The sequence below is a fragment of the Oncorhynchus mykiss genome, chromosome 17, assembly GCF_013265735.2.
Source record: "Oncorhynchus mykiss isolate Arlee chromosome 17, USDA_OmykA_1.1, whole genome shotgun sequence".
In the NCBI taxonomy this organism is placed as follows: Eukaryota; Metazoa; Chordata; class Actinopteri; order Salmoniformes; family Salmonidae; genus Oncorhynchus; species Oncorhynchus mykiss.
Genome location: NC_048581.1, coordinates 77331945 through 77476123, shown reverse-complemented (window position 1 = coordinate 77476123; position 144179 = coordinate 77331945). Strand labels below are relative to the sequence as shown.

At 41.4% G+C, this 144179-nt stretch overlaps 1 protein-coding gene across 2 annotated transcripts; it reads right to left on the bottom strand.

Moving 5' to 3' along the window:
- Nucleotides 1-27422: 27422 nt before the first annotated feature.
- Nucleotides 27423-140839, bottom strand: LOC110494607 (contactin-4). Of its 2 annotated transcripts, XM_036950698.1 has the most exons (24): nt 140618-140839; nt 92552-92612; nt 65947-66091; nt 61005-61131; nt 60659-60828; nt 59402-59497; nt 56762-56965; nt 54382-54484; nt 52909-53093; nt 51247-51389; nt 48126-48255; nt 47619-47769; nt 40559-40686; nt 39807-39979; nt 36480-36597; nt 35934-36092; nt 35442-35591; nt 34418-34488; nt 33303-33537; nt 33072-33187; nt 31281-31461; nt 30608-30720; nt 28494-28662; nt 27423-28358 (listed from the first exon to the last, which is right to left on the bottom strand). In XM_036950698.1, the coding sequence occupies exons 3-24, from the start codon at nt 65999-66001 to the stop codon at nt 28273-28275; spliced, it is 3063 nt and encodes a 1020-aa protein (XP_036806593.1). In that variant the 5' UTR covers nt 66002-66091; nt 92552-92612; nt 140618-140839; the 3' UTR covers nt 27423-28272. The 2 variants fall into 2 exon arrangements, with proteins under 2 accessions (XP_036806593.1, XP_021425505.2); XM_021569830.2 differs by lacking the exon at nt 92552-92612.
- Nucleotides 140840-144179: the final 3340 nt, after the last annotated feature.

Below are 144179 nucleotides of genomic sequence, written 5' to 3'. Positions count from 1 at the left end.
CATCTCGTTTCGCTCTCGAAGCGCACACTTGATGCTCTGGCCGATGATTTGTTTACCTCTGGATAACATGAAAACAGCCTAACCAGCTCTGTTAGCAACAAATTCAGTACACTTTTTTTGCAGACATTTACTGACACCGGCCATAGTGAACAGGTGTTGTACACACGTCATGTAACATTAGCTAACAAGCCAGCTAGTTAAACAACAAACAGTGCCAACAATGCCACAGTGCTGGGAGCTAACCAATCATGGTCAATGTTAGTTAGCTAACACTAACCTCTAACTAGAACAGCACGTGGCTCTGGGAAACAACTAATAACATCAGCAAGTGAGCTATTGATACCGACTGATACTATTTCCATTCATGCATTTGTTGATTAAAACTAAATTAAATTAAAAATAACAAGTAATCCTGTTTCAGAATTAACGCTAAAGTTAAGCTAAAGAAATATGAATGCTTACTTGTTTGTCCTTGTATTTGTAGATTTGTTTTTAATGTGTGTGTTTGATAGCTCTGTGTTGTGGTTCATGCCAACCTGTAATTTGGGAAAGGATAATTGGTGAACATTGAAACGTATAATGAAATGTTCCATGGTGAAACACATTATTGTTTTTAAACACCTCATTCCCTGTTGTGGCCAGACAGTGGAAGGTTGGGCTTCGTGTTTTGCAGGGGGTGATATCTATGGTTGGCATACCTATAACAAACATCTATTCAATCGTTCTTCTCTTTCTCAAATTGAGTAGTCAGTGGTTCATAAATTACTCACACAAGTCATTTTATTGTGAGATTAATAAATTGAAATGAATCTCTAAAAAACATTCTCCTGATTTTACCTCCATTTAACAGTTAGTTCCATTTATCCTTGTACAACCTCTCCAACATTTAAAAAGGTTTCTTCATGTTACAAAAATATCAAGTCTAAAACTCCAGACTCATTCTCAGCAATGCTTTAGCTTTGGAAGCTGAGGGGCACATAGTCATGTCAATAATTATACTGTTCAAGTCGGAAGTTTACAAACATTTAAACTCAGTTTTTCGATTCCTGACATTGAATCCTCAGAAAAATTACCTGTCTTAGGTCAGCTAAGATCACCACTTTATTTTAAGAATGTGAAATGTCAGAATAATAGTAGAGAGAATGATTTCTTTTAGCTTTCATTTCTTAAATCACATTCCCAGTTGGTCAGAAGTTTAGATGCACTCAATTAGTATTTGGTAGCATTGCCTTTAAATTGTTTAACTTGTGTCAAACGTTTCAGGTAGCCTTCCATAAGCTTTCCACAATAAATTTGGTGAATTCTGACCCATTCCTCCTGACAGAGCTGGTGTAACTGAGTCAGGTAAGTAGGCCTCCCTGCACTCACACACGTTTTCAGTTCTGCCCACACATTTTCTATAGGATTGAGGTCAGGGCTTTGTGATGGCCACTCCAATACCTTGACTTTGTTGACCGTAAGCCATTTTGCCACAACTTTGTAAGTATGCTTGCGGTCATTGTTCATTTGGAAGACCCATTTGTGACCAAGCTTAACTTCCTGACTGATGTCTTGAGATGTTGCTTTAATATATCCACATAATTTTTGTTCCTCATGAATCCATCTATTTTGTGAAGTGCACCAGTCATTTATGCAGCAAAGCACCCCCACAACATGATGCTGCCACCCCCGTGCTTCACAGTTGGGATGTGTTCTTCAGCTTGGAAGCCTCCCTCTTTTTCCTCAAAACATAACAGTGGTCATTATGGCCAAACAGTTATTTTTTTGTTTCATCAGACCAGAGGACATTTCTCCAAAAAGTATGCTCTTTGGCCCCATGTGCAGTTGAAAACTGAAGTCTGGCTTTTTTATGGCAGTTTTGGAGCAGTGACTTCCTTGCTGAGCAGCCTTTCAGGTTATGTCAATATAGGACTTATTTTACTGTGGATATAAATAGTTTTGTACCTGTTTCCTCCAGCATCTTCACAGAGCAGACTCAGACCAAGAAACAGGGATGAATGAATCAATATATTTATTGTAACACAGGGAGAGATAAAGTGCAGATCCAGGGAAGCTCGGATGAGTTGTACGAAACCAGATGTAAAGGCTGAGGTTGGAGTTAGCTGGGTTGGGACAGGGTAAACAGGTCCGGAGGGGAATCCAAGGGAGTGATGGTGAGTTGAATCCAGAACAGGGTAGCAGGGTGGTGAGATGTGGAACAGGAGACCAGAAACAGAGTCAATGCGGCGAAACTGCAGTGAGAGGAGAAACAGTGTGAAGCAAGGAAACAGGCACAGCATCTTGAATAATAACAAATAGCTAGAAGCATGACTGACTGAACAGAGATTACAATCTGGCAGAGTGGAAGTGGAAGGACTGAGTATTTGTAGAGGTCTTGATTATGGAATGGGTTGCAGCTGGTGGGGAACTGCTCTGACTCCAGCACACCTGTCTCGAAACACACAATCACACACACAGTGAGAGAGGGAGAGAGAACTGGGGGAATGGCTGCAGGTCAAGGAGAAACACCATATGTCTACTAGGGGGTGTGGCAGGAGCAGATGTGACAGTACCCCCCCCCCCCCCCCCTTCTACGGGCGCCACTTGGTGCACGACCCGGCTTTTCAGGTTGTGACCCGGCTTTTCCAGAATGTGACGACAGCACACCCAGCAGCGCTCCTCAGACCGTATCCCTCCCAGTCCACCAGGTACTGCCAACCGCGACCCCAATGGCGTACATCCAAAAGCCGCCGGACGGTATAGGCAGGATGGTCATCGATGAGCCGAGGGGGTGCAGGAGCAGCAGCAGGGGAGGACAGGGGACTGGAGCAGACTGGTTTGATCAAAGACACATGGAAGGTGGGGTGGATTTTGAGATGTGGGAGTTTCAGATGCACAGCAGAGGGGTTAATGACATGACCAATCTCAAATGGACCAATGAGTCAGGGCGCTAGTTTTCTGGAAGCCACTAAAATGGGCATGTCCTTAAACAAGAGACATACCTTTTGGCCCTGAGTGTAGACTGGAGCTGAAGTACGGCGACGGTTAGCTTGGGATTGGGTCCTGATGGAGGCGCGAAGAAGAGCAGTCCGGGCCCTCTTCCATGTGCGATGACAACGGCGCATGTGGTCCTGGAATGAGTGCACCACTACCTCGACCTCTTGGGCAGGGAACAAGGCGGGTTGATAACCCAGGGTGACATACCTGACGAGGGTTGATGAGGGTATTGTGGGCATATTCCACCCAGGCTAAGTGGGAACTCCAGGAGGAAGGGTTAGCTGAAGTCACACAGCATAGGGCAGTCTCCAACTCCTGGTTGGCCCGCTTGGTCTGGCTGTTGGTCTGGGGGTGATATCCAGATGAAAGGCAAACATTAGTACCATGTGCTGTGCAGAAGGCTCTCCATATCTGGGATGTAAACTGGGGTCCCCTGTCAGAAACGATGTCAATAGGGATGCCATGCAGCCGCAACACATAGGATACCAGCAGGTCTGCAGTCTCCCTGGAGGAAGGAAGATTGGAAAGGGGAATGAAGTGAGCCGCTTTGGAAAAATCGGTCAATAATAGTGAGGATGACTGAGTTACCGTTAGATGGGGGAATGCCAGTGACAACATCCAGAGCTATGTGTGACCAGAGACGACTGAGTATGGGAAGACGGCAACGCAGATCGGACGTAGGTTTGTTAGAGGTATTGTTCTGGGCACAGTCCGAGCAGGCTGAGATGAATTCCCCAGCGGCTTTCTCCATGGTGGGCCAACAAAATCTCTGATGCAGGAAGGCGACAGTCCGGTTCATGCCAGGGTGACAGGTGAGGTGAGTAGAATGGGCCCACTGAAGAACTTTAGAGCGAACTGAATCTGGCACACACAGAGCCTTACTAGGACCGTTACCTGGGTCAGGTTGGTTCTGCTGAGCCTGGAGAACACGGGACTCGATCTCCCAAGAGACAGTGGCAATGATGCAGGAGGATAGCATAATGGTTTCTGCGGTGAACTGACGGGAGAGGACTTAGGGCTTAGTATTCTTAGATCCGGGCTATAAGTGAGTGTGAAGTTGAATCTTCCGAAAAACAATGCCCACCTGGCCTGCCGAGAGTTCAGACGTTTGGCGGTCTGGATGTAGAATAGATTTTTATGATCCGTCCACACAATGAAGGGGAGAACCGAGCCCTCTAACCAGTCCCGCCACTCCTCAAGAGCCAGTTTCACGGCCAGAAGTTCCCGGTTACCAATGTCAAAATTTCTCTGCAGGTGAGAGCTTGTGGGACAAGAAGGTACATGGATGGAGCTTCTGATCAGAGGGTGAACGTTGAGACAGAACAGCACCTACCCCGGTGTCAGAAGCAACCATCTCGAGGATGAACTGGAGTTCTGGGTCTGGCTGGGTAAGGATTGGAGCGATGAAGTGAAGTGGTGCTTGAGCTTGCGGAACGCTGCCTCTGCCTCGAGGTACCAGTGGAATTGAGTGGAGGTGGATGTGAGAGGAGCTGCCAAACAACTGTATTCACGGATGAAACGTCTGTCAAAATTGGCAAACCCCAGAAAATGCAGCAGCTGCTTTAGAGTTGAGGGCACAGGCCACTCTGTGACTGCCCTAACTTTGGCAGGGTCCATTTGTAGCTGTCCTTGTGCAATAATGTAACCCAAAATGACACAGAGGAAACATGAAACTCACATTTCTCAGCTTTAACAAAAAGTTTATTCTCCAACAGAATTTTCGAAGGGTTAAAAAGGTCAGAACTTTTCAAAACTTCATATGTGTGATTAGGCAACCCTCATGAACTGTAAATCAGTCATTTCTCCCAACAGATGTCAAAGAGCTCTCTCACACACACACACCAAGGATGGAGTGACAAAGTGCGGTGCTTAATGACACTCAGAGCCTGCAATGGCATTACCATAATCTCTAGGCTGTGCCGAGTTCAACCAGATGCCCCGCTTGACCGTAGGTCGCTCGGTCTGACTGCAGCGACTGTGAAAAAAAGAAGGCCCAAAAATTAAGCCTGGCCCTAAATTTCAGGTGCTTTTGGGTGACAGTGGGAGAACCGTTAGGGTGAGAAGCACAATTCTACCTCAGGAACATTCCTGAGGTCCTCCCGATCTGTGCAAACCTTGACCGTGTGGCATTAACCCTTAACAGTTAAAAGAAGGTGTTTACATCAAACAGTTTGTATTGACTTCTCTCCCCACATTGCCTGCTCCCCTAAATTCAACCTGAAGCCTATGTGGGTTATGAATGTCTTATGAACATGTCTTCGATGACAATCCATCAAGCCACTATGAGGTCTACCTGCGTTGATTCTAAGCTTCCTGGAGCAACCGGAAGGGATTCATTTCACCCTAAAAGTTTTTTTCCGTACCCAACCTGCAGTTTGTGATAAATAGTGCATTCAACCCTGTGTTGAATAATTCAGTTCTTAATGTAAAGACTTAACTCAGGATTCTGTAAAAGCATACCCCAATTAGGATGTGTTTACTTATAGCTTCCTGTGCAAACCGGAAGTGCTTTAAAATGGTGTCATAGGGGCTGTTTCGAAGGGTTAAAGATGTCAGATCTTTTCAAAACTTCATATGTGTGATTAGGCAACCCTCATTAACTGTAAATCAGTCATGTCTACCATAACATTTCCAAGAAAAACTGACACACACACACACACACACACACACACACAGCTAGGACGGAGGGACACAGTGTGGCGCTTAGAGACAGTCAGAGTCTGCAATAGTTACCTTTGTTCGAATTATTAACCTCTTGAACCTCTGGGGGCAGTATTTCATTTTTGGATGAAAAACATTCCCGTTTTAAACAAGATATTTTGTCACGAAAAGATGCTCGACTATGCATATAAAAGCATACAGCTTTGGAAAGAAAACACTCTGAAGTTTCCAAAACTGCAAAGATATTATCTGTGAGTGCCACAGAACTAATTCTACAGGCGAAACCAAGATGAAATTTCATACAGGAAGTGAGCCAGATTTTGAATGCGCTGTGTTCCAATGTCTCCTTATATGGCTGTGAATGCGCAAGAAATGAGCCTACACTTTCTGTCGTTTCCCCAAGGTGTCTGCAGCATTGTGACGTATTTGTAGGCATATCATTGGAAAATTTACCATAAGAGACTACATTTACCAGGTGTCTGCTCGGTGTCCTCCGTCAAAACTATTGCGTAATCTCCAGGTGCGTGCATTTTTCCTTTTTGTTCAGAGGAGAAACCAAACTGCCACGAGTGATGTATCATTGAATAGATATGTGAAAAACACCTTGAGGATTGATTCTAAACAACGTTTGCCATGTTTCTGTCGATATTATGGAGTTAATTTGGAAAAAAGTTAGCCGTTGTAATGACTGAATTTTCGGGTTTTTTTCTTAGCCAAACGTGATGAACAAAACGGAGCGATTTCTCCTACACAAATAATATTTTTGGAAAAACTGAACATTTGCTATCTAACTGAGAGTCTCCTCATTGAAAACATCCGAAGTTCTTCAAAGGTAAATTATTTTATTTGAATGCTTTTCTTGTTTTTGTTAAAATGTTGCCTGCTGAATGCTAGGCTTAATGCTATGCTAGCTATCAAAAGGTCAGATCATTTCAAAACTTCACATGTGTGACTAGGCAACCCTCATGAACTGTAAATCCGTCATTTCTCCCAACAAATGTCAAAGAAAAACCTCGCACACACACACACACATAAAGGATGGAGTGACACAGTGCGTGGCTTAAAGACACACGGAGCCTGCAATGGCATTACCATAATCTCACGGCTGTGCCGAGTTCAATGAGATGCCCCGCTTGACCGTAGCTCGCTCGGTCTAAGCACAGCGACCATGAGAAAAAGTAGGCCCAAAATTAAGCCTGGCCCTAAATTTCAATTGCTTATGGGTGACAGCGAGAGAACCATTAGGGTGAGAAGCACAATTTGACCTCAGGTACGTTCCTGAGGTCCTCCCGATCTGTGCAAGCCTAACCTTGACCGTGTGGCATTAACCCATAACAGTTAAAATTAGGTGTTACATCAAACAGTTTGCTTGGACTTCTCTCCCCATAGAAATACATTGCCTGCACCCCTAAATTCAACCTGAAGCCTAAGTAGGTTATTAATGCCTTATGAACTTGTCTTTGATGACAACTCATCAGGCCACTATGAGGTCTACCTGTGTCGATTCTAAGCTTCCTGAAGCAACTGGAAGTGATTAAATTCACCCTAAATGTGTTTTGATATACATTACCTGCAATTGTGAAAATCACTGCATTCAACCCTGTGTAGATCAGTCAATTCTTAAACATAAAGACTCTGCAACACAAACTCAAAAAAGTTCTGGGACACTGTAAAGTCCATGGAGAATAAGAACACCTCCTCCCAGCTGCCCACTACACTGAAGATAGGAAACAATCTCACAACCGATTAATCTACTATAATTGAGAATTTCAATAAGCTTTTTTCTACGGCTGGCCATGCTTTCCACCTGGCTACCCCTACCCCGGTCAACAGCACTGCACCCCCCACAGCAACTCGCCCAAGCCATCCCCATTTCTCCCAAATACAGTCAGCTGATGTTCTGAAAGAGCTGCAAAATCTGGACCCCTACAAATCATCCGGGCTAGACAATCTGGACCCTTTCAAGCAAAAATGTTCTGTCCCTATTACTAACCTGTTCAACCTCTCGTATCGTCTGAGATTCCCAAAGATTGGAAAGCAGCTGCAGTCATCCCCCTGTTCAAAGGGGGGGACACTCTTGACCCAAACTGCTACAGACCTATATCTATCCTACCCTGCCTTTCTAAGGTCTTCGAAAGCCAAGTCAACAAACAGATTACCCACCATTTCGAATCCCACCATACCTTCTCCGCTATGCAATCTGGTTTCAGAGCTGGTCATGGGTGCACCTCAGCCACGCTCAAGGTCCTAAACAATATCTTAACCGCCATCGATAAGAAACAATACCGTGCAGCCGTATTCATTGACCTGGCCAAGGCTTTAGACTCTGTCATTCACCACATCCTCATCGGCAGACTCGATAGCCTTGGTTTCTCAAATAATTGCCTCGCCTGGTTCACTAACTACTTCTCTGATAGAGTTTAGTGTCAAATCGGAGGGCCTGTTGTCCGGGCCTCTGGCAGTCTCTATGGGGCTGCCACAGGGTTCAATTCTTGGACCAACTCTCTTCGTATACATCAATGATGTTGCTCTTGCTGCTGGTGAGTCTCTGATCCACCTCTATGCAGACGATACCATTATGTATACTTCTGGCCCTTCTTTGGACACTGTGTTAACAACCCTCCAGACGAGCTTCAATGCCATACAACTCCCCTTCCGTGGCCTCCAATTGCTCTTAAATACAAGTAAAACTAAATGCATGCTATTCAACCAATCTCTGCCTGCACCTGCCCGCTCGTCCAACATCACTACTCTGGATGGTTCTGACTTAGAATATGTGGACAACTACAAATACCTAGGTGTCTGGTTGGACTGTAAACTCTCCTTCCAGACTCACATCAATCTCCAATCCAAAGTTAAATCTAGAATTGGCTTCCTATTTCGCAAACAAAGCATCCTTCACTCATGCTGCCAAACATACCCTTGTAAAACTGACCATCCTACCGATCCTCGACTTCGATGATGTCATTTACAAAATAGCCTCCAATACCCTAGTAGCTACTCAATAAATTGGATGCAGTCTATCACAGTGCAATCCGTTTTGTCACCAAAGCCCCATATACCACCCACCACTGCGACCTGTACGCTCTCGTTGGCTGGCCCCTCGCTTCATACTCGTCGCCAAACCCACTGGCTCCAGGTCATCTACAAGACCCTGCTAGGTAAAGTCCCCCCTTATCTCAGCTCACTGGTCACCATAGCAGCACCCACCTGTAGCACCTGCTCCAGCAGGTATATCGCTCTGATCATCCCCCAAAACCAATTTTTCCTTTGTCCGCCTCTCCTTCCAGTTCTCTGCTGCCAATGAATGGAACGAACTACAAAAATCTCTGAAACTGGAAACACTTATCTCCCTCACTAGCTTTAAGCACCAGCTTTCAGAGCAGCTCACAGATTACTATACCTGTACATAGCCCATCTACAATTTAGCCCAAACAACTACCTCTCCCCCTTCTGTATTTATTTATTTATTTTGCTCCTTTGCACCCCATTATTTATATCTCTACCTTGCACATTCTTCCACTGCAAATCTACCATTCCAGTGTTTTACTTGCTATATTGTATTTACTTCACCACCATGGCCTTGCCTTTACCTCCCTTATCTCACCTCATTTGCTCACATTGTATATAGACTTATTTTTCTACTGTATTATTGACTGTATGTTTGTTTTACTCCATCTGTAACTCTGTGTTGTATGTGTCGAACTGCTTTGCTTTATCTTGGCCAGGTCGCAATTGTAAATGAGAACTTGTTCTCAACTTGCTTACCTGGTTAAATAAAGGTTAAATACATTTTTTTTTTTTACTTTTCACCCTGCTGGTATTCATGCTATCTAATCACCCTGCTGGTATTCATACTAACTAACCATCCTGCTGGTATTCATACTAACTATTCACCCTGCTGGTATTCATACTAACTAACCATCCTGCTGGTATTCATATTAACTAATCACCCTGCTGGCATTCATACTAACTAATCAGCCTGCTGGTATTCATACTAAGCAATCACCCTGCTGGTATTCAGACTAACTAACCATCCTGCTGGTATTCATATTTGTGAGTCATATTCATGAGCACAATAACTGTTTTTTGGGGATTAAACAAATCATCCTAATTCCAGGCCAAACAAGTAAATTAAGTGTACTCTAGCCTCCCATGCATTCTGTCAGCAATGGACATCTGTAGTTCAATAGTCCCATAATCAATGACAGCAAATACAGGATTGTTTAATGAAGAATTGCTTGAAGAATAGCTTTAAGAAATGATGCTTTATTGTCAGACAGTAGCTATAATCTGTATGAATCTGGGTACATATTGTTCACTAAACATTGATTTCCCAGGAAACCATCCGGTTTTCAAGAAACCAGACTTTCAATAATGGCTGATTTGAACCCACTTGCCTCGTTCTTTTAAAGAGTAGCCAGGTGCTCCCAAGAGATAATGTTTGCTATCATCAAGGACTCACAGACCTCTTATCCGTTTTGTTATAATAACATGATTACTTTAATCAGCCTTGCATGGTTTTGTCACAGCCACAGAATACTTTAGCTGAGTTTGTCATTAAGGGCCTCAGCAGTTTTCCTTAGGTCTCAGGAAATGACAGATTAATCCCCTCCCCATTAGACTGTTTGGTTCATGATAGAGAATATGTGCTGTACATGGCCTTCTTACAGATACATAGAGGCATTTTAGAAAGAAAGGGACACAAGTACTGAACTCTCCAATATACTCTGTTTTATGACCATTTATTTGCACAAATCCAATTTTCACCGGTAGAATATTGACCTGTTTTGAGCTCTGATACTGATTACGTTGATTCTTCTACTCGACTACAGTACTACTAAATGGTATTAACATAGACTAAATTAATGTACATAATGGGTTACTTCAAATGGCTGGACATGATAAACTCACAGTTGCTGATCAATAATTTATAGGAGAGAAGAGAGGATACTCCTGATGCACATGGCAGTGTGGAGAAAGCCCATGGTTAATGACAGACAAGCATTAATGGACTGAAAGGCAAGAGGATGTTTGACAGAGGAGAACATATGAGGAAACATTGTTGTTCTTGCAGATTGCTCAAATGGTGACGGACTGAAGCTCAATTGTTGAAGAGAAAATTGCCTTTAAATGACAAGTGGAGAGAAGTGTGTATCTACTGCAATTAGATTTTATCTGAATATTTTTGACAGAGGTTTGATCAACACAATTGTAAGAATTTGCATGGGATTGAGTCTGGATCGACCCTCTTCAGTGTGTGTCCAATCTTTTTATTGTTTTTCTCAACCGCCTAAGGTCGATGTCCGCTTCCACGCAGAAATCTAATTAGCATAATACAAAAATGGCCATAAAAATCTATCAGTTTAAGCTAGAGATATATTTGTATTGTATGCGTCTCAATCCACCGCATCCACCGATGTCTCACTACCGCATCTGCTGTGAAAGGTGACAGAGCTAGAGCAGTTTTGTCAGACCATGAGACATCCCGAAAATCAGTCTTCTCACAAAATCATGTGTAGCGTTCGAACGGTTTGCAAAGAGGTGTTAAACTATTATGACCCCTCTATGAAAAGATGACTCTCACGAACTAATAGCAGTAAGGCCCTTTTTTCCCCCCATCATCAGGGCTTCAAATCTTAAGGGTTAAACCAAATAAAATGAGCAGCTGTTGTAATAGCGCCAATATTTTTCTGCAATTTGTCCACTTTTGCTGGATAGCTAAAGATGGCTATGCAGCTGTCTGGCATTAGACTCAAAATGTCAGGATGGATGAAAAAGGCAAACATGGTAGAAGTCAATATAACATCATGACACTATGATCCATCTGGGTCATAAACTCCAATCGGATACTTTTGATCTCATCAGAGACATGTCGATCAACACTGCCATTGTTTGATCCTGACATAATTAAATGAAAATCAAATCCCTGAGACTATGGAATGTCATGTTTTGTGAGAGAATACTGTCAGTGAACTAGATTTCTACTGTAATAAATTATGCTGGGAGAACACAAAACAGGTTGATTTGGCTCAAGTTCAATGCCTTAAACAGATTTTTTATGCTGACCTACGTGTTCATATGTCTGTTCATGAGAGATAAAAGCACACCTTCAGAGTCAAGTACATTTTTTTTTAGAGAAATCATAGAAACATCATGTTCACGTCTGAAACATCTTGATCCAAATTGAATTACATGTGTGTTGAATAAAATGTCATACCTCTTTCATTTGCATGCCTCCGAGTAGGGACTGAAATCAAAAGACCGATCTCTCTACAGACTGATATTCGAAGGCCCTGACCCAATTATTTTTCTCTACCACACAATCAGAGTTTCTTCACAGGCAGATTTCACATGTTCCACATTTTTCATATTATATTTTTCTAATGGGTGATTATGATGTTCCTGCAGATGGTAGTCTTGTAAGTCCACCTCTATTAGTTTAAACAAATATTACGCAAATATTAATTGCACAAGATACAAGATATACCTTTAGAATAATGCCATACTAAAGCACACCATGTGAAAACTGTTTTCTAGCTAGCATGGTCTCGCACACACAAGTCACTGTCTGGGAATGATGCAATGACGTACATTCATGGTAGGCAGGGTAGGCAGTGCTTACCCTGTGGTAATGTATAAAAAAAATGTTATGAAAAGTCAGATAAATACAATTACATAAACTCAGCAAAAAAAATATGTTTTTTCAGGACCCTGTCTTTCAAAGATACTTCGGCGCCGACAGAGATGGCCGCCTCGCTTCGAGTTCCTAGGAAACTATGCAGTATTTCGTTTTTTTTATGTGTTATTTCTTACATTGGTACCCCAGTTAATCTTAGGTTTCAATACATACAGTCGGGAGGAACTACTGAATATAAGAGCAACGTCAACTCACCATCATTACGACCAGGAATATGACTCTCCCGAAGCGGATCCTGTGTTCTGCCTTCCACCCAGGACAATGGATCGGATCCCAGCCGGCAACCCAAAACAACGACGCCATAAAAGGGGCAAACGAAGCGGTCTTCTGGTCAGGCCCACATCGAGCACCACTCCCTAGCATACTACTCGCCAATGTCCAGTCTCTTGACAACAAGGTTGATGAAATCGGAGCAAGGGTAGCATTCCAGAGAGACATAAGAGACTGTAATGTTCTTTACTTCACGGAAACATGGCTCACTTGAGAGACTCTATCCGAGTAGGTGCAGCCAGCTGGTTACTCCAACCATCGGGCCGGCAGAAACAAGCATCTTTCTGGTATGAAGAGGGGCGGGGGGGTATGCCTTATGATTAACGAGACGTGGTGTGATCATAACAACATACAGGAACTCAAGTCCTTCTGTTCACCTGACTTAGAATTCCTCACAATCAAATGTCGACCGCATTATCTACCAAGGGAATTCTCTTCGAATATAATCACAGCTGTATATATTCCCCCCCAAGCAGACACATCGATGGCCCTGAACAAACTTTATTTGACTCTATGTAAACTGGAAACCACATATCCTGAGGCTGCATTCATGGTAGCTGGGGATTTTAACAAGGCTAATCTGAAAACAAGACTCCCTAAATTCTATCAGCATATCGATTGCGCAACCAGCGCTGGTAAAACCCTGGATCATTGTTATTCTAACTTCTGCGACGCATATAAGCCCTCCCCTGCCCTCCTTTCGGAAAAGCTGACCACGACTACATTTTGTTGCTTCCAGCCGACAGACAGAGACAAAAACAAGAAGCTCCCACGCTCAGGTCTGTTCAACGCTGTTCCGGCAAATCTGATTCCACGCTTCAAGACTGCTTCGATCACGTGGATTGGGAAAGGTTCCGCATTGCGTCCAACAACAACTTTGACGAATACGCTGATTCGGTAAGCCAGTTCCTTAGAAAGTGCTTTGACGATGTTATACCCACAGCAACGATTAAAACATTCCCAAACCAGAAACCATGGATTGATGGCAGCATTCGTGCGAAACTGAAAGCACGAACCACTGCTTTTAACCAGGGTAAGGTGACCGGAAACATGACCGAATACAAACAGTGTAGCTATTCCCTCCGCAAGGCAATCAAACAAGCTAAGCGTCAGTATGGAGACAAAGTAGAATCTCAATTAAACGGCTCAGACACAAGAGGTAGGTGGCAGGGTCTACAGTCAGTACAAAAAGAAAACCAGCCCCGTCACGGACCAGGATGTCTTGCTCCCAGGCAGACTAAATAACTGTTTTGCCCGCTTTGAGGACAATACAGTGCCACTGACACGGCCTGCAACCAAAACATGCGGCCTCTCCTTCACTGCAGCCGAGGTGAGTAAAACATTTAAACGTGTTAACTCTCGCAAGGCTGCAGGCCAAGACGGCATCCCCAGCCGCGCCCTCAGAGCATGCGCAGACCAGCTGGCTGGTGTGTTTACGGACATATTCAATCAATCCCTATCCCAGTCTGCTGTTCCCACATGCTTCAAGAGGGCCACCATTGTTCCTTTTCCCAAGAAAGCTAAGGTAACTGAGCTAAACGACTACCGCCCCGTAGCACTCACTTCCGCCATCATGAAGTGCTTTGAGAGACTAGTCAAGGGCCATATCACCTCCACCCTACCTGACACCCTAGACCCACTCCAATTTGCTTACCGCCCAAATAGGTCCACAGACGATGCAATCTCAACCACACTGCACACTACCCTAACCCATTTGGACAAGAGGAATACCTATGTGAGAATGCTGTTCATCGACTACAGCTCAGCATTTAACACCATAGTACCCTCCAAGCTCGAGACCCTGGGTCTCGACCCTGCCCTGTGCAACTGGGTACTGGACTTCCTGACGGGCCGCCCCCAGGTGGTGAGGGTAGGCAACAACATCTCCACCCCGCTGATCCTCAACACTGGGGCCCCACAAGGGTGCGTTCTGAGCCCTCTCCTGTACTCCCTGTTCACCCACGACTGCGTGGCCACGCACGCCTCCAACTCAATCATCAAGTTTGCGGACGACACAACAGTGGTAGGCTTGATTACCAACAACGACGAGACGGACTACAGGGAGAGGGTGAGGGCCCTCGGAGTGTGGTGTCAGGAAAATAACCTCACACTCAACATCAACAAAACTAAGGAGATGATTGTGGACTTCAGGAAACAGCAGAGGGAACACCCCCCTATCCACATCGATGGAACAGTAGTGGAGAGGGTAGCTAGTTTGCACAACGCATCACCGGGGGCAAACTACCTGCCCTCCAGGACACTTACACCACCCGATGTTACAGGAAGGCCATAAAGATCATCAAGGACAACAACCACCCGAGCCACTGCCTGTTCACCCCGCTATCATCCAGAAGGCGAGGTCAGTACAGGTGCATCAAAGTTGGGACCGAGAGACTGAAAAACAGCTTCTAGCTCAAGACCATCAGACTGTTAAACAGCCACCACTAACATTGAGTGGCTGCTGCCAACACACTGACTCAACTCCAGCCACTCTAATAATGGGAATTGATGGGAAATGTAAAATATATCACTAGCCACTTTAAACAATGCTACCTAATATAATGTTTACATACCCTACATTATTCATCTCATATGTATACGTATATACTGTACTCTATATCATCTACTGCATCTTTATGTAATACATCTATCACTAGCCACTTTAACCATGCCACTTTGTTTACATACTCATCTCATATGTATATACTGTACTCGATACCATCTACTGTATCTTGCCTATGCCGTTCTGTACCATCACTCATTCATATATCTTTATGTACATATTCTTTATCCCCTTACACTTGTAAGGCAGTAGTTTTGGAATTGTTAGTTAGATTACTTGTTGGTTATTACTGCACTGTCGGAACTAGAAGCACAAGCATTTCGCTACACTCGCATTAACATCTGCTAACCATGTGTATGTGACAAATAACATTTGATTTGATTTGATGTTGGTTCCCCCTTTTCCCACCAGCAAACAAACAAACACCATAACCAAAAAAAAATACTCACAGATTAGGACAAAGTGATATGGAGGTGCTCAAACAAAAGATAGCTCAATACATAAAGAGAGATAGACGTATGAGAGAGGGTGAAACAGAGCGATCTACAGACATAGGGCATTTACAGAGAGATTGAGCTCTAAAGCAAACAACTGACAGGGTTTTTAAACCAAGGGAAAGGAACTGTGATTGGGTAGGAAACAGGAGGAGGTGTGTCTTCTGATTGATGATTGATTGGTGACTGATTGGGGAGTGATGATTTTCACCTGTGAGGGGAGAAGGAGAGAAAAGAATACAGGATACATACACACACACCCACAGGATACCTGTATCCGTAACAAAGGTGTGAACAGGGAAAGGCACATCCACAAGAACAATGGGGATCCCTAAACTATGAGCTAACACTTTATTAATGAAATTCCCAGCCGCGCCTGAATCTACTAGCACCTTATGCTGGGAACGCGGGGAAAATTCAGGAAAAGTGACATCGACAAACGTATGTGCAACAGAGGGCTCTGGATGAGAATGGTGCCTACTCCCCTGGGGTGACGCCAGAGAGCCCTGCCTGCTACCTCGATTCCCAGAGGAACCAACCCGGCACCGACCAGTAGTGTGACTTCTACGACCACATATAGTGCACGAGCGGGAACCCCCTCCGGTCTCCCTGCGCACCGTCCCTTCCAACTCCATGGGTACAGGAGAGGGGGTGCAGGTGGATGGAACAACTATACCCCGATCTGGACATCCACGAGTAGCCAGCATGTTGTCCAGCCGGATGGACAGGTCCACCAGCTGGTCGAAGGTGAGGGTGGTGTCTCTGCAGGCCAGCTCCCGACGTACATCCTCGCGTAGACTATAGTGGTAATGGTCGATCACGGCCCTGTTGCTCCATCCAGCGCCGGCAGCCAGGGTCCTAAACTCCAGAGTAAACTCCTGGGGGCTCCTCGTCTCCTGCCTCAGATGGTAGAGGCATCTGCCCGTAAATGGCGGGTGAACTCCTCAAAATGGTCCAACGCTGTATCCTCTTCTCCACATAACCCTGGCCCACTCCAGGCCTTTCCCGGTGAGGCACGAGACGAGGGCGAAACTCTTCTCACAGTCCGATGGAGCTGTGTGGACCGTGGCCAGGTAAAGGCTTAGTTGGAGGAGGAAACCCTGGCAGGTGGAAGCACAACCGTCGTACCACTTTGGCATCGATAAACGTATCCCACTGGGTTCAGGTGGGAGAGAGGCGCTCAGGATAGACCCTGGTTGTGCTAGTGGAGGCGCTGGAGAAACTCAGTTTCTCCCAGCGGTCCATATTCTGGACAACGCGATCCATGGCGGTGCTCAGGTGGTAAATCCTCTCCGTATGTTCCTGGATGCGCTCCTCCACCTCCATGGCCAGGCGACCTTCTCCTGCTGACTTCATAATTTAGGTCAGAGATTCTGTCAAACGCGTGTGTTTAGGTGGCAAGGAAATCAGGCGCAGGATAATTTATCTTGGTAATATGGAGTAGTTTAATGACGTGAAAAAATACACAAAACAAAGTGGGTACGAGGACCTGACGCGCACCAATACAAACAACACAAAAATAATAACAAACAATCTCAAAGACTTGAGGGGAAACATGAGGGGAAACAGAGGGTTAAATACATAACAGGTAATGAATTGGATTGGAACCAGGTGTGTAGGAAAACAAGACAAAACCAATGGAAAATGAAAAATGGATCAATGATGGCTAGAAGACCGGTGACGTCGAGCACCGACTGAACAAGGAGAGGCATCGACTTCGGCAGAAGTCGTGACAAGGACAGGAAAATGGTCAAATTCATGCACTTATCAAGAGAGCATCCCTTGCCATCTCTACTGCCTCTAATGTGATGGATGCACTAAACACTAATGCTTTGTTCATTTGTAAAGGATGCTGTGTTGGAGTGTTGGAGTGTAAAAAGCAAGAAAATGGTGCCATCTGGTTTGCTTAATATAAGCAATTTGAAATGAGCTATGCTTTTACTTTTGATACTTAAGTATATTTCAGCAATTACAGTTACTTTTGATACTTAAGTATATTTAAAACCAAATACTTTTAGACTTTTACTAGTAGTATTTTACTGTGTGACCTGATCTTTATTCTTACTCAATTATGACAATTGGATACTTTTTCCACCACTGCTGAGCAGTGTGTAATTTTGTCGGATTAAATGAAATATACTGCCATTAGAGACAATAGCTTGTGTATCTGGGCTACATTGATATTTACATTTGGTGAAAATTGTTTGTCAACTTCTGTTAGACTATGTCACTATGGTTGTTGGAGCTATCTTTTGTATGGTGAACTTGGGCTTCATCAAGATTTACTTTGAGGGGAAATCTGGCTTTGAAAATAGCCGGTGCTTACCCAGCCACCAACCTCACCGTACGTCACTGGATAGATATTTATCAGTCTTTATTTTCCATATTTATCAGTCCAAGCTCACTAGTGGCCTTCCATGTGGACCTGGGGAGAGAGCGCTTTACAGGCCTGTCAGCTGTCCTGTGGTGTTCGGAGAGGTCTCATTGCTTTTTTAATTCTCAGCCAATCTTCTGTCCATCACACCACTTTATCCCTTCTTTAGAGCTCAGTGCCGGTCCAAACATTGTCACTTTCTAACATGTCTCAGCCTACACCTCAGCAATAACAGAAAATATATGTCAGTGCAACTTTACTCAAATTAAACAGGGATGTTCAGCCAATCAGATTCATTATGGATTTAAGTAATTTTTCCTTGCAGTATGGGACTAAACTCTGAAGTGAAAATACATATTTACATATGAGCCATGAATACAGATTTTTTTGTTTTTGTTTGGAATGCCACGTGAGATGTGGTCAAAAGTAAGATTCTAACATTATAGGAACAAGTGATTTTGGAAGTTACAAATCCACATTAAAGCTGAAGACCTTAATTGAGACAATAACAAAGCATACACCCCGGATGGGCCCAGAGAAATGTAACACTCTTAAATTCACAGACAGAGCTATGGGTGCAAGACTGACTATCCATGATAAAAAAAATAAGTTTTAACCATCTTTTGAGGGTTAGGGTTAGGGTTTGTTTGGGCTCTGATGAGGTACAACAGTTTAACTAAGCTCATGATGGATATATCACTAAAAGTCAAAAAATGGATGTTAGAACTAAGAATTCTAACTTTAAGACATGTTTTTTTCAGGGCATGTTTTTTTTCTCGGTTTTCTAGCTTAGAATAAGTACATTTTGGAGATACTTTAAATTGATGTAGCTCCTCAGTGACAAGTTATAGAACAGCAGCATGAAGGAGTTGCATATTAGCATATGCTTTCTTTGAACTGGAACTCCCATTGTGCATACTGTGTTGAATATTGCCTATGGTGTTAAGGCCAATAATACACTACTGTAACATGTCAATTGCATTGTAAAGTACAGGAAAGATAAAAAATGCATGAGTTGTGTTTCAGTCATTGAAAATCATCCCATGGTAATTTCTCATTTCTGCTCTGGCTAGAAATGTTATTATTTATCTTCATTTTAACATTCCACCCTTGGTCAATTAGTCGTATTGGTCACCAGACTTGATCCTCAGCAGTGAGTTAAATGAATGCGTAGCCAAGGCCTTACTAATGTCAGATGACTTGTCAATAAACGAAAAGCGGGTTTAGGTTTATTAAATTAACTGTTAATTAATCTTTGAGTTTCAAGTTATAATCCAACATCTTTGGTATGCTTGCCATACCTGAGACTAGAGGTCGACCGATTAATCGGAATGGCTGATTAATTAGGGCCTATTTCAGGTTTTCATAAAAATCGGAAATAGGTATTTCTGGACACCGATTAGTTTTTTATTTTTTAAATTTGTATTTTTTATATATGTTTGTTTTACACCTTAAATTTAATCTTTATTTAACTAGGCAAGTCAGGCCTCCCGGGTGGCGCAGTGGCTAAGGGTGCTGTACTGCAGCGCCAGGCTCTGTTTGGGCTGCACCCAGGCTCTGTTTGGGCTGCCTAATTTGACAGAATATTACATAATTATAACATTGAAGGTTGTGCAATATAACATGAATATTTAGACTTATGGATGCCACCCGTTAGATAAAATACGGAACAGTTCCGTATTTCACTGAAAATACTGAACCGAGATGATAGTTTCCGCTTTTGACCATATTAATGACCTAATGCTCGTTTTTTCAGTGTGTTAATATGTTATAACTAAGTCTATGATTTGATAGAGCAGTCTGACTGAGCGGTGGTAGGCACCAGCAGGCTCGTAAGTATTCATTCAAACCGCACTTCCGTACGTTTTGCCAGCAGTTCTTTGTTGTGCTTCAAGCATTGCGCTGTTTATGAGTTCAAGCCTATCAACTCCCGAGATTAGGCTGTTGGAACGGATGTGAAATGGCTAGCTAGTTAGTGGGGTGTGCGCTAATAGCGTTTCAAACGTCACTCGCTCTGAGACTTGGAGGGGTTATTCCGCTTGCTTTGCATGGGTAACGAGGCTTCGAGCGTGGCCGTTGACGATGCGTTCCTGGTTCGAGCCCAGGTAGGAGCGAGGAGAGGGACGGAAGCTATACTGTTACACTGGCAATACTAAAGTGCCTATAAGAACATTCAATAGTCAAAGGTTAATGAAATACAAATGGTATAGAGATAAATAGTCCCATAATTCCTATAATAACTACAACCTAAAACTTCTTACCTGGGAATATTGAAGACTCATGTTAAAAGGAACCACCAGCTTTCATATGTTCTCATGTTCTGAGCAAGGAACTTAAGCTTTCTTACATGACACATTTTGCACTTTTACTTTCTTCTCCAACACTTTGTTTTTGCATTATTTAAACCAAATTGAACGTTTCATTATTTATTTGAGGCTAAATTGATTTTATTGATGTATTATATTAAGTTAAAATAAGTGTTCATTCAGTATTGCAGTAATTGTCATTATTACAAATACATTTAAAAATCGACCAATTAATCGGTATCGGCTTTTTTTTGGTCCTCCAATAATCGGTATCGGTATCGGCGTTGAAAAATCATAATCGGTCGACCTCTACCTGAGACGGTAGAGAAAGCAAGACACCCCACTTTCAGGTCTGGGTGCAGCCACTCTTGTCTACTTATTGACATCTCACTGGTCATTTTTTTCTGTAGCAGGTAGGGAGAGCATGGAAGGGACAATAAGTAGACCAGACCCATCGGTCTCACTCGGAAAAGCATGCTCACGTGAGAGAGGGAATGCCCAATTACACAGAAAGGAACCTTGTCCATTTTTTCCAACTGTTAATAACTGCCTGATTAAGATATCTTTATTCATCCACCATACTTGGGCAGCTCTACTTCCGGGTCACCTTTGCCAATATGTGACCAGTGACCCATGACCCATAAAGTGCCCTCTACTGTAGGATACAACACAATAATAATAATAATAATAATAATGATCATAATAATACATGGGACTCATATAGCGCTTGTCTAGTACCCTAAGTGGAATATACAAAGATAGCCAACACAACTACGTACCTAGGCCAAAATTACTCCTGTAATCAGGAAGGCTGTCTTTGGCCAATATTAAGTCAATGAGCTCCCAGAAGTAAATAATCCATTTTTTTAATGATATAGGTTCTTATGAGATTTCCATGAAAAGGGGATTAGTTACAATCCATGAGTCGAGCTCTGGTTATACCAATTACTTTACATATTTAAGTCTGAGTTTCCCTCTTACTGAGCAGCCAGCTTAAACTCAAACGAAATTTAAGTTTTGGAAACATGTTAATGACTTAAAAGTAGACTTTGAGTGATGTTAGTTTCCAAAACACATTTACTTATCCACGTGTAAGACAGGAACATATGTCCGAAGCATGACAAGGTGCATTGTAATATGATTTAGAATTGTAGTTAGTTATGAAATCCATTTTAGCACAGTCTCCTCCTCAACTTAAAATTTCTGTGGAGCACCACGTTACAAAGGTAGATGTTACACCCAGAGTAAAAAAGGTGGCTTGAAATTAACCATGAATGATATTTGCACTCCAATCAGTTTAGCATATTTTAATTACTGCAAATGTCAAGTGGCCCTGGATTTGATCCCAACAGGCTCAACTCCAAATGGGATGCTTTCAGAACACCAAGAATAGACTTATAAATGTTTAGGACATCATTTCTAGTTTAGCTTGTCAAGTTCTCTCCTTGTCAAGCCAACAGTTGTAGTTTCCAAAAGCCTAAACATGTTGATACAAATCACTTTTTTTTGTTCTAATATGTAAATGTTCTTATGTATTAGCCATGATGAAGTAAAATAAAATATGCTTAAGTTCTGGTGATGGGCATTAAATAGAAGTAATCCCTTTATGGTCATATCTTATATGGCACACAAAAGCTACCTCCAGGGATGCATTCCAAGTCAACCATTATGCAATTAGAGGTCTTCATGGGTCCACCCTAACTGAATACCAAAGATCTGACCCAGGATCCAAGGTCCGGGACCAAAATTCCTACTTTTCCCTTGTGTCTGGGTCGGGTCCTGTTTGATTGTCATTGGGTCTCAGGTCTATGTAACTACAGCTGATAGTCTATAGCATATTTATGTTACTCTAATAAGGTTAATTTATTGACTTATTGCAGTAAGGCCTTGCCAACCATATTCATTTAACCAGAAGAGCAACTTGGCTGATAAATATAACATTTTGTCACTTGGGTCCAATTGGGTCTGGTCTAGATCCGGATCCGTTAGGGTACCTGTCGGGTCTATGTCTGGTTATCGTCAGGTCTGTTTCAGGTCCGGATCCAACTTTTTAGACCTGAGAAGACCTTGACATGCAAAATCTCTATCTATGTAAACCAAATATTCCATTGTACCATAAATGTACATAAATGTATACCATAAATGTCCACTGTGTTTATATGTACAGTAGAGACATTCTGTGTACCTCTTTGAGGCTTGGTGTAATTACACACTGTTTCTACACATTACAAAAACAGACATTACCTCCACTCAGTAATCTGTTAGGGCTCAGTGCTATCCGTGATTCTTGTGACGTCCCTTCCTTAACCATAACCCTTACCTAAACCTAACCTTAACCATTTTAAATGTCAAATTCAATGGGGTAGCGACCTCCCAAAGATCCCGGATATCACATACCAATCTGTTATACAACGTATTAGTTATACAAATCTATCCAACTCTTACAAAAAAAATGTTTAAAAAAACTATGCACCTCTATGCAAATCTACTACGGTCTACTGTATGCAAAAATCCCTTGATACGATTCTCATTATTACTGTCTGTATTGTTTTATGCAGTATCCCGTTGATATGAAAAGCATTGCTTTATAATATGGAGTAACCTTCTATTCTGTCTGCTATCTGGAACAGTGTTACATGAACATTCTACCCCTGTCCTCATTCTGTATGTCTGTGAAGAAAAAAAGATGATTAAACACGATCTTAAAATAGAATGTGAAGACACCTGTTTCAACAACTACGTTTTTATAGGGTTACTTTATATGCGATTATTATTCATGGTTTTCTCTGAGCCTTACAAAGTAAGAAACACTAGTAAAATACTTTTTTTAGCTAAAGCACGGGTAGAGAGTAGAATCAGAACGCAGGCATGGAACTATCAAAATCTCTATCTATCAACCCTACAGAGCTGACCTTACAGATTGACTTGAAAATATGCACACCTCCCATTCTGCCAATGTCTCCACATTCCTCTATTTGTGATAACTCTAAGTTGATTTGGTAGTGCACACACATACACCCATAGACACATAGACAAACAGTACATCCTATCCAATACAAGCATACAGTAGGGTATACATTGTCCTGAACTGAACATGCTAAGTCCACATATAGTGTCTGACACACTTAAAACATTTGATCTCGCTGTCAGTAAGGTGATGCTTTCCCTTTGAGTACTAATCCGGTTTAAAATGAAGATTATGACTCTGTCATAGCTCCCAGTCCTGAGACCAGCTTTATCAGTACGGCACCTTGACTATTCATGTGAATTTGCAGGCCAAGTAGCTCAAGGTGCTACTTTGCAGATTGAGTGCTTTAACCTGGATCTTAAAACTCTGGGCCCAGCATCTTTTTGAGCCTGAAGAAAATACTTCCAGATGTTACGTTTCAACTTGAGGTCAAGTCTTGTTTATTTACATAATTCTAAAATAGATTAATTGCTTTATTAATGGTCCAATGTAGCCGTTTTTATCTCAATATCAAATCATTTCTGGGTAACAATTATATATGGGTAACAATTACATACCTTACTGTGATTGTTTTTAATTAAAATGCCAAAACTCCATCTCACCAAAACAGGCTGAAATTTCAGGCAGCTCTTACACTAAAGGGCATTATAATAATTTCCATAATTTCACAGTATTATTCCAACATTATAGTATGGAAATATACACTTAGTGTTCAAAACATTAGGAACACCTGCTCTTTCCATGACATAGCCTAACCAGGTGAATCCAGGTGAAAGGTATGATCCCTCCTTATTGATGGCACTTGTTAAATCCACTTCGATCAGTGCAGATGAAGGGGAGGAGACAGGTTAAAGAATAATTTTTAAGCCTTGAGACAATCGAGATATGGATTGTGTATGTGTGCCATTCAGAGGGTGAATGGGCAAGACAAAATATTCAAGTGCCTTTGAATGGGGTATGGTAGTAGGAGCCAGGTGCACCAGTTTGAGTGTGTCAAAAACTGCAAAGCTGCTGGGTTTTTCCCGCTCAACAGTTTCCCGTGTGTATCAAGAGTGGTCCACCACCCAAAGGACATCCAGCCAACTTGACACAACTATGGGAAGCATTGGTTTTATACATTCTAATCAATTCCATACAATTATATGTTTCAGGGCGGAATATTCTAATCATTCAATTAACATATAATTCTCAACTAACAATTAAACATGGGGTCACCCTACCTGTGGAATGCTTTTGGCACCTTGTAGTTTTTGCCCAGACGAATTGAGGATGTTCTGGGGGCAAAATAGGGTGCAACTCAATATTAGGAAGGTGTTCCTAATGTTTTGTACACTCAGTGTATCTATAAAACACAGGAAATCACATTTTCTTTGCTGTACTGGGCCTTTAATCACTGATTTCGAAATTCAACACACCTCGACAATTCAAAATGTATTTTTCAACATCCACATTTTTTATTTGAACCTTGACAAACTATTATTGCAATTCCAGGGAGTTCCTTTAAACCTTGACCCTCCTTTGTGTGTATGCAGTGACCTTTCACCCCCTCTGTGGGAAATCTGGGCCAAATGTTCTCTGGCTCTGCTGCATAAGATCCATTACATGGCCTTAGGAGGGGCTATCTATTCTGTCCCTACTTGAATTAACTGATCTCTATCTAACATATATTTAAGTATTGTCAAGAATAAGACTGCTGTGTGTATGATTTAAGACTGACAGTGGATGGTGGGGGGGATCATGACTGGGCTCTGCCAGTAGAAAATGGTGCAGAAATCACAAATGTCACAGATCATAATTGTTATATTATCTGACAACATGCAGTTCCTTATAAACCTATATATTATTCATCTAGATAGTTTTTTGATGTATTAACATAAGTAATGTGGTGATAAATATTTGTGTTTGATTGATGGGAATTATTGGTATATTGAAAATGCCTACTTTCCCCATTCACTGTTACCTGTATATCATTCATCTCTCCCCTCAATCCACTTACATCAGACTTATTCTCTCAAATATGACAGTAAAGATGACACTGATATACTTCAACTCTGTCAGAGTGAGGAATATAACTCCACCTGGAGGTCTAGATCATATCTCTTCACAGTTAATGTTACTGTGAGAAATACAATGCTGTCTGTACCTTCAAAAATGTGTATGTCACTCTCAGGCTACGAATAATGAATAATCACAATATGGCATCTGTAATATTAAATCACAGTTCATGATCGATATTTTGATGGTGTAATGAAAAATAATCTGTTAAAAGAGACCTTAGTTCTCTGTGCTTTATTTGAGACACCTTGTGCAACATAAAGTGACATATAGGACATTGCACCTTTATTTAACCAGGTTAGTACTCTGGATCTACTTTCATTCCTACAATACACCTGCTTCTGTTTTCAGACAGCCTGGTGTCGGCTATGAAATCCCTGGGTTCTCCTCAAGAGTTAGAGCAGGTATCAGGAGATTAATGTCCATGTCCAGACACTTACCTGTCAGCCAACATGACAAGATTATTCCTGTGTGTGGCTGGCTGGAATACACTTACAGTACTCTGCTATGGCATAGACATCACACAGTCTTCATGTCACGCCTCTTCTTGGAAATGTCGTCTGTCATGTGATACACAGTGCTTTGTAAAAATATAATATATTTAGGTCAGCAAATTATATATATCTAAAACGTTACCTAGCACACTATGAAGAATATCCTGTGTGTGAGCAGGCCAATTTGTTGCTGTTAATGTTGACGTGTAACATAGTAAGAAGGAAATATAACAATATCAGATATCAGCGTTCCAATATCATGTATACAACATGATACATTGATTTGGCAGAAAGAAACAACAAATTAAACAATATTTAGCTGGATTCAAAATGGAACTGTGGATTCTCTTTGACACTCGCTATTCCTATTACCTTCTAATTGCCTGCTGCAAATCCATTTGTTTTTGTAGACAATCTTTGTTCTCTCTGAAAAAAATGTGGAGAGCCTTCAATCATGCAGGTTAGTGTTTTTCATCATGAATGTTGTTCTGGAGGCAGCTCTGCAGAGTGGTCACTAGTTGGCACAGTTACAAAGTTATAAAATAAGATTTTAAACCTAACCCTAACCACATTGCTAACCCTAACCTTTAATTAAAATCAAAAAGCACATTTTTGTTTTTATGATTCTTTACAACATAGGCAATTTTGACTTTGCAGCTGGCCCATCTGGCAGAAATCGCTCAGTTCTGCCTCCAGAGCAAGATTCATGACAAAGTCGACCTACTTCAATCATATCATAGTAGTAGTGTTCAATAGAGTTCATACATGAGCATTTCAAAGCTTGATTTTTCTTTCTCACAAGTAATCTAAAACTATCTGGAAAATAATCTGTCATTTCTGTATTCATGAGCTATTGATAATTAACAATCAGTATGCAAAAGGCTTTTGAGATCGTCTCCAGGCAACCATATAGATCTGAAGCCTACGATACACATATTGATTGGTTTCATGTGGGGAAGGTACATCCACACACTACCCATACATTCAGCAGTATTGAGCTGTTTACAAATACCACCCTGGGATGGCATGAAGAGAGACATTATTTTCTCTTGTTAAAAAGGTTGTTATATTCTCCATAGACAAAGCACAATTAACCCTCACCCTAAAATACACTATACATGTATATAATCATGACTTGTTAAGACTCTTTAAAGCACTGGGCGATGTTTGTGGGTATAACTGCCAATTTTCATTAGTCGGGTCAGTGTCCTCTGCCAGTTGCAGGGCATCGAATCCAATTCAGGTAATTCAATTCTGATTGAAACAATCCAAATTGTATGCATGGACTGACACTATACTGTAGGAGTTGGATTTGTTAATTTTATGCTAGCCAAGGACCAAAGAATTCAGTTAGATGTTGATCATGTTCAAAAATAAAAGCTGGGTGAGGGAAAGCACAGCAGCCATGCTATCAATGTTGTGTTCAACCTGTTCATGGTAACTTAATGGTAACCATTAATGCAGAGGAATGTCACACTGACTCCTGTAAATGATGGCTGTCATTCTCCCTGGCACTTTCAAAATGGTACAGACATCTAAAATGAAAACACATTCAAAAATAGACATTTCAATGTGAAACATTTTATTCAGTCTCAATAACATCTCACAGAGATACATTTAGTTTGTTAATACAATAGTATTAAAAGGCTTATGCAACATCTATATCACATTTATGGTAAATAAACAAAAAATAAGCTATCAAGCACACAACTTGAAGCATCTTGATTACCAAACAATTGAAAATGGAGAAAGAGTTAAATGAATGGAACATGATATACAATCCTCCCCAGCTATCAACAAGTTCTGTATATTGATCCAATATGTCTGTGATGGTCATATTGGCCATGATGATGCTGTTAAACGTTGATGATATAATATGTAAAACCTCAAGAATGTCCAAATACCACAGAACTTAGATTTTTTTTCTCACAGAATTTGCTGAATATTGACGGCAGCCAGACAAACCACATACAGTAACTGTGCTTCATGAAGAAATTAAAGAACAACCTCTGAGTGAACCATGGTCGTTTCAACAGTTGAGTCATCCTAACAGAACGTTTACTGTACAATAACAAATAAACAGGGCACGCAGAACACAGGGATGAGACACAAATAGGCCAGGCTCATGTAGATTGTCAAACATTAGAACAATCTTCTCATATGCAAAGCCTGACCTTTCTGCATAATATCTAGTGAAATAAAACACTCAAAAGCTTGGTTGACAAATGAACACAAAACTGCATACAAATATAAGGCAATGCAGCTGCATTGAATACTCTAAATAGTAAGCTGATGATTTCACATTCTTGAGAAGTGAATGCTACACATAAAATAACAGTTTGTTATAATCTGCCACATACTTTGCTGAGTAGATGATTCTCAAAGTTAGAGTTCATAAAAGGCATTTTAAGTTACAAAGTTAACCTTGAAAGTATAAAAAACATAACTACACAAATGTTCATTGGAGTTGAGCTGAAACGGCCCTTTGAGTTAAGACCTGAAAAAGACAAAGACACATTAACAAGCATCCCTGGGTGACTCATAGTTATGAGACAGACATTTGTTTAAGGCACTTTGGAAACCCAAAAGTTCATCCTGTGAATGGTGAAAGACAAAAACAGCAATCTCTTACTGGACATCTTTGGTATCCTGATGGGGCCACTGCTGCTGCCATCACCTCCACCACTCAAGACTTTGATCTCAATGAGGTAGTCCTCGCCAGAGGGGACTTGCAGCTCCACACTGGTCCTGTTGGTCTCCACCACGCTGCTCTTTCCAAGCCAGTTCTGACGGTACACCACCTGCACACCCCACAAGACATGCCACAAGAGGTCGCTTCACAGTCCAAGTCCAGAACAAACTATTACATAGAGCCATGACTACATGGAACTCTATTCCACATCAAGTAACTGATGCAAGCAGTAAAATTCGATTTAAAAAACAGAAAAAAACACCTTATGAAACAGCGGGGACTGTGAAGCAAAACAAACACAGGCACAGACACATGCATACACACACACACAATAACATACGCACTATACACACACATACACATGGATTTAGTACTGTAGATATGTAGTAGTGGTGGAGTAGTGGCCTGAGGGCAGACAGTGTGTTCTGAAATCTGTGAATGTATTGTAATGTTTAAAAAAAATGTATAAACTGCCTTATTTTGCTGGACCCCAGGAAGAGTTGCTGCTGCCTTGCCAGGAACTAATGGGGCTCCATAATAAACCCCAGGAAGAGTAGCTGCTGCCTTGCCAGGAACTAATGGGGATCCATAATAAATTCAAAAACCTTGAGACGGGTGAGGGAATATCATGGCGAGTATCTGATTAATACTGATTTAAGCGACACAAGTCATTTGAGCTTAAAGATAAATTACTGATTTATGGATAATGCCTCTGTACTGTTTCTTTGAAGAAAGAAAAAGTGCTTCTCAGAGAAAGCCAAACTCTTCAGAAAAATAAATTGTATTTTCTTGATCAGTCAAATAGTTTTAAGAAATGTATTGTATTTTTAATGTAGGCTCTTTCCAGAGGATGCCATGAATAGCAAATTATAGTGTGAGGTGTTAGTGTGGCCCCCTGTGGTGCTCAGTGGAGGGGTTGGACCCCTGTGGCGCTCAGTGGAGGCTGGCGTGGCCCCCATGTGGCACTCAGCGGAGGCTGACGTGGCCCCCATGTGGCGCTCTGTGGAAGCTGGCTCGCCCTGTGGTGCTCCGTGGAAGCTGGCGTCGCCTTGTGGCATTCCGTGGAGGCTGGCGTCGCCCTGTGGCGCTCCGTGGAGGCTGGCGTCACCCTGTGGCGCTCCGTGGAGGCTGGCGCCTCACTGTGGTGCTCCGTGGAGGCTGGTGTCCCCCTGTGGTGCTCCGTGGAGGCTGGTGTCTCACTGTGGTGCACCGTGGAGGCTGGTGTCCCCCTGTGGTGCTCCGTGGAGGCTGGTGTCCCCCTGTGGTGCTCCGTGGAGGCTGGTGTCCCCCTGTGGTGCTCCGTGGAGGCTGGTGTCCCCCTGTGGTGCTCCGTGGAGGCTGGTACTCACTGTGGTGCTCCGTGGAGGCTGGTATCTCACTGTGGTGCTCCGTGGAGTCTGGTGTCCCCCCGTGGTGCTCCGTGGAGGCTAGCGTCGCCCTGTGGCGCTCCGTGGAGGCTGGTGTCCCCCTGTGGTGCTCTGTGGAGGCTGGTGTCTCACTGTGGCGCTCCGTGGAGGCTGGTATGACCCCCATGTGGCGGTCAGCGAATGCTGATGTCTGAATGTGGAGCTTCACAGGCTCCTAGCTGCTTACTCACCTGCTCTCTCAAATCTCTGAGCCACATCCGATCATTCAATTAGAAAATGTATACATTAAAAGAAAGCAGAACGTTTTCTTCATAATCCTCTGCTGAATGCTCCAATAGTTCAGATACCCAGGATGACATGAAACGCTTCCTGTTACACAGGTTCAAACACAGCAGGTCCTTTTACTACTGCGGAATTCAGGGAGATCGAGAGGCAGGAATCTTCACCGAATGTATCACGGAGAAACAGAGAAACAGGTTTGTTTTGCGTCATATCACTGGGAACAGACTTTTTAATCTTATACGGCCAGACAGGGACAATCCATATGTGATACTGAAAGTGCTGAGGTTTATATTTCCACTGCGACCAGGGAGTCATTTTTAGAGAACATAGCTGTTGAGGTTAGCCAAGAAACTGCATTTGTTTCCTAGTTTTCAAAGATTCTGCTATTTCACTGACAACACTCACCTTGTATCCTGTCACCTCAGACTCATTTCCCATTGCCTTGACATGCTCCCACTTTAAAAAGATCTTGGAGTTGGTCAAGTTCCACTCAATATTCCCTGGAGGTTGACTTGGTGCTGAAAGATATGCAATCATATAGCAACTCGAGTTAGTCACGTAACATTCCGTCAATAGCTGAAATAACTCCTAAATTACTTTCTCACTTTAACCATCCCCTTATCGCTGCTGTATGAAGGAAATCAACTAGAAGGGTACAAGGTTAGTGGCTGAATGATTGCCTCTAACTCTGATAAGCTCATAAACATGCTTCCTCTCCATGAGACGTCAAGACAAACAGCATCTTGTCACAGATTTTTGTAATTTTCTAAAAGAGGGCCCTGCTAATTCATGTTGTAGGTATAAGATAATCCAATTCCATCCGTTAGTCTGCAGTCAACACGCAGTCAAGACCATACACAGATGACTGTGTTTCATCTCAGCAGTGCAGTTGATGTAGAGGATTCACAGAGGCTCTAAAGTCATTGAAGTCGTATTATATCCTGCTGCATTTTACCACAATTCCATTAATGTAAACCTCTGCGGGATATGCAGGCTTCATGAACGTGAAAGCGGACTTGTAAAGAGAGAAATGCTCAAATTGCATGTGACAGCTGTCCCATCTCAGAAAAAAACTCACGTGGTTTCTTGGTGGTGACATTGACTGCAGGGCTAGAAGGCCCTGCTCCAGCACTGTTCTGGGCCCTGACTGAGATCAGATACAACGTACTTCCCATGAGTCCAGAGAGAAGGGCCACAGTATCCGTGACCTTCACCATCTCAGCATCACTCTCCTGCACCCCCTCCTCCCAACAAAGCACCTGAAACCAAAGACATGAAGGTTATCCCAGACCTCCTGGCAGCATTAGAAACACTTCCAGCACTGTTGTTTGCTGATTTCATTCTGGACCTGATGAACAGGGGCTGTGAGTGAACAATGAAGGTCAAGTTAAAATCTCTCTGGGATCGTCCGGGACGCTAGCGTCCCACCTTGCCACTAGCCAGTGAAAGTGCAGGGCAACAAATTCAAAACAACAGAAATCTCAAAATTGCAATTCCTCAAACATACAATTATTTTACACCATTTTAAAGATAGACTTCTCGTTAATACAACCACAGTGTCCGATTTCAAAAAGGCTTTTCGGCAAAATCAGAACATATCATTATGTTAGGTCAGCAAATCGTCACAGAAAGCATTCAGCAACTTTCCAACCGAAGAGAGGTGTCACAAAAAGCAGAAATATAGATCAAATTAATCACTAACCTTTGACGATCTTCATCAGATGACACTCCCAGGACACAATGTTACACAATACATGTATATTTTGTTTGATCAAGTTCATATTTATATCCAAAAACCTCAGTTTACATTGGCGCCATGTTCAGAAATGCCTCCAAAACATCCGGAGAAATTGCAGAGAGCCACATCAAATAACAGAAATACTCATCATAAACTTTGATGAAAGAGACATGTTTTACATAAAATTAAAGATAAACTTGTTCTTAATGCAACCACTGAGTCAGATTTCAAAAAAGCTTTACGGCAAAAGCACTATATTCAGTAACCTGAGAACAGCGTTCAGCCACAAATGGAAGCCATACAGTTACCCGCCAAATTGTGGAGTCAACAAAAGTCATAAATAGCATTATAAATCTTCACTCACCTTTGCTGATCTTTGTCAGAATGCACTCCCAGGACTCCCACTTCCACAAGAAATGTTTGTTTTGTTCGATTACATCCATATTTATGTCCAATAGGCAATCACTTAAATTAAACTACAAACCACTACAAACCAAATTTCCCACTTCCTGGTTAGATTTGTCTCAGGTTTTTGCCTGCCATATGTGTTCTGTTATACTCACAGACATCATTCAAACAGTTTTAGAAACTTCAGAGTGTTTTCTATTAAATACTACTAATGATATGCATATATTAGCATCTGGGACAGAGTAGCAGGCAGTTTACTCTGGGCACCTTATTCATCCAAACTATTCAATACTGCCCCCCTGCCTGGGCCTTCCCTATAGGCAGCCAGTCCTGGGCTATACTAAGGAAGAACGGGTAAGATCCTCAGGGTGTTCCATCATGAGGGACAATGCTTGTTGTGGAGGAAATTGACATATGATGTTCACACTTGTGAGTGGTGATTTATAGAACACTACTCAGGCAGGGTAGCAGCCAGGGTATAAGGGTCCTTGGGAGACCAGAACAGCTTTGGACAGACCTCTTCATTCTCCAGATTAGATGGTGAGAAATCTACCCGTATCCCAAGCATTTTTACAGGGTAGGGGAGATGTCAAGTTTTTGCCACTGGCAGTTCTATTTAAATGCATGCCGACCCATTGCAGAGCCAATCATACTGAGGATAATATATATCATGTTGTTTTCTGCTCTCTACCAGCATCATGAATGTTGGGATATTTTTCATACCTCATATCCAATGATCTTCCCACTGCTGGCTGTCTGGGGGATGGGTTCCCAGTACACCTCGATTTCAGAGGCTGATAGCGTCCGGGCCAACACTCTGGACGGAGCTATAGAGGGCTCTAAACATGAAAAGATGACACCAAGAATATTATCAAAAAATGGTAAACATTCAAGTCAAACTAACCCAAACTTTCCGTTTCATCAACAACTTGACCAATAGTCAAAGGAACTAACCTTCCTCTGCAGAATACACTACAACCACATGGCTAGATGGGCCTTCTCCTTCGTTGTTGTAGACTCCAACTTTCACCTCAAATTGGGAGAGGGGAGGGATGCTGTCGTTCCTGAATGTGTATCTTGATGCATCAGGTGAAGGCAGCACAGTCTGTTTCCACGTGGTTGTACCAAGAGAACGAAAAGCCACAATATATCCAAATTCCTCTCCATTCTGTAGTTCCTCTGGTATCGGCTATGAGACAAAGACATTTTGACAGCATAAATTGTAGATTTTTTCCCCCATTGGTTGTGAACTGAATATCAAATGACTATATGAACTGGAAAAGTCAAATTCTGAATAGCCAAATTCCACAACATCAACACGTTAATACATGCATCTGCCAAAATAAAGGAAACACCTGAGTTAATGAGGTACACAAAGTATATTGAAAGAAGGTGCTTCCACACAGGTGTGGCTCCTGAGTTAATTAAGCAATTAAAACATCCCATCATGCTTAGTGTCATGCCCAGTTGCCCATTATTTTGGCTACCATGGCTAGAAGAAGAGATCTCAGTGAAGAGTGTGTGTGTGTGTCTCAGTCACCATATCTTTACCCAATTGAACAACTTATGGGAGATTCTGGAGCGGCGCCTGAGACACTGTTTTCCCACTGCCATCAACAAAACATCAAATTATGCAATTTGTCGTGTAAGAAAGGTGTCGCATCCCTCCAATATATACTAGACACTTGTAGAGTTAATGCAAAGGTGCTTCCTTTCCTTGGCAGTTACCTTTATATCCAAAGCTATACACACGTCCTAAACCATTCTGCATGATAAGCCAAATCACTTTCAGAGATCCACAGAAACACCCATTCTGAGACATCATCCTAGATTTATGCACATACAATTTCCACCATCGCTGAATCTTGCATTTTGATTTACACACCAGGGGAGCCGTTTGGAGGAGGCAAATATCTAGGCAAGACAGCTCTTGTTTTAATTAAAACCCATTTAATTGAAGTCACATTGCCGTAGAGAATTCTGTCAAACCCCATTCATGTCAGAAGAGTGATTTGAAAACAGCCGTCACAATGAAGACATATTCTAATAAATCTGATCAGCAAGCTTACCTCCCATTGGATAACCAGTTCTCCTCGGCTACCTCCTCCTCCACTCACATTACCCGGTGCTACTTCAGGAACTGGATGGACAGAAACAACAACAGTGTCTAATATAAGGGTGTGTATTCCTTCAGAGGGGGGAGTAAAGGCATATTTGAATCCTTACTACTCCAAAACCATACAGAAGCCTTGATATCACTATCATAGTGCCCCTAATCACAATACGGTTTCCTAAATTCACAAAGCAAAGGCTTGTTTTTTAAAAATCCAATTACATTTAGGTTGATACTGTCATAAGCGCCTGTGCATACTTGCCTATAAAGGTTACACACACACACACACACACACACACACACACACACACACACACACACACACACACACACACACACACACACACACACACACACACACACACACACACACACACACACACACACACACACACACACACACACACACACACAGCTGCTGTTAATACAGTGTGTCAACTCCATGTGTTCTCCGCTCTTGTGATTCAGTGAGCCAGTCGGACACACTCTGCTAACCAGCTCAAAATAGACACTTTTAAGTCATTGCCTGATGGCATGCGTGGGTATTTCACACGGTTCCTGTTGATACTGCTGACATGAATTAATCATGTTAGGTTTTCCTGAGTGCTGATATACACAGCATCTAAATGCTTAAAAGGTATGATGCATCCTGCTCGGTTGGTTCTAATCTAATGAGCAAAAGTATCAAAAGTGTCAATATCCACATGGCTGTGTCAGCCGTGTCATCTAAACACATGAACAAATTCTCACTTTCTTTGCCTATTAGGTAAATCATTAACACCTGTCTCGGTGTCTGTCGATTGGAACAAAGCTGATTCTGTCTTCATTACACATAATTAGCGATGAGAAAGGCACGATAAAAGTGACTGTGGGATCTACATGGTGAAATCTATCAGGGGAAGAACAGAACACTCAATACAAGTTACACTAATCAGACAGTTAGATTCACCATGAGAGGACAGAAAGGAATTAAAAAGTACCTGCTGCTTTCGTTCGAATCTGCTTGGATTGCATGCTGGGCTCTCCAACACCCACATTGTTGCTAGCCACCACCCTGAATTCATAATCCACCCAGGGGTTTAAATCTATCACTGTTGCATGAAACATCTGTCCAGGCACAGAATCAGGAACTAGGATTAAAGAATTTAGAATTTAAATACATATTGATTCTCATCCATCAACAAATCACATTTCAGAAAGCATCCATGTAATCAAAGACTGTCTGTGATACAATTCAATCAATATAACTTATCCCAGAAGGCCCCTGCGATAACAAATGAGTAAAAAGAAAGCAATACTCCTGTTCACATCATCCCCGAAGCTGACTCTTCTCACAATATTATCATAGTACAGAAACCACCAAATTATATATCTCTATGACAGAAACATTCTCTGAATATAATGTCCTGTAGAAAACACTTCCATAAACGCTGTAGTGTCTAAGCAAATGGATGGGCTGGTGTTGTAGCTACCTGTCCTGACGGCCTGCCAGCCAATGGAGAAGGGGGTCCTGGCCTGGATGCTGTATGTGGTGACAGGGCTGTGGTTGTCTGGCCCAGACCCCCAGGAGAGCTGGGCACTGGAGTCAGTGATCTCCCCCACCATGAGGCCCTCTGGGGCACCGGGTGGTCCTGACAGAACAGGGAGACAACCACTGTCAAAGAGCTCTATTGTGTCAGCCAAAAAAGGATGGCAGGATTAAACCAGTTCCATGCAAGGCAGTCAAAAGAGAAAGACTTTTAATATTTCACCCAACGGAGCTAAAGATCCTTCAATTGATGAGGGGAAATACAAAATGATTCAAAAAGGAAGGAGAAGTGGAAAATTAATGTATTGATTTAGAGATGATCCTGTAGTCATTATTTAACACTGAATGAATGTCACCGAGAATAGTTGGCTGAAGTAAAGAGAATGAATAGAGTGTGATAATGTCTGAGGTTTTCTAATTCCTCTTTAGATGATTGTTACAGCGTGTCAGAAATACAAAGTAGCATCACAGTGAGGAAGTGCGTGCGTACCTCTGACAATGAGGTCGGCTGCTGCTGAGACACTGTCCACCACGGTGTGAACCATGCACACATACTTCCCAGAATGCTTTAGCTGAATATTCCTGACCATCAGATCACCAGCTGATTCCTGATGACAATAGAACATGACAAAGGGTAATTTCACAACAATACTAGTAATTCCAAATACAGTCATTCAATAACAATTTTTCATGTTGTGTACCAATAATCATTTTGATAACATTTCAACTCTCTGTACGCTATGGCAGTAGCAGGAAGAACTAGGCCAGGCTAGGTCTTTAGAGAGAGAAAAGAGCAGGTAGGAACACTGGAGTGACACTGGTTCTAACAGTCCTTGTGTTAAACAAACGACTTCCTGAACTTTAAGAGCTCTGCTAAATGATGCTGACAGTAAAAATGTCAGTGTTATACAGGCCATTTTAGCGCAGGGTCTTTGTGTGCTCAGCAGACCAGAGGATACATCCTGTAATCAGACAGATATGTGCTCTGATTCAGAGGGGTTGGGTTAAATGTGGAAGAACAATTTCAGTTGAATGCATTCAGCTATACAACTGACTATGTATCCCCCTTTCCGTGTTCAATTCCTTGTTCACAGGAGTATTTTCTTATTTTGTGTTTATTTAACTAGGCAAGTCAGTTAAGAACAGATTCTTATTTTCAATGACAGCCTAGGAACAGTGGGTTAACTGCCTTGTTCAGGGGCAAGATTTTTACCTTGTCAGGTCGGGGACTTGATCTTGCAACCTTTCGGTTAGTAGTCCAACACTCTAACCACTAGGCTACCTACCGAGTATCATGTGGTCTACTCCTAAGATCAGCTCTCCTGCTACAAGTTTTACCTGGCCAGGCCTCCATGTTAAATGCCCTAGTCTTGTTTGACTTGTAGGTGTACTGTTGCAGTACACAGACGTGAGCAGAGATGCCTGTGTATAGCCTGTCTCCTGTACAGTACAGGTCAGAGTTTCTCCGACCCTGGTCTTCCAGTACCCCCAACAGTACACATTTTTATTGTAACCCTGGACAAGCACACCTGATTCAACTTGTAATCATCAAGCCCTCAATGAGCTGAATGAGGTGTTTGTCCAGGGCTACAACAATGTTAATTGTTGGGGGTACTGGAGGACCAGGGTCGGTGTATTGTTGGGGGTACTGGAGGACCAGGGTTGGTGTATTGTTGGGGGTACTGGAGGACCAGACTGGAGGACCAGGGTCGGTGTATTGTTGGGGGTACTGGAGGACCAGGGTTGGTGTATTGTTGGAGGTACTGGAGGACCAGGGTTGGTGTACTGTTGGGGGTACTGGAGGACCAGGGTTGGTGTATTGTTGGGGGTACTGGAGGACCAGGGTTGGTGTATTTTTGGGGGTACTGGAGGACCAGGGTTGGTGTATTGTTGGGGGTACTGGAGGACCAGGGTTGGTGTACTGTTGGGGGTACTGGAGGACCAGGGTTGGTGTATTGCTTCTACACCTGCATTGCTTGCTGTTTGGGGTTTTAGGCTGGGTTTCTGTACTTTGAGATATCAGCTGATGTACGAAGGGCTATATAAATACATTTGATTTGATTTGATTATTGTTGGGGGTACTGGAGGACCAGGGTTGGTGTATTGTTGGGGGTACTGGAGGACCAGGGTTGGTGTACTGTTGGGGGTACTGGAGGACCAGGGTCGGGAAACATTGATATACAGTGCCTTCGGAAAGTATACAGACCCCTTGACTTTTTTCACACTTTGTTACGCTACAGCCTCATTCTAAAATTGATTTAATAAAACAATTTCCTCATCAATCTACACACAATACCCCATAATGATGAAGCGAAAACAGGTTCAGAATTTGTTGCAAATGTATAAAAAAAAAACAGTAATACCTTATTTACATAAGTATTTAGACCATCAAAAATGAGCTCAGGTGCATCCTGTTTCCATTGATCATCCTTATGATGTTTCTAAAATGATTGAAGTCCACCTGTGGTAAATTCAATTGATTGGACATGATTTGGAAAGGCACACACCTGTCTATATAAGGTCCCACAGTTGATAGTGCTTGTCAGAGCAAAAACCAAGCAATGAGGTCGAAGGAATTGTCCGTAGAGCTCAGAGATAGGATTGTGTCGAGGCACAGATCTGGGGAAGGGTACCAAAACATTTCTGCAGCATTGAAGGTCCCCAAGAACACAGTGGCCTCCATCATTCTGAAATGGAAGAAGTTTGGAACCACCAAGACTCTTCCTAGAACTGTCCGCCTGGCCAAACTGAGCAATCGGGTGAGAAGGGCCTTGGTCAGGTAGGTGACCAAGAACCAAATGGTCACTCTGACAAAGCTCTAGAGTTCCTCTGTGGAGATGGGAGAACCTTCCAGATGAACAACCATCTCTGCCGCACTCCACCAATCAGGCCTTTATAGTAGAGTAGACAGACGGAAGCAACTCCTCAGTAAAAGGCGAATGACAGCTCACTTGAAGTTTGCCAAAAGCACCTAAAGACTATCAAAAAAAAACAAGATTCTCTGGTCTGATGATTGATCTCTGTGGCCTGAATGTCAAGCGTCACATCTGGAGGAAATCTGGCACCAACCCTATGGTGAAGCATGTTGTGGGGATGTTTTTCAGTAGCAGGGAAAACTAGTCAGGATCGAGGCAAAGATGAACGGAGCAATGTACAGAGAGATCCTTGATGAAAACCTGCTCCAGAGTGCTCAGTACCTCAGACTGGGGTGAAGGTTCACCTTCTAACAGGACAACGACCTTAAGCACACAGCCAAGATAACGCAGGAGTGGCTTCGGGACAAGTCTCTGAATGTCCTTGACTGAATGACCTTGAGCCAAAGCCCGGACTTGAACCCAATCGAACATCTCTGGAGAGACCTGAAAATAGCCGTGCAGCAACGCTCCCTATCCAACCCGAAAGAGCTTAAAAGAATCCGCAGAGAAGAATGGGAGAAACTCCCCAAACAGAGGTGTGCCAAGCTTGTAGTGTCATACCCAAGAAGACTTGAGGTTGTAATCGCTGCCAAAGGAACTTCAACAAAGAACTGAGTAAAGGGTCTGAATACTTAGGTAAATGTCAGGTTGGATGGGGAGCGTCGCTGCACAGCTATTTTCAGGTCTCTCCAGAGATGTTAGATCGGGTTCAAGTCCGGGCTGTAATATTCCTATAAGCAAAAAAATAAAAAAGTAAATTTTTGCTTTGTCATTATTGTGTGTAGATTGATATGGGGGAAAAAAAATATTTAAATCATTTTTTGAATTACGGCTGTAACGTGTCAAAATTTGGAAAAATTCAAGGAGTCTGAATACTTTCTGAAGGCAGTGTAGGTACATACCCCTCCTATCATCTCAATGTGGTCCTGTTTGTTAAAATCAATGAGTTTGCCGTTGAAGAACCACTTAAAGGTGGGATCCAGGGAGGAGTCTCGGGACACTTCACATGGCAACACGATGCTCTGTCCCACAGTGGCATCCACACTCAGTGGTGGAACCGTTATCTTGGTTGGCTCTGTTTGACAACACAGAAAAACAAACACAGGATCATGTGTTACTGGAGCCGTGCTACAATATTTGAATATAGGCTGCTGCTGCTGGAAAAATGTCCTGTTCATGTTGACAAGATGTTTTAAATTAAATGCTTATTCCTTTCAATCCAATTAACATGTTTGGGGAATTTTGTTGTTGTTGTATTGATATAGTCTTGAGACTGAATAATTCATCATAATGCAATAATGGTGTCAAATTAATACTCCATGAACAACCATCAGTTATTAAAACAGACAAATCAACAAATTTAAACAACAGCTCTTTTTTTAAATCATCATGAAATATCTGACTTGGGTGGAACATAACATCTCTCTCCTCACTACTCTAGATGCCAGGGATTTTCTCCCCTCTGCTGTGTGACCAATAACTCACAGCTGACAAAACCAAGGATGATGAGTTATGTTTCTGTCAAACCAGCAGGAACATAAAACAACTATATATTTCATTATCAATTTCATGCTTGGCTTAGTATTTCCCCCCTCTAAACACAGGTTTAAACCATCTGCTTAAAGGGTAGTGAAATCCGTGTCCGGAAAAGTACCTTTCACCACCAGAGTACCAGTACTGCTTGATGTCCCAAAGGGGTTCCTGGCCACACAGGTGTACCTCCCTCCGTCTGATTTGCTGATGTTGGTGATACGGAGAGTTCCATCCTCCATAATAGTCCGTCTGACAAAAATGAAGGAACAGACAACTGTTGTTATCAGGATCAATAATGATTTGATAGCACTGACTGGGTTATATAGGGATTCTAAATGATGATTAGCATTCAAATACATCAACACTTGTGGCTTCATCTCGATTATAAACTGGGTGGTTCGAGACCCTGAATGCTGATTGGGTGAAAGCTGTGGTATATCAGACCCTATACCATGGTTATGACAAAACATGTATTTTTACTGCTCTAATTACATTGGTAACTAGTTTATAATAGCAATAAGGCACCTCAGGGGTTTGTGATATATGGCCAATATACAAGCGTTGCGTCGTGCCTATGAACAGTCATTAGCCGTGTTATATTAGCCATATACCACATCCCCTCGGGCCTTATTGCTTAAATAGCCTACATCCATGTTGTAGTTTGAATGACAAGTATTTCATGAATTTAAAACTGAATTGTCTGGAAGACTGAATTCTCTACAAGCACATTTGCACATTTCAGAACAGAGCAATTATCTTAGTTGAAGCAGAACAGATTTGCTGTTGGGTCGACATGCTATTGAAAGCACAAAAGATTAAATGTGCATTTTAATAGAATACACAGTGGGACACTAAGGCCAATGAGGATAGGGGGAGGAAAAGAGAGCAGAACAACAGTGAGAGATGATTCACTCCGAATTGGAATCTTTACCTGCGGCCTTGTAATTATACAACATGTGTGAGATCCTATAGACACACTAAAAGCCATTTCCAAAAGGTAATGAAAGCAGATATGACTAAAGAGCCATCTCACTTGTAGCTGGCTGTCTGGACACAGTGAGATACCGAGGAAACTCGAGCAACAATGTTGAAAAAGGCACATTACTGTAATACTAATCAGGGATGATTGTAGACTACATACAGTTGAAGTCGGAAAGTATACTCATAAAGTATACTCTATAATCATTCAGACTTGTAAAATACTGTACAGTTCTGAGGTGCAAAGGAACAGTCAAAGGTACAGTTGAAGTTTACATACACCTTAGCCAAATACATTTAAACTCAGTTTTCACAATTCCTGACATTTAATACTAGTAAAATTTCCATGTCTTAGGTCAGTTTATTTTAAGAACGTGAAATGTCAGAATAACAGTAGAGAGAATGATTTATTTCATCACATTCCCAGTGGGCCAGAAGCTTACATACACTCAATTAGTATTTGGTAGCATTGCCTTTAAATTGTTTAACTTGGGTCAAACGTTTCAGGTAGCCTTCCACAAGCTTCCCACAATAAGTTGGGTGAATTTTGGGCCATTCCTCCTGACAGAGCTGGTGTAACTGAGTCAGGTTTGTACGCCTCCTTGCTCGCACATGCTTTTTCAGTTCTGCCCACACATTTTCTACAGGATTGAGGTCAGGGCTTTGTGATGGCCACTCCAATACCTTGACTGTTGTCGTCCTTAAGCCATTTTGCCACAACTTTGGAAGTAGGCTTGGGGTCATTGTCCATTTGGAAGACCCATTTGCAACCAAGCTTTAACTTCCTGACTGATGTCTTGAGATGTTGCTTCAATATATCCACATAATTTTCCTCCCTCATGATGCCATTTTTTATACGAAGTGCACCAGTCCCTCCTGCAGAAAAGCACCTCCACAACATGATGCTGCCACCCCCGTGCTTGGGATGGTGTTTTTCGGCTTGCAAGCCATCCCCTTTTTCCTCCAAACATAAAGGTGGTCATTATGGCCAAACAGTTCTATTTTGCAGTTGCAATCCTTAGACTGGCTTTTTATGGCGGTTTTGGAGCAGTGGCTTCTTCCTTGCTGAGCGACCTTTCAGGTTATGTCGATATAGGACTCGTTTTACTGTGGATATAGATACTTTTGTACCTGTTTCCTCCAGCATCTTCACAAGGTCATTTGCTGTTGTTCTGCAATTGATTTGCACTTTTCGCGCCAAAGTACGTTCATCTCTAGGAGACAGAACGCGTCTCCATCCTGAGCGGTATGACGGCTGCATGGTCCCATGGTGTTTATACTTGCTTACTATTGTTTGTACAGATGAACGTGGTACCTTCAGGCATTTGGAAATTGCTCCCATGGATGAACCAGACTTGTGGAGGGAAGATTTCTTTAGATTTTCCCATGATGTCAAGCAAAGAGGCACGAAGTTTGAAGTAAGGCCTTGAAATATCATCCACAGGTATACCTCCAATTGACTCAAATTATGTCAATTAGCCTGTCAGAAGCTTCTAAAGCCACGACATCATTTTCTGGAATTTTCCAAGCTGTTTAAAGGCACAGTTAACTTAGTGTATGTAAACTTCTGACCCACTGGAATTGTGATACAGTTAATTATATGTGAAATAATCTGTCTGTAAACAATTGTTAGAAAAACTACTTGTGTCATGCACAAATGAGATGTCAGAACCGACTTGCCAAAACTATAGTTTGTTAACAAGAAATTTGTGGAGTGGTTGAAAAACGAGTTCTAATGAGTCCAGCCTAAGTGTATGTAAACTTCAGACTTCAATTGTTTATTTGCAACATTTTCTCCATTGTTTGTAAAACTTCCACATCACAATCTAGATTAAAAAGTGGTTAACTTTATACAACGTAACAAAAGTAACCTCATAACAATGAAGTTGTTTCCATTCATTGTTTGCCAAATTCCACAAACATTGGGTTTTTAATGCTTGTACTTTATTTTAAAATATAACAAAATGTAACAAATGTAAACATGCATAAACAATGTTATGAACTCCTAGCTATCATGACACTCTGTTCCAGCAAATCAAAAACAAAAGCTGTGAACTGCAAGCTCAGAAATCAAACAATTTCACTGCAACTCTTAAAAATATGAATTCACTCAGGCTGAGCTGAGACCATGCCTGACATAGGGTGCTTTGGGCAGATTTATTGACAAAAATATCAAATATTGAGTGATGGAGGCGTGCTGAAAACATGGCCTGAGGGGCAATGAGCTGCAAAACAAATAAAACGTAAAGAACTATCTGCTGTAAGAAAGAAACGCTGTTCAATGCTGTGCATTTTCTATTCTCGTCCAGACGCACAGCCTGCATAATCACTTCTTTCTCTTTTTCCACATGACTGCCAAAGGAATATGATAACTAATCAATCGCTCTGCTCACATGTTGAGGCACGTCCACTGAGTTACGGAAAGACTATGGAAATGTGGCAGCACATATCGATTCAGCAGCAGTATCTCCAAGGCTCCTGTTCACCCTCCATCTGAATCAACCACACTACCCCAATTTAAGATGCAGAATTAGAGGGAGTGTGGGAGGAGTACACTAAACATTGTGCTGCTGGTGCTGCTGGTGAGCTCCCTCTCTCTAATTTAAGGGGCTTCATTGGCATGCGAAACATATGTTTCCATTACCAAAGCAAGTGAAATAGATAATGAACAAAAGTGAAATAAACAATACAATATTAACAGTAAACATTACACAAAAGTTCCAAAAGAAAAGACATTTCAAATGTTGTAATGATGTGCAAATAGTTCAAGTACAAAATGGAACATAAATATAGGTTGTATTTACAAATGGTGTTTGTTCTTCTTGTGGAAACAGGTTACACATATTTCTGCTGTGATTGCAAAAAATGTCCCCAATAGATATGTGAGTTTATCAAAACTGGATTTGTTTTTGTGGGTCTGTGTAATCTGAGGGAAATATGGGTCTCTAATATGGTCACACATTTGGCAGGAGTTTAGGAAGTGCAGCTCAGTTTCCACCTAATTTTGTCGGCAGTGTGCACATAGCCTCTTCTATTGAGAGCCAGGTCTGCCTACGGCGGCCTTTCTCAATAGCAAGACTATGCTGCTCACTGAATCTGTACATAGTCAAATACTTTCTTAATTTTGGGTCAGTCATGGTGGTCAGGTATTCTGCCACTGTGTACTCTCTGTTTAGGGCCAAATTGCATTCTAATTTGCTCTGTTTTTTTGTAAATTCTTTCCAATGTGTCAAGCAATTCTTTTTTTGTTTTCTCAAGATTTGGTTGGGTCTAATTGTGTTGCTGTCCTGGGGCTCTGTGGGGTCTGTTTGTGTTTATGAACAGAGCCCCAGGACCAGCTTGCTTAGAGGGCTCTTCTCCAGGTTAATTTCTCTGTAGGTGATGGCTTTGTTATGGAAGATTTGGGAATCACTTATTTTTTGGTAGTTGTAGAATTTAACGGCTCTTTTCTGGATTTTGATAATTAACGGGTATCGGCCTAATTCTGCTCTGCATGCACTATTTGGTGTTTTACGTTGTACACAGAGGATATTTTCTGCATGCAGTCTCAATTTGGTGTTTGTCCCATTTTGTGTTTGCTACCTTGGTTGGTGAGCAGAATCCAGACCTCACAACCATAAAGGGCAATGAATTCTATAACCGATTCAAGTATTTTTAGCCAGATCCTAATTGGTATGTCGAATTTTATGTTCCTTTTGATGGCATAGAAGGCCCTTCTTGCCTGGTTTCTCTGATCGTTCACAGCTTTGTGGAAGTTACCTGTGGCGCTGATGTTTAGGCTGAGTAATGTAAAGTGGCAAGAAAAAGTATGTTAACCCTTTGGAAATACCTTGATTTCTGCATAATTTGGTCATGAAATTTGATCTGATCTTTATTTAGGTCACAACAATAGACAAACAAAGTCTGCTTAAACTAATAACACACACATTTGACGTTTTCATGTCTTTACTGAACACACCATGTAAACATTCACAGTGCAGGGTGGGAAAAGTACGTGAAACATTGGATTCAATAACCTCAACCAAAAGTTTTGTGCAGTTGTGGATCAGACCTGCACAACGGCCAGGAGGAATTTTGGACCATTCCTCTTTACAAAACTGTTTCAGTTCGGCAATATTATTGGGATGTCTGGTGTGAACTGCTCTATTGAGGTCATGCCACAGCATCTCAATTGGGTTGAGGTCTGAACTCTGACTGGGACACTCCAGAAGGCATATTTTCTTCTGTTGAAGCCATTCTGTTGTTGATTTACTTCTGTGTTTTGGGTCATTGTCCTGTTGCATCAAGGCTTTTAGAGATACTTTTATAACCCTTTCCAGCTTAATGCAAGTCAACAATTGTTAGTCTTAGGTCTTCTGAGATGTATTTTGTTCGAGGCATGGTTCACAACAGGAAATGCTTCTTGTGAATAGCAAACTCAAATTTTGTGAGTGTTTTTTATAGGGCAAGGTAGCGCTAACCGACATCTCCAATCTCGTTTCATTAATTGGACTCTAGGTTAGCTGACTCCTGACTCCAATTAGCTTTTGGAGAAGTCATTAGCCTATGGGTTCACATACTTTCACACTGTGAATGTTTAAATGATGTATTCAATATATACAAGAAAAATACAATACTTTGTGTGTTATTAGTTTTAAGCACACTATGTTTGTCTATTGTTGTGACTTAGATGAAGATCAGATCAAATTTGATGACCAATTAATGCAGAAATCCAGGTAATTCCAAAGGGTTCACATAGTTTGTTTTTGCTCTCTCTCTCTCTCTCTCACACACACACACACACACACACACACACACACACACACACACACACACACACACACACACACACACACACACACACACACACACACACACACACAGAGAGAGAGAGAGGGTGGGCGGTAGTATCCTGGATATGTTATTCTCCAGCTCTTGGTCCACAGCCTGCTCTTGGCAGAGTCCTTCTCTCAGAGGACTGCAGTACAGTAATTTACTATAGTTTAGTGTAGCTGCAGCAGGGTTATGCAGCAGTTCCACTGTCCCCACAGACCTTCTGTGCTAAGACTAGTACCTCAAGTGAACTTGTCAGCTGTGAACCTGTGAGGCTGTGAGGCTTGCATGAGAGGTTACAAGGAATCATTTATAGCCATGGCTGAATACAAGCTTGAAAGACCAAGGTCATCATAATGAACATGAAAGTCCCTACCATAACTGTGAAGGTGTTGTATAGAACATCCCTGACTACAGAGATATACAGGCTTCTAGCAAGGTTCTGGACATCTATTGAACTACAGGCAAAAGAGAGAATGTTAGCAAAAAGCCCCCTCACCACGTCACCGTCCCCTTGATTAGAGGCACAAACAGCGTTGAGCCCAAGAGACTAGCAAGTTCCCAGGAGAAGGGCCCTTATACGCGAGCCATCAATGGCATGAGCAGCGATTGGTACTGTTATTGGGTCATTCCACCAATTCGGTGCCTTTTGAGAAAAATACTATAGTTAGTGCCAATTAAGTGCCAGATAAAGTAACAGGGTTGATCGTAACAGGGTTGACGATTTCATCCAAAATCAGCCATAAATTCCCCTGTGACAGGGGGAATGGAAGCTTGTTGTGTGCAACAGGGAGATGCAATTGAATGCAAACTTCACCAAAAATGCAATTGTAAAACATTTCTAGCTGTCTATCTATGGGTAACAGGGTTGATGTTGTGTTATGCTCGACACGCTCAGTTTTCCACCACAAAACACCAGAAAATGGCAAAAAAATTGTAGAACCAGCTCCCCTGCATTTACTCAATGATTGTTCAATGTTTCTAAAACAAAACTATTTTAAATTAAAAAAGGAATGTTTTAAACATATTAAAAAACGAGAGTTCAGTTCACGTAACAGGGTTGACCTTAAAATGAGGGACAGACCTAAATGAATCACTATTTCTTTCATGTGATTCATCTTCAGAAATTACTTTTTAGCTAGGGCTTTACAGTGATGTCGAACCTTGGATACATTCTGGAATGAAGTCTTCCTAGAAGTGACACGGTTGACAGAGCTTTAGAAGGCCTTCATTCATATTAACATTTAGATGTATTCATTTCTCCATGTCGTCTGTACTGAAGGGAGATTCATTTAACATAACAGGCTTTTAAAATTCAATATTAGTGCACAATTTCTACCTAAAATACAAAAAGGCACTTATTTCATGGAACGACCCTATTGCGACTGTACCTCCTGCTGTCCTTCAGAAACTCTCCCCCTCTCCGCCAGGAGATGGAGGCCCTTGGGGACGCATGGGGACGGCACTCCATTATCACCTCCCCCCCTCTCTGGATCAGCATGGACTTCTTCACAAGACTCTTGGAGAAGTCAGGTGCAGAGGCTGCATGGGGAACAGAACAAACCCTGTTGAAACCATTCTGTTCTCTTTGACGAGGCAGTGGCACAGCAGCTAGCTACCGTATGTATGCATCAGCCAAACTGTCAAACGCATCATAGTCAATTATAAAAATGTAATTTCATGAAAAACCACTGGCTGTCTTTCTTTATCAAGTAATTATGTAAATGTGGCTAAAAACCATGGCTCAGCTGATATTCACTTTCTGTTAATTTCTACTGACAGCGTTAGTACATGTCTTAACCTTGCCGTGTTTCTGGCTTCAGCTTTTTAAAAGAAGACCAAACAAGACTAGACTAAAACAAGACTACTACAGACTAGAGTCATCCAGACATACTTACCTACAACCTTGAGTTCAGCACTGGCATAGATGGCTCCATGTTCGTTCTCTGCCAGGCACTGGTACATCCCAGAGTCCAACAGGTTGATCCTGGATATGGCCAATCGTCCACCTTCTAAAAGTATCCTGTCCTGGTAACAAGAGAGATACACCCTCAATAACACATCTCAGTATAGGATGTGTGATGTGTGATAAAACTTATAAACTGAGTGGTTCAAGCCCTGAATGCTGATTGGCTGACAGCCGTGGTATATCACGGGTATGACAAAACATGTATTTTTACTGCTAAGATTACGTTGGTAGCCCGTTTATAATAGCAATACGGCACTTCGGGGGTTTGTGATATATCGCCAATATGGGCTGTGTCCAGGCACCATATACAATACCTCCTCGGGCCTTGTTGCTTAAATATACAGTACCAGTCAAAAGTTTGGACACCTACTCACTCAAGGGTTTTTCTTTCTTTTTACCATTTTCTACATTGTAGAATAATAGTGAAGACATCAAAACTATGAAATGACACATATGGAATCATGTAGTAAGCAAAAACATGTTCAAGATTCTTCAAAGTAGCCACCCTTTGCCTTGATGACAGCTTTGCACACTCTTGGCATTCTCTCAACCAGCTTCACCTGGAATGCTTTTCCAAAAGTCTTGAAGGAGTTCCACACATATGCTGAGTACTTCTTGGCTGCTTTTCCTTCACTCTGCGGTCCAACTCATCTCAAACAATCTAAATTGGGTAGAGGTCAGGTGATTGTGGTGGCCAGGGCCCAGACTCACAAAACATTTCTTACGCAAACACTTAAGCTGCTTAAGAAAAAAATAAGAAGTTCATAAGATAATTCGTAAGTGCAATTCCTCAACAATTTCTTAAGATTTAATGATTTTCTTACAAACACCTCAAATATCTTCCTACGTATCATCTTAAGATCTTTGTTGCTAGGCAAATAATTTAGCTAGCTAGCTAGCAATGGCAATCCTGTTAGCAAATTTCCAACTGAGATTACTATTCTAAAACGTGTTTTTGTGTTTTAAATAATAAATACTGACACTTTCAGATTAAGTTTGTGTGAATTAAACATGTTCAATTGCTTTCATGATATTTTTCTCTCACTGTCCTGAGTTTAAGACAAGGGTTTAGCCATCTTGGAATTTAAAGAACATTTCCAATAAATTAATTTTCAAGAATCTAACTTCTTCTTAACATTTTGGAGGAATAGCAACTTAGCTTAACTTTCTCCTTAAGTTTATAGTTAAGAAGACCTTTTTTCTTAACTGCCATTTTTCCTTAAGAAGGTTTGTGAATCTGGCCCCAGGTAATTCATGCAGCACCCCATCACTCTCCTTCTTAGTCAAATAGCCCGTAGACAGCCTGGAGGTGTGTTTTGGGACAATGTCCTTGTCACGCCCTGGTCGAAGTATTTTGTGTTTATCTTCATGTATTGGGAGTGGTTCTCAATCAGAGGCAGGTGTTTATCGTTGTCTCTGATTGGGAACCATATTTAGGCAGCCATATTCTTTGAGTTTGTCGTGGGTGATTGTCCTATGTGTCGTTGTCCCTGTCCCTGTCTCTGTGTTGTTCACCAGATAGGGCTGTTTCGGTTTTCGTTACGTTCTTTGTTTTGTAGTGTTTGTATCGATTCGTGTTTTACGTTTGTTTATTAAACATGGATCGCAATCTACACGCCGCATTTTGGTCCGACTCTCTTTCTCACCTAGAAAATCATGACAGTCCTGTTGAAAAACAAATGATAGTCCCAAGAAGCGCACACATGGAACACAGGGAACCACACATGCAGAGATCATACGTTCACCTACTCCGCATCTCACAAAGACACAGCGGTTGGAACAAAAATCTCAAATTTGGACTCAGACCAAAGGACAGATTTACACCGGTCTAATGTCCATTGCTCGTGTTTCTTGGCTCAAGCAAGTCTCTTCTTATTATTGGTGTCCTTTAGTAGTGGTTTCTTTGCAGCAATTCAACCATGAAGGCCTGATTCATGTAGTCTTCTCTGAACAGTTGATGATGAGATGTGTCTGTTACATGAACTCCATTAAGCATTTATTTGTGCTGCAATTTCTGAGGCTGTTGACTCCAATTAACTTATCCTCTGCAGCAGAGGTAACTCTGGGTCTACCTTTCCTGTGGCAGTTATCATGAGAGCCAGTTTCATCATAGCACTTGAAAGTTCTTGAAATGTTCCTTAAAGTAATGATGGACTGTCAGAGCTTTTATCAAATAGGGCTCTCTTCTGTATACCACCCCTACCTTGTTACAACAAGAATAAAATAAATTACACAAATTAACTAGAAACACCTGTTAATTGAAATGCATTCCAGGTGACTACCTCATGAAGCTGGTTGAGAGAATGCCAAGAGTGCGCAAAGCTGTCATCAAGGCAAAGGGTGGCTACTTTGAAGAATCTCAACTCAAATCTATTTTGATTTGTTTAACACTTTTTTGGTTACTACATCATGTGTCTTCACTATTACTCTACAATGCAGAAAATAGTAGAAATTAAGAAAGACCCTTGAATTAGTATAAGGGCCCAAACGTTTGAGTTTGACTGGTACTGCACACTGAGTATAGAAAACTTTAACATAGAATGACCAGGTAAATCCAGGCGAAAGCTATGATCCTCTATCGATGTCACGTGTTAAATCTACTTCAATCAGTGTAGATGAAAGTGTGGAGACAGGTTAAAGAAGGATTTATAAGCAATTGAGAAAATATAGACATGGATTGAGTATGTGTGCCTTTCAGAGGGTGAATGGGCAAGACAAAATATTTAAGTGCCTTTGAACGGAGTATGGTAGCAGGTGCCAGGCGCAGCGGTTTGTGTTAAGAACTACAAGGCTGCTGGGTTTTTCACGCTCAAAAGTTTCCTGTGTGTATCAGTTTTATATGCCCTGTAATATCTCTGATGATTGTAATATCTCTGATGATTGTGTGTGACCTTTGCAGCAAACTATGATGGGTAGAATTCTGAAATAAAAATTGGCTTAATGTTTGATCTCATGTCTTTGATCTGAGATGAAAAGGGGTCTTAAGATGGTTGGACTAGTTCTTAATGGGATTGCACAATTACACATTCAAATTCTGTAGTCATTCTCACCTCCAACACCAGGGGCTCCCCGTTCTTCAGCCATCTGTACACAGGTTTAGGTTTACCGCTCGCCCTACACTCCCACTGAAGATTAGCCTCGATAGCCATATGAGCATCTTTTAATGTCTGGACCCAGTGCAGATGTTCAACATCTGTAGAATAAATATCACAATTTAGTTTCAAAATGTCAGCATCTATATTGACAACTGGTCTTTATTGGTCTAAATCATTCAATAATTAATGGCACAAAGAATAGCTGTATGATAGAGCTGAAAGCTGCCCTAAGCTTGGGATGCAATTTGAATTTTTCTCTAAGGACCAACTGGGTTGTGGCAGTGTTCAAGTTGGCAAGACAACGACTTAGCCATTTCAGAATGACTAAACATAAAGGTTAATTGGTACACATTAATTCCAGATTATCCTGTCTTTATAATGCCCTTTCATAGAGTGAGCAAAATATTTTCCAGGCCTGACTTATGACCAAAATGTATTCATAATTTATGGACCAGATATTTTAATTAGACTTGATTAGCTAAACATTGACAAAGGACAGATAAAATCATTAGCATTCAAACAATGTGGTAGTTATTATTAGTTATATTTCATGTTAAGAATTTAAAGTTGAAAACAATGTATGGCTTTTAATCAATTTATTATTATATTAAGAAGCAGCTACAAAGATGGGAAATAAAGTTAAACGTCCCAAAAAGTAATTCTGAATCCCATGTAAAATAGACTTTTGAGTGACTAAAATATCCCCCATAGTATATGTTTTGTTTAGAAATGAGCAATATTTGAGATGATTTTTTTCTCTCTCATGGCTAACTACCAGGAAGTTGGAAAGACAGGCTGAGTGGCCAGGGAGCTTAAATTCATGATTTCTCCTTGAACGACAGCTCTTTGAAACGCCTATGTCAAGCAACTTGGATGCAGTGTTGCAGAAAAATAATCTCGAGCTAATTTGGTGATACACACAGCAAGTCAAACAACATCGACATCGCATCAATGATGTCAAAAATGTTTTATACATCTCCCTTTTGTCTCTTGTGATGTGGTTTACGGCTGATGGATGTGTTGACTTGAAAACTGCGTCGGAGTTTTGAACTACCCTCCCCCCAATTGTTTCATGCTGGCTGAAGACCTAGCTAGCCAGCAACTAGCTAACACCAGACACAGACGAAAGGGGACACATATTTGTCATAGATGAATAGGGTAAACTTTTAATTAGATTTGACACCCTATGGACACATTTTGACATCAGTAGAGTAGCTATCTAGCTATATATAACCACGCTCTTCTGCAAATACGCCTTCTCCGTTGTTGGTTACAAGGCGGTACTTATTTAAATTAGGTACAAGAATATCATCTTACCACTGCTGTATTAAAATGAGAGGGTTAAGGTGATGTTACCATATCCCCTTAATAATCCCGCCTCCTGAATCTAAGTGTTTGACAGGGGGGTGGGGTCCAGTGACTTTATGATCACTTTATCAATGTAGAAGCAAAAGTCATTTTTCATACTTTGGTCATCATACTTTGATCTGGTTTCATCCAATTTCATGAAAAACATGATTTGGACTGTTCATAACCTTCTGTACAGTTCAGTTCATTATCACATATCACAAAAGCAACATACAATTGTTAATTTATATACATTGTGAGCGATCATACTCTGGAATATGAGTTGCCCCTTGGCGATGTTTTTTCCTCTGGAGTTCTCTGCAACACACTCATATGCACCAGCATCCTCCGGTCTGAAATATGGTATTTCCAGGACCCCATTGGAATGGTTGATTTTCATCTTGCCAGGGAGGGGATTCCCATCTGTTCTCCTCCATGTGATGGCAGGCACTGGGCTGGAGAGGTCAGGTAGTAAAGGTCACCACAGCCACATGCTTGATACTGACACATAGTATTAAGACATTACCTGCCAGACATAGATACAGTGCCTAGTGAAAGTCTACACTCCACTTGCAGTCTTCACATGTTGCTGCTTTACAGTCAGATCTAAAACATTAGATGTTTTCCCTACATATCTATACAACCTACTCTACATTTTCAAAGTGAAAGAAAGATAGAACATTTTCCAAATTAATAATAATTTAAAAAAATGAAATGTCTTGATGTCTTCCCACCCCAGAGTTAATACTTGGTGGAACCACCTTTGGCACCTGTGAATCATTTGAAATAATATTCTACTTTCGCAACTCTTAGGGGAATATACTGCATGTCCATTGTTTTTGTAAAAATGGCTCATGTTCAGTACATTGGGAATCATTGATAGACAGCAATATTCAAATTGTGTCTCTGATTTTCAAGCAGATTTAACTCAGAGACTAGACCACTCAGAAACACTCAACACCTGATGCTCCCTGTCACCAGCAGGGACGGGGGAGTATGTTAGGATCAAAATAAATATGCTAGCAGCAAAGCCCTGGTAAAACTGTTGAGGAAAACCTGCCACAGTCTTTTGAAAACCTAACCCTTGGATAGAGTTGTATTTTTCTGTAGGACAATTATACAAATTGTAATGCCAAAAACACACCAGAATGGCTTTCTAAGAGGTGTTGAGTGTTCCTGAATGGTCAAGTCACTGTCCTGACTTATGTCTGCTTAATTAAGAAATCACTGACAAGTTTCAAATATTGCTGTCCATCAATGATCCAACCAAATTTACTGAGCTTGAGCAATTTTGACAAGAACAATGGATAAGTTGTGCCAGGTTGGTAATTCTTATTCAAAATTATTCACAGCTGTAATGGCTGCCAAAGGTGTTTCCATCAAGTATTAAGTCCGGGGTGTGAAGAAATGCGCAATCAAGACATCCTCATTTTGTATTTCTTAGTACTGTCTAAATGTGTCTATCATTTTTCATTCACTTTGAAAATGTGGAGCAGGTTGTGTAGATCAATAGGGAAAACAATACGTTTTTCCATGTAATTTGAAGGCAGTAAAATGTGACGACTGTGCAAGGGGTGTGTATACTTTCACTAACAACAGTATCTAACAGTGGTGTGTGCCATGGGATATGTGTGCCATCTCTGGCCATGACTAACAGAGTACATTCTCAGAATATTTCATTCCATATGCAGACTACGTGATGCTGCTACAGTGTTCTAGATAATGATTCCAGTTAAGACCTACTTTCCTAAGGCGAAGCATTCCAGTTTCACTGATGATCCTTTGGTGACATGAAGTCTTTCTGGGAACTGAACTTCGATCTTTGGCTCATACTCTGCCATTACAGCTGTGTGAGGTGAAAGAAAATCAAATTCATTCAAACCAAGTGAACATTGTGTACTATAATTCTAATTAAATGCAAGACCTGTGGCACAGGACAGGATGGTAGAGGGCAAGCCTGCATGTTGATATGCTTTAGAGCAATACTTTGTTCAGGGGTTGTATGACTTTGGATAACATCTCTGCTCCAGCTCAAATCTTAAGTGGCACACACTGTATAATCAGCAGTAATGAGGTTGAGGTGAATCTCCCTGTGCAGAAGTTTGTGTGCATGTGCGTTTGCATGCATGCATGTATGCATGCATGCATGCATGTATGTATGTGTGCGTGTGTGTATGTATGTATGTACAGTGGGGCAAAAAAGTATTTAGTCAGCCACCAATTGTGCAAGTTCTCCCACTTAAAAAGATGAGAGAGGCCTGTTATTTTCATCATAGGTACACTTCAACTATGACAGACAAAATGAGAAAAAAAAAATCCAGAAAATCACATTGTAGGATTTTTTATGAATTTATTTGCAAATTATGGTGGAAAATAAGTATTTGGTCAATAACAACAGTTTATATCAATACTTTGTTATTTACCCTTTGTTGGCGATGACAGAGGTCAAACGTTTTCTGTAAGTCTTCACAAGGTTTTCACGCATTGTTGCTGGTATTTTGGCCCATTCCTCCATGCAGATCTCCTCTAAAGCAGTGATGTTTTGGGGCTGTTGCTGGCCAACACGGACGTTCAACTCCCTCCAAAGATTTTCTATGGGTTGAGATCTGGAGACTGGCTAGGCCACTCCAGGACCTTGAAATGCTTCTTACGAAGCCACTCCTTCATTGCCCGGGCGGTGTGTTTGGAATCCTTGTCATGCTGAAAGACCCAGCCATGTTTCATCTTCAATGCCCTCGCTGATGGAAGGAGGTTTTCACTCAAAATCTTACGATATATGGCCCCATTCATTCTTTCCTTTACACGGATCAGTCGTCCTGGTCCCTTTGCAGAAAAACAGCCCCAAAGCATGATGTTTCCACCCCCATGCTTCACAGTAGGTATGGTGTTCTTTGGATGCAACTCAGCATTCTTTGTCCTCCAAACACGACGAGTTGAGTTTTTACCAAAAAGTTTACCAATATTTTGGTTTCCTCTGAACATTTGACATTCTCCCAATCTTCTTCTGGATCATCCAAATGCTCTCTAGCAAACTTCAGATGGGCCTGGACATGTACTGGCTTAAGCAGGGGGACACGTCTGGCACTGCAGAATTTGAGTCCCTGATCATTTTGACCCCACGAGTTGAGATCTTGCGTGGAGCCCCAGATCGAGGGAGATTATCAGTGGTCTTGTATGTCTTCCATTTCCTAATAATTGCTCCCACAGTTGATTTCTTCAAACCAAGCTGCTTACCTATTGCAAATTCAGTCTTCCCAGCTTGGTGCAGGTCTACAATTTTGTTTCTGGTGTCCTTTGACAGCTCTTTGGTCTTGGCCATAGTGGAGTTTGGAGGGTGACTGTTTGAGGTTGTGGACAGGTGTCTTTTATATTGATAACAAGTTCAAACAGGTGCCATTAATACAGGTAACGAGTGGAGGACAGAGGAGCCTCTTAAAGAAGAAGTTACAGGTTTGTGAGAGCCAGAAATCTTGCTTGTTTGTAGGTGACCAAATACTTATTTTTCACCATAATTTGCAAATAAATGCATACAAAATCCTACAATGTGATTTTCTGGATTTTTTTTCTCATTTTGTCTGTCATAGTTGAAGTGTACCTATGATGAATATTACAGGCCTCTCTCATCTTTTTAAGTGGGAGAACTTACACAATTGGTGGCTGACTAAATAATTTTTTGCCCCACTGTATGTGTGTGTGTGTGTGTGTGTGTGTGTGCGTATCTGAGTATTGTAAGGGTGATGAGAAGGAGAAGGGATATCTATGGTGTCAGTGCTAATCTGTCTCAGGTCTCACACAGAATCCCCCCTGTTCAGATGAATACGCTCACTAAAAACATATGTATCTCAGAGACATGTAAATAACGTGTGTGTATGTATGTATGTATGTGTGTGTGTGTGTGTGTGTGTGTGTGGCTGCACTCTGCATATGTAAATGTTTAAACGTTTCTTTTCATGCAGAGAAAGAGAGCGAGTTTCAGACCCACAGTATGAATACTGCTCAACCCACTCCTGAGCAGCAGAAAAACAAACAGATGACTGATTTTATCTCCTTAGCTTTCACTCCCCTCAACTGCACAGGCAAGTTCAGCGTGCAGGATAAGCAGGAGCCAGTGGAGCATGCTTACCGTCCCTGCGCAGCTCCACGGGGGTGGGCGAGCTGTAAACGGTGGCGTTGGTCATCATGTTCCTCACCACACACGTGTAGTTCCCCACATCGGAGGCCTCCACTTTGGCTATGTACAGGTTGCCTGTCCTCTGGGAGACGAAGCGGCGGGTATCCTGCAGCAGGAAACTTGGGCGTCCGTTGAAAACCCACGAGTATTTGATCTCTGCAGAGGAAGAGCACAGACAGTAACCGCATAGGATTGTGGGTATTGACAAAGGAAGAGATACATGTTCCAATGACATTCCAAAATCTGCCAGTGTGGTGAAACTAAGAATAGACAAGAGATCAGGTTACATTTGTGTACCTGTACTGTAGCTATAAAAAAGGTGGAGACACAGTAGCTGAGTACAGTTTTCAAATTATAATATCAATGAAACATTGCACTTAGTGTGAGGTGCCAGATATTCCCATATCAGATATGTGCAAACAGTTAATAATTCAATAATGCATCATTCAAATTGTTATGCTTAACATGGCTGAACTTTGCCCTTTTCACATCTCTAAGCATCCCAGAGAGTAAGCAGAGATTTGGATACGCTTTTGAATTACATGTTCAGTTAGCCTCACATATTAAGGGTCAGCATTAAGGGTCAGTACCACAGGCTTGTGCAGATCAAACAGAGGAGTAAGTTCAAAAACAATATCGAGAGAGAGAGAGAGAGAGAAAGAAAGAAAGATGAGAGAGATGAAAGAGAGAAAGAGAGATGACGAGACAGCGACCGAGTCAGAGGGAGAGACAGACAGACAGAGAGAGACAGAGACGGAGACAGAGCGCGAGAGAGAGAGAGGAGGAGAGGGGGCATGTAGCAGCGGGATCTGAAGAAAATAATGTGAAATTAAGAGCTTGTTATTAGAGGTGTGGGGGACAGGGAGGCTAGGATGGGCTGGGGTATTAAAGCCACTCCGTGATCAGAAACACATTACATCCTGCAGTCAGTCTTTTGACTGGACAGTAAAACATAGCATTGCTTCCTTCTGGCAAACAGTGAATTCAAATCATCAGTGGTTCTGCTTACGGGTTGTGGTCTCACAACAATAGATGACTCGCAGGCACATAATCTTATGTTCTCGGACAGAATTCAACTCTGAACACAGACTATTATAGACCACATAATACTGAACACAGACCGTTTTAGACCACATAACACTGATTGATCAAAGTTGCATCAAATTACATGTAATCTTTCTATGTATATAGGTAAATGTATTTCTGTACAAGCATTAACTTGCATTCATCTGGTTTGACATTACTGCAACTTATGGCAGAAAACAAAAAAACATGTTTGCTTGGATGTTGTCAGGTTCTAATCCTCAGAGTAAAAACTCTACGGAGACTAAGAAAGATTAACCAAGTTTATTCTTCCCAGAGGATCAATACAGCTGCATTAGACAATGATATTTCACAAGAGCACTGATATTTAACCCTTCCTCCCCAGCAGATGCATCTCTGTTGCTAGACAGAACCTTAGTGATATCTGTTCCTCCTCACTTCATCTGACCTCTACCCCAAAGTGCTCACTCCTCTTATCAATGCCTGCCACATGTGATGGCTTTCTCTGCACTCAACACGGACTATATACCTTCCTCCTACAGACAACCATTAACTTCTGGTGTAGACCCTCTAAACCTAAGCACTCAATATTTCAATAGGATACCTGCTAATTAAGTAAGTACACAGAATCCATCAATCTAAAATCCACAGCATTGTTTTCCAAAGCGTTGATTCTTTTAACAAACACTCTTATCGAAAGCAACTTACAGCAAGGAGTGCATACATTTCCAAACTGGCCCCCAGTGGGAATTGAACACACAACCCTGGCATTGCAAGCACCATGCTCAACCAACTGAGCCACACGGGACTTCCTTTCAAATCCACCTGAAGACAGAAGCACTGTGTAACAAAATCCAATAAAATGTGTGACAATGGTCTATCTGGAAAAAAAAGCTTGAAAATGTCAAATAAAGAGATGAAGGCATTTTGGGAAAAGGAGGGCAAATTGCAAAACGGTACAGTTCGAATCCCTTGTGGCCATTGATTCATTTAGAAACAGAGTTGAGAGTCTGCTAATCAGCACCACACAGACACGGAGCAGACTCACAGCTGTGCCACGGGATAACGCCCCCCCCCTCCCCGGACACACCAGCCACCAGGAGCCTTTATTACCCACATATACCCAGGCTACACTGAAAAAACCTGCCGCTAGGAAGTGGAGCACCGGAGGCTTTACAGATGACAGCATGGTCGCGGCTCACATGGGGGAAAGTCAGCTTGAGGCCATGACGTGTGAGGGTATGAACTATGGATGTGAAGGTATGAGTTTGGGGAGCGTTCACCTAGAGAAGTGGTGCTGCTACAGTCCAGTAGAAATGATAATAATAGCCAGTCCCACAGGAGAGGAAGAGAGAGGAAACAGGATATGAAAAGACTGAAAGACTAAGAGTAGTGAGAAGAAATAGAAGGCATGAGAACAAAAACATTTAACAGTGTCAGGGACAGATAGTGGGTATGACAGTAAGGAACAATAAGATGTGCAGGGCGTGACTGAGAGTGAAGCAGCATAGAGTCTGTGAGCTTTGAGGATACAAAGCATTATAGTACCTCCATTATGGGGTGGAGGGCCACACAGTAGCACCACTGCCTGGCCTTCTCTCACTGACACTGTGTTCCTGGGCTTTCTGCTGAAATTCTGTAGATCTGTGAGGAGACAAAGACAAAAGGGCTTTTATTAGTTTCAGACTTCTTTAGTACAACAGCCTCTACAGTGCAGTGATATTCTGGAGGACATTTTCATATTGAAGACCATTTTCCTCTCTATGCACTTTTATTATACCTCATCCACTTTAGTTCCCTGCTGATACCAACAGAGACGTGTGAACAGGGAGAGGCGTAAATGCGTAAATACCTTCCTCTAAACTGGATTTACAGATCACTTTCACTTTTCATTAAATGCTACTGCCTTATAAGGAAAAACAAACAGCACTAGGGACCACAAACCTTTGAAAATATCATCCAAATCCCAAGAGGGGACAGGCAAATATCACGAATAATAAAGTCATAACTCATCTCATCCAAGGCTTATCACCATTTAAATGAAAAGATCAAGTATGAACCCCCTACCTGCATGAATATAACAACCCCCTACCACCTGAGATTGGTTATAATTTCCCTAATGTAATGGGTTAGATTGGTTAATTAGCTAAGACTGGCAGTAAACCTGCATTGTAAAGTGAAACAATATAAATCAATGTTCTACTGACACATGAACAGCCAACCAGGTCTACCAATTAGAGATGGGACAACGATAAACAAGCAATCAGCAAAGAAGATCATCTCGGTGGACTTTTATAACTGGGTTACTCTTAGTATCATCTCCAGAGATGTGAATATGTTGATGGATTTTTAGGATAACTTTAGTCTAAAATGATCTATCTTTTCACAAGCTATAGAGGGAGTGAATTTCAACAGTGCATTTGAGTGAGAGGAAGAGAAAAGTAGCCTTCCGTTGTTGAAATGCTCCAGACGATGTGCTCCTCAGGGTGTAACATTAAGCCAGTGTTAAAACCAAGCTACGATTCAGACTTACACTAATCACTCATGGAGCTGCAGGCTTAGTGCATGTCAACATGGCAATTACCCCCAATAATGTCTCTTTTCAAATTAAACCACAGAATGAGAGCAAAAACACTTTTTGTGTTCGTAACCTGAATGATTCGCTTATGCTGTAGTCAATTGTATGTAAAATCACAGCAAATCGCGCCTTCATTCGATGAGAAACAGAATGTGTCTAAGAAGGAGTAGTGGTCTAAATTCACTTGAATTGTTGTTTGTATTAGATAGAGGACTAGATGTACTCACATGCAAACTGCACCTTGGCCTCCCTGCTGAGGATGGTTCCAAAGGTATTGGTAGCAATACACTGGTAAACCCCCCCATGATGTGTTGCATGAGGGTTATTGATCAACAGGTTTCCTTCAACCAGGTTATAGTTCAAATCCATGTCAATCTCTCTCCCATCAACCTTCCATCTGTAGAGCAACACACACAAACACAAGTATTCATCACTATCATGTTTCCATATAACTGATGCGGGAGTTTAGAAAATGGAGACAATATACACCAAAAGGATAAAAAAAGTATTCTCAGTTGAAGATAGAGGGGAAAAAGAGGAAAGGTATAAAAAGTTAAAGGGACAAACACCTACTTATAATATGGGGCTGGGTTCCCCTTTGCTTTACAATTGATGAACACCTTGTTGTCCTCAAACCTCAAGGGGAAAATGCTGTCACTTGGTTCTTGACTGAAGACGGGTCCATGGCGAGGGTTTCTCTCTGAGTGAAAGAGCACAACTGTTTTAGTTTTACCTTGCTGTTGACAACTATGCCTGAATGGTAAAAGCAATTCCCGAGGAGAATTACTGAGGCCAAATGATAAGTTGTATGAACCTAAACCCAATTATGTGCCAAATCGTTTCATTATACATACAGTAGTCTTAGGCAACAAGAATAGTGCCCACAGTGTTGACATGAGCGAGGACAAATACTACACTGACACAAGAGGCCAATTAACTGATTACATTCTCTACACCCTGTAGCTCTGCATGCATATTATGACTCTTCAGTTTACAGAACACACTGACATATCCTAGTGTTTTCCCTCTTTCCATTTGAATTCTAACCAACGTGCAGTCTGTTTTTGGCATACCCATGGCACGCATGGCAGCTCAGTCAGGTCTGTTGTTTTGGTAAGCTGTAGCCAACACACCAATTCAACAGAGTAATTACCCCATGTTAATCTAATTAACTCCACTGAAATGTAGCTATCATTCGCACAATGGTTAAAGTCCCTTCCAACAGAACTAACAGTCTTCACTATTCATACAGTAGGCTACAGTATCATTGTGTAGAGACATACAGTAGGCTACAGTATCCTGGTGTAGAGACATAAAGTAGGCTACAGTATCCCGGTGTAGAGACAAATAGTAGCCTACAGTATCCCGGTGTAGAGACAAAGTAGGCTACAGAATCGCGGTGTAGAGACATACAGTAGGCTACAGTATCCCGGTGCAGAGACATACAGTAGGCTACAGTATCCTGGTATAGAGACATACAGTAGGCTACAGTATCCTGGTGTAGAGACATACAGTAGGCTACAGTATCCTGGTGTAGAGACATAACGTAGTCTAGAGTATCCTAGTGTAGAGCCACACAGTAGGCTACAGTATCCCGGTGTAGAGACACAGTAGGCTACAGTATCGCAGTGTAGAGACATACAGTAGGTTACAGTATCCCGGTGCTGAGACATACAGTGGCCTACAGTATTCGGGTGTAGAGACATACAATAGGGTACAGTATCCTGGTGTAGACACACAGTAGGCTACAGTATCCTGGTGTATACACACACAGTAGGCTACAGTATCCCGGTGTAGAGACATACAGTAGCCTACAGTATCCTGGTGGAGAGACATACAGTAGGCTACAGTATCCTGGTGTAGAGACATAACGTAGTCTAGAGTATCCTAGTGTAGAGCCACACAGTAGGCTACAGTATCCCGGTGTAGAGACAAACAGTAGCCTACAGTATCCCGGTGTAGAGACACAGTAGGCTACAGTATCGCAGTGTAGAGACATACAGTAGGCTACAGTATCCCGGTGTAGAGACATACAGTAGGCTACAGTATCCCGGTGTAGAGACATACAGTAGGTTACAGTATCCCGGTGCTGAGACATACAGTGGCCTACAGTATTCTGGTGTAGAGACATACAATAGGGTACAGTATCCTGGTGTAGACACACACAGTAGGCTACAGTATCCCGGTGTAGAGACATACAGTAGGCTACAGTATCCCGGTGTAGAGACATACAGTAGGCTACAGTATCCTGGAGTAGAGACATACAGTAGGCTACAGTATCCTGGTATAGAGACATACAGTAGGCTACAGTATACTGGTGTAGAGACATACAGTATGGCACAGTATCCTGGTGTTGAAACATAGAGTAGGGTACATTATCCTGGTGTAGAGACATACAGTAGGGTACAGTATCCTGGTGTAGAGACATACAGTAGGGTACACTATCCTGGAGTTGAGACATACAGTAGGGTACAGTATCCTGGTGTTGAGACATACAGTAGGGTGCACTATCCCGGTGTTGAGACATACAGTAGGGTACACTATCCTGGTGTTGAGACATACAGTAGGGTACACTATCCTGGTGTTGAGACATACAGTAGGGTACACTATCCTGGTGTTGAGACATACAGTAGGGTACACTATCCTGGTGTTGAGACATACAGTAGGGTACACTATCCTGGTGTTGAGACATACAGTAGGGTACACTATCCTGGTGGCTTTTCACAGCTACAGTCACATTTTCTTATGTCCCCTTTGAAAATCACCTGTTTTTTTTATTTTTATTTAATATGGTCTCTAACCTTGACGACTAGGACAAAGAGAAGTAGTCCCTCCCGCATCATCACCCTAATGAGAGTTTGGGGGAGAAGCATCGCCTAAGGTGAAGGCCTCCTTTTTTTTACCAGCCTCGAAGGGAGGTGCTTCATTTCCCGATGTACTTTAAATGAAATAAATTAATGAACCTTTTATAGCTGGGCTATTCGACCTGGGAAAAGCTTCATGTAAGTTTGAGAGAAGTCACCCTGGCTGGCAGTCACCCTCCTCAAACTAAACATGCACACTGAATATCAATTATACATGCATGTATGTAAATGCAAGCTCAATGATGGGAAAATACATAAACTTTGACTTCTTAACATTCCATCACCCCCCCTCCTCATTCCGTCACCCCCTCCTCCACATTCCGTCACCCCCTCCTCCTCATTCCGTCACCCCCTCCTCCTCATTCCGTCACCCCCTCCTCCACATTCCGTCACCCCCTCCTCCTCATTCCGTCACCCCCTCCTCCTCATTCCGTCACCCCCTCCTCCTCATTCCGTCACCCCCTCCTCCTCATTCCGTCACCCCCTCCTCCTCATTCCGTCACCCCCTCCTCCTCATTCTGTCACCCCCCTCCACATTCCGTCACCCCCTCCTCATTTTCTTACCCTCTCCTCATTCTGTTACCTCGTCCTCATTCTCTGTTTCCCTTTCCGGGCTGCCTAGATCCATAGGTGTCCCTGAGAAAGTGCTGACTTAAGACAAAATGCTAAATCAATGGAGATGGAAGAATAGGAAACAACACAATGGCCACCTTCTCCATACACTGTATAAATGTAAATACATTTGTCTGATGACTTGTAAACATTTGGCTTGACTTCCATTTATATCTGTCAGGAATGCCTGTCAACTTCAAATCCCTCCTATTTCTGTAGATAGTTCATAATACGCTAACAGTATTATGACATAACTGTGTGGGAGATTCTCGGCTCTATTGAAACTCCAGAGCTCTGCCTTTACCAGGTCACTCAGGTGTATGGAATAGGAATTCAGGTTAGCAATTGGGACCTTCCAGTTAGTTGTGTGTTGAGTGTTTTGGCAGAGGGCGAGATATAGAAGGATAAGGAAGTGTTAATCCCATTGTACAAGGAGATACAGTACCGGTAAAAAGTGAGACATATGACATGAGAAATACAACATATATTAGCAGCATAGAAACCATTGTGAGTTAATCACAAACTTTACAACTTTCACTTCAAGTTTGACACATGATAAAAAATAAAAAAAATTAACCAATGTTTAGAAACGGTATAATCTTTTCAAATTATATCATAAAAAAGACTGGTGGAGTTGTCACACATGCAGCTAACCAAAATATATGGAAATATCTGCTCTATCCAAAATTACAACTAACTAATTGCAGCATTACTGCAACAAATGGAAGGGGCAAGCGGAAGGAGGAGAAAGTAAGGAACTTTTGATTTAAGGACTAAAAAATTGACAGCTGTGCCATACAGATTGCATAACAGTTGGGAAGAGATTTTTGATGTACCGATTCCATGGCACATGGTTCATGAAATGACACCTAAAACAACGCCAGATTCAAAATTTAGTTTTTCAATTTAAATTATACAAAAATCTTGCAACCAATAGAATGTTATATATATGGAGATAACAACCATCCCAGCTCTGTAGATTTTGCTGTGAAGAGACAGAATCATTAGATAATTTGTTTTGGTACTGTCCATAACTAGCTTGATTTTGGTCGCAGGTTCAGGAATGGCTGAAGAATTTACCTTGAGCTAACTCTGCAAATAGCACTACTGAGTGATTTAAAAAGTCAGTCAATCGATCAGTTATATAACAATACTATTAGCAAAAATGTTTATCTTTAATTTACAATCTGTAGAAACTTTGAGAATAGAAAGGTTCAGAACTTTTGTGAAACACAACAGCACAGTAGAAAAAATATATGGAAATTGAAATCAAAACGGGATGGTCTTCAGAGATAGATTGGAGGGGTTGAGGAATTGGACTAAAAACAAACCTAAGATAACTAATGTAATATATACTGTGTCTGTAATATATATATATAGTATGTCTAAGCTGGAAGTAGAAGCCTAAGTGTTGTTGTCCATTAGTTACTCCAATTCTAACCGATCGCTGCAGCTGTACATAGTCTATTGTTAAATAGCCCACCCAATTTACCTACCTCATCCCCATACTGTTTATATTTATTTACTTTTCTGCTCTTTTGCACACCAGTATCTCTACCTGTACATGACCACCTGATCATTTATCACTCCAGTGTTAATCTACTAAATTGTAATTATTTGCCTACCTCCTCATGCCTTTTGCACACAATGTATATAGACTCTTTTTTTTATTTTTTTCTACTGTGTTATTGACTTGTTAATTGTTTACTCCACGTGTAACTCTGTGTTGTCTGTTCACACTGCTATGCTTTATCTTGGCCAGGTCGCAGTTGTAAATGAGAACTTGTTCTCAACTAGCCTACCTGGTTAAATAAAGGTGAAATAAAAAAATAAAAAATAAAAAATATTATATATATATATATACACATACATATATCCACACACAATAATAATACCAGTGGTAAATCTCTAACAGCATGCATCCTGGGTGAGAATGGCATGATACTTTTTGAAGAGATAAGGAAAGGATAACACAGACATGCAAGAGATGAGTGTGCAGATCAGGTGTGGTATCAACGGCGACTTGGGGGCCATCTTACCAGCAAGGCAGACCTTGAGTGACAGAAGGATTAACAGTTCCCATGGCAACAACATCTTCAATTTCCAAGGTCAAAGATTTTCTTTTCTCCCATCCAATTGCCAGGGAGAGTAGAATATTTCCTGTGTAAACTCTGCTCCTTTTAGCTGTGGAAGGAGAAAAGATGAAATGGGCAATGCGGCAACAATCCTTTTGCAATATACACTGAGCCTGTTGAAAAATGCAACTGGAACTTGAGGAAAATCAGTGAGCCATTAACAATTCATTCATCTAATAAGCAGAGCCAAGAACCTGTGCCTGAGGGGCAGCTAGCAGCTTATCCATGGGAGATGATATTTGGTGTATACATTCTGCTGCTACAATATCTCCCCGGAGCACAAGTCAAGGGAGCGAGAAAAAAGATTCAAGGCTTACAGCAGCAACCGATGAGCAGCACAGCCCCCCTGCCAAAGGCAATGTTTAGATTTCTCTCAAACTATTGTTGGTTCAACACATTTACACTGAAAATAATGTGAAGCATATACAGATCTGCATGCATTTCTCTCCCCATATATCAGTGAAAAGGATGTGCTGGGGAGGTGTTCGATGTGAGACTTTTAAAGGGCAGGGAATAAGACAGTGTGGTGAGACATATTAAATTAAACAGCCCTCTATTGAGAGAACTAGAGAGAGCAATCCACATAGTGGAAAGGCATTCAATCCACTTCAAAACAGAGCGGACACAGACAGAGACGATATCCTCTATGAATCATGAGGGAACTGTTACTGCTGTGAATTCTATAAGCAAAGTCTTGCTGCTATACACATTACATTTACAGGCTCTGATCAGCAGTTCCAGACAGAGGGTCAGGTATCAATAACAATAGTCATTATATTGTGCCGGTATCAGGTATTTATTTACCAGAGTATTGATAGGCCTAATGGGAGATGTTTGAATGGGAGACGTTTGAATGAATATTGTTATTGTAATATTGAGATTGAGTTTATTTTTTATAGGAACAGTGCACATTAATCAACATTTCAGTAAAATTGCCGGTTTTAGCCAGCCGGCTAATTTTCAATCGCAGTCCCTGGGCAGGTTATTAAAAACAATTACAATAACAATAACAATGCAGACAAACAATGAGCAGTGAGCACAAGCAGAGCAACATAGGACAAGCAACACGTAGCACGCAGAAAGAGCAACATAACACATAAAGCAACAAAACAAAATACAGAAAATAAACACTTTGTTTCCACACCTCACAAGCTACAGACAACATGGAGAGCTGCAATACACAGCTAGGTTCACAAATCTGATTGGCCTTTGGCCATGTATTTATGTTTTTTGTGAAGATGTGATAGGTGGTGCAGTTGTGTGTGTCTGATGGCAGTGTGACATGGGAAGCTCTTACAGAGAAAGAAGATTGCCTGCTTTTCCTTAAGGGAACTATACACTCACCTCTCACGGCAGACCTTGTGGATCTGCTACCATGGGTTTGGGTTAACAAAAGTACTAAGTGGAGGGGGAGGCAGGCCATTTAGGAACTTGAATACAAGACATTCGTCAGTGTATTGCACAAGATTTTCCCAACTCAGAAGCTCGTGGTTTCTGAAGATGTAATAGTGTTGATGGCTATTGGGCTTTCTATCAAGCACTTTAGGAGCCTGTTTGTAGACAGACTGAATGGGTTTTAATTTTGTACAGCAAGCTTAGGCCCAACTAGGCAAGCAATATGTTAAGTGGGGGAGTATCATAGCATTGAACTACAGTTTTGCTATCTGTAGTCGAACAATTTCCAATGAATTGGAAATTAGCTAGGTTGAACTTGGTTATTTTAGTTAGATATTACTGGACTGTTGGAGCGAGGAGCACAAGCGTTTCACTACACCCGCAATAACATTTGCTAAATATGTTTATGCGACCAATAAAATGTGATTTGGTGCAATACATTTCAGAAATAATATATAATATAATCAAATCACATTTTATTTGTGACGTGCGCCGAATACAACAGGTATACCTTACCGTTAAATGCTTACTACAAGACCATTGTTACAAGTACAGAAATCATACAGAAATCATCACCGTATGATGCAAAACGCAGCATCATACAGGTATGATTTCTGTATTTTGAAAGTTACATAATTGAGGTAATATGGACATGTAGGTAGGGGTAAAGTGACTAGACTAGTAGATTATAATGTGTATGTGTGATTTGGATTGATCCCCTCTACCACACGGAAACCCACTAATCTACTGACGGAACGCAAGAGTTGGCTAACAACAGACCTCCATCCTATGCTAGCTTGCTCCTATGCTAGTTTGCTACCGATTTAGCTGTCTAAATCGCCATGACCCCCAACCAACCTCTCCACTCACTGGACCTTTTTGATCACTCGACTAAGCATGCCTCTCCTTAATGTCAATATGCCTTGTCCATTGCTGTTCTGGTTAGTGTTTATTGGCTTATTTCACTGTAGAGCCTCTAGTCCTGCTCATTATACCTTATCCAACCTATTAGTTCCACCACCTACACATGCAATGACATCTCCTGGTTTCAATGATGTTTCTAGAGACAATATCTCTCTCCTCATCACTCAATACCTAGGTTTACCTCCACTGCATTCACATCCTACCTTACCTTTGTCTGTACATTATACCATGATGCTATTTTATCGCCCCCAGAAACCTCCTTTTACTTTCTGTTCCAGACGTTCTAAACAACCAATTCTTATTGCTTTTAGCCGCACCCTTATTCTACTCCTACTCTGTTCCTCTGGCGATGTAGAGGTGAATCCAGGCCCTGCAGTGCCTAGCTCCACTCCTATTCCCCAGGCGCTCTCTTTTGACGACTTCTGTAACCGTAATAGCCTTGGTTTCATGCATGTTAACATTAGAAGCCTCCTCTCTAAGTTTGTTTTATTCACTGCTTTAGCACACTCTGCCAACCCGGATGTTCTAGCTGTGTCTGAATCCTGGCTTAGGAAGACCACCAAAAATTCAGACATTTTAATTCCAAACTACAACATTTTCAGACAAGATAGAACTGCCAAAGGGGGCGGTGTTGCAATCTACTGCAAAGATAGCCTGCAGAGTTCTGTCCTACTATCCAGGCCTGTACCCAAACAATTTGAACTTCTACTTTTAAAAATCCACCTCTCTAAAAACAAGTCTCTCACCGTTGCCGCCTGCTATAGACCACCCTCTGCCCCCAGCTGTGCTCTGGACACCATATGTGAACTGATTGCCCCCCATCTATCTTCAGAGCTCGTGCTGCTAGGCGACCTAAACTGGAACATGCTTAACACCCCAGCCATCCTACAATCTAAACTTGATGGCCTCAACCTCACACAAATTATCAATGAACCTACCAGGTACCTCCCCAAAGCCTTAAACACGGGCACCCTCATAGATATCATCCTAACCAACTTGCCCTCTAAATACACCTCTGCTGTTTTCAACCAAGATCTCAGCGATCACTGCCTCATTGCCTGCATCCGTAATGGGTCAGCGGTCAAACAACCTCCACTCATCACTGTAAAACGCTCCCTGAAACACTTCAGCGAGCAGGCCTTTCTAATCGACCTGGCCGGGGTATCCTGGAAGGATATTGATCTCATCCCGTCAGTAGAGGATGCCTGGATATTTTTAAAAAATGCCTTCCTAACCATCTTAAATAAACATGCCCCATTCAAGAAATTTAGAACCAGGAACAGATATAGCCCTTGGTTCTCCCCAGACCTGACTGCCCTTAACCAACACAAAAACATCCTATGGCGTTCTGCATTAGCATCGAACAGCCCCCGTGATATGCAGCTGTTCAGGGAAGCTAGAAACCATTATACACAGGCAGTTAGAAAAGCCAAGGCTAGCTTTTTCAAGCAGAAATTTGCTTCCTGCAACACTAACTCAAAAAAGTTCTGGGACACTGTAAAGTCCATGGAGAATAAGAACACCTCCTCCCAGCTGCCCACTGCACTGAAGATAGGAAACACTGTCACCACTGATAAATCCACCATAATTGAGAATTTCAATAACCATTTTTCTACGGCTGGCCATGCTTTCCACATGGCTACTCCTACCCCGGTCAACAGCACTGAACCCCCCACAACAACTCGCCCAAGCCTTCCCCATTTCTCCTTCTCCCAAATCTGCTCAGCTGATGTTCTGAATGAGCTGCAAAATCTGGACCCCTACAAATCAGCCGGGCTAGACAATCTGGACCCTTTCTTTCTAAAATTATCTGCCAAAATTGTTGCCACCCCTATTACTAGCCTGTTCAACCTCTCTTTTGTGTCGTCTGAGATTCCCAAAGATTGGAAAGCAGCTGCGGTCATCCCCCTTTTCAAAGGGGGTGACACTCTTGACCCAAACTGCTACAGACCTATATCTATCCTACCATGCCTTTCTAAGGTCTTCGAAAGCCAAGTCAACAAACAGATTACCGACCATTTCGAATCTCACCATACCTTCTCTGCTATGCAATCTGGTTTCAGAGCTGGTCATGGGTGCACCTCAGCCACGCTCAAGGTCCTAAATGATATCTTAACCGCCATCGATAAGAAACATTACTGTGCAGCCGTATTCATTGATCTGGCCAAGGCTTTCGTCTCTGTCAATCACCACATCCTCATCTGCAGACTCGACAGCCTTGGTTTCTCAAATGATTGCCTCGCCTGGTTCACCAACTACTTCTCTGATAGAGTTCAGTGTGTCAAATCGGAGGGTCTGCTGTCCGGACCTCTGGCAGTCTCTAAGGGGGTGCCACAGGGTTCAATTCTTGGACCGACTCTCTTCTCTGTATACATCAATGAGGTCGCTCTTGCTGCTGGTGAGTCTCTGATCCACCTCTACGCAGACGACACCATTCTGTATACTTCTGGCCCTTCTTTGGACACTGTGTTGACAACCCTCCAGGCAAGCTTCAATGCCATACAACTCTCCTTCCGTGGCCTCCAATTGCTCTTAAATACAAGTAAAACTAAATGCATGCTCTTCAACCGATCGCTACCTGTACCTACCCGCCTGTCCAACATTACTACTCTGGACGGCTCTGACTTAGAATACGTGGACAACTACAAATACTTAGGTGTCTGGTTAGATTGTAAACTCTCCTTCCAGACCCATATCAAACATCTCCAATCCAAAGTTAAATCTAGAATTGGCTTCCTATTTCGCAACAAAGCATCCTTCACTCATGCTGCCAAACATACCCTTGTAAAACTGACCATCCTACCAATCCTCGACTTTGGCGATGTCATTTACAAAATAGCCTCCAATACCCTACTCAACAAATTGGATGCAGTCTATCACAGTGCAATCCGTTTTGTCACCAAAGCCCCATATACTACCCACCATTGCGACCTGTACGCTCTCGTTGGCTGGCCCTCGCTTCATACTCGTCGCCAAAACCACTGGCTCCATGTCATCTACAAGACCCTGCTAGGTAAAGTCCCCCCTTATCTCAGCTCGCTGGTCACCATTGCATCTCCCACCTGTAGCACACGCTCCAGCAGGTATATCTCTCTAGTCACCCCCAAAACCAATTCTTTCTTTGGCCGCCACTCCTTCCAGTTCTCTGCTGCCAATGACTGGAACGAACTACAAAAATCTCTGAAACTGGAAACACTTATCTCCCTCACTAGCTTTAAGCACCAACTGTCAGAGCAGCTCACAGATTACTGCACCTGTACATAGCCCACCTATAATTTAGCCCAAACAACTACCTCTTTCCCTACTGTATTTAATTAATTTATTTATTTTGCTCCTTTGCACCCCATTATTTTAATTTCTACTTTGCACATTCTCCCATTGCAAATCTACCATTCCAGTGTTTTACTTGCTATATTGTATTTACTTTGCCACCATGGCCTTTTTTGCCTTTACCTCCCTTATCTCACCTCATTTGCTCACATCGTATATAGACTTGTTTATACTGTATTATTGACTGTATGTTTGTTTCACTCCATGTGTAACTCTGTGTCGTTGTATGTGTCGAACTGCTTTGCTTTATCTTGGCCAGGTCGCAATTGTAAATGAGAACTTGTTCTCAACTTGCCTACCTGGTTAAATAAAGGTGAAATAAAAATAAATAAATAAATAAATAAACAAAAAGTAGCAGCAGCATATGTGAAGAGTGTGAAGGAATGTGAATGTACACTATATATAAAAAAATATGTGGGCACCCCTTCAAATTAGTGGATTTGGCTATTTCAGCCACACCCAATGCTGACAGGTGTATAAAATCAAGCACACAGCCATGCAATCGCCATAGACAAACATTGGCAGTAGAATGGCCTTACTGAAGAGCTCAGTGACATTGAACGTGGCACCGTAATATGATGACACCTTTCCAACAAGTCAGTTTGTAAAATTTCTGCCCTGCTAGAGCTGCCCCGGTCAACTGTAAGTGCTGTTATTGTGAAGTGGAAACGTCAAGGAGCAACAACGCAAAGTGGTAGGCCACACAAGCTCACAGAACGGGACCGCCGAGTGCTGAAGCGTATTACTCATAACAATCGTCTGTCCTAGGTTGCAACACTCACTATTGAGTTCCGAACTGCCTCCGGAAGCAACGTCAGCACAATAAATGTTAAATCGGGAGCTTCAAGAAATGGGTTTCCATGGCCGAGAAGGCGTACACAAGCCTAAGATCACCATGCGCAATGCCAAGCGCCGGCTGGAGTGGTGTAGAGCTCACCGCTGTTGGACACTGGGGCAGTGTGAAACGTGTCCTCTGGAGTGATGAATCACACTTTACCATCTGGCAGTCTGACAGACAAATATTGGTTTGGCGGATGCCAGGAGAATGCTACCTGTCCCAATGTATAGTGCCAACTGTAAAGTTTGGTGGATGAGGAATAATGGTCTGTGGTTGGTTTTCATGGTTCGGGCTAGGCCCCTTAGTTCCAGTGAAGGGAAATCTTAACGCTACAGCATACATTGACATTCTAGATGATTTTGTGCTTCCAACTTTGTGGCAACAGTTTGGGGAAGGCCACTTCCTTTTTCATCATGACAATGTGCAAAAAGCAAGGGCCATACAGAAATCTTTGTGGCAACAGTTTGTCAAGCTCGGTGTGGAAGAAGCAGGTGTATACATACTTTTGGTCATGTAGTGTATGTGTGTGTGTGTGGAGTCAATATGCATGTGTGTTTTGTGTGTGTGTGTCCGTGCGTGTTTGTTTGTATATGTGTGTGTGTGTGTGTTGGAGTGTCAGTGTCAGTGTAGTATGTGTAAGTGTGCGGTTAGATTGCAGTGCGTGTACATCGAGCCTGTGCAAAAAATTATATAAATAGTAATAAAATAAGGTGGTCAATGTAAATAGTCCGGATGGCCATTTGACTAACTGTTCAGCAGTCTTATGGCTTGGGGGTAGAAGCTGTTAAGGAGCCTTTTGCTCCCAGACTTGATGCTCTGGTACTGCTTGCCGTGCGGTAGCAGAGAGAAAAGTCTATGACTTGGGTGGCTAGAGTCTTTGACAATTTTTAGGGTCATCCTCTGACACCACCTGGTATAGAGGTGATGGATGGAAGGAAGCTCGGCCCCAGTGATGTAATGGGCCGTACGCACTACCCTCTGTAGTGCCTTGCGGTCGGATGCCTAGCAGTTGCCATACCAGGCAGTGATGCAATCCGTCAGGATGCTCTCGATGGTACAGCTGTAGAACCTTTTGAGGATCTGAGGTCCCATGCCAAATCATTTCAGCCTCCCGAGGGGGAATAGGCATTGTCGAGCCCTCTTCACAACTTTGTTGGTGTGTTTGGACCATGATGGGTCCTTAGTGAAGTGGACACCAAGGAACTTGTAGCGCTCAACCCGCTCAACTACAGCCCCGTTGATGTGAATGGGGGCGTGCTCCGCAATCCTTTTCCTGTAATTCACTATCAGCTTCTTTGTCTTGCTCACGTTGAGCAGATCTCAGAAGGGATGAGAAGAGAGATTAAATTAGATGAGATTTATTAGGTTCTTTATCTTCTATTCAGAGGGACTTTTCAGCCATCTCCATTGATTTGGTTTCCATTGTTTAACCTCCTGCTTTGTTGTTTGTCATTCTGCCCACAGTCTTGCCATTGGTCTCAATCAACTATGGAGGAATACTTTAAGTCAATAACAGGACATTTGGTTGATGATGACTTCCCTTCGAGTCACAGGGGTCATGTATCTGTCTCATGTAGAAAAACTGACTCTGAAACAGTATACATCTAACAATAGAAGGAACTCACATTTGATTCATTTGAACTAAATGTACTGACTTTTCCCCCTATCCATTGCAATACCATCAGTCTGCAATACCATCAATCTCCAGTCTTTGGTGGGAGTATAAGTACAATTTTATGTTATATTAAGTTTGTGTGAAATGTTTAACTCTGAACCTGCCAGGAATATTTGCCAGCCAACTACCCAAAACGCCTATTTGTAATCAATAAATGATGCATGCCAGTTAATGTGGTGAGTCATTCACAATCAATGTGATCTAAATTCAGACAAGCTTGCCAAAAACTGTCTGAGTGAGATAAGGTGCAACAAATTCACTGACAGTAGTGATGTACATTGGCCAAGAGGGGTCACTCTTCCTTTTGTTCCAAGTACAGTATATCCTACTGTAATGATGTAGAGTCAGGGCCTTAAATACTGTATCATGACTAAATCCATGATCATAATATTTTGGCCATCCAATCATCCCTCAGTTTAGAACGGGCTGGAATGACTCCTCACATTTTCCAACTCCAAGAACTGCTGCATCAAGTAGTGATCATTCTGGTGCTCTTTTCTCTGCATCACCCAGACAGGTGGTGCACATGTTAATGGATGAGTTGATTTAAACCCAAACACACAGTAAAGCACTTTAGGATCCAGCCAAACGTGTTACTGTACATGGATATGAATTGTGTAGTAGAGGAGTAGTGGCATTAAATCTAGCCATTCCTATTGACTAGGCTCACTGAGGAATTATAGCTATTTGTGGGATTGTGAGGGAAGGTGAACCATTGCAGCCCATTGCTGAGGTTGTCTAACAAGGCCCTGAAGCCTAAAGTCATTAGTGTCCCTGCTCTGCCAGATGATCGATGCTAATTTATGTTCGCTTTAGTCAGCTGTCCAGTTTCATTTTCAAGCTGATCAACTTTCTTTTGTCTCCTCACTGTAGCACGTCCTCTCCCCCTGGCGCTCAAAGTCAAACTCATGGAACTGTATGCATTTGCCTCATGGATCGCTGCTATGATTTTGCTCAGTGTCAAGATGCAGAGACTAGAGTCCCGTAAGCATAATGTACGACAGAGAGCTGGCGCTGTTCCTCTGTCAGATAACACAGCTCTGTTTTAATGATGCTTAGGTCCTGGGAATCTTTGGGGAGGATGTGTTTCTTGGTCACAGTCCAAAAATAAAAAAAATGTTGCTCATGAACCCCATGATTAATTTATATACAACTGTAATAATTATTGTGCCCAGCGGAAGGTGGTCGCAGGTGTTGGAAATACCAAGTGGGATGAATCCGAGTTAATGGTGCCTGCAAGGGAAACTATCTGTCAGGGATAATCCCTAATAACACTGTGGCATAGATAATGAGCCTCTTCTCCCTCAATGGCCTCCGAGATTAAGATAGCTAGCTGGAAAGAAATGATTCAATGAGGTATGGGTATCGACACGGCTGGATTCTAGTCTGATGCATTGGCTGGTTTAATGTTCATTACTGATGAGCAGCATCCCCTAGTGGGATATGTAAACTAGGTGGAACTGAGAGGAAGATGCAGTTGAACTCTGGTGAGCAGTGTTCCACTTCATTAGTTCCTGAGTACTGAGATAAACACGTGACCACTGAAAATGTACATCAGCAGCCTAGCCAGAGGTAATTAAGTCATGTTTTTCGAGCGTACCCCTTTTAATAAGACCAGTATACAGAATCACACACTCTGGGTTTCAAAAGCCTCATTTTGTTAGGGTTAATCATGGCATAAAGCATCTGGACCAGGCTGGACTACACAATTTCTCTGTGAAACTGCAACGTCAAGGAGGGGAGAGGAAGGGGGAAAGGGAACCTAAGAATCTACAGTGTTGCAATGGACAGACCTTAATTATTGCTATGAAATATTATACCGGTGGTAGAGACTGAATTAAATCTTGTCCATCCACTTCCATTTATAGCCTAATCATATCATAGCTCACCTTTCCAAAACATTCCTGTAATCTCCTTGATCTCAGGTTACTGTCGACCCATATCCAGGCATGGGGGAGGTGAAGCTAGGCCGCACTATGGTGGCTAGATGTCAATCAACATCCACCGACTAATGGGTGAACATGTTGCTAGCTAGAGGAGAGGAGAAAATTGACGAGTAAAACCTACTTACATCCCATCTTGATTTTAGTATTCACAGGAACACTACATTGAGTTCACAGAGTCAACAGGCAACGAAGAGTGAAGGACAGAGTGAAGATAGCTCTAAAGAGAATTCGTTCATATAAATAGATGGATCTCAAATTAACCCACAGATTAATCTTTACACTCTGAACTTACAGTCACCCAGTAATTCACTCATATGCTTAAATCACTATCCAATAAATACAAATAAAACAAGACTTTTATGGGTTATGAAAAGCAGCGGCGCAAAATGGTAAGTAAAGTAAATAATGATCTTGTTATTTGAAAAATGGTTGTTGTCATGGAGGTGAAGAGAGCTTCTCCCGACAGTGTGGTATAAGAGGAAGAACATAGTAAGATTCTGATTAGGCAGACACGGTGATAAGACGATAAGTGCCATCACCAATAATGTAACTAACACAGATCAGCACCATGGACAGCGCCAGTTGCTGTATGTTGAAAATTCACAGCCCAGTATCTCTAAATGTAAAGTGTGTATAAACGCGCAAACATGCATGCCCACACACTGTACAGTAGACACATCACATAGAACAATGGGATTACAGTAGCCACAGCTCCTGTACCTGAAAAAAAACACCCAAAGTCGCACTCATTTACACTAAGCAATAAATCACCAGCTCCACTGACAACCATGTTTCCCACTGATTGAGTACTCGTAGAGTAACTGGAGAGAGCTCTATACTTCCCCAGGAGCTGAGACACAATCAGCCTCTTCCTTTGGTGAGAGAGAGAGACATTGTGCCTTGCTGCTGCTACCAGTCTGTAACACAGTGTACAGCCCTGATCACAGAGAACATTCCTTCTTCAAGGCTCTGCACAATTATGGCACCAGTGACGGCAACAGTCCACCATGGCAGGATTCAAGGATTGTCCTTGAATTCCTGAAGAAAAAGGATGACTGGATGTCAAACAGTGATAAGATCATAGTTTGTTTGACAGAATTTCTGTATTTTGCCTGGGAATATGCATTATTGACTCAAGACTTGGTAAGAATAAAATAATAATAAACTTGGTAAGAATATACAGTGCTAAATATTAAAAAGTTAAATACTGGCCAATAAATTCACTGCTTTTAACTTTTCTACAATGTTGTGTCGTGGTATAACGCTATAAAAATGTTTTGTAAAACTGTTAGCTACTTCATAGGGTATCACCATTTCTAAGAGGCATTGTTGTGATACACACACAAACACACACACACCAATCACAATGACCTGAATTCCTGTGTTTGCAATACAGAGGCCATTTACTCATTGTAATTTGGTTTCCAGCATGACAGACACCAGCAAAGCTAACACAAAAAGACAGATCGTTTCTGCAGGTGGATAGAGCCCCACTTGCAGCAGCCTTAATAAAAAGCACTCTGCATACTCTACAGCGCAACATCAGAAAAAAGGCAGAGGAGCAAACTACTAGCAATTTCACAACAAGTGTCTTAGAAAGGATCACTGAGCAAGTTGCTGTTGAAATGGCTAAATGTAATCCAACTCGTGAGAATTCATATTATTTAAGAGCTGTATTTCATCTAAAACTAGTGTCTGTGTTTGTTTGCTAGGCAATTTCATATTCAGTGAAAAGAACCAAGACTCAATAATAATAAGAAAAGATAACTTAAGACAACTTTTACTACTTAATCATTATGATGAACGGTTGTTCTCCAGAGAGAGAATTATATTTCTAACAGGAAAAAGCCCAATAAATATAAGCAACAGCAGTGATATTGAACATCTCATTCTATCTGAATGGCTGTGTCCAATAGAGAGTAATGAGGGGAACAATATAAGGCCATTCTTTATTACTGATTACTATGCATAATCCTGCCACTCTTGTTCCAATAGTGAATGGATATGGTATGCTGTTCCCTGTTGGGTGCAATATAACACCACCCTTAACCAATCATATATATATATTTTGCTCCCCGTTGAGCTAAGAGGAGTGTTGGAGTGTGGTGTTATGCTTCTCTAGACTAATGGCTTTTCTATTTTAAGGGTTGACAGCGCAAGTCAAATGCAGGTAATCGGGTTCATGCCATTGTTTCCAGTGAGTTGCTTACGACACACACCATTTTTCACAGCTTGTTTTCTTGCACATGTTGTAGCCTACTGCATCTTACTCAATGACTAAAATTAGGTGATAATGAGCACACATAGGCATATCTTTAGCACAATGGAAAGTTTCAAGGAGAGTATGATTTCCTAGATTGAACTTTTAGTCTTGACACTTTCTCATCAACAGCTCCGTTTGACATTTTAGTCATTTAGCAGACGCTCTTATCCAGAGTGACTTACATGAGCCATTAGGGTTAAGTGCTTTGCTCAAGGGCACATCAACAGATTTTTCACCTAGTTGGTTAAGGGATTTGAAGCAGCGACCTTTCGGTTACCGGCACGGTGCTCTTAACCGCTAGGCTACCTGCCGCTCATATCAAATTAAAATAATTACCTGGTGAATTGTTGCTAGTCTTTGTGATCTGTGCTGGTTTTACAGTATGTTAACGATGTGAAATGGAACACAGCCTTGTCTCAGTAGCAGATTGTATAATAGCAAACCAGCCAGATAAACTCAGATATCCATCTATTCAGACATTTCCTTATCATATCCAACATCTTATTCTATTCTTTATCAAAAATCCTCACCCTGAGCACAGGGTTTTTCCTATATTTTCTATAATCCTCAGTCTTTGTATATAAGGTGTTAACATTTGAAGCCTCTCTTTCAGCATTCCAAAAAATGTCTCTAGTTCCACCCCTTCCTTACATACTCAGGTATCCAGCAGCAGGCCTTTGGAAACGACACTAAGTGCCCAAAGCAAGGGAGTCACATTACTGCAGCACCAGAGATTATGAATGATAGGGAAACTCTTTTTACATTCATTACAGGGCCACCCATGAATAATTCATTGAATCAAATTACAGGCCCCGAAATATTCAACGGTGTTGTATCAGCCCTTTCCTCTCCAATTGATCACTTCTTATACAAGTGATGTATTTGCCGGCAAGGGAGCTGCAGCCCCATTCACCAGCTAACCAGATAGGAAATAGCTCTTACAGTAGGGCGAAGGGACATTAGGAGCAATTCCAAACTGATATGAATAGGTGAAGTCAAGATCAAGAGAAATCTAACAGCAATGCTCATCTATGTCGGTGGAACCATTTTATTCGTTTTGTCAGGTGAAATATATGTTTCTGTAAATAATACTTTGCCCTGAGTCAAATAATACACCCCTTTGAGAATATCTGCTGAGGGAAAAAAAATAAATTCAAATCACAAACTGCTGATACGCATCATCACCCTATATCATCAGAGCTGCAACAGAGTTCTGTCAACACAGCCTGGTTGTGGGTCCCACCGGGGAATGGCAGCTGTCATTCACCTGTACAATGTGGGAGACAGCAGTGGTATTTCAGAGAAAGGAAAGTGAGTCCATCATCTCTGCTATGTCACAGAGTGATTAATTCTGCTAAAGATTAGGCATGAACTGTGACCGCTCTCCTTTGTGCATACTCCACCCCCCAACAATGTTGACCCCTGCCAGCAAAGCCACACCACAACACTAAACAATACATTAATTGCACTACAACAGTGACAAACAGTGCCCACAAACTGTTAAGGCCTATATAAAGCTGTCCCAACAGCAGAACTTTCTTTACAGCACCATGAAGCTTTGTCTGGCAGCGAAACAGTTAACACAGCCTCATTTACTGCCTTTTCAAAAAACATAGCTGATATATGGCTTCTACTGACAATTTAGACATACAAACTATGGCATAAGGGAACGATGGGCGGATAAGAGGCAATCCGTAATTTCGATTAAGACATTAATGAGCGAGCTAAGACAGACATAATCAATAGAACTATTTGTTCCGCACTTTTGAAATGTACAGCAACAGAATTTAGAACATGGGCCATTCGTACAGTATTCTCCCTGTACACTAAGTCAGAACCATAGGATAAATAACCATAGAAGCAGACAATGAAAGCTCTTAAAATATTCGATGATGACATCGGCACCACCAAGTCAGAACAGTAGACTAAGTTATGAGGGGGAAAGGGACCAAATTATTTGGGTGAGGCACATGTGCTACTAACAGCTTACTACACAGCATACACCTAGTATTACTTTCTTAGCTACAGTATACATATCTCCCTTGCATATATAATTTACGCAGCAGGATACAAGACATTATTTGGACTCACCATTGTGCTGTGGCGAGGTGGTCCATTTTGTGGGCAAATTTTGTCATAAAACAACTGGGAACTCTGAAAACAACATGGTCGTATCATGACGTCAGTGATCTTCAGTTTGGAGCTCTAAAAATAGGACCGATGTCCCGATTTGGAATTCCGAGTTGGAAGAAAGTTCAAAATGTATTTTCCTAGTCGGAGCTCTTTATTACGAGTTTGAGATTTCCCAGTTATTTTGAACGCGGCAGAAGTCATGCTGGATTGACAGCATGGCCAATGTATTCAACTTTTTCTGGCTCATAACGTTGCGTGTGAATGTTTATCCTTTTAAGGAAAAGAGACTCTTAAACTCAGACTTGGATGACACACCCTCTCCACCGAATAGCAGGCAATAATGATTGCTTTGCAACGCTTGCAGTTAGCCACTGATTCCTTTCAAACCACTCATTGTTGAATTTGCGATTTCCAACTTGTTGTCCAATGAACGATGAGCACCGATACGTTTTATAATTTCTCTTCATATGACGAGGATTGAAAAGGATTTGCCAGTAGATTGTCAACTTGATTCATGATGATTTTGAAAGTATGATGTTCAGTCCAAATAATGCTACGATAGACATAATGTGATGTAATGTCATTTTATCTGTGGCCAATTACCTTGAGCCTTGGATGGGCACTTCTAATGTAAATCTATGGCAGCATCCAAGGGGGCTTGAACTTTCAAGCTCTCCCTGTAGATTTTGTGGTGACAGAACACTGAGCCAATCATGGCGCAACAAGAGAACATTACCAACCCCTATGCTCTGTATTTTCTGCTGGCTGCCCCTTCACCACAGAAAGCACTGAGCTAGGCAGAAACACCTGTATTTTGGAGCTGCCTTACTCAAGATAGCAAAAAAGAGACCGTGTTTGTATGTGGCAGTATTAACTCATTTTTATGTAATGTAAATAAATAAAAATTGCAAACTGATATGTGACACGTATTAATGCCAAGATAATATGAAAAACAGCCCCCCAAAATTGTATTTTAGCTAAACAGGTGGGGCTCAAAACATGGGTCGCCACTGGCTGAAACACCTGCAGACTTACAGCATCTACTCACATCACCATAGAAACGATCTATGGTAATGTGGAGAGATTTGTTTTAATGCATATCTTATTATAATGTCCAGGACCCCCACATCTAAAAGGAAAGTGCAGTTTTTCATTTATTTTAATTTAGTTAATTTCACCTTTATTTAACCAGGTAGGCCAGGAACTCTCACAACTTCATTGACAACTGCGACCTTGCCAAAATAAAGCTAAGCAGTGCAACACAAACAACAGAGTTACACATAGAATAAACAAACGTACAGTCACCAACACAATAGCAAAAGTCTATATACAGCGTGTGCAAATGGCGTGAGGTGGTAAGGCAATAAATCGGCCATAGTAGCAAAGTAATTACAATTCAGCAAATTAACACTGGAGTGATAGATGTGCAAGTAGAAATACTGGTGTGCAAAAGGAAAAAAGTAAATAAAAACAATATGGGGATGAGGTAGGCAGTTGGATGGGCTATTTACAGATGGGCTGCATACAGCGACCGGTTAGCTGCTCAGATAGCTGATGCTTAAAGTTAGTGAGGGAGATCTATGTCTCCAGCTTCAACGATTTCTGCAATTCGTTACAGTAATTGGCAGCAGAGAACTGGAAGGAAAGGTGGCCAAATGAGGTATTGGCTTTGGCAATGACCCGTGAGAAATACCTGCTGGATCGCGTGCTACGGGTGGGTGTTGTTATGGTGACCAGTGATCTGAAATAACGCGGAGCTTTACCTAGCAAAGACTTATAGATGACCTGGAGCCAGTGGGTCTGGCGACGAATATGTAGCGAGGGCCAGCCAACGAGAGCATACAGGTTGCAGTGGTGGGTAGTATATTGGGCTTTGGTGACAAAATGGATGGCACTGTGATAGACCGCGTCCAGATGTCCGGACCACAGGCCCTCCGATTTGACGCACTGAACTCTATCTGAGAAGTAGTTGGTGAACTAGGTGAGGCAGTCATTTGAGAAACCAAGGCTGTTGAGTCTGCCGATTAGAATATAGTGATTGACAGAGTTGAAAGCCTTGGCAAGGTCGAAGAGAAGACGGCTACACAGAACTGTCTTTTATCGATGGCGGTTATGATATCGTTTAGGACCTTGAGCGTGGCTGAGGTGCACCCGAGACCAGCTCAGAAACCCGATTGCACAGTGGAGAAGGTACGTGGGATTTGAAATGGTCAGTGATCTGTTTGTTAACTTGGCTTTCGAAGACTTTAGAAAGGTAGGGCGGGATGGATAGAGGTCTGTAACAGTTTGGGTCTAGAGTGTCACCCCCTTTGAAGAGGGGGATGACCGCGGCAGCTTTCCAATCTTTAGGGATCTCGGACGATATGAAAGATAGGTTGAACAGACTGGTAATAGGGGTTGCAAATTTAGAAAGAGAGGGTCCAGATTGTCTAACCCAGCTGATTTGTACGGGTCCAGGTTTTGCAGCTCTTTCAGAACATCTGCTATCTGGATTTGGGTGAAGGAGAAGCTGGGGAGGCTTGGGCATGTAGCTTGCGGAGCTGTAGGCCGGGGTTGGGGTAGCCAGGAGGAAAGCATGGCCAGCCGTAGAGAAATGCTTACTGAAATTCTCATTATCGTGGATTTATCGGTGGTGACAGTGTTTCCTAGCCTAGTGCATTGGGCAGCTGGGAGGAGGTGCTGTTATTCTCCATAGACTTTACAGTGTCCAAAACTTTTTGGAGTTGGAGCTACAGGATGTACATTTTTGTTTGATAAAGCTAGCCTTTGCTTTCCTAACTGACTGTGTGTATTGAATCCTGACTTCCCTGAAAAGTTGCATATAACAGGGACTGTTCGATGCTTGTGCAGTCCGCCATAGAATGTTTTTGTGCTGGTCAAGGGCAGTCAGGTCTGGAGTGAACCAAGGGCTATATCTGTTCTTAGTTATACATTTTTTGAAAGGGGCATGCTTATTCAAGATGGTAAGGAAATTACTTTTAAAGAACGACCAGGCATCCTCTACTGACGGGATGAGGTCAATATCCTTCTAGGATTCCCGGGCCAGGTCGATTAGAAAAGCCTGCTCGCAGAAGTGTTTCAGGGAGCGTTTGACAGTGATGAGGCAGTGATCACTGAGATCCTGATTGAAAACAACAGAGGTGTATTTGGAGGGCAAGTTGGTCAGGATAATATTTACGAAGGTGCCCATGTGCCCATGTTTACGGATTTAGGGTTGTACCTGGTGGGTTCCTTGATAATTTGTGTGAGATTGAGGGCATCTATCTTAGATTGTAGGACTGCCGGGGTGTTAAACATATCCAGTTTAGGTCACCTAACAGAACAAACTCTGAAGATATATGGGGGGCAATCAATTCACATACAGTGCCTTGCGAAAGAATTCGGCCCCCTTGAACTTTGCGACTTTTTGCCACATTTCAGGCTTCAAACATAAATATATAAAACTGTATTTTTTTTGTGAAGAATCAACAACAAGTGGGACACAATCATGAAGTGGAACGACATTTATTGGATATTTCAAACTTTTTTAGCAAATCAAAAACTGAAAAATTGGGCGTGCAAAATTATTCAGCCCCCTTAAGTTAATACTTTGTAGCGCCACCTTTTGCTGCGATTACAGCTGTAAGTCACTTGGGGTATGTCTCTATCAGTTTTGCACATCGAGAGACTGACATTTTTTCCCATTCCTCCTTGCAAAACAGCTCGAGCTCAGTGAGGTTGGATGGAGAGCATTTGTGAACAGCAGTTTTCAGTTCTTTCCACAGATTCTCGATTGGATTCAGGTCTGGACTTTGACTTGGCCATTCTAACACCTGGATATGTTTATTTTTGAACCATTCCATTGTAGATTTTGCTTTATGTTTTGGATCATTGTCTTGTTGGAAGACAAATCTCCGTCCCAGTCTCAGGTCTTTTGCAGACTCCATCAGGTTTTCTTCCAGAATGGTCCTGTATTTGGCTCCATCCATCTTCCCATCAATTTTAAACATCTTCCCTGTCCCTGCTGAAGAAAAGCAGGCCCAAACCATGATGCTGCCACCACCATGTTTGACAGTGGGGATGGTGTGTTCAGCTGTGTTGCTTTTACGCCAAACATAACGTTTTGCATTGTTGCCAAAAAGTTCAATTTTGGTTTCATCTGACCAGAGCACCTTCTTCCACATGTTTGGTGTGTCTCCCAGGTGGCTTGTGACAAACTTTAAACAACACTTTTTATGGATATCTTTAAGAAATGGCTTTCTTCTTGCCATTCTTCCATAAAGGCCAGATTTGTGCAATATACGACTGATTGTTGTCCTATGGACAGAGTCTCCCACCTCAGCTGTAGATCTCTGCAGTTCATCCAGAGTTATCATGGGCCTCTTGGCTGCATCTCTGATCAGTCTTCTCCTTGTATGAGCTGAAAGTTTAGAGGGACGGCCAGGTCTTGGTAGATTTGCAGTGGTCTGATACTCCTTCCATCTCAATATTATCGCTTGCACAGTGCTCCTTGGGATGTTTAAAGCTTGGGAAATCTTTTTGTATTCAAATCCGGCTTTAAACTTCTTCACAACAGTATCTCGGACCTGCCTGGTGTGTTCCTTGTTCTTCATGCTCTCTGCGCTTTTAACGGACCTCTGAGACTATCACAGTGCAGGTGCATTTATACGGAGACTTGATTACACACAGGTGGATTGAATTTATCATCATTAGTCATTTAGGTCAACATTGGATAATTCAGAGATTCTCACTGAACTTCTGGAGAGAGTTTGCTGCACTGAAAGTAAAGGGGCTGAATAATTTTGCACGCCCAATTTTTCAGTTTTTGATTTGTTAAAAAAGTTTGAAATATCCAATAAATGTCGTTCCACTTCATGATTGTGTCCCACTTGTTGTTGATTCTTCACAAAAAAATACAGTTTTATATCTTTATGTTTGAAGCCTGAAATGTGGCAAAAGGTCGCAAAGTTCAAGGGGGCCGAATACTTTCGCAAGGCACAGTATGGTGTCCAGGGCACAGCTGGGAGCTGAGGGGGGTCTATAACAGGCGGCAACAGTAAGAGACTTATTTCTGGAGAGATTTATTATTTATTTATTTTTATTAGAAGCTTGAACTGTTTGGGCATAGACCTGGAAAGTATGACAGAACTTTGCAGACTATCTCTGCAGTAGATTGCAACTCATGCCCCTTTGGCAGTTCTATCTTGATGGAAAATATTGTAGTTGGGGATGGAAATCTCTGAATTTTTGGTGGCCTTCCTAAGCCAGGATTCAGACACGGCAAGGACATCAGGGTTGGAGGAGTGTGCTAAAGCAGTGAGTAAAACAAACTTAGGGAGGTGGCTTCTGATGTTAAAAATGCATGAAACCAAGGCTTTAACAGTTACAGCAGTCAACAAATGAGAGCGCCTGGGGACACGCTGTGGCTGGGTTAACTTCCACATCATCTGAGGGACAGAGGAGGAGTAGGATGAGGGTACAGCTAAAGGCTACCAAAACTAGTCATCTAGTGCGTTGGGGACAGAGAATAAAAGGAGCAGATTTCTGCGCGTGGTAGGATACATTCAAGGAATAATATACAAACAGGGGTATGGTAGAGGTACAGTGGAGGTGACATTTAGTGACAATGAGAGAGGTTGCATCTCTGGACACACTAGTTATGCTGGGTGAGGTCACCGCATGTGTGGGAGGTGGAACAAAAGAGGTATCTGAGGCATGTTGAGAGGGTCTAGGGGCTCCGCCGTAAACTAAAACAATTATAACTATCCTAAACAACAGTATACAAGGCATATTGACATTAGAGAGAGACATAAAGCGAGGCATAAAGCAATCACAGGTGTTGATTGGGAGAGCTAGCTAAGACAACGTCGGGTAAGACAACATCAGCTAAGACAACAACAACAGGTAAAATGGCGATGAATGGGCAGAGGGTCAGTTAACTACACACAGGGCCTAAGTTCGAGGCTGGGGCCGACAGATGAACAAAATAAACAAAATGGAGTACCGTGATTAATGAACAGCCCAGCAGGCATCAGCTATGTAGCCAAGTGATAATAGGGTCCAGTGAAAAGCAATAGATGAAACAGGGAAGCCGCTAGGTAGTCGTTACTACGCTGGCAAGCGGGAGACATGGCGTTAAATTTTTTTTTAGCAGGCCGGGGTTAGTAGAAGCATCTGCTCCAACGTCCGGCAAAGGCCGGTAGAGGGCACAACAGATGGAATTACGTCGGCAGACCAGTCGTGATGGAACGGCAGGGCTCCGTGTTGACAAAGGGTCCAGGCCAGTTGGCAAAAGAGGTATTGTAGCTGGAGTTATTTTGTTTGCTAGCCGGGAGATGCACCTGGCTCGCGGCTAACTGGTGCTCGCTTCGGGACAAGGGTGTTAGCCACTATAGTCACTCGGTAGCAGCTAGCTAGCAGCGATGAACTGATGCAAAGGTCCAGAGCTTACGGCAAGAATCCGGTGGTGTAGTGGATTCTAGTCGTGTTAGTGAAGAGTCCGGGAGGTATCAGCTGTATAGCCAAGTGATCATAGGGTCCACTGAGCAGGCCGGAAGATGGGCCTTGCTCAAGGCTAGCTTCGGGGCTGGGCCACTCGGTGGCAGTTAGCTAGCTGCGATGATCAGGAGTAATGGCCCAGGGCTTACAGCAGGAATCTGGTGTTTTAGTGGAGAAAAATTGTCCGATATGCCTAGGGTTGATAAAGTGCTGTGCAGAATGGCAAGTATTATCCAGGCTAAAAGCGGCTGGTGTCTGTGCTAAAGGTAAAGGCAGCTAGCAGTGGCTAACAATGACTAAATATCTAGTAGCTAATTAGCTGGTTAGCCTCTGATGGCTAACTTCTGATGGAGGTTCTGGCTATAAGGTCTAAAATAGCAGATCTGTATTACATTGGGTGAGGCGGGTTGCCGGAAGTTATATTTAATTTAAAATGGAAAAAGAGATTGACAAGATATTGAAATATATACAAAAAAGACGAAAAATACACAATTTAGATTAGAGAACGTAATCATACAAAAAATTTATGTATTTGAAAAATCAAGATATATCCGTATCTCAGTGTTAACCAGTGAATTAACCTACAACATAATCTATAAAAGGTAAGATCATAAGGGCACAGCCATACAACAAAATGGAGTCAAACGACAATTTGTCAAGGTCATGAGTTGACTGTTTAAAGCTGCTGTATATTTGGAGAATTTCTTTTTTTTTAAATCACAGATTGAAGGTCAAGAGTATTAATGGAAAATAAACTCCAGAACCTCCTCAAGCATGAAATAATAATGCAGATGATTTAAAAGTCATTGAAATCACTACCACATTTGAACATGTAATACAGCTGCTAAATACTGCATGTCCTTTTTCAATATTTTTTCCCCCTCCAGGGTAGCCTACTGTTCCAGTGATACCATGGCTGCTGCGCCCTTGTCTGCCCATGCACCCTAAACTTTCTGGGACCCCAATCTCAGAGGTCTTAATTAGGCTGTCTCCCTCAGCTAGAGACATCTGGTACCACACAGCCCCAGAGACATAAAGCCCATTAAAACTAGTTCTCCAACTCCATTTGGAATCTAGCTCAGTAAAGAGAGGATTTTTTCTGGCATATCTACCCTTATCACCATTGACTTTTACCCCCTGCCTGACACAATTTTACACACATGAAATAAGGGAGACCGAGTGATAATTAGGAGTGTGTTTTTTAACCTATTGTGAGATGTCAAACTTGATAAATTTGACATTATTCACACCATTGTCATAAAGATTCAAAACACATGTTCGCAGGGTAGGAAGTGGAAGTGCTCTTTTTCAAGTCTGAAATGATTCATATTTCTTAATCCCCCAGTAATTACCACAAAGTTACCATTAAAATAGCTTCAGCTGTCGGTGGAAGATGTATTCAGTGTTCACGTGTTCTGTGAACAAATTGGTCCATTCTGTTACTTTTAACAACCAAACGTATTCCAACCACAAAGTGTTTTGAAAAGGATTTCAGATTTAATGGCTGAAGTGCAGCTTCTTCACCATGACATGCAGTGGGCTTAAAACCTATTTTAAAATGTTCTGTTAGGATAATGTTCGGGACAAGGGCATTTGCATTGCATGTATCACATGAGCGGTTGAATACAGGATTGCTGTATGGGGCATGGGGCGGCAGGGTAGCCTAGTGTTTAGAGCATTGGACTAGTAACCCCGAGCTGACAAGGTATAAATAAAGGCAACAAAAAAATAAAAATAAAAAATAAATAAAAGTTACCTAAAAGCATGGGAAAAGTATAGAACATCATAAAAAATGCTGTTACCAAAGTGTTGTTACAGCATGTGCGGGGCAAAGCCATTACTACGTCACAGTGAGATAGATCTGTGAAGGGACTACTGAATACAACATATTTTTTTGTTGTAGTTTAGCTGACACTTATCCAGAGTGACTTACAGTAGTGACAGAGTGCATACATTTTCACTTATTTTATTATCATACTGGAAATGCAGTTGTCACGTACACAAGTACAGTGAATGCCTTTCTTACAAGGTCTTTCCCAACAATGCAGTATTCAATATCAGCAGTACTACAAAATAAAGTAAAGTAGAACAGAAACACATGAGAAATAGAAATAAGAAGAACACAAGAAAGTAAACAATATACTGGGTCAGTTTGCCAATACCATGTTTACAATGAGCAGGGATACCGGAGTGGTAGGGTTAGATATGTATGTAAGGTGACTAGGCATCAGGATAAATGATAAACAGAGTAGCAGCAGCATATGTCAGTAAAATATCCTTTCATAAAAATATATTTTTTGCATTGCATGTATCACATGAGCGGTTGAATGCAGCATTGCTGTATGTGGCACACAACATGTCTTGTAGTTGAGTAGTCAGCCAAGGATCCTGCTCAAATGTTGCTGTGACAGGGCTAAATGTTTCTCCTTTGCATGGTGTTTTGTTGCAGGTTTTGTTTTTTGGTTATTCATTGTCAAGCTTTAAAAAACAAAGCCAGACTGCAACATTTTAATAGCCTAGCACAACTGCAGCATGTATCTGTACACTTTCCCTCCGCTGCGCGCAGTAAGCGGGAGACACAAAATCAGTGCAATTGAAGGTGAATTCATCTATGCTATGGCATCAGGCTGTAATTTCATAAAGTAGATGACTCAACTGCTGACTCATTTATACTCCTTGTGTCCCCTATTCGGCCTGTGGGCCTTGTGTTTGATACATGCGCTTGTGTTTGTCACATGCGCCAAATACAACAGTAAACCTTACAGTGAATTGCTTATTTACAAGCCCTTAAACATCAATGCAGTTAAGTGTTAAGTAAAAAAATAGCTAAGTAAAAAATAACAGTAACAAATATTTTACTGCTGCTCTTTAATTAACAATAGGGAGGCTATATACAGTACAGAGTCAATGTGTGGGGGCACTGGTTAGCCGAGGTAATTGAGGTAATATGTACATGTAGGTAGAGTTAAAGTGACTATGCATAGACAATAAACAGCAGCGTAAAACAGGGGTGGGCAAATTTAGTATTTATTTATTTCACCTTTATTTAACCAGGCAGGCTAGTTAAGAGCAAGTTCTCATTTACAACTGCGACCGTCCAAGATAAAGCACAGCAGTTCGATACATACAACAACACAGAGTTACACATGGAATAGACAAACATACAGTAGAAAAAGTCAATATACAGTGTGTGTAAATGAGGTAAGATAAGGGAGTTAAGGCAATAAATAGGCCATGGTGGCGAAGTAACTACAATATACCAATTAAACACTGGAGTGATAGATGTGCAGAAGACGAATGTGCAAGTAGAGATACTGGGGTGCAAAGGAACAAGATAAATAAATACATACAGTATGAGGATGAGGTTGGATGGGCTATTTACAGATGGGCTATGTATAGGTGTAGTGATCTGTGAGCTGCTCTGACAGTTGGTGCTTAAAGCTAGTGAGGGAGATATCCGTCTCCAGCTTCAGTGATTTTTGCAGTTCGTTCCAGTCATTGGCAGCAGAGAACTGGAAGGAAAGGTGGCCAAAGAGGAATTGGCTTTGGGGGTGACCAGTGAGATATACCTGCTGCCAGGCAGGGTAGCCATTTGATTAGCTGTTCAGGAGTCTTATGGCTTGAGAGTAGAAACTGTTATGAAGTTTTTTGGACCTAGACTTGGCACTCCGGTACTGCTTGCCGTGTGGTAGCAGAGAGGCAATTCTATAACTAGTGTGGCTGGAGTCTGTCAATTTTTAGGGTCTTCCTCTGACACCGCCTGGTATAGAGGTCCTGGATGGCGGGAAGCTTGGCCCCAGTGATGTCCTGGGCCAGACGCACTACCCTCTATAGTGCCTTGCAGATGCCATACCAGGCAGTGATGCAGCTGTAGAAATGTTTGTGGATGTGAGGACCAATGCCAAATCTTTTCAGTCTCCTGAGGGGGAATAGGCTTTCTCGTGCCCTCTTCACGACTGTGTTGGTGTGTTTGGACCATGATAGTTTGTTGGTGATGAGGACACCAAGGAAGTTGAAGCTCTCAACCTGCTCCACTACAGCCCCATCGATGAGAATGGGTGAATGCTCTGTTCTCCTTTTCCTGCAGTCCACAATCATATAATTTATCTTGATCACGTTGAGGGAGAGGTTGTTGTCCTGGCACCACACAGCCAGGTCTCTGCCTCCTCCCTATAGGCTGTCTCATCGTTGTCGGTGATCAGACCTACGACTGTTGTGTCGTCTGCAAACTTGCTGTATTTCATTTTCAATACATTAGCCATGTTATGACTGACTTGTGATCACTTCCCTTGCTAGTTTTATTGTATTGACATTCCCAGCCTTTTGTTCAAAATATTGAGTCACTGAAACGGAAAAATCCTGAATGGGTGGAGGCAGCAAACAACGTACCAGGCCAGCTGTGATTTACAACAAGTATTGGATAATTATATTAATCATGCATTGAACTGCATCCATCTATTCTGGCAACAATGCCTTACTGTCCGTCATGGAGTTTTTTTTTCAAATAGAACATAAAATCTTATAAAGTTGGTTTTGAAGTATTAGCTGGGAATTGTATATTGTTTACTGATATTATGATTGTCTGGTTGTTTCATATCTGCAAAGTAGTTAAAACGCTGATGTGTTCCACGTTAAAACAGTTACAGAGTTTAATGGCTGTGATAGGAGAAAACGGAGGACGGATAAAGAACATTGTAATTACTCCACAATACTAACCTAAATGAAAGAGTGAAAATAACAAAGCCTGTACAGAATACAAATATTCCAAAACATGCATCTTGTTTCCAAAAAGGCACTAAACTAAAACTGCAAAACTGTGGCAAAGAAATTAACTTCATGTCCCGAATACAAAGCGTTATGTTTGGTGAAAATCCAACACATCTTACTATCTTCAAGAATGATGGTAGCTGCATTATGTTATAGGCTGCATCATGTTCTATCCTCTACTAACCGTTGCCACTGCAAATTGACTCTGTACCGGTACGCCCTGTATATAGCCTCACTATTGTTATTTTACTGCTGCAGTTTAATTATTTGTTACTTTTATTTTCTATTTTTTACTTATCTTTCTTTCTTAAAACATTGTTGTTTAAGGGCTTGTAAGAAAGCACTTCAATTTAAGGTCTACACCTGTTGTATTCAGCAAATGTGACAAATAACATTTTACTTGTCATCGACAAGGACTAAGGCTTTTTTTTATTATAAAAATAAACTGAATAGAGCTAAGCACAGGGAAAATCCTAGAGAAAAACCTGGTCCAGTCTTATTTCCAACAGACAGTGTGAGACATATTCACCTTTCAAGCAGGAAAAAATCCTAAAACACAAGGCCAAATATACACCAGAGTTAATTACCAAGACAACATTGAATGTTCCTGAGTGGCCTAGTTACAGTTATGACTTTATCAGCTTAAATCTATGGCAAGTCTAACAAAGGTCAACAACCAACTCAACAGCGTTTTAAGAAATGAAAAAATAATATTGTGCAATACTGTACAATCAAGGTGTTCAAAGCTCTTAGAGACTTACCCAGAAAGACTCACAGCTGTAATCGCTGCCAAAGGTGAATTAGGTATTTTCAATATATTTCCTGAAATAAAAAAATGAAAACATGTTTTCACTTTGTCATTATGGGGTATTGTGTGTAGATGGGTGGGAGATAAAATCTAGAATCCATTTTGAATTCCGGCTGTAACACAACAAACTGTGGAATAAGTCAATGGGTATGAATACTTTCTGAAGGGCACTGTACGTGCATAATGATATGTATGTCATTGTGGCAGTAAGGGGAAAACACAGCATGAAACCTTCTTTACTCTTCAGTTAACACAGACACACACACACTCTCCCTCCCTTCCTCACACGCTCTCTGTCTCCCTCTCTCTCATAAACACACAGACAAATAAAAATCTAATCAGATCATTAATTGTATTGGTCGCATACTTATATTAGCGGATACAGCGAAATGCTTCTGTTCCAAGCTCCAACAGTACAGTAGTATCTAACAATACACAACAATAACTACAAATCTAAAAAGTAAAATATTGGAATTAAGAAATATTAGGATGAGCAATGTCGGTGTATACAGTTGAAGTCGGAAGTTTACATACACCTTAGCCAAATACATTTTAACTCAGTTTTTCACAATTCCTGATATTTAAAACTAGTAAAATTTCCCTGTCTTAGGTCCGTTATCATCACCACTTTATTTTAAGAATGTGAAATGTCAGGATAATAGTTGAGAGAATTATTTATTTCAGCTTTTATTTCTTTCATCACATTCCCAGTGTGTCAGAAGTTTACATGCACTCAAATAGTATTTGGTAGCATTGCCTTTAAATTGTTTAACGTTTCAGGTAGCCTTCCACAAGCTTCCCACAAAAAGTTGGGTGAATTTTGGCCCATCCCTCCTGACAGAGCTGGTGTAACTGAGTCAGGTTTGTAGGCCTCCTTGCTCGCACACGCTTTTTTCAGTTCTGCCCACAAATGTTCAATAGGATTGAGGTCCTTAAGCCATTTTGCCACTTTGGAAGTATGCTTGGGGTCATTGTCCATTTGGAAGCCCCATTTGCGACCAAGCTTTAACTTCCTGATTGATGTCTTGAGCTGTTGCTTCAATATATCCACATAATTGTGTTTCCTCATAATGCCATATATTTTGTGAAGTGCACCAGTCCCTCCTGCAGCAAAGCACACCCACAACATGATGCTGCCACCCCCGTGCTTCACGGTTGGGATGGTATTCTTTGGCTTGCAAGCCTTCCCCTTTTTCCTCCAAAAATAACGGTCATTTTGACCAAACAGCTCTATTTTAGTTTCATCAGACCAGAGGACATTTCTCCAAAAACTACGATCTTTGTCGCCATGTGCAGTTGCAAACCGTAGTCTGGCATTGTTATGGCAGTTTTGGAGCAGTGGCTTCTTCTGTGCTGAGCGGCCTTTCAGGTTATGTCGATACAGGACTCGTTTGACTGTGGATATAGATACTTTTGTACCTGTTTCCACCAGTATCTTCTCAAGGTCCTTTGCTGTTGTCCTGTGATTGATTTGCATTTTTCACACCAAAGTACGTTAATCTCTAGGAGACAGAATGCGTCTCCTTCCTGAGCGGTATGACGGCTGCGTGGTCCCATGGTGTTTATACTTCCGTACTATTGTTTGTACAGACGAACGTGGTACCTTCAGGCATTTAGAAATTGCGGAAATCTAAAAAAAAAATCTGAGGTCTTGGCTGATTTCTTTTGATTTTCCCATGATTTTGAAGGTAAGCCTTCAAATACGTCCACAGTTACACCTCCAATTGACTCAAATGATGTATATTAGCCTATCATGCACTTCTAAGGCCATGACATTGTTTTCAGGAATTTTCCAAGCTGTTTAAAGGCACCGTGTATGTATATAGTGTATGTAAATTTCTGACCCACTGGAATTGTGATACAGTGAGTTATAAGTGAAATAATATGTCTGTTAACAATTGTTGGAAAAAGTACTTGTGTCATGCACAAAGTAGATGTCCTAACCGACTTGCCAAAACTACAGTTTGTTAACAAGAAATTTGTGAGTGGAGTTTTAATGACTCCAACCTAAGTGTATGTAAACTTCCAACTGCAACTGTATATACAGTATATGTGTGTGTGATGGGTTGTATCGACAATATGGACAGTATATGGATGGAATATGTAGTATATCTGAAAAATAGCATACTGTTTGTACAGCAATAGTTAAATTGGATAGGCCTTTGCTAGATTACAGTATATTCACATTAAGTGGGTAAAACAGCATGCAAACATTATTGAAGTGACCAGTGTTCCATGACTTTGTACATAGGGCAGAAGCCTCTAAGGTGCATGGTAGAGTAACCGGGTGGTAGCCGGCTAGTGATTGACTAAATTTCAGGGCAGGGTAATAGGCGGAGGGCGGCTAGTAGTTACTATTTAACAGTCTGACGAACTTGACATAGAAGCTGTTTTTCAGTCTCTCGGTCCCAGCATTGATGCACCTGTACTGACCTCACCTTCCGGGTGGTAGCGGGGTGAACAGGCTGTGGCTCGGTTAGCTGAGGTCCTTGATGATCTTCTTGGCCTTCCTGTGACACCGGGTGCTGTAGATGTCCTGGAGGGCAGGCAGTGAGCCCCTGGTGAAGCGTTGGGCAGACCACACCACCCTCTGGAGAGCCCTGTGGTTGCGGACATTGCAGTTGCCGTACCTGGCAGTGATACACCCTAACAGGATGCTCTCAATGGTGCATCTGTACAATTTGTGAGGGTCTTAGGGGCCAAGCTGAATTCCTTCAGGCTCCTCTGGTTGAAGAGGTGCTGTTGCGCCTTCTTCACCACACTGGACCATTTCAGATTGTCAGTGATGTTTACGCAGAGTAAACTTGAAGTTTTTAACCTTCTCCACTGCGGCTCCGTCAAGGTGGATGGGGGTGTGCTCCCTCTGCTGTCACCCAATCAGGTCAGGTCCTTCGTTTTGTTGACGTTGTCGCCAAAGTTATTTTCCTGCACCACTCCGGCTGTGGCGGACATTAAACTTTTAAAACGTTAGACACCAAATAGAATATAAGGAACAGATAGAAATATAGTTTAGGCTTACATTATGCTTACACAAATCCTTCCTTTGAAGCACATCTCACGAGTAGCAGACCCTTTTCCTTTCTTCTTGTGCCAATCAAATTTGCCTAGACCTACTGTCAAGTTACCAGGTTGTTATCTAGCTAGTTAACATGACTGAACATGGTTTGTTATCAAACAAATAATACGCAAGCCGGGATTAGTTTAAAACAGCCCGTGACATGGTTTGTCAAGATGCTCTCGATGGTGCAGCTGTAGAACTTTTTGAGGATCTGAGGGCCCATGCCGAATCTTTTCAGCCTCCTGAGGAGGAAGAGGCGTTTTTGTTCCTTCTTGACGACTGTGTTGGTGTGTGTGTGGACCATGATCATTCGTTAGTGATGTGGTAACCGAAGAACTTGAAGATCTTGACCTGCTATCTGTTGGGGTGGAATGCCAATTGCAGTGGGTCCAGGGTGTCTGGGATGATGGTGTTGATGTGAGCCATGACCAGCCTTTCATGGCTACAGATGTGAGTGCTATGGGGCGGTCATTTAGACAGATTACCTTGGTATTCTTGGGCACAGGGTGGTCTGTTTGAAACATGTAGGTATTACAGACTGGGTCAGAGAGAGGTTGAAAATTTCAGCGAAGCACTTATCTGCTGGTCAAAGCAGCACTTGTCTGCTGGTCAGCGCATGCTCTGAGGATGCGTCCTTGTAATCAGTCTGTGAATTTGAACTTGTTAAAACCTGTTAAGTCTACCCCCTCCTTTTTCGAACATTCTGTTAAAAATCGCGCAACATTTCAGTGTCCTGCTACTCATGCCAGGAATATAGTACATGCATCTGATTAGTATGTGTGGATAGAAAACACTCTGAAGTTTCTAAAACTGGTTAAATCACGGCTGTGACTATAACAGAGCGTGTGTTTCATCGAAAAGCGCAAGAAAAACTGGTCACTGAAAACTGAAAAAAATATCCATGCGCCACTTGCATGTATTGTTTAAGGGGCACCAAATTAAATAGGGTTAGGGTTAGTATTGCAATTCCTACAGCTTCCACACGATGTAGCCAAAAACGTCATTTTCATTGACAAAAATCCTTTGTGTCATGACAAATAGATCCTTCATTCCGTCCAGCATACAGCAATCGATTTTGGAAAAGAGAAAAAGGGACATTGTTTTCTTGAGTAGCTGCTATTGAATACAGATCGCCCAGTGATCAATTTGATCGCTTATTAACGTTTACAAATACCTAAAGTTGGGTTACAAAAGTAGGTTGAAGTGTTTTGTCAAAGAATATAGGCAACTTATATAATTTTAAAAAATGACGTTGCGTGTTGGAAGAGAGCTTTTTTCCTGAACCAGACAGGCTATACAAATGGATATTTTGGGCATACATGGACGGATTTAATCGGGAAAAAGACCCAATTGTGATGTTTATGGAACATATAGGAGTGCCAACAAAGGATATCATCAAAGGTAATGAATGTTTTATATTTTATTTCTGTGTTTTGTGTAGCACCGGCTACGCTAATTATTTTGTTTACCTCCCCTTCAGGTATATTGGGGTGTTGCATGCTATCAGATAATAGCTTCTCATGCTTTCGCGGAAAAGCATTTTAAAAATCTGACTTGTTGGCTAGATTCACAGTGTAGCTTTAATTCAATACCCTGCATGTGTGTTTTAATGAACGTTTGAGTTTTAACGAGTACATTTAGCATTTAGCGTAGCGCATTTGTATTTCCAGGTGCCTAGTTGAGACGTCTGCGTCTCAAGTAGGATCTACAGGTTAAAAGGTCTTACTCAAATCGGCATTGAAGAGCGTCATCACACAGTCGTCTGAAACAGCTGGTGCTCTCATGCATGGTTCAGTGTTGTTAGCCTTGAAGCATGGATAGAAGGTATTTAGCTCGTCTGCCACATCCAAAGAGCGTCATAGCAGGTGTGGTAGGATTCGATATTGGTCCTGTATTGACGCTTTGCCTGTTTGGTTTGTCGGAGGTCATAGCGGGATTTCTTTTTAGTGTCCGGATTTGTGTCCCGCTCCTTGAAAGCGGCAGCTCTAGCCTTTACCTCAGTGTAGATGTTTACTGTACTCCATGGCTTCTGGTTGGGATATGTACGTACTGTCACAAAATCGTTGATGCACTTATTAATGAAGCCGGTGACCGAAGTGGTGAACTCCAGGAACATATTCCAGTCTGTGCTAGCTAAACAGTCATCTAGCTTAGAATGTGGATAAATAACATAACACTGATCTTAAGAAATTAATTTGCCTGGCTCATAGAAGCTGTCAGTCTCATTGAGTTCATACAGTATGTATGGCACAGTGGAGATCGCCAAAAAAATACTGCAACATGTTGCACATGTTGGATAGGCACACAGTGAGGCTTATATTAACCCCCACTCTACCAAACCAAATCCTAAGCAAGAAGCATAGGGAAATAATGTCTAGACATTTTTTTTCCCGGAGGAGATTAAGTTTATGATACTTGAAATGTAATTATTAGCATTATGGCATTTTGTGTTAATTATTGTGAATAAATAGCTGCTATCAACCAATCAGCATCCAGGATCCAAACTTGCCATTATATAAAACCATATAACAAACTGAAAGATGTCAATGGCAAACGTGTCACTGGCATTACAAAGCTCAGAAGTTTGCAAAAATTAATTCTGAATAGTATTAGTTAACCCATTTAATCCCAACTTTTTCCCAGACATGAAAATATCCAAATCAAGTGTCATTAGTAACCCTTTGAAGTAATCAATCATTATTTTTTGAAATGTTAATGGAAAAGTAGGTGAAAAGTGTGTTTTATGGTCGGTCACAATTGTGACCTGTGGGATAATGTTACATATACTGAATGAACATATTACTCCTATGCAGTTATCAAAGTTCTTATATATCCCAACCAAGTTATTAACACATTTCAAACTCTGTCACTAGCATTCCCCAGCAAATGCCCCGTCACATTCTAGTGTGACTGCTTTACACATTTAAAAACCCTTATACTGAGAGCAAAGACAAAAAGACAACAACCATCAATGTATTTCAACATAGTTACTTTAGTGCAACATGTACTGAAACATTAATATTGTAACTTTATTGCAATATTCATTGTAACATTGTCATTGTGACATTTTAGTGCAACATTCACTAACAACTGTATAGCAGTCGTGTGATTCATTCCCACTGAACATAAAGGTAACATTTAGGATAGAGGTAGCCTGTAGAATATGCGTTAGAGGTATATGCAAGTAGAGGCCTACACTGAAAAAAATACAATAATATATATATATATATTTAAAAAGTGCCACTGGACAATGAGTGCTTATATATATCATAGAGTTAGGCTTCAGAACCAAGTGCAAGATTAGTTTGTGCATCACTGTTTTGAACTATGATCAGTCAGACCTACTGTCATACAGGATGTCTTGAGTCAATTGACCTTCTTTTCCAAAAACATTTCAGTCATTTTGATTGTCTTTTTCGTCAAATTTTATTTTCTTCCTAGAGTCTGTTGTACTGCTTCTCCTCACCCTTTTATCGACTTTTCTATTTTTCTTTCAGTAGGTCATCACTGATAACGTTGTTCCTGTCATGATCTGTTTGCATAGGTTCAGCATATGCATTCAACAGCCTGGCTGGCAAATGGCCTGTCCATAGTCCATATCTGACCCATCGCTATCACAATCACTCAGGACAGCATCTTTCTCATTTTGAGGGATAACTGCAATGTTGCATGCCTTGTCTGGGCAGTCACCTAGATCCAACATATCCAGAACTGGACTCAAAGTCAAACTAAAAGAAAGAAGAAGAAGTAGAAAGTTAGGTAAAACAAGAACTATGTATGTGTATAACTATGTGTATACCTAGATGCACTGTGTTATCCCGCCGGTCACTAATATTGCCGTCAACATGTTTACACATTCTATGACCACACTGAATAAAGTTGAGTAATTTCAAATGCATATATCAAAACTAGACACATTGAAGATGATGTGTACCAACAATCTTTGTCCTAACTTTATTTGAACATACTTTACTAACCTGTTGTTTGGGAGCTTTGATGCAGCCATCCTCTTCTCATGGCGCAACCAGGAAGTAAACAGCTCTGGTCATGTTTTAATTTTTTCAATTTTATTTAACCAGGTAAGCTAGTTGAGAACAAGTTCTCATTTGCAACTGCGACTTGGCCAAGATAAAGCATAGCAGTGTGAACAGACAACAACACAGTGTTGCACATGGAGTAAACAATAAACAAGTCAATAACATAGTAGAAAAAAAAGAATCTATATACATTGTGTGCAAAAGGCATGAGGAGGTAGGCAATAAATAGGCCATAGGGGTGAATAATTACAATTTAGCAGATTAACACTGGAGTGATAAATGATCAGATGAACATGTGCAGGTAGCGATACTGGTGTGCAAAAGAGCATAAAAGTAAATAAAATAAAACAGTATGGGGATGAGGTAGGAATATTGGGTGGGCTATATACCGATGGACTATGCACAGCTGCAGCGATTGGTTAGCTGCTCAGATAGCAGATGTTTAAAGTTGGTGAGGGAGATAAAAGTCTCCAACTTCAGAGATTTTTGCAATTCGTTCCAGTCGCAGGCAGCAGAGAACTGGGAGGAAAGGCGGCCAAATTAGGTTTTAGCTTTAGGGATGATCAGTGAGATACACCTGCTGGAGAACGTGCTACGGGTGGGTGGTGCCATCATGATCAGTGAACTGAGATAAGGCGGAGCTTTACCTAGCATAGACTTGTAGATGACCTGGAGCCAGTGGTGCCAGTCTGGCGGTCTGGCGACGAGCCAGTCTGGTGACGAACATGTAGCGAGGGCCAGCCGACCAGAGCATACAGGCCGCAGTGGTGGGTGGTATAAGGTGCTTTAGTAACAAAACGGATGGCACTGTGATAAACTGCATCCAGTCTGCTGAGTAGAGTATTGGAAGCTATTTTCTAGATGACATCGCCGAAGTCGAGGATCGGTAGGATAGTCAGTTTTACCAGGGTAAGTTTTATGGCGTGAGAGAAGGAGGCTTTGTTGCGAAATAGAAAGCCGACTCTAGATTTGATTTTGGATTGGAGATGTTTGATATGAGTCTGGAAGGAGAGTTTGCAGTCTAGCCAGACACCTAGGTACTTATAGATGTCCACATATTCTAGGTCGGAACCATCCAGGGTGGTGATGCTAGTCGGGCGTGCGGGTGCAGGCAGCGAACGGTTGAAAAGCATGCATTTGGTTTTACTAGCGTTTAAGAGCAGTTGGAGGCCACGGAAGGAGTGTTGTATAGCATTGAAGCTCGTTTGGAGGTTAGATAGCACAGTGTCCAAGGAAGGGCCAGAAGTATACAGAATGGTGTCGTCTGCGTAGAGGTGGATCAGGGAATCGCCCGCAGCAAGAGCAACATCATTGATATATACAGAGAAAATAGTTATTGAACCCTGTGGTACCCCCATAGAGACTGCCAGAGGACCGGACAACATGCCCTCCGATTTGACACACTGAACTCTGTCTAGGCAAGGAAGTCATTAGAAAAACCGAGGCTACTGAGTCTGCCAATAAGAATATGGTGATTGACAGAGTCGAAAGCCTTGGCCAGGTCGATGAAGACGCACAGTACTGTCTTTTATCGATGGCGGTTATGATATCGTTTAGTACCTTGAGCATGGCTGAGGTGCACCCATGACCAGCTTGGAAACCGTATTGCACAGCGGAGAAGGTACGGTGGGATTCGAGATGGTCAGAAATCTGTTTATTGACTTGGCTTTCGAAGACCTTAGATAGGCAGGGCAGTATGGCTATATGTAGGTCTGTAACAGTTTGGGTCCAGGGTGTCTCCCCCTTTGAAGAGGGGGATGACCGCGGCAGCTTTCCAATCCTTGGGGATCTCATATGATACGAAGGAGAGGTTGAACAGGCTGGTAATAGGGGTTGCGACAATGGCGGCGGACAGTTTCAGAAATAGAGGGTCCAGATTGTCAAGCCCAGCTGATTTGTATGGGTCCAGGTTTTGTAGCTCTTTCAGAACATCTGCTATCTGGATTTATAACTGAAAACGTTTTTACGTTCACTATTGTGACCGATGAGATTAAATAGGTTTGCTAAATCATTATTCATAATGCTAAATCATTATTCAAAAGCAAACACGGAAAACCCCTTTGAGGCAGACCAACTGCAATGGGCTAAAGCTGGTTTCGATGGCTAGAGTGAACCTGTGAAGTTGATGGTTCTACCATGTTGTTGAGAGCATGCAGTTTGTGAGTGTGTGTGTGGCTGAGGGGACAGAATGGATTGTCTCAGTGGCTAAGAGAGCATGCCAGCCACTCAAAGCCTAATGTTTGCCGCTCCTCTGGACCTCTCCCCTGAACTCCACTGTGCCTAAATCATCACAGCTTCGCCCTTTATCCGCACTTAAGTCCTGTAACTTCAATCTCATTACCATCAATTAAGACACGGTTTAGTCTGACTAAGTCCATTTGAAGCCTGCGGCAGTGCACACCACAGGCCTTCCACAACTCAGAGTGCTGAGTCCTTCACACTGGTGGCCTCCACATATTCCTCACCATATCGCCCCAATAAAACAGGCCCATTCCTAATTTCAGTGGCACTATCTTGCATCTACAGGGGGAGAGATGGTGTTGCTGCAGTCAGCAGTCCACAAGGCCCATTTGCACTTCTTTCTGTGCTTTAGCACCGTGGAACATGTGTTTTCAGAGAAAGTCTATCTCCTTCTCATGTCACTTTAATAGATGGCAAACTTGCCATCGGTAATATAATTAGCAACATGACGGGCAGGTGTCTCTATTTTAAAGGGACTCGTTTAATTTATCATACAGCAAGCCTGTGCTACTGTATTGGACTAATCTAGTTTCCTTCAGTAAATCATGCCATGTACAAAGTAGACTTTCCATATGACATAACTAATCACAGCTCTAACATTGTTCACCCTTGGAGTCAACACATTTTCATTTCTGAGGATGGATCACAAATTGACCACCACAACCTCCACTACACCTTATTTCAAACCTGTCTTGTTTGATCAAGCCGAAAAATTACATGAAGAGCCTCGCTTCTGTGCAGTTCAGTGGGAGCATTTATGACAGCAGATAGATAACCTTATATGTCTGACATTTCCGAGGAAAAGGCTGCTTGGATGGGGTAGTAGGGGACTGACACAAAACCCTGGGTTGAGTCTGAAACGGCTCCCAATTCTCTGGGTAAAAGCAGTGCACTATATAGGGTGCAATTTCAGACACAGTCCTGGTTAGGTGCTGTTGAACAATGAGGCTCAGTGCTCCTGGGTTTGACAGCATCAGGCTGGGCAGCTTTTGCTTGGGCCTCGATCACTAGGCCTGAGGATTAGTATGCAAAGCATTAAGGCATTGAACATGATGTCTGCTGCCAGTGACAAACTGTAATGAACCCAGCAGTACCTTATCAACCCTGCTGGAAGCAGCAATGATCACACCAGAACAGTTCCCTGCGACTCAAAGTGAATTGAAGTGATATTGTAGTGAGAGAACAGGAATTGGATTAACTTCTGTGTTATTTAGACAAAACCTCTACTATTTGTAGATGTAATATATAATAGGATACTACAGTCGTGACCAAAAATTGAGAATGAAAGTTTGCTGCTTCAGTGTCCTTAGATATTTTTGTCAGATGTTACTATGGAATACTGAAGTATAATTACATGCATTTCATAAGTGTCAAAGGCTTATATTCACAATTACATGAAGTTGATGCAAACAGTCAATACTTGCAGTATTGACCGTTCTTTTTCAAGACCTCTGCACTCTGCCCTGGCATGCTGTCAATTAACTTCTGGGCCACATCCTGACTGATGGCAGACCATTCTTGCATAATCAATGCTTGGAGTCTGTCAGAATTTGTGGGTTTTTGCTTGTCCACCCGCCTCTTGAGGGTTGACCACAAGTTCTCAATGGGATTAAGGTCTGGGGAGTTTCCTGGCCATGGACCCAAAATATCGATGTTTTGTTCCCCAAGCCACTTAATTATCACGTTTGACTTATGGCAAGGTGCTCCATCATGCTGGAAAAGGCATTGTTTGTCACCAAACTGTTCCTGGATGGTTGGGAGAAGTTGCTCTCGTAGGATGTGTTGGTACCATTCTTTATTCATGGCTGTGTTCTTAGGCAAAATTGTGAGTGAGCCCACTCCCTTGGCTGAGAAGCAACCCCACACATGAATGGTCTCAGGATGCTTTACTGTTGGCATGACACAAGACTGATGGTAGCTCTCAACTTGTCTTCTCCAAACAAGCTTTTTTCCGGATGCCCCAAACAATCGGAAAGGGGATTCATCAGAGAAAATTACTTTACCCTAGTCCTCAGCAGTCCAATCCCTGTACCTTTTGCAGAATATCAGTCTGTCCCTGATGTTTTTCCTGGAGAGAAGTGGCTTCTTTGCTGCCCTTCTTGACACCAGGCCATTCTCAAAAAGTCTTTGCCTCACTGTGCGTGCAGATGCACTCACACCTGCCTGCTGCCATTCCCGAGCTAGCTCTGTACTGGTGGTGCCCCGATCCTGCCGCTGAATCAACTTTAGGAAACGGTCCTGGCACTTGCTCGACTTTCTTGGGCACCCTGAAGCCTTCTTCACAACAATTGAATCACTCTCCTTGAAGTTCTTGATGATCCAATAAATGGTTGATTTAGGTGCAATCTTACATGCAGCAATATCCTTGCCTGTGAAGCCCTTTTGTGCAAAGCAATGATGACGGCACGTGTTTCCTTGCAGGTAACCATGGTTGACAGAGGAAGAACAATGATTCCAAGCACCACCCTCCTTTTGAAGCTTCCAGTCTGTTATTAGAACTCAATCAGCAGGAGGCTGTGTTAACGAGATAATCACTGACATGATGTGAACTGGTCCTTTTGTGGCAGGGCTGAAATGCAGTAGAAATATTTTGGGGGTATTCAGTTCAGTTGCATGGCAAAGAGGGACTTTGCAATTAAATGCAATTCATCTGATCACTCTTCATAACATTCTGGAGTATATGCAATTTGCCATCATACAAACTGAGGCAGCAAACTTTGAAAATTAATAGTTGTGTCATTCTCAAAACAATTGGGCCAGCGTTGTCCGGGTTTGGCCGGTGTAGGCAATCATCTAACTAAGAATTTGTCCTTAACTGACTTGCCTAGTTAAATAAAGGTACAATTTTAAAAAATTAAAAAAACACTTTTAGCTATATCCAAATCCTTACCCCGTACCCACAAGAAAGACGCCCCCCCCCCCCCCCCCCCCACGTTGAAGTGGCAATAAGATTGACTCAATTAATTCTAACAGGCCTAGGGCTTTATAGAGGCCAGACACACAGACAGACAGACAGACAGACAGACACAGACAGACAGACACAGACACAGACACAGACATATGCCTTTAGGAGCCAGATAATCTTTCTCAATCAAAGTAAAGTATAGTTTCCCTCTCATAGTCAACTGAAATGTGTAGGCATTCATTAACCCAACCCCTCTGAATCAGAGAGATGCGGGGGGCAGCCTTAATCGACATCCATGTCTTCGTCGCCCGGGAACATGTACACTCAATATACATTATTCTTAAATTGGAGGAGGGGGAACCACAGCCTCGCGGAGACTGCAGGGGTACACGCTACACCACTAATTATAACTACAAGTTCAGTATAACTATAAGAAATCTAAGATGTGTCAAATAAATTATATCCAGCTCAGGGCTCCAGCTATGCATTTGATATGCTAACTTGCTAGCTACAGTTGAAATCGGAAGTTTACATACACTTAGGTTGGAGTCATTAAAAGTTGTTTTCAACCACTGCACAAATGTATTGTTAACAAACTATAGTTTGGCAAGTCGGTTAGGACATCTACTTTGTGCATGACACAAGTACTTTTTCCAACAATTGTTAACAGACAGATTATTTAACGTATAATTCACTGTATCACAATGAACGCACTTTGGTGCGAAAAGTGCATTCAATCACAGAACAACAGCAAAGGACCTTGTAAAGATGCTGGAGGAAACAGGCACAAAAGTATCTATATCCACAGTAAAGCGAGTCCTATCTCGACATAACCGAAAAGGCTGCTCAGCAAGGAAGAAGCCACTGCTCAAAAACTGCCATAAAAAAGCCAGACTACGGTTTGCAACTGCACATTGGGACAAAGATCATACTTTTTGGAGAAATGTCCTCTGGTCTGATGAAACAAAAATAGAACTGTATGGCCATAATGACCATCGTTATGTTTGGAGGAAAAAGGGGGAGGCTTGCAAGCCAAAGAACACCATCCCAACCGTGAAGCACGGGGGTGGTAGCATCATGTTGTGGGGGTGGCAGCATCATGTTGTGGGGGTGCTTTGCTGCAGGAGGGACTGGTGCACTTCACAAAATAGATGGCATCATGAGGACGGAAAATTACGTGGATATTCTGAAGCAACATCTCAAGACATCAGTCAGGAAGTTAAGGCTTGGTCACAAATGGGTCTTCCAAATGGACAATGACCCCAAGCATACTTCCAAAGTTGTGGCAAAATGGCTAAGGACAGCAAAGTCTAGGTATTGGAGTGGCCATCACAAAGCCCTGACCTCAATCCCATAGAAAATTTGTGGGCAGAACTGAAAAAGTGTGTGCGAGAAAGGAGGCCTACAAACCTGACTCAGTTACACCAGCTCTGTCAGGAGGAATGGGCCAAACTTCACCCAATTTTTTGTGGGAAGCTTGTGGAAGGCTACCCGACATGTTTGACCCAAGTTAAAACATTTAAAGGCAATGCTATCAAATACTAAGTGAGTGTATGTAAACTTCTGACCCACTGGGAATGTGATGAAAGAAATGAAATCTGAAATAAATCACTCTACTATTATTCTGACATTTCACATTCTTAAAATAAAGTGGTGATCCTAACTGACCTAAGACAGGGAATTTTCACTAGGATTAAATGTCAGGAATTGTGAAAAACGGAGTTTAAATGTATTTGGTTAAGGTGTATGTAAACTTCCGACTTCAAATGTAAGTGGCTCGATGTCAAGATCAAGCTTCTTGGTTTACATCTAGGGTTGCACATCTTTGGGAGTATTCAGAGGTGAAAACTTTCCATGGGAATTAACGGGAATATATGGGAATTAACTGGAATATATGCAAATTAATATTAATACCATTTAAATATAGATGTTTTTTTGTATTGGATATATTTACCATATCATGTGGAGATATGATTGCAAATGATTAAATCCTTCCAATATAAATAAAAATAACAATTTAGTTACGAATTGAACTTTAATTGAGTTGACTCTTCACATGGGATGATTTCACTGAACAACAAAAGGGAGTATTGAATGATCCCCAACGATCGCATCTCCCAAAAACATTTTCAACATACATCTTTAAAATGATGGTCTAGAAACTAAATCTTCGGTTGTCTTCTTCTCAGGCTTCCATGTCTTCTCCTTGGACCTCCTCAAAGTCCACCTCTTGAACATCAGACTCTGAGGCTTCAACTTCACTGTCACTTTCCAACCTTGTTGAGGATGGCTCGTTGTCATGCTCAAAAAGCCTCACATTTGCCCGATTGCCGCCGATTTTTCAACCCTTGTATTGGTTAGCCTGTTGCGAGCTTTGTTGTGTGCGTGTTTCCAAACAAGGACCAGTTGCGCTCTGAGGTGGCTGATGTCGGTGGGATTTGGAGGATGATGGGGGCAACAGGGGAAAGAGCCTCAGATCCACAAAGTTCCTTCCACCAGGTGGCTGATGAGATATGTTGACACATCTATCCCAAAGCCCTTGCTTGGAAGTGTACTTCACCAGACTGCCAAGAACCTCGCCCTCATCCAGGCCAAGGTGGCAAGACACGGTAGTGATGACACCATAGGCCTTGTTGATCTCTGCACCTGACAAGATGCTCTTGTCAGCATACTTGGGGTCTACATGTACACCGAGGCTTGTATGGGCTTCAGGCAGAAGTCTTCACGCTTTTTGATGTATTTCAGAACTGCAGTTTCCTTTGCTTGGAGCAACAGTGAAGTGGGAAGGGCAGTACCGATTTCTTCTGAACATCAGACAGAATGGCATTGTCTCCCTTAATCCGTGCAATGGCTACTGCTATAGGTTTCAGGAGTTTCAGACTGCTTACCACTCTCTCCAAAAAAACATCATCCAGGATGATCCGCTTGATGGGGCTGTCCATATCGGCAGACTGTGATCTGGCCATTTCTTGGAGAGACGCATTCCCCTGCAGGACACTGTCAAACATGATGACAACAAAACCTCAACAGGTGTTGCTGGGTAGCTTCAATCTGGTGCTCTTATTCTCACTTTGCTTGGTGAGGTAGATTGCTACTATAACTTGATGACCCTTCACATACCTAACCATTTTCTTGGCTCTCTTGTAGAATGTATCCATTGTTTCAGTGCCATGATGTCCTTGAGGAGTAGATTCAATGCATGAGCAGCACAGCCAATCGGTGTGATGTGAGGGTTTGACTCCTCCACTTCAGACCAAGCAGCCTTCATGTTTGCAGCATTGTCTGTCACCAGTGCAAATACCTTCTGTGGTCCAAGGTCATTGATGACTACAGAGGTGAACCAGAGGTGAACCAGCTGCATACACAGCTCGAGCAAGACATTCATCAGCTTTTCTCTGACTAAGTTCCTCCATTGAGTAAAAAAATAATCTGATTCCAGGAGGACCATGAGCTGTTGCTATCAATAAGGTGTCTGATTCATAATTTTCACCTCAAATAGAAATAGAGGTTGCTTGTGTTGAGCGCTGAGGGAACTTTATGCACTTGACCAGATGATCCTGCATCTTTGTTGCATTCTTCACATATGATTTGGCACAGTATTTGCAAATGTACACAACTTTTCCTTCTACAATAGCTGCAGTGAAATTGCCCGTGGCATTGTCCTGTAAAGATTATAATTTTATTTGTAAAAAAATAAACAAATATAATTCCACGTACAGATAAATAGTTAAAAGCAGGTTTATTAAACAACTCCTTTGTAAGATACATGTTTTAAAATGAAACATGAATGTAAACAGGTGAATTAACACTCCTCAGTTAGCAGGCTCAAGCAAGCTAAAACCCACATGGTAGCAAAAACTCACTATCAGAAATTGTAAATAAGTTAGAAATGATTTAAAACACACTTTGCTGTAGGCTATTTTTACTAGTTAACAAAAAAAGAACATATGTCATATACAATATATTCACCCCACCCAGTCTTGTAATCAAACTTACCAGAAAGCATGTAGTCCTTGGCTCAGACTGTGTAGTAGGGTAGGCTCAATAGCGTCTCATCTGTGTAAGTTCTTTAGAATCAGCTGCACATGGGGTGGAAGAATGCACTGTGCATGCAGAAGGTTGCAATTCCATTGAATTGGGGATAGTTTAACCAAAATATGCCACAAGACCTAGAATTGCCTTGTGTATCCCACAAAAAAAAGGTTCACTGTTATAAGCTAACTTCTTTTATGAATATAAGCAAAATTCCCACATTTCCAGGGCTTAAATGTCCAGAAAATGACCCTTTGCAACCCTAGTTGCATCAGAGACATTCAATTCCCTCCTGGATCAAGATCCCTGTCGCCTAAACTGTTTTGTGCAACAATTTTTTTTTAAGAAAAGGAATATTCTTATTAAACACATTTGTGGGAAATAGCGCCCCTTGTGTGCACTTCTGGTAATACCCTATACCCAGGTATGGTACAGAAACAGTACGAAATTCTGGATACCACCCAACCTTAATTTTTTAAATAGTAGGCATGCAGCTGTACCAGTCAGTCGTTTGCCTAGCCAGTCAGAGCCTGCTGAACAATTTGAGCTTTCACACCAAGGCCAATTAGTTTGGAGGCAGAGCTCATTGGAATGGAACAGCTGAAATGCAGAACAAGAGCTAAAATGTTCCTAGTAAAAGGGATGCCAATCAAAAGCATGTCCCACTATGTCTGACAGGAGGTGTAACAAGAACGCTCCACCGTTGAATAGTAATCCTGTTCACAATGTGCCTGAATATCAATTAGACAATTTCCCAAGCCTACAATCACAGGAAGATGCAATACCTATTCAGATAAAATAAAAATTGCCATGCTTAACCACACATTTGAATCTTCACTAGATACCACCTAACAAATCATTATTTTCAACATTAGGCTGCAGGTCAGCAAAACCGAAACACTATGGGTGTATTTCTGTATCAGGAGAAATTCTACAGAGCCCCTAAACTTCAGAGCGGTAGCATGAAAAGCTGTAATAACTACAGATTATCTCACACTACACTGTGAGTTCATTTCAATGTGGTTGCGGTGTTTAAAAAAAAGACATGAGTTCAGCTGATTCACTGCTAAACTGTCAACAGTTTGGTAATCTTGTCTGGGCCGTGTCTGACTTTTCTCACAACCTTCCTTTTCCATGAATCTCAATTTGACATATAGAATAGTGTGGTATTTCAAAGATGGAGCGGTGTATTTTTTAAGCACGTGAACAAGTATCATGTTGTCGGCAAACTCTGCCTCCCCAGGCCAGATCAAGACCATGTACTACAGAGAAAGGAAAACCATTCACGACTCTCCACAGTGCTCCTTAAGTTAAGCAATGAGAAAAGCATTGAACAATTAAGGAAAAACAAATCTGAAATGCAGATTGAGTCAACAGTGATGGATATAATGCTTTAATCACTGGATAATGCATAACCTTAGTTAGCACCAGCAACAGACTAACATCTTAGTCCTCATTCTCCCACAGAGATAATTTTGGGTCTCTATTCTAATTGTGTGTTTATCGGTATGAATTGTTTACAAGATGACACTTGAATACAAGCAAGGGTAGCTCGATTCTTTGAAACTCCTAAACTGCTAGAGCCAGACTGCGTAATTGGTTTTGATGGAGTCTACAGGTCTTGAATGTTTCCTGACCTTTGCTGTGAGAGCATGAGCAGCTTGTTTTAACTGGAGATCTTTAAACCCCTCAACATCTTTGAGCATCAAACTGTCAGATGACAGGTGTGTAGCCTGAAAGAAGAGGCAAATGCCAACTTACCTCCGAAGTGATTGCTGGACCAAAGTGAAAGAATGTTTTGTAGATAAACAGCTAGATTTTAAATCCATCCAACAAAGACGCACCACAAACTACTGATAGATTTGGATGGCTGCCCTTTTCCATTTGACCTAAGAGAAGATGAGGATACAGATGTTTTCAAATTCTAAAAATACTTGCATTGCCATAGATACAGTGCCTTCAGAAAGTATTTATACCCTTTGACTTTTGTGTTACACCCTGAATTCAAAATTGATTACATTTATTTTTTCTACACACAATACCCCATTATGACAAAGGGAAAACATGTTTGTAGAAATGTTTGCAAATGTATAGAAAATTCAATACAGAAATATTTCATTTACATAAGTATTCACAAACCGTTGCTATGACACTCCAAATTGAGCTCAGGTGCATCTACTTTCCTTTTATCATCCATGAGATGTCACTACAACTTGGAGTCCAGCTGTGGCCAATTCAATTCTTTTGACATGATTTAATAAGAAACACGCCTGTCTATATAAGTTCCCAAAATTGACAGTGCATTGTGAGATTTTCTTGGCACGAGTACACAGCTCATCACCCATCTAACACTATCCCTATCGTGAAGCATGGTGGTGGTAGCATCATGCGATGGGAATGCCTTTCAGCAAGGACTGGAAGACTGGTAAGGATAGAGGGAACAATGAATAGAGCCAAATATTTGCAAATCCTTGACGAGAACCTGCTTCAGAGTGCCAATGGCAGACTGGGGCAAAAATGTACATTCCAACAGGACAATGACCCCAAGCATACAACCAACGCAATGCTGGAATGGCTTCAGAACAAGAATGTGAAAGTCCTTGAGTGGCCCAGCTAAATCCCAGACTTGAATCCCATTGAAAATCTGTAGAAAGAGTTGAAGATTGATTAATTTAACAGAAAATCTGCAAGAAAGAATGGGAGAAAATCCCCAGATCCAGAAGTGCAAAGCACCCAAGATGACTCAAAGCTGTTATAGACATACCCAAGATGACTCAAAGCTATTATAGACATACCCAAGATGACTCAAAGCTGTAATAGACATACCCAAGATGACTCAAAGCTGTTATAGACATATCCAAGATGACTCAAAAATGTTATAGACATACCCAAGTTGACTCAAAGCTGTTATAGACATACCCAAGATGACTCAAAGCTGTAATCGCCACCAAAGGTCCTTCTACATATAATTGACTAAGGGATGTGAATACTTATGAAAATGAGATATCTGTATTTCATTTTCAATAATTATTTAAATAAAAACATGTTGTTTTCACTTTGTCTTGTGTGTACGTATTTAATCTAACATATAAATCTATTTAATCCATTGTGGAATAAGTCAAGAGGTATGAATAACTTCTGAAGGCACTGCATAAAATAAGTTTTACAAAACATGTGACAATTATTAATGCATTTGTCAAATCTACCAGTATATAAACATCACATCAAAAAACACCACAAGGGAAAAGGTGGATTCACTTGACGGACTTGCTTCCTACTTTGGGTTTACACTTTTCCTAAGACAATGTCAAAACAAAACAAAATAATATGCTATCATGACTAGATAAAATAACTCATCTAAACCCTAATCAACATCAAATATTAATCCCCAAGACATTTCCTGTCTCTTTAGAATTGTATTTTAGTATTCCCTTTTAACTGTGTACTCTGTCAAATAAAATACATCTTTAATTCATTATACAAAGTTGGAAATTTGAGAAATGAAACATTCTGATGTTTATGTCTGGATATAAACTAGCTGAATATGTATAAAGGAACATTTGAATTACTATATGAAAATTAATTATTAATGTGTCTGCTCAATGGTACAACTCCGCCACTGAACAAAAACCCCGGACTTCCAGAGAATTTAACAGGCTCCTGAGTAAACACCCATCCCTGGTTTGACTTTTGAGAAGGTTGAACGCCCTGCGGGGGGTGAAAACGCCAGCTCTTAGTCTGGGTCCTACAGCAGCAGCAGCACCGCTCTAGTTTGTGTGCCTGGTTGCAATAAAAGCTTTATTATTTACCACTTCAGTATATTCAATCATCCTGCAGACTGCCACTGACTCTATAAATACCCCTGCCCTGGGTTGCCTGCTACTATGAGCTTTCAGCACAGACCAGCAGTCACCTTCAGTCAGTTCAATGGTGGCTTGAGGGGGGGGGCAACCTAAGTGCTCTGAACTCAACTGTGTGGACACTAGCTCAGATCACAGATCACTTTTCTATTTGTTTCAATCAAACCACAAAGTAATGTAGAACCCTCTATGATATCCTCTCTCCGCAGGCAGGAGAAGCAAGAAGGCTGTAGGAACTTGCTTGTGTGCATGTCTCTAATTGGACCACTGGAATCATACCGCAAGAAGACCTAACCTTGGATACATTATGTGATTGAATTTTACCTAATATTTAAAGCAATATGAGTTCAACCCTCACAGTACTAATGGTCAGCTGATCTCTTAGAGGACAGATATATATTTAAGACAACTCTTACTTGAGATGGAGTAGTAGTAATGGTAACCATAGTGATAAAGATGACTGAAACCCTCTTAATTGCCTCAGTGAATAATGGAAATGAAAAGGACTTTCAAAACTGACGTACAAATGTTTACTTTATGAATAACAGCTTAATAAAATGGGGGTCCAGGGGCCTCCCGAGTGGCACAGTGGTCTAAGCCACTGCATAACATTGCTAGCTGTTCCACTAGAGATCCTGGTTCGAGTCCAGGCTCTGTCGCAGCCGGCCGCGACCGGGAGACCCATGGGGCGGCACACAATTGGCCCAGCGTCGTCCTGGTTAAGGGAGGGTTTGTCCTTGTCCCATCGTGCTCTAGCGACTCCTGTAGTGGCCTGGTACATGCACGCTGACACAGTAGCCAGGTGTACAGTGTTTACTCTGACACATTGGTGTGGCTGGCTTCCGGGTTAAGTAGGCATTGTGTCAAGAAGCAGTGCAGCTTGGCTGGGTCATGTTTCGGAGGACGCACAGCTCTCGACCTTCACCTCTCCCGAGTCCGTCACGGAGTTGCATCGATGGGACAAGACTGTAAGTACCAATTGGATACCATGACATTGGGAGAAAAAAGGTTAAAAAAATACAAAAAAGGGGGTCCATAAATTATTGTAGAAGTAGCCATAATTCACATATGCATCTCAAAATAAATAAAAAATATTTCCTATTTCCAAGTAACAAGAAAACGATACCCCACTTCATGCTCAGTGTTCCTTGGAACCAGTATCACTCAAACAAACTGAGTATTAGCTGAGACAAATTCGCATGAGACATGCCAGGCTTTCTAAGCAATGATAAAATGTATATCTATATAAATACGCTCAACTTTCAGTTTTCCTTCTGCAAGAAGAAAAGGTGTTACTATCTGGACATTTGAGATAGTCATATCTAAATATGTAGCATATTTCTCCCAGAAAATAAGCTATTTAGGAGCACCTGCCATTTGGAATGAGTTATGCTACGTGAAATCAGGGTTCAAATTAACATAAAGCTGATAATCATACAGTTAAATCGGAAGTTTACATACACCTTAGTCAAGTATATTTAAACTCAGTTTTTCCACAATCCTGACATTTAATCCTAGTAAAAATTCCCTGTTTTAGGTCAGTTAGGATCACCACTTTATTTTAAGAATGTAAAATGTCAGAATAACAGTAGAGAGAATGATTTATTTCAGCTTTAATTTCTTTCATCACATTCCCAGTGGGTCAGAAGTTTACAAACACTCAATTAGTATTTGGTAGCATTGCCTTGAAATTGTTTAACTTGGGTCAAACGTTTCAGGTAGGCTTCCACAAGCTTCCCACAATAAGTTGGGTGAATTTTGGCCCATTCCTCCTGACAGAGCTGGTGTAACTGAGTCAGGTTTGTAGGCGTCTTTTCTCGCACACGCTTTTTCAGTTCTGCCGACAAATGTTCTATTTTTTTATTTTTTTTATTTTACCTTTATTTAACCAGGTAGGCAAGTTGAGAACAAGTTCTCATTTACAATTGCGACCTGGCCAAGATAAAGCAAAGCAGTTCGACAGATACAACAACACAGAGTTACACATGGAGTAAAACAAACATACAGTCAATAATAAAGTATAAACAAGTCTATATACAATGTGAGCAAATGAGGTGAGAAGGGAGGTAAAGGCAAAAAAGGCCTTGGTGGCAAGGTAAATACAATATAGCAAGTAAAACACTGGAATGGTAGTTTTGCAATGGAAGAATGTGCAAAGTAGAAATAAAAATAATGGGGTGCAAAGGAGCAAAATAAATTAATTAATTAAATACAGTTGGGAAAGAGGTAGTTGATAGGGCTAAATTATAGGTGGGCTATGTACAGGTGCAGTAATCTGTGAGCTGCTCTGACAGTTGGTGCTTAAAGCTAGTGAGGGAGATAAGTGTTTCCAGTTTCAGAGATTTTTGTAGTTCGTTCCAGTCATTGGCAGCAGAGAACTGGAAAGAGAGGCGGCCAAAGAAAGAATTGGTTTTGGGGGTGACTAGAGAGATATACCTGCTGGAGCGTGTGCTACAGGTGGGAGATGCTATGGTGACCAGCGAGCTGAGATAAGGGGGGACTTTACCTAGCAGGGTCTTGTAGATGACATGGAGCCAGTGGGTTTGGCGACGAGTATGAAGCGAGGGCCAGCCAACGAGAGCGTACAGGTCGCAATGGTGGGTAGTATATGGGGCTTTGGTGACAAAACGGATTGCACTGTGATAGACTGCATCCAATTTGTTGAGTAGGGTAGGGTTTCACGGTTGGGGTGGTGTTCTTTGGCTTGCAAGCCTCCCCCTTTTTCCTCCAAACATAACGATGGTCATTATTGCCAAACAGTTGTATTTTTGTTTCATCAGACCAGAGGACATTTCTCCAAAAAGTACAATCTTTGTCCCCATGTGTAGTTGCAAACCGTAGTCTGGCTTTTTTACGGTGGTTTTGGAGCAGTGGCTTCTTCCTTGCTGAGCGGTCTTTCAGGTAAAGTCGATATTGGACTCGTTTTACTGTGGATATAGATACTTTTGTACGCGCTTCCTCCAGCATCTTCACCAGGTCCTTTGCTGTTGTTCTGGGATTGATTTGCACTTTTCGCACCAAAGTACGTTCATCTCTAGGAGACAGAACGCATCTCCTTCCTGAGCGGTATGATGGCTGCGTGGTCCCATGGTGTTTATACTTACTACTACCACTATTGTTTGTACAGATGTACGTGGTACCTTCAGGCGTTTGGAAATTGCTCCCAAGATGAACCAGACTGGTGGAGGTTCTAAAGCCATGACATTTTTGGGGAATTTTCCAAACTTTTTCAAGGCACAGTCAACTTAGTGTATGTAAAATTCTGATACAGTGAATTATACGTCTGTAAACAATTGTTGGGAAAATTACTTGTGTCATGCACAAAGTAGATGTCCTAACTGACTTGCCAAAACTATAGTTTGTTAATTAACAAGAAATTTGTGGAGTGGTTGAAAAACAAGTTTTAATGACTCCAACCTAAGTGGTTGTAAACCTCAGACTTCAACTGTATAATAAAACAATTAATGATCAGTGGTTTGCTTGAGCATATGTTAATATACAACATTATCTCCCAATGTGATATTTCATACAGTATTCCAGCCTGTAGCAAAATAATCATTGTTCTTAGTTGAAATGTGATGCATTGTTTGTCAACATACTGATTACACATCTAGTAGTGATGGAGAATAATCACGAGTGAATGATAGAACTATGATTTGAAGGGTTTTGGAATATTCAAAAAGAACTGTGACTTCATCTGTCCATATTAAGATAGTGAGGAGCTTAGCGAAGGGGAGCCATTCAGTGGGATGCTGCTGATTTGAATATGATTAATGGAGGGCCAGCTCCTGGAGTTCCATCCAGCACACACAGCCAGTCAGCCGCTGATAGGGTATAACCCAACGTTGTCTCTGCCATCACCAGATACACTGCTTCTATTTACCCAACACTCAGGAGGTTATACTCCTGTGCTCAGTCTTAAACCCAGACTAGGGATCTGCCCACAATAAGACAGTGAGGAGTCTGTCCAGCTGGAAGAGGAGCTGAAGACCGCTGGCACCAATGCCACAGCCCAGTCCATGGGAGACCATCTCTCCCACATGGAGGGCAGGACAGTGTTGTGACAACAGCAGTCCCTTCCCCTCAATGTCACGTCATAGAGCTGGAATCAAAAGCCATGCCAGAGGAATGCATGTCATCACCATCATGACAGGAAGCACTACAGGAATCAAGGTCAACCCTGACAAAGTCATTCTTTAGGCACTTAAGAGAAGCACAACATGAACTGGTGATCTGGGTGGAACTGTAGAATGACTTGCTCTCTCAAGAAAAATGCAAAAACAGAAGATCACATACAGACACTGAATTTTAAGCATTAAAAGCCTGTAGGCTGTATCTAAGACTGAACTACTAACAACAGTAATTCTGTAAGTACTGTACAATAAAAGCCACAATCCTCGTCTTATAATAACCATCATCCATCACATACAGTACTAGGACTTACTGTCATTCAATCCCTAATGTATCTTACGATGTCTACTTATGAGAAAACACCAGGGTGACGCACTGACCAGAACCAGCTCTCAAAGTTATATAAAAATCGAACAGAGTAACTGTACTTTTTATATCATGCAAGCTGATGTCAAAACTTGAAGCAGGAATGGGTGGCAGGTAGCCTAGTGGTTTAGATTGTTTGGTTAGTAACCGAATGTAATGTGGTTCAAATCCCCAAGCCAACTAGCTAAAAAAGCTGTCTGTGCCCTTAAAACCTCTAGTAACTCCCCATCCTGGGTCCAGGAGAGTAATCATCGACTGACACTAATTAGCATAACGCAACAGACATAAATATTCCTAGAAAATATTCCTATTCATGAAAATCACAAGCGAAATATATTGAGACACAGCTTAGCCTTTTGTTAATCACCCTGTCATTTTTTTGTCCAGCTAGCAGCAGGTATCAAATTAAATAGTTTACCTTTGATGAGCTTCGGATGTTTTCACTCACAAGACTCCCAGTTAGATAGCCAATGTTTCTTTTTTCCAAAAATATTATTTTTGTAGGCGAAATAGCTCCATTTGTTCTTCACGTTTGGCTGAGGAATCGCCCGGAAATTGCAGTCACGAAAACGCCAAAAAATATTCCAAATTAGCTCCATAATATCGACAGAAACATGGCAAAAGTTGTTTATAATCAATCCTCAAGGTGTTTTTCAAATATCTATTCGAAAATATATCCACCCGGACAATTGGTTTTTCAGTAGGACCGATTGGAATAATGGCTACCTCTGTATTTTACGCGAGAATCACTCTGGGAGCCATCAGGTGACCAGTTGCGCAATGTAGCCGCTTACGGGTATTCTTCAACATAAATGCGTAAAACTACGTCACAATGCTGTAGACACCTTGGGGAAAACGGAGAAAAAGTAATCTGGTTGATAGCTGTCGTGGAAATTTCCTGTATTTACCAAATCATGAGAGCAAACCACACACAAGTCAAAGTTATAATAAAGTCCATCTTTAATTATATGAGCTCCATCACAACCCTGTGACTCTCAGATCAAATTCAGTGTCTATAAATGAATTCTCTGAGAGTCCTTACACATTGCAACTGAGAACCTTTATAGCAAAGACACACATAGCCAGACAGCATTGGCCATAAATTATCGTTCAGCTTTGTCTCCTAAACAATGTTCTTTTCTCGCTCTCAGGACCATAAAACAAAACCTATCAAAATGCACAAATACCCCCTCCTTGACAAGATCACAGAGACACAGAGACTGGCACACAGACATTGTGGAGCCAAGAGATAATTGATTTAAAAGATATGTTTACATTTGAAGACAAGCTTGACCTCTCCCCTCTCTGCGGACCAAGTAACTGACCCCATGTCAGAGAACAGAAAACTGCAACCGGCCACCACTATATTATCCAAAAATTGACATTCTGATGAGAAGTAACTCACAAGCATATAATGAATATAAAACATCTTATCTATGTTACCCAACTAATTCTGATTATTCCCCAACATAGCCCATTCACTGCTCAATAGGGACGCATTGGAACGCAGAGTTCTCAAAAGATGAGTCACTCCGGATTGGATTTTTCTCAGGCTTTCGCCTGCAATATCAGTTCTGTTATACTCACAGACAATATTTGTACAGTTTTGGAAACTTTAGAGTGTTTTCTATCCTAAGCTGTTATAATTAAATGCATATTCTAGCATCTTGTTCTGACAAAATATCCCATTTACTACGGGAACATTATTTTTCCAAAAATGAAAATACTGCCCCCTAGTCACAGAAGGTTAGCAAGGCACTTAACCTTAGTTGCTCTGGATGAGATAATATGTTAATGATTAAATGTAAAAAATATATATATAATAATAGTAATAATATAGGGGTGAAAATGTTATGGATACAAGAGCTTCTGGATCCAGGACCTGGATGAGTAAAGAGGATTCAGATACAACGCTTAAGCACCCTCTCCCTTATGAAGCAATGCAAATGTGGAGATGTTGAGTGGGCTATTTAACACTAGAAAAGCCCGGCTTCTCTCTGGACCCCCCTTCAGGCAAATAAGGAGTAATTTTGACTCAATTTAACAGTCTAATAAATACATTTCATGTATGCTATCAGAAAAATAATAATTTGGTTGTGTTTAAGAAGGCCTTGAGTAATATTAGAATACCAAAATATATATATTTTAAAGAACACAATATGGCTTGCCGGGGGCCAACGAAGTGCTCTGAACTTGACTGACTGTGTGGACACTCGATCAGGTCACATAGATTTTAATACGTTTATGTTACTGTAGGCTGTTGCCAGTGATTATTCCTGGAAAAAGTGATATTTTGAAATAGAGGTCATCTCTTTAATTAAAGTTTGGCAATGGTAAGTGTTTTAGAAACCTCAGAATCTGCTCTTTCTGATACTATGTAGAAATGGAAACTTCTTAGATGCATGCGACACTGTAGGATGATTTGAAAAGTCACTTTTTGGCGGTTTGTAAAAATACTCTAAATGACCTGTTAACTTCTTATAACACAACTTACGTTAGTGATAACAAAATTCTAACATCATAAGTGTGTTAAACAGACTTATTTAGGGAAGTCAAGTGCGAAAGGGTGCACAACTTTTAATTGACATTGGGTCAAAATGATCCCCTTGGCCTTTATAGTGTTAAGGGCTACTCAGAAATCAAGTACTATCTACTGTATGTTGCATTCGAGTAATTGGGGACTAACGAGTTTAAAGATGTATGGACAGAGGAGTCCTCATAAAACACCATATAGGCCCCCCTCTTTAATTTGTTATATGTTGCTTCCCACTCAAATAGCCTCCCTGGTTTAATATATTACATAATGCAGAATGACAAGCAGGCACAGATGGTTCAAATGTGATTGATATAAACTTCAATGATTGTCAAGCCCTGACCATAGAGAGCTTTTTATTCTCTATGTTGGTTAGGTCGGGGTGTGACTAAGGGTGGGTTATCTAGGTGAATATATATATATATACCTATGTTGGCCTGGTATCCCACCACAAACGGACCAAGCAGCGTGGCCAGGAGGAGCAGACATCCTGGACATGGGAGGATATCTTGGATGGTAAGGGATCCTGGACGTGGGAGGAGATCCTGGCTGGAAAGGATCACCTTCCATGGTTGGCGGAGCCAGGGTTTGAACCAGGGCCAACTCACCATGTTTTGCGGTGATATGCACTATGTCTCCTGTGCGCATTCACAGCTCGGTGCGTTCTGTGCCAGCTCCTCGCACTTATCGGATATCCTGCACCGGCTCTACGCGCTGTATCCCCAGTGCGCCTTCACAGACCAGTGCGTCCTGTGCCAGCTTCCTGCACTTGCCGTGCGAAGGTGGTCATTTGTCCAGGACGCGTTGTGCCAGCTCTACGCTCCAGACCTCCAGTGCGCCTCCACAGTCCAGAGCTTCCGGCGACGGTCCGCAGTCCGGAACTTCCGGAGACGGTCCACAGTCCGGAACCTCCAGCGACGAAATCGAAACAGGCAGCCCGGTGCCACCTGTACCGGTCCCACGCATCAGGCCTCCAGTGCGCCTCCACAGTCCAGTATGTCCTGTGCCTCCCCCCGCACTCACCCTGAGGTGCGTGTCACCAGCTTGGTACCACCTGTACCGGCCCCACGCATCAGGTCTCCAGTGCTCCTCCACAGTCCAGAGCTTCCGGCAGTCCCAAGCCTCCTGCGAGTGTTCCCAGTCCGGAGCCTCTGGCGACGATCCACGGTCTGAAGCCTCCGGCGACGATCCACGGTCCGGAGCATCCAGCGACAATCCACGATCCCGTTCCAGAGCCGCCACAGACGATGACGTGTCCGCAAGCAGAGTGGGTACTTCGCCCCGCACCGGAGCCACCCCCGACGGTAGATGCCCACCCGGACCATCCCCTATTGAGTCAGGATTTGCGGCTGGAGTCCGCATCTTTTTTTTAGGGGGGGGGGGGGGGGGGGGGGGGGGAGTTACTGTCACGCCCTGACCATAGAGAGCTTTTTATTCTCTATGTTGGTTAGGTCGGGTGTGACTAAGGGTGGGTCATCTAGGTGAATATATATATCTATGTTGGCCTGGTATGGTTCCCAATCAGAGGCAGCTATTTATCGTTGTCTCTGATTGGGGATCATATTTAGGCAGCCATTTCCTGATTGTGCTTTGTGGGATCTTGACTATATATAGTTGCCTGTGAGCACTATAGCAGCTTCACGTTTCATTTTGCATTTATTGTCTTCTTTGAGTTTCACTTCAAAATAAAGAGGATGGAACCATACCACGCTGCATCTTGGTCCACTCAGTGTAACGATCGTGACAATGATGTAAGCAAAATTTCAAATCTCTTAGTTTACAAAATCCCAATTTATAATTAATCATACTGTATGTGATTAACACCAAGGAATAGCATATGACAGCACACTGAATGAGTTATGAATATGTTAATAATTCCTATTTTAATTCAACTTTGATTATTGGAGAGAGGGTGAGTATCATGACTGGTAGGCTAACAAACTATCATACTTTGACCATAAACACTAGTGCTGTACCTTTCTAGAGGAGAAATGTTAACTAAATGGCTTTAAAAGCACCAGTATTATGAAAGGTTGCAGTATTATGTAAATAATAGCAGGGAGAGAAGCATAGGTTTTTTATAGACAACTATTGATGCACAGTAAGAGCCAAACCTTTATGCTCATAAGCATTATATGTGCATCATAAAACACATAATGAATGTTTAGACACAAATGTGGGGTTATGATTTTTTTTTTAAAGAACATTGCCAATGGAAATAAATTGGTGTATTTGTGCTTATAAAAGTGACAGAGTATGGATTATTACTGAGATCCCTGAAGCTATGGTGTTCTAAAGTCATATATCTTTCAGTGGACAGGGGAGATGAGGGAGACATTGCGTCAAAGGCTGTTACAGATTCGGTCGGCATAAACGACCCTCATTCAACATCCACCCAGGAGGCATTTTCTAGTCATCCTGTAAACTGGCCATGTTAAGAAAATGTAGGACAAGAATGGGTGCTCTTGGAAAGCACTCTTTTCTACAGTATTTCTGCATACCACACATACTGCATGTCATGGGTTCCATGATTATCTGTTCACCAGAGGGAAAAATATGAACATCTGGGAAAGGTATCTACAGCTCACATCGAAGCAGTTAGTATATCCCGTACCTGCATGTCATCAGCTGAGAGGAGATTGTGAGCATATATGCAATATATTTCCTATAAGACATTTAGGTACTATAGGTTGGGCATTGGACACATAAACATCAGTGTGTCATGTCTCTCATCATAGGACATGTCTCTCAGGGTAGTGGCATGGAGCCAGAGAGTGCTTTCTCATCACTGGGACTGTCCACTAGCACAAAGTAATGAGATCATCATGGGTGAAGTGATGCTGAAAATGAATCATCTCCTCTCTATCCCCCCATGGCACGGTGTCCACATTTCTCCAGGACCTTGTACTGATAGTCCATCCATCCTGTAACACAGGCCAGTGACACCAGAGCCATCACTGGAACAACACGGCCCCCACACAGCATCTAACTGACAATATCCCAAAATCTAGTCAAATCAGAGCAGAAAACATAGGACCATAAGACGTTTCTTAACACTTCCTTTTAAGGGATCCTTATTAGAGTGTAATTACACGAACAAGTATTGCAGTTAACTAACAATTCACAGTTAAAATGTAATAACATGTACCTGGTTGTAATTGCGGTCTGTAATTACAGAAGTGTAACATTGAATGCTTGTAACGTTACTTCTTATAAAATGGGCAGGTTTCTACTAAATTCACCAACTTGTTGTTTCACTTCTTCTAAGCTGCATCCAATTCATTCACAACTGTGACTAAGGTTGGGATCCCTTGTGGATGCGCTGGGTGTCTAAAACATTATAGCCTATGCTCAATAGTCTCTAATTACTTAACCATGAATGTGTACTGTTCAAAATATAACGTTGTTGCTAACACTTGCCAGAAAATAAAGTGTGCCACCTGGGTAAACTTGGTTGAGCTTAAAAATACAGATTTAATACGAGTGTAATCCCAGATGAGGAACAAGACACTATTTCAAAGTACATGTAAAATGTGCATAAGTGCAATGTAAATACTCGTTTTTACACAGGGTTTTGCAAATTAAAATGAAGTGTATGTTGAGGAGTACTTACTTGTAATTAATGTGTACTTATACAGTACATTACCTATCCCAACAACCTGGCCCTTAATTTAAAGCTTGTGGAAGTGAGATCCAAGTGGTAGAATAAATACACAAGTACACCACAGAGTACAAGAAATATCTGCATAAGTACAATGTAATTATAAGGTGTTACACAGGATTTGGCTAAATACAATGAAGTGTATCTTTAGGGGTACTTACTTGTAATTATTGTGTACCGATAGCCAGTGGTGGAAAAATTACCCAATTGTCATACTTGAGTAAAAGTAGAAAATGAATGAAGTCACCCAGTAAAATACTCCTTATAAGTATTTGGTGTTTAAAGTGTTTAAATATACTTAAGTATCCAAAGTAGAAGTATAAATGTCACATTCCTTATATTAAGCAAACTAGATGGTAATATAAAAATAATATACAAAATATAATGGATAGCCAGGGGCACACTCCAACACTATTTACACATGTATTGAGAACTGTAGTGGAAGAAAAGTAAAACTAGTAAAGTACAGAAACCACAAAAAAAAACATCTTAAGTAGTACTGTATATAGTATATACAGTATATCACTGTATATAGATTTTTGTTTTATTTTGTTCTACTGTATTATTGACTGTATGTTTTGTTTATTCCATGTGTAACTATGTTGTTGTATGTGTCAAATTGCTACACTTTATCTTGGCCAGGTCGCAGTTGCAAATGAGAACTTGTTCTCAACTAGCCTACCTGGTTAAATAAAGGTTAATAAAAAAAATGATTAAGCAGCAGTTTAGAAAGTGGTGCTCATGAGCCAAAAGTGGTCCCCGTGTTTTGTGTACTACATCATCCATTTTGTATGATGTTATGTCCTGCAATTATATATTTTTTTATTTGTGAAATTCATACGAAATGTTCCGAATCAAATTCGTACTATATGTTACAAATTTGTTGTGCTTAAGATCCTGGTGTGCATCTTTAAGTACTGGTACTTTAGTTTACACCACTTCTGAAAGCATACCAACAAGCCATATTTCAGCATGCACAAATCCCATAATATGTGTAAGCCAACTGAGAACTTGTGATTTTTTTTTACTAGTTTAGCGAGCTGGCTAACGCTGTCCCGTACTGATCCAGCCTAGCTTGCTAGCTAGTTGGCTAACAACGTTAAGTATACTTACCTTTGTAATTGGTTAAATAGGACAACACATAGAATTTAAAGCCCTTCTCCAATTTCCAATTCGGCCAACACACACACTTGAGGAACACTGCCAACACACACACTATGAGGAACATTCATTCCTTTTCAATGTAGCTAAACACTAGCTAGCTAACTTATTACTGGTCGCACAGATAGATCATGTGACGCATCCGGTTGGAGATGCCTCTCCCTGACAAATATGGTGGGGAGAGGAAGCTCAGTGGCCGGCAATGGGAGCGTATGGAGTGAGATGGAAATGGGCTAACATTCTTATGATTTTCTCATCAATGAAACATTTGATCTCAATACAAAACTACAATATTTTGTAGAGTAGACTCCCTTTGCTAAATATATCTATATTTTAATTGCGTTGTTTGGAGTGCAAAGGCGAATTTAGTTATTGTACATGTGCACTTCACAGACTAGGCGTTCCCTGCTGCTCCAGTTTCAACTGTTCTGCCGGTGATTATTATTATTTGACCATGCTGGTCATTTATGAACATTTGAACATCTTGGCCATGTTCTGTTATTATCTCCACCCGGCACAGCCAGAAGAGGACTGGGCACCCCACATAGCCTGGTTCCTCTCTAGGTTTCTTCCTAGGTTTGGGCCTTTCTAGGGAGTTTTTCCTAGCCACTGTGCTTCTACACCTGCATTGCTTGCTGTTTGGGGTTTTAGGCTGGGCTTCTTTACAGCACTTTGAGATATCAGCTGATGTACGAAGGGCTATATAAATATATTTGATTTGATTTGCTAGCTCATGCTTGGCTCTGCCCACCCCCTTTCTTGTTCTGGCCACTCGACTCACTAGCTTCCCATTGGTCTTTCTTGGGTTATAAGAAAGCATGATGATGATAACTAGTATCGGGTAACATACTGTAGCTTCTAATACTAGCTAAATTGTCATACATTCTTCTTCTCTACCAGAGATTTTAACAAGGTCTCAGACACCAGGATGGAAAAATGCTTACAAGAAAGTAGCATATGAAGACAAAGACAGATTTTCAATGTTACTAATAACATTTTATTTGATTTTGATTTGACTTGTAACATTAAAAACAAGAAATACAGCTAATTTAGAAAACGGGATTGTCTACTCACCATTCCATTGGCAACAGATTTGATTTCACCACTAGAATAACAATTTTTATATCTTTGTTTATTCTAATTAATCAAATTATTAATGTAACAACAAAATACTTATTTTGTACAAAATGTAAATTTTTTGTACAAGTTATTTTTACATATTGCAATAAAGTTGACTAAAGTAGATGCTCTATTGTTTTGTAGGTATTTTGACTTGGTAATGAGTGGTAGGCCGAAGTAATTATATACAGTATAAATAGTTCAATCCTGTGTAACACCTAGTAACTTTGTATTTATGCAGATATTACATGTAATGTACACTGTTGTACTAGTGTGTTTATTTCTCACCTGGAAGGGCGCTTTCAGAAGCTGATGATGAGATTGTCAGATTGGAAAATATACTTTGTAGGTACACTCTAATTACAAGTAAGTACCCCTCAAGATGAACTTCATTTTAACTAACTAAATCCTGTGTAAGAAATAGTAATTACAGTGTACTTATGTGAACATTACATGTACACTATGGCACTTCCAGAAACGTTTAAAATTATGGCCAGGTTGTCAAGATGGGTAATGTAATGTAACACATTAGTTACATGTAAGTACCCCTCAAGATACTTCATTTTAACTAGCTAAATCTTTTGTAATAACTTGTAATTACATTGTACTTAGGCAAACATTGTGTGTACTGTAGTATGCTTCAAAATAGTGTAATTCAAATCAAATTGTATTGGTCACATACACATATTCGGCAGATGCTACTGCGGGTGTAGCGAATTGCTTGTCCTCATCTGGGATGACACTCCTATTAGATCTGTTTTCGTAAGCTCAACAAAGTTAAACCAAATGGAAGTAGTTTCCAAGGGGAGGGGTGGTGGGGGGGGGGTAGCGTTGCAGACGGCTGGCTATATTGGTACGCTAATACAAGACTATTATTAAACACCCAGTGCACTACTCTTCAGAGAAAAAAAAAACCTATGGCAGATGGTGCACTTTATTTTGGGGAAACTTCTAGCAACAACATTGACTGGAGATATATATTTGAACAGTGCACATTCATGGTTAAATAATTAGAGCCTATTATGCATAGGCTATAATCTCCCAGACACCCAGCTCATCTGCAAGGGATCCCAACCTTCATCACAGTTGGTAATGAATCAGAAGCAGGTGAGAAGAATTACACTGTAATAAGGATTCCTTTAAAGGAGATGTTACCAGAAGTCATAATGACAAAGTGAGACATCTGACATTTTCATGGAGACTGTCATGTAAGTGGTTTCCAGCGTCCCACCTGCGTAAGGTCAGGTAATGATCTATGCTGGCTGATATAGGTATGGCAGGATTGTAGATCAACAGTGTTACCTCTATCTTCAGGAACTGTATTCTATTAGGAGGGCAAAAAAAATGGCTATTTCAGTAAAAAAATGTAGCTTTTGGTAGAAAGTATGAGAGCCTTTCTGTGGGTAATGAAATCACAATGCAAGATCAGTGGTGTGGTTGTGGGGTGGCATTGGTCTTAATCTGTTAGGCCTGGCATTCATTGACAGATTGATTAAAGCCTTCCTTATATTGCTCCCATATTTGGGGAGACATTGATGAATCCCTGCAGAGAGACTTTTCCAGACAGACACAAACAAACAATCCAGAGAAAGTAAAAAGGGCCAAGTTAAAGTTAAATCTATCACAGGCCAGTAAGTGTAATGGGAAAATACAGTTTAAAGGTTTGGAATAATCACAGATGTCAGGAGTTAATTTTCACTGCGTGAGGGAGTATGTTGTCCTAGAAATATAGAGTTGACTAACGGTGAGGTCTTGTGATGTCTGGTGAGTTCTGTTGATGGATGAGCAGGCGCAGCCTCACAAAGCCAGAGTGAAATGGCACAGGGCACAAGACAGAATGACAGACAGTGACACAAGCAGACAAAATCAGCAGAGCCAAGCTACAGGGTCAGACACACAGCCATAGACAAATAGGCCTTTGAGCCGCACAGCCTGCCCCAGATAGTTGTAGCTACACAGTGGACTGAGCCTGTCACAGACCCAAAGCCATCATCTCTCTTGATGACTTGTTAACATGCATGGACCTAGTTGTTTGGTCTTCAAATTCCAAGATAAAAAGACTGGGAGGGAGGCACTAGACTGGAGGCAGGCATGTGCTTGTTTATTGCAAGTGTAAGCAGCTCATCAGAAGATTGGTTCATTGCAAATCCATTAAGTGTGCAGTGCATGAATCATGCTGCAGCCTGCACTGCCTCTGTATTTATGTTGTACTGTAGTTTCTTGTGAATAGGACTGGTGGAAATGCTGCCAAACAGCAAGGAAACTCTCATTATGTTTGTCACATTATTCATTGTCCTAATATATTTAAGTTTGTTACACACACTGCTCATGTTTGAAAGCGTATATTAATAGACTTCAAAATATATGAAATATGGGATGCAACCACATTGCTCGGCAATCCAGTCTGTTACAGTAGAGGTTATTTTAGGGTGTCCAGGGTGGAAAATGCACTTTGGTGATGACATTTCACTTCCTTATGTTATAAAATACATTTTACCATGACAAATATGATTCTTCATGTTCTGAATCGTTCAGTGGGGTCTTTCTCTAACATACAGTATCATTACCATTGTTGGATTTCGTAACGTAATACATCCGATAATATTAAACCACTGAGCTCTGTTGACAGAGTTGTGCAGCTTTCTCATTGAAACTTTTGAGAATTTAACGTTTTGCAAAATGAGCAAGACACGAGCTGAATGACATGTAAAAGGATTTGAAAATAAAAAGCTTGGGGTACGCTCAGTGCTCTGTTGACATTTCACAGTTATGCTTGTTTTTGTGAGAAGTCTTCGAAAAAGAACAGGAACTTCGTATTAATATGAACAGCATATACTAAAATGTGAAAATATAATATCTTTCTTACCTTTATATCCTCCAGATTTGAAAAGAATGATGAGTTCAATGGTAAGCCTGTCCGGTAGCCTTAACTCTTTCACAGCATCGAGCCTAGCTGATGCAATGCTATTTTCTAGATTTTTGACACGCTTTTTTTCTCTGACCTCCATTGATTTAGTCGCCCTAATTTTGACCATCCTAAAAGGGATTATGTTAGAGAAATTAAGTTGGAACATTGATTTTCTTAGAGAATCATCTACACAATATGTTATTTTAGGCATTGGTCGAAAGCTATGTTTTTGGTTGAACACCATAGTTATTAACATTTGAATTAATATCAGGTAGGTACAAATGGCGTGTGTATGGAATCAATATATATTCCACCCGACTGTCTAATGCAGTGGCAGAATATGCATCATCCACTCAGAGGTGCTAAATTTTAAGGCTGTAATTCTAGACCATTTGGGGAGGTAGATGGAGATATTACTGTATTAATATGAGACTTGCAATTTCCCAACAAGGTCCTATGGGATCTCTCAATTACATCCTCGTGGAACTGCACTGACATTACATTCCCAGTTAATGTGATGTTAATACATCCACAGAATAAAATTGCATTACAAAAAGGTTATGCGAATTAACCCAGACATGAAAGAACACACGCATACATTTCCGCCCCTCTCCATGACTTGCATTGTGGCCTGTCATAGTTAATAGGTTCCTCTTAAAAAAACAGGTATATGAGCCTGAAGCATATTCAGGTAAACAGTATGTGATCATTGACAAAAGTATTAATCATCGTAAAGCTTGTTAGTACATTACTACCTGTTCATTATAACACCACATGTTGTCATGACACTCTTACTGAGAGAATACTGAAAGCCTGCATACGAACATACAGTTCCATAAAGAATAAAGACTGAAAGAGACTCCTACTTTTGTCAACCATCACACTCACACCATATATTATTTTGAGATGTGGCATAATGGAAGTGCTTCAGGTAAATTAATAACCTGCCTGTTCTGAATGTGTATTGGTGAATGGGGAGAGTAGATCACTGAAAAGGCAGAAAAAGAAAACAAGTGGAATAGAGGTTTCTTGTAATGTGTGCGCTAGCAGTACAGTGTATGTATGCAGAGGTCAGGGCTTGTCAGATGCTCTCTTCACAAGCACAGCCACACTAGAAATTCACATAACAGTACATTTCATGTTCTAGCAACTGGAGGCACACAGACAGAAATAGTGTATTGAAACATTTATGAGGCAATGGTGTGGTACTCGCATGTATTACAATGCAGCAATACAGAGAGCAACACAACCACACATTTTAACTGCTACTGGGATATTCTAGGGACAATGCAAGTGGCAAACCCTGAGACGATACAGAAAATAACGATTCTGCACATCCCACTGAAATAAGAGCATCCTTACTGTGCTCAAAGAAGCCTCTGAAATCCCTCTACTGCATGTGGATGTTGAAGTTACTGACAGGAGGTAAGATTTGAAAGATGAAGAAGAATATGCAAAACTGAAAAGGAGGTAGTGAGGGCTATGGAATTTTGAAGTTATTTCAGATCTAATGCTAATAAAAATGCTTATTCACCCAATTACATACAGTACAAGTAAAAAGTTAGGACACACCTACTCATTCAAGGGTTTCTTTATTTTGACTATTTTCTACACTGTAGAATAATAGTGAAGACATCAAATCTATCAAATAACACATATGGAATTATGTAGTAACTAAAGAAGTGTTAAACAATTCAAAAATATTTTAGATTCTTCAAAGTGGCCACGCATTGCCTTGATGACAGCTTTAAACACTCTTGGCATTCTCTCAACCAGCTTTATGAGGAATGCCTTTCCAACAGACTTGAAGGAGTTCCCACATATGCTGAGCACTTGTTGGCTGCTTTTCCTTCACTCTGTGCTCCAATTCATCCCAAACCATCTTAATTGGGTTGAGGTCGGGTCATTGTGGAAGCCCGGCCATCTGATGCAGCACTCCATCACTCAACGTATTGGTCAAATAGCCCTTACACAGGCTGGAGGTGTGTTTTGGGTCATAGTCCAAATAAGCACAAACCAGATGGGATGGTGTATCGCTGCAGAATGCTGTGGTAGCCTGCTGGTTAAGTGTGCCTTGAATTCTAAATAAATCACATACAGTGTCACCAGCAAAGGACCCCCACACCATCATACCTTCGCCATGCTTCACAGTGGGAACTACACATGCAGAGATCATCCGTTCACCTTCTCTGCTTCTCACAAAGACACAGTGGTCGGAACCAAAAACCTAAAATTTGGACTCAGACCAAAGGACAGATTTCGACATGTCTAACGTACATTGCTCATGTTTCTTGGCCCAAGCAAGTCTCTTATTATTATTGGTGTCCTTTAGTAGTGGTTTCTTTGCAGTAATTTGACCATGAAAGCCTGATTCACGCAGTCTCCTCGGAACAGTTGATGTTGAGATGTGCATTTATTTGGGCAGCAATCTGAGGTGCAGGAAACTCTAATGAACGTATCCTCCGCAGCAGAAGAAATTCTGGGTCTTCCTTTCCTGTAGCGGACCTCATGAGATCCAGTTTCATCATAGCGCTTGAAAGTTTTTGCGACTGCACTTGAAGAAACAAAGTTCAAAGTTCTTGATATTTTTCGTATTGACTTACCTTCATGTCTTAAAGTAATGACGGACTGTCAATTCTCTTTGCTTATTTGAGCTGTTCTTGTCATTATATGGACTTGGTCTTTTACCAAATAGGGCTATCTTCTGTATACCACCGCTACCTTGTCACAACACAACTGATTGGCTCAAACGCATTAAGAAGGAAAGAAATTCCACAAATTAACTTAATGTACGCCTGTCAATTGAAACGCATTCCAGGTGACTGCCTCATGAAGCTGGTTGAGAGAAAGCCAAGAGTCTGCAAAGCTGTTATCGAGGCAAAGGGTGGCTACTTTGAAGAATCTCAAATATATTTTGATTTGTACATCCATTTTTTTGGTTACTACATGATTCCATGTGTCATTCCATAGTTGATGTCTTCACTAGTATTCTAAATTGTAGAAAATAGTAAAAATAAAATAAAAACCCTTGAATGAGTAGGTGTCAGCACTTTGTGACATCGGCTGAAGTAAAAAAAGGGCTTTAAATAAATTTGATTGAGTGTCCAAACTTTTGACTCGTACTGTATGTACAGTACGTATGCATTTGTAAACATTACCCATAACATAATGTGTCTGAATGCAGGTCTATGAAATAGATTAGTCATTAGAACAGAAAATAGAAACACAAAAATGTGCTATGTTTTTGCCATCCACACTATGCTACTGGAAGATGCTATCACAAAACACAATGGCTTCATGAACAAGCTCCAAATACCATCTGATTATTCAGTCCTGATCTGACTGTCTTGAGTGAACAAAACTCAATTTTCAGGTTAGGCCTGAGCATTGAATCCTCCGAGACGTTCCTCTGAATGGCAAAGTCTAAAAGACTGCACTTCATCCCAAGTCACTACCCCCGCATAACTCAAACTTATACTTCACACTTTTTGAAGACAAATTCTCTCCACGACATGTTTTGAATTTCCATTGTGATGATTACCTGGAAATTGTTACTGTTATAAATATAATTTGCGAGGGTTTGTGAAGTATCAGTATTGCAGGACAGGCCCACATGACAGGCCCTCTATCAGGCTGATGCAGGTGGCTATATACAGTAGCTAGCCTATCCTCACTGTGTTGACAACACAGTGTTGTGCACCACCTCCTCCTCTAACACCAACGTGTTACTGATGCCTGTGCGTCAGAGGATCTGTTAAAATGGAGCTAAGCTTAGCTCCCACCTTATTCCCAGGGAATTATCCTCAGGCATCTTTCCCCATAAACCCCCGAGTCTGCTCAAAATCTCCTTGTAAATTCTCCATCTTCTCCACTGCATACTACAGAATTGAGCAGATGTTGGATTTATACTGTGTATCTGTACGTTGACTTTAAAACGGGATGTAATTTACTTCAAGGTATTATTGTGTCCTGTTTGAGGATGGTTTGAGTTAAACCTTGTGATGTATTCTAACACTGTTGTACTGATATTAGGGTTGATAACGTCAAACTTCCTAAGTGGTACGCGATAATGTAGACCTGCAAATTTCAAACAAATATTAGTGTGGTGGCAGTGTCCTGCAACAACATACTTAACTGTAACCATTCCAAGCACAACAAACACCATTAATCAAAATGAATCTCATGAGAGCATAATCTATCGATCTTGTTGGAAATACAGTATATAATATTGTCTAAGAAGCTTACAACCAGAAGTGACCACAGTGGTGGTAGCCAATATACATAAGGAATAAGGAATTGTGTAATGGTTTTGAATAAATATTTCTCAATGGCTTATGGGTTCACAGTCAGGTTCTGATAAATAGTTGATAGTGACAGTACTACTATAAAAAACAAAAAACATGCATTAATTATTCATGAATTCCACATAAACGAAATCCCAATTATACCATTTTTAGGCAGTACATTATAGGAGGTTTTCCAAATTTGGTCCTGGGATCTCTGCTGGGTGCACATTTAGTTTTTTGCCCTAACACTACACAGTTGATTCAAATAACCAACTTATCATCAAGCCTTGATTATTTGAAAACATACACCCAGAGGGGGGCCCAGGACCGAGCTTGGGATACCCTGCTTTATAGGGTCTGGGGGGTGTTTGAAGGGAAGAAGGAAAAGGAAAAATATGGAAGTACTTCCCAGTTCAGAATGGTACAGTATGTAATAATTCCATTCCCTCAACGCACTGAAAGTGAGGGCTCTGATTTATTTATGCCCCTCTGCTGCCAAGGAGTATTAAATGGAGGAAGACTGAAAGGTAAATATTCTGCTGAGAATAGCAAATAAAAAATCTAATTTAGGTGTGGACAATGCATGTCTCAGACCCACCTATTGACTTTACAGAAATAGCTGTTTGCCTCGACATCAACAATTAAAACGTTGCTGCCCCAGCCTCTGCATCACCCTGGGTGTCAGGGACAACGTCAACCTTTCTTCCGTTCCAGATAAGGACGATTCACTGAAATGAAGACCACATTCTTTCATCACTCCGAAAGGTTATTCAGTAAGTTCTAATAACTTGGTGTGAAATGTTAAGGGCAGTTTTTAAAAGATTGTCATTTATTTCTGGTGCTACTACAGAGGGTCCTGTCATATAGATCAGCCTCCATCAAGAGGTGAAGGTCACCAGTCTGTGCTGTTTACTGTGCCTGGTCTCAAGCTGACCTAACACATGTCCTCTCCTTGCTCCTTCAAGCTTCCTCACACAAGATATTAGATACTAGATACAAGCTACTAATCCTTCTACATTGGAGAAAATATACAGTGTATTCGGAACGTATTCAGACCGCTTGACTTTTTTCCACATTGATATGTTACAGCCTTATTCTAAAATAGATTAAATAAAAAAATCATTAATCTACGCACAATTCCCCATAGTGGCAAAGACAAAAAAAGGTTACAAGAAATGTTTTTGAATGTATTAGAAATAAAACACAGAAATACATTATATACTTTAGTATTCAGACCGTTTGCTATGAGACTTGAAATTTATCTCAGGTGCATCCTGTTTCCATTGAGCTTCCTTGAGATGTTTCTACAACTTGATTGGAAAGGCAAACATCTGTCTATATAAGGTCCCACAGTTGACAGTGCATGTCAGAGCAAAAACCAAGCCATGAGATGGAAGGAATTGTCCATAGAGCTCTGAGACAGGATTTTTGTTGAGGCACAGATCTGGGGAAGAGTACCAAAAAAATGTCTACGGCATTGAAGGTCCCCAAGAACACAGTGGCCTCATTCTTAAATGGTAGCAGTTTAGGGACAGTCTTGGTGGTTCCAAAGCTGGCTGCCGGCCAAACTGAGCAATCGGGGGAGAAGAGCCTTGGTCAGGGAGGTGACCAAGAATCTGATGGTCAGTCTAACAGAACTCTAAAGTTTCTCTGTGGAGAACCTTCCAGAAGGACAACCATCTCCGCAGCACTCCATCAAATCAGGCCTTTATGGTAGAATGGCCAGACGGAAGCGACTCCTTAGTAAAAGGCACATGACAGCCTGCTTGAAGTTTGCCAGAAGGCACCGAAAGACTCTGAGACCATGAGAAACTAGATTATCTGGTCTGATGAAACCAAGATTGAACTCCTTGGCCTGAATGCCAAGCATCGTGTCTGGAGAAAACCTGGCACCATCCCTACAATGAAGCATGGTGGTGACAGCATCATACTGTGGGGATGTTTTTCAGTGGCAGGGACGGAGAGGCTAATCAGGATCGAGGGAAAGATGAACGGAACAAAGTACAGAGAGATCATTGATGGAAACCTGCTCCAGAGCACTCAGGGGTGAAGGTTCACCCTCCAACAGGATAACGCCCCTAGCACAACGACCCTAAGAACACAGCCAAGACCACGCAAGAGTGGCTTCGGGACAAGTCTCTGAATGTCCTTGAGTGGCCCAGCCAAAGCTTGGACTTGAACCTAATTGAACATCTCTGGAGAAGTCTAAAAAATCGCTGTGCAGCAACACTCTTCATCCAACCTGACAGAGCTTGAGAGGATCTGCAAAGAATAAATGGGAGAAACTCCCCAAGTACAGGTGTCATACCCAAGAAGACTCGAGGCTGTAATCGCTGCCAAAGGTGCTTCAACAAAGGACTGAGTAAAGGGTCTGAATACATATGTAAATGTGATATATTTCAGTTTTTAATAAATTTGCAAAAAAACATTTTTTTAAGTGTTTTGGATTGGTCATTATGGGGTATTGTGTGTAGATTGAGGGAAAAAACAATTGAATCAATTTTAGGATAAGGCTGTAACGTAACAAAATGTTGAAAAAGGCAAGGGGTCTGAATACTTTCCGAAGGCACTGAACAAAAAAAAACCAACAATTTCAAAGATTTTACTAAGTTACAGTTCATAAGGAAATCAGTCAATTTAAATAAATTCATTAGACCCTAATCTATTGATTTCACATGACTGGGAATACAGTCACAGATACCTTAGAAAAATAAGGTAGGGGCGTGGATCATAATACCAGTCAGTATCTGGTGTGACCTTCATTTACCTCATGCAGGGCCACACATCTCCTTCGCATAGAGTTGATCAGGCTGTTGATTGTGGCCTGTGGAATGTTGTCACACTCCTCGTAAATGGCGGTACGAATATGCTGGATATTGGCGGGAACTGGAACACACTGTCGTACACGTCGATCCAGAGCATCCCAAACATGCTCACTGGGTGACATGTCTGGTGAGTATGCAGGCCATGGAAGAACATTTTCAGCTTGCAGGAATTGTGTACACTTCCTTGTGACACGGGGCATTGCATTATCATGCTGAAACATGGATCTCATCACGGTATCTCTGTGCATTCAAATTGCCATCGATAAAATGCAATTTCGTTCATTGTCCGCAATGAACGGACCGGCCCTAAACTAACATATTGAATTGTTTTAAGATGGTCATGCCAACGATTATTTAATTGTTTGATTTGGAATTGTAAGACCCCTTAATAAGGGGGAAAAAATTAAATAATAATAATAATAATGGATTGGATTCAACATTGAATTTGGCATTACTGCTATTAGCCAATAGAAACACATTGAATTTGGCATTACTGCTATTAGCCAATAGAAACACATTGAATAACATTCACTACATGGAACAGATAGTCAAAAATAATCTAAAGGGAGTGTTCTTAAAAGAGATGAGATCAGTAAACAATTTTTTTTTGTTACACTTATTTATCCCCTTACTTTAGACACTAAACTAACTCAATATATACACTTCCATTCAGTTTTAAAACTGGAAGCGTGGACATTCAGATGAGTCTTGTGAGGCTTGTCGGCGTCCTAGAGCAAAACGGAGAACACCATCATATCCGTGACAGTCTCAGCTTTCCACAGACGGGACATTATTTTCCAGGCCAAGCCACTCAGACATTACCGACAGAAGTTGGTAGAAGAGGCTGTACCGACTTCAGAAATCTTGTGAGGCTTGTGGACGTCCTATAGCAAATCAGAGAACACCGTTGTGTTGGTGACACAACAGACGTTTTCGTGAGAAGACCGATTTCCGGGAAGTCTCATGGTCTGCAAACACTGCCACCTTTCACCGCAGATGCGGAAGGGACGGTAATTGAGACGCAGCCTGCAAAAAAACAGATATCGCTATCTTAAACTGTTCTACCTTGTTAGCAAGCAAATAAATTAAAGTTGGCTAGACTTCAAACATAAAGACTAACTGGCTACTCAATAGCACATTGTGCTTCAGAAATTGTTTAGGAGACGTGTTAATTTTCTATAATGCAAGAAGTTGGTCATTATCAGTGGATGTGCATTGTGCATGGTTCTGGGTCATTTTTTTAACAAAAAGAGCATTTTCATAGACAGACTTGAAAAATGTGTGAATACTGCAAAAAAATCTGATTAAACAATTTCAATAAAATAATGTTTCAGTGGATCTTATGATTGTAGACAGCTTATATTTAGCCTAGGTATGACTTTACAAGCCATAAATTACTTAGATTAAATTCAAAGCTTATTTCAAGAAAATGTTTTTAAAACATGTACAGTACCAGTCAACAGTTTGGACACACCTGCTGATTCAAGGGTTTTACTTTATTTTTTACTATTTTCTACATTGTAGAATAATAGTGGAGATATTACAACTATGAAATAACACATACGGAATCATGTAGTAACCAAAAAGGTGTTAAACAAATCAAAATATATTTTACATTTGAGATTCTTCAAAGTAGCCACCCTTTTCCTTGCAGACAGCTTTGCATTCACTCAACCAGCTTGGAATACATTTCAATTAACTGGTGTGCCATGTTAAATGTTAATTTGTGGAATGCGTTTGAGCCAATAAGTTGTGTTGTGACAAAGTTAGAGGTGGTATACAGAAGACAGCCCTATTTGGTAAAATACCAAGTCCATATTATGAAAAGAACAGCTCAAATAAGCTAAGACAAACAGTCCATTATTACTTTAATGCATGAAGGTCAGTCAATCCGGAAAAGGTTGGGTGATTGTGGAGGCCAGGTCATCTGATGCAGCACTCCATCACTCTCCTTATTTGTCAAATAGCCCTTACCCTTGGTCTTTTATCAAATAGGGCTTCCTTCTGTATAACACCCCTACCTTGTCACAACACAACTGATTGTCTCAAACGCATTAAGAAGGAAATAAATTCCACAAATTAACTTAACAAGGCACATCTGTTATTTTAAATGGATTCCAGGTGACTACCTCATGAAGCTGGTTGAGAGAATGCCAAGATTGTGCAAGGCAAATGCCAAGCTGTCATCAAGGCAAAGGGTGGCTACTTTGAAGAATCTCAAATATATATTTTTTTTATTTTGATTTGTTTTTACTACATGATTCCATATGTGTTTTTCATAGTTTATCTTCACTATTATTATACAATGTAGAAAATAGTAAAAATAAAGAAAAACTCTGGAATACACCATTGCTCGCTTTCTCTGTATTTTCTAGTGTGGAACTTTCCAAAAATTGCACTACCTGACGACATCACTGAGAATGTAGCCCCTTCACGTCACAATAACATCCTGCTGCTGGCTGGCGGATGGCCATGGAAGCATTTCACTTGAAGGGTGTGAAGGACTGACAGACGGCATCTGAGGCCGTGAATACAGAACCAGCCTGGCTCATACACACACCGGCAGCTATTAACATGACCACGATGCCAGGCAGAGGGAGAATGAAGCTGGCTGAACTGGCACTATGATATCACAGGCCTGACCCCAGCAGACAACACTGAGCTCAGGATGTTAAACCCACCACCCGCTCCATCTATCACTGTTATCTCCCTCTATCACCTCAGTGAAGATTAGGCCTCAGCTAGCTACCTGCCCTGGCCTGCACTGAGTTCACGGCCATGCAACTTCATATCCCAACACGGGGAACATGTGTATAATGCATGATACCTCATAGAACTTCCATGTCTACTCAAGTCAGTGACAGTAGCATTGGTGAGATAGTTATACACCAACAATTACACCTCATACGTATGCATGTATATTAAATACATTGAGGCTGTCTGTCGGTCAGTGCAGCAATTGAGGCTGTCTATTGGTCAGTGCAGCAATTGAGGCTGTCTATTGGTCAGTGTAACAATTGACGCTGTCTGTCAGTGCAGCACTTCATATTGCCATGCTGATCATTTGTCTATAATATGCATACATTTGTCAGCGAGAAGCAGCCAGGCCAATATTTTCTTCTCCAGAACAATGACCAAATGGATCACTTATTTTAATGTTCTAATTCATTTCCTATGGATGGTGGGAGATGGAGTGATTTGACATCTGTTGCAATTCGGTGAGAGCAGGCTGAATAGTCAGGCTGTAGTGAGCCACTGCCAGTCTGTCAGGTGGGCATGAGAAACTGAGGGAGCCCAACAGCCCATATGTATTCTCTAGATGGCCCTCCTGAGGCTAATCGACAGAGCTGCAGAGACGTGGCAGTTTTATTAAGTCACTGCTTGAGAAATTAACCCACAAAGTGGTATATTAATCATCGTTTCGACAAACTAAGTGACAGAAGAAAGTGATCATGGAATAAATCTATTGAGGTACATTTGAAAGAAAACAGCTAATTATACATTTTGCTTTACCTTCCTGTAAAGTTTGAACTACAAGATAAGAATTTCAGAAGGTAGGATTCCATAGCTTTCCTAGAAATTATGACTGCAGACTTGGGTCTAGTTAATAAGAATTGTTCTGTTGTCCAAAGTCCAAGTTTAAGGCAATACATGTCCATAACAGACACACACGAACACTGCCTGTCGCGCACATACACACACAAACACACAGAGAGAGAGAGAGAGAGAGAGAGAGAGCGAGAGAGAGAGAGAGAGAGAGAGAGAGAGAGAGAGAGAGAGAGAGAGAGAGAGATGAGCTCAAATCAGCACCACAGACAGCACAAGCACTAGTGTGCTTGTTTCAAACAGATGTTTTTTTATATCCTGCTTTAGGACCGTGTAGCAGCTAATTCCTTTTTGAAAATCTGAAAATTATTGCAAAAATGATGTCTTCCAATTCCATTTAAAACAAACACATTTTGGGGGCAATACACTGGTTAGCATTCATTTGGCTCCCATCACGTATTATATTAGACTACTGCAGGTGTGTATGCACGGTAACCTGGATACGTTGCCCAAACAGCCTGTATGCAAAGCCAGAATAGTATTTTTCTGCACACTACCCTAGTTTGGCTAGGCACAAATACAGAACATCAGAGACAGGGACTTTAGTGGGAAAGAGTGCACTTACTTCTATGGATATGTTAAAAAAAAAAGACATACTTGTTCAGCAATTAGGCTACACCTAAACAACTAATGAGAGCCCAGAAAGAGAATACGAAATATGTTAAAAGGCTGGGTGAAATTCAGAACGTGATCCAACCTTTTTTTAAATGTTATTTTTACATTTATTTAACTAGGCCATGCAACTAGGCTACCTACCTGTTCTGTGATGTAAGTTAAAACAAAAGCCTATGTCGTTTGCTGCGTCTTCCAACAACGGCTTCGTAAAGAATTAGTGCACAAAATGTGAAGGTATGAGGCAGGGAGAAGATCAATTAGAAAGCGTTATTGCTTGCTATATAGTGCAATGACAAACTACAAAGAATAGCCTTCCCTTTTGAATGTAGTCTAGCGAAAATGTGCTTTGAAATGCAATTCCAAAGCATTTACTTAAGTGTAGATTAAAATGAACCGCACGAAATATCGCCACAGACTGAGTATGAACTTGATATTCATGTAACTGGGAGAGAAAGCATTGACTGGTGTTCAAAACACTGGAAATCTAAGGATTTGGTGAAAATGCGCAAATCAACCAGCTGTGGTTCAACTAGGTAGCCTACTAGTTATACCTGCTGCTATGCGTTTAGTCAAATTATAAGTGGACTGGACGTATTCGCCACCAAATAAACATTCCCCATTCATAGATTAACACACAGTAGACTACGTGGCACAATAACTTTCATGGAACCTTACCTTCAACAGAGAAGACAGGGCAGGTTGCTGCAGGCGAGTATGAACTTGATATTCGCAGGCAAAAGGAGAGGTTCTTCAAAACCAAGAGGACTGTGAAGACGTCCGGAACACAGGAATCTCAAATCGCTTTTGATACAGAACCGCTTGATGTCCAAACTGTTTCTCCCAGTGTAGATTTTGGCAGCACAAAAACGCCACACCATAGACCCCTCCCCCGCACAAATCACCATATGTATTAAATATGGTTGTTCTCATGTATAGTAGGTTATGACTAGCCTATTTATCTCAAGATCAGACTATTGAATATGCAGGTGAATTAGACTATACCAATCTATTTGAGGTGTAATCCTTCAGGATTTGGGACAAATCAATTGTTGCCTTTTTTAAAAAATGTTACTGAATGACTAAACTACAGTAGGATATAGTAGGCCTACACCTATTTGCCTTCCAGCAAGATGTATCGATCAGCAATATTCTAATCTGCACATTTTCTGTAACCATATAATAGTTGTTTCTTATTTCCAATTGAACAATTGTGCAACACATAGGAGAATATTGGATAGGCCACAAAGAGTCAAAACATAAAGCTACTTTACTTTAGGACTAATCAAGTGCAAAAACATCTGTCTGCTCAAAGTGTAAATCATTACTTTACAGTAACATAATAAGTAGGTAGGCTACTTTAAAGGTCTTCATTAGCTGAAAATTACGGTTGTCGGTGTTAGACATTACCAGGCAGGTACTGGTAACAATAGATTTGGCACTGGAGGAAGCAGGTTGGACTGTAGTGGGAGCAAAAGCATCAGCATCCAGTAGACAGGCGAAGAGCTAGTACGCTCAACTGAAAGCATATTGTTCGTTTATAGTATACTAAAACTAACCAATAGTATATAGTATGTAATAATTAGATACCATACTCTAATGTTGTCTCTGTGTTCTCCCCTTTGGATTTGTGTGTATTAAGTAGTTGTTGGGAAATTGTTAGATTACTTGTTAGATATTACTGCACTGTCGGAACTAGAAGCACAAGCATTTTGCTACATTCGCATTAACATCTGCCAACCATGTGTATGTGACCAATACAATTTTATTTGGTAAATTAAATATGCAGTATATAGTATGGGTATTCGAACACAGCTATGGAATCATGTAGTAACCAAAAAAAGTGTTAAACAAGTTAAAATATATTTTGGATTTTAGATTCTTCAAAGTAGCCACCCTTTGCCTTGATGACAGCTTTGCACACTCTTGGCATTCTCTCAACCAGCTTCATGAGGTAGTCACCTGGAATACATTTAAATTAACAGGTGTGCCTTGAAGGTTCATTTGTGGAATTTCTTTCCTTCATAATGTGTTTGAGCCAGTCAGTTGTGTCGTGACAAGGTAGTGGTGGTATACAGAAGATAGCCCTATTTGGGAAAAGACCAAGTCCATATTATGGCAAGAACAGCTCACATAAGCAAAGAGAAATGACAGTCAATCATTACTTTGAAAGTTTCTTCAAGAGTAGTTAAAAAAACATCAAGCACTATGATGAAACTGGATCTCATGAGGACCACCACAGAAAAGGAAGACCCAGAGATACCTCTGCTGCAGAGGATAAGTTCATTCGAGTTACCAGCCTCAGAAATTGCAGCCCAAATAAATGCTTCACAGAGTTCAAGTAACAGACACATCAAAATCAACTGTTCAGAGGAGACTGCGTGAATCAGGCCTTCATGGTTGAATTGCTGCAAAGAATCCACTACTTAAGGACACCAATAATAAGAAGAGACTTGCTTGGGAAAAGAAACACGAGCAATTGACATTAGACTGGTAGAAATCTGTCCTTTGGTCTGATGAGTCCAAATTTGAGATTTTTGGTTCCAATCACTGTCTTTCTGAGATGCAGAGTAGGTGAATGGATGATCTCCGCATGTGTGGTTCCCATCGTGAAGCATGGATGAGGAGGTGTGATGGTGCTTTGCTGGTGACACTGTCAGTGATTTATTTAGAATTCAAGGCACACTTAACCAGCATGTCTACCACAGCATTCTGCAGCGATACGCCATCCTATCTGGTTTGCGCTTAGTGGGACTATCATTTTTTTTAACAGGACTTTGACCAAACACACCTCCAGGCTGTGTACGGGCTATTTGACCAACAAGGAGAGTGATTGAGTGCTACATCAGATGACCTGACCCAATCTTAACTCAATTGAGATGGTTTGGGATGAGTTGGACCACAGAGTGAATGAAAAGCAGCCAACAAGTGCTCAGCATATGTGGAAACTCCTTCAACACTGTTGGAAAAGCATTCCTCATGAACCTGGTTGAGAGAATGCCAAGAGTGTGCAAAGCTGTCAATGCAAAGTGTGGCTACTTTGAATAATCTAAAATATATTTTCTGGTTACTACATGATTCCATATGTGTTCTTTCATCATTTGTCTTCACTCTTACTCTACAATGTAGAAAATAGTAAAAAAATAAAGTAAAACCCTTGAAGGAGTAGGTGTCCAAACTTTTGACTGGTAATATATACAGTTGAAGTTGGAAGTTTACATACACTTAGGTTGGAGTCATGAAAACACATTTTTCAACCACTCCACACATTTCTTGTTAACAAACTATAGTTTTGGAAAGTCGGTTAGGATATCAACTTTGTGCACGACACAAGTCATTTTTCCAACAACTGTTTACAGACAGATTATTTCACTTATAATTGACTGTATCACAATTCCAGTGGGTCAGAAGTTTACATACACTAAGTTGACTATGCCTTTAAACATCTTGGGAAATTCCAGAAAAGGGTGTCATGGCTTTAGAAACTCCTGATAGGCTAATTGACATAATTTGAGTCAATTGGAGGTGTACCTGTGAATGTATTTCAAGGCCTACCTTCAAACTCAGTGCCTCTTTGCTTGACATCATTGGAAAATCAAAAGAAAGAACAGTGCATGATGTAGTGCTGTAGGTAAAATCCCTCTTACAGATGGTGGTGCAGAGATTGGGGCACTCACAGACACCCTTGCAAGGGTGGGGGCACTCACAGAGGCCATAGCATGGGTGGGAGAACTCACAGAGGCTGTAGACACTTGGTTGGGATACAGGCATCTTGAGTCTGTAAAAAATGTGTAGTTTTATTAACATTATTGAAGGTTGTATTGTTACAAAAACAGATTATTACAAACCAAGCTTTTGACAGGTTAGCTAGTATTTTATTTACCTAAGCAGGCTTCCTTGCCAAGTTAAGGTCTGGTCTTGCAGCAGACACAAGAGCCCCTAAAACCTTTGCTTATTGAATTGCAAAAGAGAGAAAACCCTGTTGGTCCCAATGAACAGAGGAGGAAACCATGTCACCTATCAAAAATATTATCTGAATCAGTGTTCTATCATGGCAGCAGAGCCATAGTAGTTGAGGAAAAATAGTTTGACAAAATGTCAATGCATGTTCAATGGAGGAGACGGAACAGCAGCCACAGATGCAGGTGCTTGCAGAGCTGTCGGTGTTGGCCCAGCAGGTCCATTGGTAGGGACCAGCTTCTAAATATAGGGGGGGACGACACAGAGACAACATTAGATT

Bases quoted from the DNA above. Each gene is read 5' to 3' on its own strand.
- LOC110494607 (XM_036950698.1), bottom strand. From the start codon at position 66,001: ATGTTGTTGCCATGGGAACTGTTAATCCTTCTGTCACTCAAGGTCTGC. The intron at 56,966-59,401 runs GTACTATAATGC...CTTCCTCTGCAG, and splicing joins CCCTCCACCCCATAATGGAG to AGATCAAATACTCGTGGGTT. The intron at 35,592-35,933 runs GTAGCTACAACA...CTTTAATCCTAG, and splicing joins CTGGCAGGCCGTCAGGACAG to TTCCTGATTCTGTGCCTGGA.